Here is a 120,331-nt window from a genome sequence, read left to right on the forward strand (position 1 = left end):
ACTAACCAGTCTCCCAGACCACAGTCAACTGCACTAACCAGTCTCCCAGACCACAGTCAACTGCAATAACCAGTCTCCCAGACCACAGTCAACTGCACTAACCAGTCTCCCAGACCACAGTCAACTGCACTAACCAGTCTCCCAGACCAGTCAACTGCACTAACCAGTCTCCCAGACCACAGTCAACTGCACTAACCAGTCTCCCAATTCTAGCTAAATACATAAAAAAGGGAGGTGAGGTGTGAGCTTCATAACAAAACTTCTGTGCCTACTGAGCATTAATAACATGGGGTTAGCCATAGAAAGGGGCGATAACAGCCTCCTGCGCCTACTAGTAGGTAGAGTAGGGCCCTACTGGCCCATATCTATGGGATGATTGTCATCGTTTTGTCCTTCATTCAATGGTATGACAGCAGTCAAATCGTGTGACGGATCCCATTGACTTTGCCTAGTACTATATCTGTGGTGCTCCCATTAAAACCTCAATAAAACACTTCTAAAACAGCGTTAAAAACATGCTTTTACAAACGGACAGTAACAAACAGTACCTTGCACGACAAAAACCCATAATTTAGCCACTATAATAAAGAATAATATATAAATAATAATAATGTCATAATCTGTGTATATATCACGACAACGGATCCCATTTACTTTGCATGGTACAAAATCCGTGGTGCTCACACGGAATTATACCATTTTCCGTGTATATACCACGGAAAATAGTGGTGAGAGGTCGTGGGCATTTCACGGATTTTTGTGAGATTAGGGTGTATTTTATTTTGTATTTTTTGTTCATTTTCTACTGTAGGATATTTTATTTTGTTTTAATTTTATTTATTATTATTATTATTATTATTATTATTATTATTATTATTATTATTATTATTATTATTATTATTATTATTATTATTATTATTATTATTTATTGCTGGTTATTATTATTATTATTATTATTATTATTTGTAGCTGGAATGTTATATTTTGATGTAATTAATGTGTCTGTGTAATCCCATGAAGGATGGGTCATTTAAATGTCTGGACACGAAAATAAAATCATTAATTCATGCTGGGAGTTTTCTGGGGCCTGTACTACGAAGCAGGATTTGGGGTTAGCGAGGTAACTTCAGGTTTAACCCTGGGTTTTCAGGACTACGACGGTGGTTCACTTCTCACCGGGGTACATCGCCATGGTAACTTATGCTGAACCGCTAACCTGCTCCGGAGCAGGTTATGTTCGAGATACAGATCGCCGGGTGTAAAAGCACCGCCCACTGACCAATCAGCTCTCTTGGAAAATGGCATGCCCTTTGGAAGAGAATCCAGTGGAGCTCGGTGCGCGGATCGTGAGAGGATCCCTCCGATCTTCTTCTTGTCATTTTTTTTTCTGTTTGCTGCAAGTAATGTCAATGCTATTTCATTGTGCTTTTGTATACTGATATCATCCTAAAACAGAGAGTGATAGAAACACTAAAGCCTTGTACTTGTTGTACTTCTAAGATATGAAAGTGAGCCTACTTACCGCTTTGAATTATGTTTTTATATGTATTTTTTATTTGCTCCCATGTGCGTTTCACTCCGCTGGGGTTGCAGCTGAAGGAATGAGGCTACGATTGTCATACACGCCATACGAATACATCTAAGCAACACATGCATTTAACAGAATAGACAACTGTAATTATAGTCAGATCTACTTATGCCCTAATGATGGGGCAGTGATGTTTATATCCCTATGAACTTACGCATTTATACAGTCAGCGATCTTTTGCCAGCTGTCTTTCCTGCATTTTGCAGCTGCAACTGTGTTGCTTTTTGCCTGTATTATATGCCTATACTCATCATATTTCCGTAAAATTATTGTTTGCTCTTCGCTACTGAAATAAGCGGCTCTGACAGCGGACTTCTCCATGCTTGCGATTGGTCATGCGCTGAAAACACCGCCCCTTTTATGTGCACGCGCTCATATCCAGATTGGAGAAACCTGGGTTGATATACCGAGTTGATAACCGACCGTCGTGTGACCGCTTAGCGTGATTGCAATTGTCCGGGTTAGTGAATCTGGATAAGGAAAAGATATCCTGGATATGTTGAACTTGCGTCGTAGTACAGGCCCCTGGAGGTGTTTTTAGCTGCAGCACTGAGGAATGCTGGGAGTTTTCTGGTGTTTTTAGCTGCAGCACTAAAGCATGCTGGGAGTTTTCTGGTGTTTTTAGCTGCAGCACTGAAGCATGCTGGGAGTTTTCTGGTGTTTTTAGCTGCAGAACTTTCCCCTCTGGCTCCTGGAACTATTTTCGTGATTGTAGAGAAACTGGAGGCGAGTGGAAACATCTGCGGAGGAAACTTGGAAACTTGTGCCGTCGTGGATGAGTCGATGATTAATCACACATGTAGACGTTAAACTATCACGTATTCAGAAGTTCAGACGTTCCTCCGGATTCATGGAGTCAATATCACTATAAACAGGCTCGCCACCCGTCCCTGGAAATACGGAATTGTTCTGTAATTAGGAATTAAAAGTTGCGTTCCGTATTGAACCAATACAGACACACATTATGCTCTTATTTATTTATGTCATAATCTACAGGTGAAGGTCGGAAAATTTGAATATATTGCAAAACTTAATTTGTCTTTTCATTCAACTAAAGGTGAAACAAATATATTATTTCCACTACATGCAAAGTGAGATATTTCAAGCCTTTGTTTGTTATAATTTTGGTGATTATGGCTCACAGTTTATGAAAACTCCAAATAAAAAAATCTCTATATTATGAAATCAATAAACAATTCAATCATCAAAATTATAACAAATAAAAGCTTAACACATCTTGCTTTGTCTGTAATGAGACTATGTAATATACATGTATTAGTTTCACCTTTTAAGTTGAATTATTGAAATAAATTAACTTTTACACCATATTCTAGTTGAATTATTGAAATAGATTAACTTTTACACCATATTCTAGTTGAATTATTGAAATAAATTAACTTTTACACCATATTCTAGTTGAATTATTGAAATAAATTAACCTTTACACCATATTCTAATTGAATTATTGAAATAAATTAACTTTTACACCATATTCTAGTTGAATTATTGAAATAGATTAACTTTTACACCATATTCTAGTTGACTTATTGAAATAAATTAACTTTTACACCATATTCTAGTTGACTTATTGAAATAAATTAACTTTTACACCATATTCTAGTTGAATTATTGAAATAAATTAACTTTTACACCATATTCTAGTTGAATTATTGAAATAAATTAACTTTTACACCATATTCTAGTTGAATTATTGAAATAAATTAACTTTTACACCATATTCTAGTTGAATTATTGAAATAAATTAACTTTTACACCATATTCTAGTTGAATTATTGAAATAAATTAACTTTTACACCATATTCTAGTTGAATTATTAAAATAAATTAACTTTTACACCATATTCTAGTTGAATTATTGAAATAAATTAACTTTTACACCATATTCTAGTTGAATTATTAAAATAAGTTACCTTTTACACCATATTCTAGTTGAATTATTGAAATAAATTCACTTTTACACCATATTCTAGTTGAATTATTGAAATAAATTCACTTTTACACCATATTCTAGTTGAATTATTGAAATAAATTCACTTTTACACCATATTCTAGTTGAATTATTGAAATAAATTAACTTTTACACCATATTCTAGTTGAATTATTGAAATAAATTAACTTTTACACCATATTCTAGTTGAATTATTGAAATAAATTAACTTTTACACCATATTCTAGTTGAATTATTGAAATAAATTAACTTTTACACCATATTCTAGTTGAATTATTGAAATAAATTAACTTTTACACCATATTCTAGTTGAATTATTGAAATAAATTAACTTTTACACCATATTCTAGTTGAATTATTGAAATAAATTAACTTTTACACCATATTCTAGTTGAATTATTGAAATAAATTAACTTTTATACCATATTCTTCACCTGTATCAATATTCTACATCTGGGCTGATGGACATACGTAGCATAGGAGGCTACTTCAGTTGCTACATGGTTGTCTGTCTGTACAGTCATGCAAGTTAAATGCTATTAAAGCACTTTAAACTTTAAATCAAAGCGTTTTGTTTTTTCATACAAAATAAATTCATTTCTATGCAGTTTAGAAGTTTTGGGATGTCCCTTTTTTTGGCGCCTGCGCTGCTGAAATCAGGGCGTCCCTTATTTCTATTTCTGAAAGGTGGCGACCCGAACTATAAAGTGCCTTTGAGACTGTAATTTTGATAAAGAATCCGTAAAATGTACCATTTAAATTACATACAATACCAATACATATTGGTCAAGCTTTAACACTTTTTATGAATTAAGTACAGAATGTCAAACTACTGCTAAATATGTCCACCCTGTCAGGGACAAACGCTTCAGCTATATGTTTTTTATTACATAATTATAATAAAACATACTTTTTCAGAAATATCTTTGGTCCCTTTCTAATTAATACATATCAGATAATGGGAATAGTGGAATTAGAGTAAAATTAAAGTTCATCTACACCGATGGCCTTAGGTCTTTGTTTTTAAAATAAAATGATAAAAACAACTGTATCCAGTAAACCTTTTTACTGATTTTGTTTGGTCATTTCAACTTTAGTTTTTTTTATTAAACTTAAATTTGACAGGGTGGACAAACAATTCATGAAGTACCAATAGGTAATAAGGACCAATAATCTAAACTAAACTAAAGGATTAACAGCCGCTAAAGAAATCTACCAACATGTCGCTGCTTTAATCTGTTTATGGACATTTTACACTTTAATCTGTTTATGGACATTTTACATCCAGAACTTTCCAGAATTCCTGGTTTGGGACCTGGGGCCTCATTTATAAAGCTTGCTTGCGCACAAAAAGGGCCTGAAAGATGCGCAAGCACTATGCAAAGGCTGGGATCTAAAAAGAAAAAACTAACCAAAAAATCTGTGTATTCTTGTTAAGAATCGGTTCCCAGTGTTTCAATTCCTTGGAATCGTTTGCCTTTTTCGCAAACGATTCCCTTATCGATTCCAGTGGGCGGGGAAACAGGGGGAAAACACGGGGACAAAGCGGCATAAACACTCGAAAGTTTGGTTACATTTTACCAAAAGGATGACAACAGGGCGACAATTCTTGCAATATGGACATTACAACAAAGGGGGGAAACTGTTAAGACTCGGCCGGCTGAAGCCCTGGGAGCGTGGAGTCAGCCGGCGTGGTAGAAGAGCTGCAGCCACGCCGACGTGCCGGCGTGGCCGCCCCGGCGGACAGCAGAGCTCCTGACAGCTGCCGCATCAGCTCATCTATGGAGAAGTTAAAGAGCACTTACCGCTAGCTTCTACCGCTAGCTTCTACCGCTAGCTTCTACCGCTAGCTTCTACCGCTAGCATGTACAGCTAGCTTCTACCGCTAGCTTCTACCGCTAGCTTCTACTGCTAGCTTCTACTGCTAGCATGTACAGCTAGCTTCTACCGCTAGCTTCTACTGCTAGCATGTACAGCTAGCTTCTACCGCTAGCTTCTACCGCTAGCTTCTACCGCTAGCTTCTACCGCTAGCTTCTACTGCTAGCATGTACAGCTAGCTTCTACCGCTAGCTTCTACCGCTAGCTTCTACTGCTAGCTTCTACTGCTAGCATGTACAGCTAGCTTCTACCGCTAGCTTCTACTGCTAGCATGTACAGCTAGCTTCTACCGCTAGCTTCTACCGCTAGCTTCTACCGCTAGCTTCTACCGCTAGCTTCTACTGCTAGCATGTACAGCTAGCTTCTACCGCTAGCTTCTACCGCTAGCTTCTACTGCTAGCTTCTACTGCTAGCATGTACAGCTAGCTTCTACCGCTAGCTTCTACCGCTAGCTTCTACCGCTAGCATGTACAGCTAGCTTCTACCGCTAGCTTCTACCTCTAGCATGTACAGCTAGCTTCTACCACTAGCTTCTACCACTAGCTTCTACCGCTAGCATGTACAGCTAGCTTCTACCGCTAGCATGTACAGCTAGCTTCTACCGCTAGCATGTACAGCTAGCTTCTACCGCTAGCATGTACAGCTAGCTTCTACCGCTAGCATGTACAGCTAGCTTCTACCGCTAGCTTCTACCACTAGCTTCTACCGCTAGCATGTACAGCTAGCTTCTACCGCTAGCATGTACAGCTAGCTTCTACCGCTAGCATGTACAGCTAGCTTCTACCGCTAGCTTCTACCGCTAGCTTCTACCGCTAGCTTCTACTGCTAGCATGTACAGCTAGCTTCTACCGCTAGCATGTACAGCTAGCTTCTACCGCTAGCATGTACTGTTAGGTTCTACCACTAGCTTCTACCGCTAGCATGTACAGCTAGCTTCTACCGCTAGCTTCTACCGCTAGCATGTACAGCTAGCTTCTACCGCTAGCATGTACAGCTAGCTTCTACCGCTAACTTCTACCGCTAGCTTCTACCACTAGCATGTACAGCTAGCTTCTACCGCTAGCTTCTACCGCTAGCTTCTACTGCTAGCTTCTACCGCTAGCTTCTACCGCTAGCATGTACAGCTAGCTTCTACCGCTAGCATGTACAGCTAGCTTCTACCGCTAGCTTCTACCGCTAGCTTCTACCACTAGTTCTACCGCTGGCATGTACAGCTAGCTTCTACCGCTAGCTTCTACCGCTAGCTTCTACTGCTAGCTTCTACCGCTAGCTTCTACCGCTAGCATGTACAGCTAGCTTCTACCGCTAGCATGTACAGCTAGCTTCTACCGCTAGCTTCTACCGCTAGCATGTACAGCTAGCTCCTACCGCTAGCTTCTACCGCTAGCTTCTACCGCTAGCATGTACAGCTAGCTTCTACCGTTAGCTTCTACCGCTAGCATGTACAGCTAGCTTCTACCGCTAGCTTCTACTGCTAGCTTCTACCGCTAGCTTCTACCATTAGCTTCTACCGCTAGCTTCTACCGCTAGCATGTACTGCTAGCTTCTACCGCTAGCTTCTACCGCTAGCATGTACAGCTAGCTTCTACCGCTAGCATGTACAGCTAGCTTCTACCGCTAACTTCTACCGCTAGCTTCTACCACTAGCATGTACAGCTAGCTTCTACCGCTAGCTTCTACCACTAGCTTCTACCGCTGGCATGTACAGCTAGCTTCTACCGCTAGCTTCTACCGCTAGCTTCTACTGCTAGCTTCTACCGCTAGCTTCTACCGCTAGCATGTACAGCTAGCTTCTACCGCTAGCATGTACAGCTAGCTTCTACCGCTAGCTTCTACCACTAGCTTCTACCGCTGGCATGTACAGCTAGCTTCTACCGCTAGCTTCTACCGCTAGCTTCTACCGCTAGCTTCTACCGCTAGCATGTACAGCTAGCTTCTACCACTAGCATGTACAGCTAGCTTCTACCACTAGCTTCTACCGCTAGCATGTACAGCTAGCTTCTACCGCTAGCTTCTACCACTAGCATGTACAGCTAGCTTCTACCGCTAGCATGTACAGCTAGCTCCTACCACTAGCTTCTACCGCTAGCATGTACAGCTAGCTTCTACTGCTAGCTTCTACCGCTAGCATGTACAGCTAGCTTCTACCGCTAGCTTCTACTGCTAGCTTCTACCGCTAGCTTCTACCGTTAGCTTCTACCGCTAGCATGTACAGCTAGCTTCTACCGCTAGCTTCTACCGCTAGCATGTACAGCTAGCTTCTACCGCTAGCTTCTACCGTTAGCTTCTACAGACATATTTGTTTTTTGTGTTTTTGGTCCAATATGGATCTAAAACATTTTGGGTTGCCGACCCCTGGTCTAGATGTAAATGTTGGGGATGAACTTCCATGAGGTCTGTATAGACCAGCGGTCGGCAACCCAAAATGTTTTAGATCCATATTGGACCAAAAACACAAAAAACGAATATGTCTGGAGCCGCAAAAAATGAAAAATCTCGTATCAGAATTAGAATGAACACATGCTGCATGTTTCTATATTAGTTAGAACGGGGGAAAGAATTATTTATTCATTATGCACTTCGAGAAAAAAGTGGAGATTTCGAGAAAAAAGCCGAGATTGAAAAGGAAAGGAAAAAGGAAGAAAAAAGAGGTAAAAAAGGAAAAAAATAAGAAAAAAGAAAAAAGGAAAAAAGAAAAAAAAGGAAAAAAAATAAGAAAAAAATTAGAAAAAAGGGAAACAAAACGTCAAACATTTTTTAAAAAGCTCCAGGAGCCACCAGGGCGGCGCTAAAGAGCCGCAGGTTGCTGATCCCTGGTCCAGATAGTATCCTACATAGAACATGCAGCCACTGTTTGGCTTAAGGTTTTCTCCCACTAGGGGAGTTTTTACCTGCCATTGTTTATGTAATAACTGCTCGGGGGTCATGTTCTGGGTATGGGTCTCTGGAAAGCGTCTAGAGATAACTTTGTTGTATTAGACGCTATATAAATAAAATTGAATTGAATTGAATTGAATTGAATTGAATTGAATTGAATTGTTCTACAGAGCCTCCTCCAATGACCCGGGCTGATAGAACACCGCAGTACCTGTTTGGTTCATCCGTATTCTGGAGCCGTTGGTGACTTTATCGAGGACTTTACCGCTTTTAATGTTGATGTAAAGCACTTTGAATTAGCTTGTGTTGAATTGTGCTGCACAAATAAACTTGTAATAGTCTTTTTACAGGTCACTAGCAGGATATTCATTAAATGTTTATCTGTTTTTGGCCAGTCCTCAGGTCTGTCTTACTCTCCAGGGATATTTGGCATTTGAAGATGTTTTTTTTCTAGTTTTTTCTCTTGAAACCGTCTCCAGCCCAGAATTAGAGCAGAAACTGCTTCACGACTTAATAACCTGACGGAAAACAAACAGAGAAGAGCCTGAAAAGCGCATGACAGCGCGAACAAAGGCAGGGCACGGCTGGCTTCCGAAAACAAACAGCGAATGCAGCCTGATGGATTTTCCATGGCAGCGGCGCGTTAATGAGCGGAAGTCAGGGGAGTGAGTGCTTCCCAGGGACTGCATTGTGATGCAGCGTCGCGCCTCCGGCGGCCCGGGCCAGGGAAACCTCCGACAGCTCGTCCTGAGAAACCTCCGACAGCTCGTCCTGAGAAACCTCCGACAGCTCGTCCTGAGAAACCTCCGACAGCTCGTCCTGAGAAACCTCCGACAGCTCGTCCTGAGAAACCTCCGACAGCTCGTCCTGAGAAACCTCCGACAGCTCGTCCTGATTCCTGATCCCAACCCTCTCCAATCCCCCCAAACCTCGGAAACCCTCCGTCCAGATCCAGTCCAAATCATCCCCCCTGAAATAAAAACGGTCCAAATCATCCCCCCCTGAAATAAAAACGGTCCAAATCATCCCCCCCTGAAATAAAAACGGTCCAAATCATCCCCCCCTGAAATAAAAACGGTCCAAATCATCCCCCCTGAAATAAAAACGGTCCAAATCATCCCCCCCTGAAATAAAAACGGTCCAAATCATCCCCCCCTGAAATAAAAACGGTCCAAATCATCCCCCCTGAAATAAAAACGGAGTCATATTGATAAGTTCAGAAAAGTGTTTTTTATTGTTGTGTTTTGATGTATTTGATGTAAGCCCAGTGGATATTTAAAGCTTACAGAAGGCTGCATTTAACTGCTGCTATGTCATTCCTGCAGTATTTCTGCAGGTGTTTTGGTCACTGCTATTATTTGTAATATATTATATTATTTGTAATCAGCACAAATTATCTGTCCCCATATGATAAAATCCACCATCCCCCCTGATTTTCTTTTACAACTCCAGTACTGGGTACGAGTCGGGAGCGTCCGAACGTAACGCTCCGCTGATGCCAACTTCACTCGCTGTTCTTCCTGTCCTGTCCCACAAATTCTTGGAACACATTAAAAACGTGCAGAGAGCAGTGGGAGGTCACGGAGATGGAGGTCTGTTGTTAAAGCAGGTGAAACGTCTGGGGAACAATGATTATTAAAACCCCATCACTTCCCAGAAGTCCCTTCTCCCCCTCGGCTACCGTGGCTGTTTATTCTGAACACAAACTCCTGCACAAGCACTTTATCCAACAGGCACGTTATCAAATACGCAGATGATACTGCACTAGTGAGGTTAAATACACAGATGATACTTCGTTAGTGAGATTAAATACGCAGATGATACTGCACTAGTGAGATTAAATACGCAGACGATACTGCACTAGTGAGGTTAAATACGCAGATGATACTTCACTAGTGAGATTAAATATGCAGATGATACTGCACTAGTGATAAATATGCAGATGATACTGCACTAGTGAGATTAAATACGCAGATGATACTGCACTAGTGATTAAATATGCAGATGATACTTCACTAGTGAGATTAAATATGCAGATGATACTGCACTAGTGATTAAATATGCAGATGATACTTCACTAGTGAGATTAAATATGCAGATGATACTGCACTAGTGATAAATATGCAGATGATATACTGCACTAGTGAGATTAAATACGCAGACGATACTGCACTAGTGAGATTAAATACACAGACGATACTTCATTAGTGAGACTCCTGCATGATGGAGAGGAGGATCATGGGCCAGTTCTGGACCATTTTCTTGAATGATGTGAGAGGGAAAACCTCGTCCTCAACACCTTAAAGACAAAAGGAAATGACCAGTGATATCAGGAAGCAACATTCCTTTCAGCCACTTTCATAAACGGAGAGGTGATCCAGTCTGGGACCGAATACAAGAACCTTAAATTACAGAATACAAGAACCTTAAATTACAGAATACAAGAACCTGAAATTACAGAATACAAGAACCTCGGGGTTGATCACAAACTGAAATGGGACGATTGGTCTGACTGCCTGGGCACTAAGACCCAACAAAGACTGTACTTTTTTTTTTTTTTTATAAATATTTTTATCCCGGTTTTTTTCCCATTTTCATCACCCAGTGCTCCTACCTACTGACAGTCCTGGGCATTGCCATCCTCTACCAACCCCGGGAGGGGTTGCAGTATAGCTCAGGTCTCCTCCTTAACCTGAGGAGTGAGCAGCATCTTTTCACCAGACAGGGTGGGGATTCTCCGGCCGAACGTAGCGCGTGGAAGGATCACGTTATTCCGGCCGGATCGTCCCCACCCCATCTGGCGCCCCGGCTGGCCAGAGGGGGCATGTATAGCCCAGGACTGTGTGCATGTTTTTGTGAGGGTAGCTCACACTAGCTACCCAGGGGAACACGGGGAGAACATACAAACTCCACACAGAAAGATCCTTTCTCCAACCCCACTCAGGGTGACTGAAGTCATGGGGGAACTAACACGCACTTCAGCACCCACAGCGTCCCCGGCGGGAATCGAACCCAGGACCTTCTTGCTGTGAGACCGCTGCACTACCAGCTGCGCCACCGTGCCCCAAAGAAAAGATTGTACTTTTTAAAGAAACTGTCGTCTTTTAATGTTGATGGCAAAATGGTCCACATGTTTTGGGCTTTTATTGAAAGTGTTTTAACTTTCTGCATCATCTGCTGGTTTGGGAATAACTCTGTTAAGAGGAAGTAACAACAGCAAACTGTTAGGAACCTCCTTCCCAGCCTCATATACAGAGATGCTAACAAACAAGGCTACTACTTCTGCTACTACTACTACTACAAACAAGGCTACTACTTCTGCTACTACTACAAACAAGGCTACTACTTCTGTTACTACTACAAACAATGCTACTACTACTTCTGCTACTACTACAAACAATGCTACTACTACTTCTGCTACTACTGCTACTACAAACAAGGCTACTACTTCTGCTACTACTACAAACAAGGCTACTACTTCTGTTACTACTACAAACAATGCTACTACTACTTCTGCTACTACTACAAACAATGCTACTACTACTTCTGCTACTACTGCTACTACAAACAAGGCTACTACTTCTGCTACTACTACAAACAATGCTACTACTACTTCTGCTACTACTACAAACAATGCTACTACTACTTCTGCTACTACTGCTACTACAAACAAAGCTACTACTTCTGCTACTGCTACTACTACTACTACTACTGCTACTACAAACAATGCTACTACTTCTGCTACTACTACAAACAATGCTAATACTTCTGCTACTACTACAAACAAAGCTACTACTTCTGCTACTACTACTGCTACTACTACTACTACTACTACTACTGCTACTACAAACAAAGCTACTACTTCTGCTACTGCTACTACTACTGCTACTAATACTACCACTACTACTACTGCTACTACTACTACTACTATTACTACTACTACTACTACTGCTACTACTACTACTACTGCTACTACTACTAATACTGCTACTACTACTACTACTACTACTACTACTACTGCTACTACAAACAAGGCTACTACTTCTGCTACTATTACTAACAATGCTAATGCCGTCGTGGCTGATGAGGCTCCTCCCACTCACCTCCAGGTTTAAACTGTTTCATCAGCTCGGCGTTATTGCCGCCCTTGTTCACTAAAAACAGGTCAAACAAGTCCCTTATACTCCTATCTGTCCGTCCATCCATCATTTTAACTATTTCTAGTTAAAATGTCCCATTTTTTATTCAAAAAATCTCCTTACACTTAAAACAAGACTCATCAAGGAAAAACAATTTCCACCTGTTTCAAGTAGATTTTCACTTAAAATAAGTAGAAAAATCCGCCAGTGGAACAAGATTTTTTTCTCAAAACTTCGTCTTTTTCCTCCAAATTTCGACTTTTTTTCTCGACATTTCGACTTTTTTCTCAAAAATCTATCTATCTATCCATCCGTCTGTCTATCTGAATGTGAATCTGGTTCAGTGATCTGCATGGGGACATTTATTATTATGATAAATCATGATAAACTGCCGTAAAAATGGATGTAAATCCCTGCAGCCGGACAGCAAACCTTGTCCTCGCTGAGATTCAGACGAAGCCGCGGCTCAGAGACGTTTCTGCTAACGACCAACACTTTGTTGTGAAACGTTTGTGCTAACGACCAACACTTTGTTCTGAAAGTTTCTGCTAACGACCAGGACTTTGTTGTGAAACCTCCAGCAGCTCAGAGACGTTTGTGCTAACGACCAACACGTTGTTTTAAAAACCAGCAGCTCAGACGGACATGAAGAGCAGCGCGGCGGCGGCAGGCGAGGGGGAAGTTTCCTCCTAGTGCGTAACGTAAACTTGGCTCCAATAAAAGCATCCGTTGGCACCTCAGTGGACAACAGGAACCCGGTGTTTATGGAAGCCCATCCCGTCGTTGGCCCCGGGGCCCCTGACCCCCCGTGATTGGAGTAGAAACTCTAACGCTAACGCTAACAACGTGTTCCTGAGATACAGACCTGCAGTCGGAGGTGTTTACCGCCGGCCAGACGGCCAGAGTTCCTAACCCTCAACACTTCCGGAGTCTCCGCTAACATTCAACACTGGGGAAGAAAAATACAAGTATCCAACAGCAAATTCATTCAATTTTTCCAGAAAAATGCATTAAGTTGTTCTCCTTTAACACCTTTCTTTTGATTGTATAAAAGAGAAGACAGTGCAAAAGAGATTCAATCTCAAGGGATTTTCCTGGTAAAACAATCACAATCTTAAACCAAATCCTGTTATAAGAATCAACACACAACGAAAAACAATACCAATAAATCTTTTATCCCAAAGAAAGACTTGGCACTTATTGAAAAAGAAATAAAGGAAACAAGTTGGGCTGACATTTCTGGTAACAAATCCTGCGAATAAGCAACAACGATCTAACGATCTAACGATCGTTTTTAAGGATATTGAGATTTACAGGACTGTCTCAGAAAATTAGAATATTGTGATTAAGTTCTTTATTTTCTGTAATGCAATTAAAAAAACAAAAATGTCATACATTCTGGATTCATTACAAATCAACTGAAATATTGCAAGCCTTTTATTATTTTAATATTGCTGATCATGGCTTACAGCTTAAGAAAACTCAAATATCCTATCTAAAAAAAATTGAATATTCTGGGAATCTTAATCTTAAACTGTAAACCATAATCAGCAATAATAAAATAATAAAAGGCTTGAAATATTTCAGTTGATTTGTAATAAATCCAGAATGGATGACATTTTTGATTTTTTAATTGCATTACAGAAAATAAAGGACTTTATCACAATATTCTAATTTTCTGAGACAGTCCTGTATTGTCTCTTTGCTTTGTTCTGCTCTTTTACTTATTTTTTCTTTTTTCTAGACTCATTTTTATGTTCGATTCCATCCACCTGCCCAGGGACGACAGGTGGAAAACAGCAAGATTAATGTCTTAATGTGCACCGTCCTTGTCTTGAAATAAATAAATAAATTACAAAGTCATTAAAGCAGCAACATGACAGAAGAGCTGAATCTGTTTGATTTGTTTCACCCAAAGGGCTTTTATTATATTTCCAGCAAAGGATCCTGTTGATTCACAGAGAGTTTAACACATATTCATGTCGTCCCTCGCAGCATTTACAGATTCTACAGGAATCAGGCTCTAACGGGAGAAGGTGCAGGAAACAGGAAAGAAATGGCCCTTAAACGCATCGCCACGTCTTCTTTTATGAATAGTTTGCAGTTCCAAGCGAATAAACAGCTCCAGAGTTCGTGTAAAGTTCGTCATCACGGCTCGTTGGGGGCCAGCCCATGTGGTGATGTCACAGACAGACGGGATTGTGGGTAACCGTGACAGGGGATATACTGTATGATTAGGTAAATACACACTTTAGATAATCTTCTAGTTCAGGGGTGTCCAACCAGCCAACTACCCATAATCCTTCACTCCCTGCTCTCTATGAGAGATAAAAATACCATTAGAAAACGGAAAAGTAAAATCGTGCAATCTTGACATTTTGACTTGTTTCTCAAAATTTTGACTTTTTTCTCAAAATTTCGACTTTTTCTCAATATTCAACTTTTTCTCAAAATTTCGACTTTTTTCTCGACTTTTTTTTATCAAAATCTCGACTTATTCTCGACTTTTTTTCACAAAATTTCGTCTTTTTTCTCAAAATTTCTCAAACTTTCTCAAAAACGGATATTTCCCCCTGTACGTTTATAAAAGTCCCATCATTTCCAGGAACCTGCATAAATATCTGTTAAGGTGCTATGAGCAGCCAAACCTACAGGGGGCAGTGTAACGAGAAGATAAAGTCATGCTAGCCAATCAGAATCCTGGAAAAAAACATCAACAAATGACACGAGTAACTTCCAGTTACTTCCAAGATGAACCAGAGTGTTTGGTTTGGAGTGACAGAGAAGTGGAGTTACTTTTAAGTGTGACGTTAGAATATAAAACAGGTAAAATACAAGAAAATATTGACGGTTACAAACTAATTGTAACCACAGGTGTCACTCGTGACGCTGGTGACGTTTCTGTTTCATAATGTGACGTTCTGAAGCTTAAATGTCCGTTTCTCTCCGTTTACAAGCAAACGTGAAGACGGAGATTTTAAAAATCTACACTTTGGCCGGAGTTTTCAGAAATGATGTTTTTTGGAAACTTTGAGCTTCGATTTCGTGTAAACGAACGGCAATCTGATTGGTTGTTAACTGTGGTATAATGATCTGATTGGTTGGTAACTGTGGTATAATGATCTGATTGGTTGTTAACTGTGGTATAATGATCTGATTGGTTGTTAACTGTGGTATATTGATCTGATTGGTTGTTAACTGTGGTATAATGATCTGATTGGTTGTTAACTGTGGTATAATGATCTGATTGGTTGGTAACTGTGGTATAATGATCTGATTGGTTGTTAACTGTGGTATAATGATCTGATTGGTTGGTAACTGTGGTATAATGATCTGATTGGTTGGTAACTGTGGTATAATGATCTGATTGGTTGTTAACTGTGGTATAATGATCTGATTGGTTGTTAACTGTGGTATAATGATCTGATTGGTTGTTAACTGTGGTATATTGATCTGATTGGTTGTTAACTGTGGTATAATGATCTGATTGGTTGTTAACTGGTATAATGATCTGATTGGTTGTTAACTGTGGTATAATGATCTGATTGGTTGTTAACTGTGGTATAATGATCTGATTGGTTGTTAACTGGTATAATGATCTGATTGGTTGTTAACTGTGCTATAATGAGCTTATACCACGGCTTCTATTCTAAAGTCTCATCACAGCAGATCATTCCACATCAGGGAAGCAACAATGTTTCCATGGCAACAACCAACTGGTACAGATTATTGACGGTTACAGCAGGTAGCAAAAAGTAGGTGGTGATAAAGTTTATTTTTTATTTTTGTTAACAATTAATGAGTCATGTTGAGGGTAAACGTTGATCTCCGGGGAGGAGCTAACGTTAGCAGGGAGGAGCTAACGTTAGTGGGGAGGAGCTAACATTAGCGGGGAGGAGTTAACGTTAGCAGGGAGGAGCTAACGTTAGCAGGGAGGAGCTAACGTTAGCGGGGAGGAGCTAACGTTAGCGGGGAGGAGCTAACGTTAGCGGGGAGGAGCTAATGTTAGCGGGGAGGAGCTAACGTTAGCAGGGAGGAGCTAACGTTAGCGGGGAGGAGCTAACGTTAGCAGGGAGGAGCTAACGTTAGTGGGGAGGAGCTAACGTTAGCAGGGAGGAGCTAACGTTAGTGGGGAGGAGCTAACGTTAGCGGGGAGGAGCTAACCATGGATGGATGGAGGAGTTCCTGTCCCTGACATGCGGAGCTACATCTGCAGAGATGGACTATTGTTTTACACAGTGGGATATTTTTACTGGATAATATGGATTTATGATTAATTATAATCTACATACAATAGATTGTGTATTCCTCTTTCATGTTTACATTATCTGTAACCGTTTTATAAAAGCAATAATCACTTGGCGTCGGGCCGGAGACGCTGCTCTGCAGTGATATAATGATCCTCAGCTGTGATATAATGAGCGTAAACCACGGCCTGTCGTGATGTATTGCTTAAATATGAATATTTAATTTATATTATAAAAACCTCTTGTGTTTATCTTCATATTTTCTTTTGGCCGTACATTTTTTCCCTGCCATTTTGAGAGTGGATTTTTTTCCCTCCAAGTTATTTCCGTCACAAACACGAGCGCTAGCGCCCGTATAGCTCAGCGGGTAAACCTTCCCCTGTACAGCGACGCGGGTTCGATTCCAGTCGCGATATATTTTTCCTCCACTTTCTTTGTGTCTTTCTTTCACTGCACCATCAAATAAAGTCTCGCGAGCCGCGGGTTGGACAGCCCTGCTCTAGCCGATGCTTCTGTAACGTTGTGGTACAAAGATAAGATGAAGAAGTAACATTTTAAAAACACTTGATAATTCTCCGTAAGTGTAAATTGTCTCTCATATCCGCGGTGATGGTGAAATGTACAAACAGTACCTGAGGTCACGTGTCTCTTAGTGGCTGGAAACCACATTTGGGATTTCAAGGTGCAAGTACATCTCATCAGTATCTGCTGCTCTGCTAGCTTCTACTAGCATCTGCTAGCATCTGCTAGCATCTACTCCTCCCTGGGAGCTTTATCTTCCGAGCTGTCGGCAGATTGAAACATCTACTCCTCTCTGGGAGCTTTTACTCGTCTCGGGGAGCTTTTACTCGTCTCCGGGAGTTTTGCTCGAGTCCTCCGAGCTGTCGGCGGACGGAGGGAAGGCGTCCCCGGTCCCGGCGCCGGTGCCGGTCCGGTGGTTCCTCCGCGGCCGGTGCTCTGAGAACCAGTTAGCGATGGTCATGGCGAAGCGCAGCAGGCCCAGGCTGATGCAGTGAACCTCGGAGGTGATGGGGATGTCGGAGAAGAAGGCTCGGTCCCGCGTCGCGCCGCCGCCGCCGCCGCCGCTAACCTCCAAGTCCTTCACCACGTTGAGGATCTCCTGCCGCTCGGCCTGCCGCGTCATCCCCCGCACGTTCAGCAACGTGGAGACGTGCTTCTTCCTGTGGGACGGGAGGAAGAGGAGGAAGGTGAAGAAGGTGAGGAGGGTGAGGAAGGTGAGGAAAAGGAGGAAGGGGAGGAAGCAGCTTCAGCAGAAGTCCAGTCTGTTTGCATCGTCAAACCTGTCAAGACTGAATCCAGTCACATCTGAGTCATGAAACCTGATTCTGGGAAGAGACTGGACTCATCTGAAACTATAATATAATAAAGATAATCTGAAACTATCTGAAACTATAATATAATAATAATAATAATCTGAAACTATCTGAAACTATAATATAATAATAATAATCTGAAACTAACTGAAACTATAATATAATAATGATAATAATCTGAAACTATCTGAAACTATAATATAATAATAATAATAATCTGAAACTATCTGAAACTATAATATAATAATAAAGATAATCTGAAACTATCTGAAACTATAATATAATAATAAAGATAATCTGAAACTATCTGAAACTATAATATAATAATAATAATAATAATAATCTGAAACTATCTGAAACTATAATATAATAATAATAATAATCTGAAACTATAATATAATAATAATAATCTGAAACTATAATATAATAATAATAATAATCTGAAACTATCTGAAACTATAATATAATAATAATAATAATCTGAAACTATCTGAAACTATAATATAATAATAATAATAATAATAATAATAATAATAATAATAATAATAATAATAATAATAATAATCTGAAACTATCTGAAACTATAATATAATAATAATAATAATAATCTGAAACTATCTGAAACTATAATATAATAATAATAATAATAATAATAATAATAATAATAATAATAATAATAATAATAATAATAATAATAATAATCTGAAACTATAATATAATAATAATAATAATAATAATCTGAAACTATCTGAAACTATAATATAATAATAATAATAATCTGAAACTAACTGAAACTATAATAATAATAATAATAATAATAATAATAATAATAATAATAATAATAATAATAATAATAATCTGAAACTATCTGAAACTATAATATAATAATAATAATAATAATAATAATAATAATAATAATAATAATAATAATAATAATAATAATAATAATAATCTGAAACTATCTGAAACTATCTGAAACTATAATATAATAATAATAATAATCTGAAACTAACTGTCATTGTTACGTCAGGAAAACTACAGGAACAGGGAGATTACATTCATACTTTCACATGATACTGAATCTAAATGTTTCTAAGTCTTCCACATTGCATTTCACGTATGTGTGTAACATAAATTGAAATAAAACTCTCAATTAAACCTAGTAAAAAATACGTCAGGTATAAAACCAATAAATGTTCAAGACTTCTCATCTGTATAAAGGGGCCATACACAAGGTTATTATTATCATTATTATTATCGTCTACTATCGAATGCTTGAGTCGATGGTTATTAATCTGGTCAACAGTTTCTTCCCCCAAGCTGTTGCTAACACTCATAGAGTCTCAGAGTAATCAACCACTGTGCAATAATGACAATAACTAGAAAAATGTCCTCGCAGAAATTTTGAGAGTGCCTCGGGGGCTGCCCATTTGTGTACATTGCTGCATTTTTCAGCAATAAAGGTGAAGGACTCAAAACTAAGTCCGATGACACCACACACGACTCTGTATGTCAAACCATTCAAAAGTTATCGGACTATCACATATCGACCAATCAGTAGAAGGGGCGGTGCTAATATGCACCAATGAAGGTCAAGGAGTCAATACTGAGCCCGATGACACCACCCACGACTCTCTCTGGTTTGGCTGTGAGAAAAACCCAGATTTTGGGTTCTGACAAGGTCTCAAATAACTCTGATTTGTGATCAAACCGTAGCTCGTAGCAGAAAAACAAAAACATCGTGAGAGACACAAACCCGGCAGATTCTGACAATCTATTCAGATATTCTTTAAAATGAGTGAGTAAGCTCAGTGCGAAGACAGAGTTTTTTCTTTCTTTTGAAGAAAACTTTTGATTACATTACAGTAAATGGGGACTGAGTCAGGTATTGGCGCCGCTTTAGCCCCTCCCATTTAAATTTTGTGCATACTCCGCCTGTCAAAGTCACATTTTATGAATCCCAACACCTATGTCTACATTCTGACCAAAAATTATTTGTCTCCTTTTTACGGTTTGGCCGTGAGCTCGAGTTACAAATAAAAACTCAGGTTATTTTTTTTCTGTTTCTCCCACTCTAGAAACCGACACCTGCACTCTAGATTTGACAAAAAAGTGATTTCCAGTCCTCGCTTGAGTGCTCATATCTTGAAAAGTGTCTTAAGATCATCTTAGGAAAGTACTGTCATTTCTGTCACTGACATTTCTACGTGCAGATATGAGAAAGTTAGGTGACTCAGAAAAAAGGTGAATTTTGGCTTTTTTTTTTACCTTTTCCCATCCACTTTAAATTGTCTTTTTTGGCCGTTTTTTTGGGAATAACTTTGGGAAAAATTGGAATTTCAACACCAAAAGTCATAGCACACTATTCCCGATCGAGACACACGTTTTGATGTATGATGCGCTTGGGTCCTCTGAAATCTGTAGGAGGAGTAGCGAACCGAAATCTGGCCGGAAAATGAAAAAAAAATAAATAAATAAACACGCAGGATAACAATAGCTATGGCATAGCTATGGAGGAGGAGTGCCCCGTGGCGCATGCCCCGTGGCACTAATAATTAAAGCTGCAAACAGCGATGAATGGGCCCTCACGCCTGCAATTTTCGGTTTCGGCCATGGCTCCAAGAGACTTTTCTTTAAGTTGTGACATGATACAGGTGTGTACCGATTTTCGTGCATGTACGTCAAACCGTATTGTGGGGCTTGAGGCACAAAGTTTTCTAGGGGGCGCTGTTGAGCCGTTAGGCCACGCCCATTAATGCAAACCATTAAATATCACATTTATCACCAGGCCTGGCTTGGTGAAAAATTTGGTGACATTTTTGGGCACGTTTAGGGGGAAAAAAGACCCTCATTTCTTCGGGAGAAACGAAGAACGAGAACAATTCCTACAGATACAATAGGGCCCTAGCACTGTCAGTGCTCTGGCCCTAATAATAATAATAACCACAATCATATGCTGTAACAATGCACCTTTCAATAATCATGTCTCCCTCATACTGCTGCACCCTTCACCTTTTTAAAAACTGTAAATATGTTAATAATATCCGTCATGTGCCTATTTATTGTACAGTGAGCGATAATAACTTGGCCAAATAAACATGATTCTGATTCTGATTCTGATTCTAAACTCTAGCTACCGCGTAGGAATGCAGGTTTCAGTATCCTCTTACGTTTGCAGGTTTCAGTATCCTCTCACGTTTGCAGGTTTCAGTATCCTCTCACGTTTGCAGGTTTAGGTATCCTCTCACGTTTGCAGGTTCAAGTGTCCTCTCATGTTTGCATGAACGGACGTTGCTGCAGTAAAGTGAAAATTAAAAAGCAGCTTTGATGGTCTGAACGAGCGGCAGGGGAGACGCCGTAAACAAAGGGTGGGAGTTCTGCAGCTCTTCAACAATTCCCTCCTTTAAATCCTCTGAATTATTTCTTAATGCTCCTCCTTTCCACTTTTTTCTCAACATTTCGACATTTTCTCGAAATTTTGACTTTTTTCTCTACATTGCGACTCTTTCTTGAAATTTCAACTTTTTCACCAAATTTTGACTTTTTTCTCGATTTTTCAACTTTTTTCTCGACATTTCGACTTTTTTCTCGACATTTCGACTTTTTCTCAACTTTTCGACGTTTTCTCAAAATTTTGACTTTTTTCTCGACATTTCGACTTTTTTCTCGAAGTGCATAATGAACAAAAAAATCTTCCTCCTCTAAAATATATACATATTTTTTTTCTCCTGCCCTGATTCTCTTCCGTAGTTTTGCGTCGTAGCCACACGTTTCCACCAGCAGGGGGCGCCAGGCAGGAGCTGCTGGAAACAAACCGGCCAAAGGGAAAAAGAGAAAAATAACTGAGGACTGATCGCCTGAATGTTTGCTCTGGAAAAGGGTCAATGACGTGACACCTATATTTTCTGAAAAACAGATTTTTTTACAATTCAAAAAAGGTTTAAATGGATAAAAACATTCCAGATATATGAGCTACCTGTCCCACATATGGACTCACTTGAATTTACAAAAAATACTAGTTATTTGGGATTTAATTTAATAATTCATCTGGACAAAAAACTCTGAAATCACTTAAGTTAAAATTTTCACATGAATTTATGTGTACAGAACATTCTTAATGTTTGAACTACTGCAATAGATATTCTTTTATTTATTATTTTAAAATTGACCTGTTGAAAATCCTTATTCGTCATTGACCCAAAAAAACAAACATCCTAGGACAGGGATCATCATCACGCGGCTCTTTAGCGCCGCCCTAGTGGCTCCTGGAGCTTTTTCAAAAATGTTTGACCTTTTTCTTTTTTTTTCCTTTTTTTCTTCTTTTTTTCTCTATTTTTCTTTTTTCTTTTTTCTTCTTTCTTTTCTTTTTTTTTCTTTTTTCTTCTTTTTTCTTTTTTTTCCTTTTTCTTTTCCTTTTTAATCTCGACATTTCGACTTTTTTCTCGAAATTTTGACTTTTCTCAACATTTCGACTTTTTTCTCGACATTTCAACTTTTTTATTGAGATTGTACTTCAACATTAATCTCAACATTTCGATTTTTTCTCGAAGTTTTGACTTTTTTCTTGACATTTTTACTTTTTTCTCGAAATTTTGACTTTTTTCTCGACATTTCGATTTTTTCTCGAAATTTTGACTTTTTTCTCGACATTTCGATTTTTTCTCGAAATTTTGACTTTTTTCTTGACATTTTGACTTTTTTCTCGAAATTTTGACTTTTTTCTCGACATTTTGACTTTTTTCTCGAAATTTTGACTTTTTTCTCGAAGTGCATAATGAAAAAAATAAATCTCCCCCCAGTTATAACTAATATAGAAACATGCAGCATGTGTTTTCTTCATTCTAATTCTGATACAAGACTTTTCATTTTTTGCGGCTCCAGACATAGCCTATTTGTTTTTTGTGTTTTTGGTCCAATATGGATCTAAAACATGTTGGGTTGCCGACCCCTGCTCTAGGAGGCAGACTGTATATATATATATATATATATATATTTGTTTTCCCTGTTCTCCTGTGCCTTAGCCCCTAATAAAACCATTAAAAGGACATGTGCTCAGGTCTGCAGCGACTCCTCTGCTCCTCAACACCTCCCGGTTTAGATCCGAGCGTGGCACCAGTCTGTCTCCTGCAGGGTGGCAGGAACAGGAAGTACTCGGCAGCAGCTTCCTGTCTGCTCCTGGGAGGGTTCGTGCGTCAGACGATCGGCTGCCAACTGTCACCTGAGCCTGAATCACAAACAAGCCGGGACTCCCCCGGAGGCCTCGTCCAAACAGTCTGCCCTCCCAAAATAGCTAAGCTAATGTTTCCGCGCCCTTTTCCTTGTTTAGATCCACTGTGGAAAACATTAGAAAAATTAAAGCTGCAGCGATGAACGGTTCCCTGACCCCCCCGGGTTCCCCCCACATTCCTCGGTCAATAAAGCTATAAAAACTGCCTTTGCTGTTCACATACAACTCAACTTATCATCATAAACATATCAGAAATGACTCCACCACGAGTCTCTATATCAAACCATTCAAAAGTTATGGCAGAAAGTAGGAACTATCAAATATGGACCAACCAGATGAAGGGGGGGCGCGCTTTTTGGCGTCTATCGTCGCCACGGTAACACCTTTGACTGAGAAAAGTAATGCCCATTGAGGCACGATGGAGACACATCTAACGATGTATGCCATGCATGGGTGCACATTCCGGTTCAGGCTACGTTAACGGATAGGTTTTTTCTTCACCATGGTACAAAACCCCATCCGAATGAATGGGGCCATTTGGCCTGGATTTTGACATAAAATTTCCTTAAATCACAGCTTCATGAAATTTGAATATGTTGAAGTCCACAGTGTGCCGAGTCGGGGAACATTTGTACGATGTCTCTACGATAACCTGTTGCCTAGCAACAAGCGTCCAAAGTCAAATGGAAATTAAAAAAAAAAGAAAAAAGTGCCAATCGGGCCGAGTGTTTGAAAGTTTGAACGATGTCTCTACGATAAAGTTCGGCCAAGCAATAAGCGTCCGAATTTTCCCCTTTTTTTTTTGCATTTTGGCATCTAGCGTTGCCACGGTAACACTTTTGACTTTTGACTGAGAAAAGTAATGCCCATCAAGGCACGATGGAGACGCATCCAACGATGTATGCCGTGCATGGGTGCACGTTGCGGTTCGGGCCATATTAACGGACAAAAAAAGAGTGCGGAATAAGAATAATAAGGAAGAAAAGGGAAACCTTTTCTGTATACTAATATATCGCCTTCATTTTTCAGATTTTTCCGGCCGTGTTTTACTTTTGGGGATTTTTCTCTTCCATCTCTTCCAGAGCGGGGTCATGCTGTACACCCGCTGGTGCGCAGTGGGACTTTTGTGGCTTTAGCTTGTTAGCAAAATGCTAGCAACATTGCCCTTTGGGCCATTCTGGACGATTGCAATATGGTCATGCCACTACTTGGCATGCCCATAATAATAATAATAATAATTAAAGCTGCAAACAGCGATGAACGGGCCCTCATGCGTGCAATTTTTGGTTTCGGCCATGGCGCTAAGAGACTTTTCTTTAAGTTGTGACATGATACAGGTGTGTAGTGATTTTCGTGCATTGTATGTCAAACCGTATTCTGGGGCTTGAGGCACAAAGTTTTCTAGGGGGCGCTGTTGAGCCGTTAGGCCACGCCCATTAATACAAACCATTACATATCATATTTATCACCAGGCCTGACTTAGTGCAAAATTTGGTGACTTTTGGGGCACGTTTAGAGGGAAAAAGACCCTCATTTAGTCAGAAGAAAAACGAGAATGAGAATGAGAACATCTACAGATACATTAGGCCCTAATAAAAAATAAAGTTCAGATACAACAGATTCAAATCTCACCAAGAATTTATAAAGGCTTGTTCCCCTTTTTTAGAATTGGTCCTTACGCTGTCTTTCCATGATGTAGCTTAGCATTTATTATTGTCATGGTTACAGTGTTACTTGATCTATTTATTTATTTTATTATCATTGTTGTTGTTATTATTATTATTATTTTATTTATGTATTATTTTTTTAAATCTTTATTTCCTTCTTTATATATATATATATTGTTTTATTGCTATTATTTTCTTTTATATGTGGGAAAAGGGGAGGGTGGGACATATGTGGGGTTGTTTGTCTTAAAAACTTTGAAAAATCTTATAAATAAAGTTATAAAAAAAGAATAAAATAAATAAATAAAAACAAGGAAACTTAAAAAAGATGTTTTCATTGTTGGGCTCGGGGCCAGTAACAACACGGAGAATGTTGTAGCCGTAAGCAGAAAAGAATATCGGACCTTTGGGGGAAGCAGCAAGGAGAAAAACTGTTTTCATAGATGCTTCCTCTTTCACAATTAACATTTCACCAGTTTAAAAAACGGCCTCACCTAATAAATCTAATATCTGGAAACTGGACGGCCACGTCCATCTAAATGAACATTTCACCAGTTTAATCCTCACCGTATATCTGAATGGCCACCTCCATCAGGAATTAGTATTTTAACCGGTTTAAACTCACCTAATATCTGGGAAGTGCTTCACCAGGACGGCCACCTCCATCTGGATGGACGGCGTGTCCTCCAGGAGGACGATGTCGGCCACGTGGCAGAGGATGCTGTCCAGCCAGGACGAGCTGGATTCCTGATGAAGTTAGAGGAGAATAAGGACTTTAAATAAAATCTTGTCCAACCAGGACGAGCTGGATTCCTGATGAAGTTAGAGGAGAATAAGGACTTTAAATAAAATCCTGTCCAACCAGGACGAGCTGGATTCCTGACACAAGGACATTAGCAACGAGATTAGAGGAGAATAAGAACTTTAAACCAATGCTGTCCAACCAGGACGAGCTGGATTCCTGAAAACATTAGAGGAGAATCAGAGATTTAAATAACAGATACCGAGAATCATATACTGTGTTTCCAGCATCAATAACTCTTTAAAACCCGAATATTGGCAATAACCCGGTTACACGGCCATGTAAACACCAATAACCCCTTTGAATAACCAGAATTTGCTCATATTCTGGTATTACCCTAACCCTAACCCTAACCCTAACCCCACTAACCCTAACCCTAACCCCACTAACCCTAACCCTAACCCTAACCCTAACCCCACTAACCCTACTGCTGTTTTCATCAGAGCTTGAAATTCAGTCACAGGCACGAGGTTTATTAAGTTTATTCCAAGCATCTGCTGCTGAAAACCTGAAAGCTTTCTTCCCAAATTCCCTTCTTATTTTTAGAAATTTTGAGAAAAAAGTTGAAATTTTGAGAAAAAAGTTGAAATTTTGAGAAAAAAGTTGAAATTTTGAGAAAAAGTCGATGTATTTGTAGTTTTACCAAATCAATCAGAACAATTCATACAGAAAGTCTGAACTCCACTGTTTTCATCAGAGCTTTAAATTCAGTCACAGGCACGAGGTTTATTGAAATTTATTCCAAGCATCTGCTGCTGAAAACCTGAACGCTTTCCCCCCAAATTCCCTTCTTATTTTTAGAAATTTTGAGAAAAAAGTCGAAATTTTGAGAAAAAAGTCGAAAAAAAGTTGAAATTTTGAGAAAAAAGTTGACATTTTTAGAAAAAGTCGATATATTTGTAGTTTTGCCAAATCAATCAGAACAATTCATGCAATTCATCCAGACAGTCTGAACTCTGCTGTTTTCATCAGAGCTTTAAATTCAGTCACTAGTACGAGGTTTATTAAGTTTATTCCAAGTATCTGCTGCTGAAAACCTAAAGCTTTTCTTCCCAAATTCCTTTCTTATTTTTGGAAACAACCAAATGTAAAATGTCCATTGAGAGGAGATTGTAACCACCTTGTTTCCTTGTTAAAAGAGAAGATAAATAAGAAGGAATTTGACCCAGAATGGCTTTATAAATGAACATAAAGCCGTGACTGAGGCGACGAGCAGCTAACGATGCTAACAGTTTAGTTAGAGAAGACAGTGATGGAGAGAACTACAGTTTGGTATAAATCTGTTTTCTGGATGAAAACAGAGACTAAAGGTGAAAAACACAACTCCACCTCCGCTTTCCTCGCTCTTGTTTTTCCCTCAAATTCTCAGGAAACGAAAGCCGAATTATTTTTCAAGGCATTCACTAAAAATAACAGCATCATTTTTAGACGGGCCATTAAAATCTCATCCTCTGTTTGCCCCAGCGTTCCCAGTTTCCCTGCACGGCGTTGTGCCGGCTCGGCGGGGCCACCAAGGCCAAACCAGAGCCACATCAAAGTGCTCCAGCTGACAGGAACAGGAAGTTCCTCCCAAACACAGCGGCTTCCTGTTGTCAGCCGAGGTGACGGACACTTGTTTGAACTCGCACACGGAACGGGGGCAAATGCCAGCGGTTTTACGCTCTCTTCCCCCCGCCGGCCAGCGCTAACGTAAGCGCGGTGCGTGCACTGCGTCGCAGCGGCCGCGGCGGCTAATGCTGTATCAACAGAGTTATTCCTGACCCGGGAAGTTCAAAGGTCGCGCTCCATTCACGGCCAACACACTCTGCGTTTCCCCTGCCAGCTCCGCTCCAGTTTTTAAGAATCAGCACTTTGGAGTGATTTAATGTTCAACGTCAGTTCTGTTCAGGACACTTTAAAGTCAGGGGGGAACAACTCTTTCTGCTCGGCGTGGCCGCACGCTCAAAATAACAAAAACGGTGCAAACATTTTTTTTTCTAATTCTTTTTTTTTACTATTGTTATCTAATCCAATATCAGTTTGGTTAATTTTAAAGGAAATATGCACTTTGTTTACACTGTAATTATGTAAAATATATTTCTTCAGGATCTTTTCTTGAAATTAATGTTTTTCTTTCAAATTATGTATAAGATACTTTTAATATCATTTTACAAAGATTAACAAAAGAAACAAGTATTTTTTTTTTAAATATTTCGCTTTTTTATAGGAAATTTAATTAAAAGCTAAATCTTTCTTATTACATCTGAGAGTGTTTCTTTGTGATTTAGAGATTTTTCCAGTACAATTAAGTGTATTTATTTTTAAAAATTGGCGGATATTTACGCCAGTGTGCCAAGAAAGTCAGCACTTCTTTTTTAACGGTTTTACTTTGTCACTATCCTCGTATTCAAAACTGAAATTCTCCCAATAAATATCTTCTATCATCTTTTTTAGCAGTGATATTTTTCCTGTGAAAATATATAATAGTAGTCAGTTAATAAAAATTAATGACCGTCTAAAAAGAAATAAAATCAGCAAATGCATTTTAGAAAACTAAAAAAATTTTGAAAACTGCTCTTTGTGGAATAACGATGGATTTGTAGAAGAAATATATTATGGGATATGCTGCCATTCATGACAATTATTTATGCCTTCCTTTTTAGCAAATTAACATTTTGTTCTTTTGTTTTGGAAACTTCTCACATGTGATTAACTTGTTGACTGCTTGCTTTGTTGTCTTTTTATGTTTCTCATTGAAAATTGTTTGTATTTCTTTGATTTCCTTTCCAATTGTTTTGTTGTTTGTTTGTTTGTTTTTTCATTTTTCATTAATTTATTTTATTATTATTTTTTTATTTTTTCCCATTCTTGTTATCTTAATATTTTATTGCTCTCCATTCTTTTCAAAAGCTGCCTATGGACAAGTGTTGCGAATTAGCACTTGTGCTAAAACACTTAAACACTTAAGCACTTAAACAATGCATCTGGTTTGTCCAATGTAATTGCTATTTCCATATCAAATAAGCATAAATAAAATGTAAAATAGTCAAAATTGGTTTGATTCACCGCACAAATTGTTACAGATTACTTTTGTAATATTGTATTTGACCCGGTCTTTTTCCGTTTTGACCGTATAGAAACATAATTCTAGTCAGTTATGGAAATAAGACCTGGAAACAGCATTGTGGGGTAGAATTGTCAAATTGGTTTAATTAATTCACTGTATGAATTGTTACAGATTACTTTTGTGATTTGATCTTACCGGAGATCAAAGTTTACCGTCAACACGCCTTATTAATTGTTAACGAAAATAAAAACTAAACTTTAGCACCAGCTACTTTTTGCTACCTGCTGTAACCGTCAATAATCTGTACCTTATACCACAGTTAACAACCAATCAGATCATTATACCACAGTTAACAACCAATCAGATCATTATACCACAGTTAACAACCAATCAGATTATTATACCACAGCTAACAACCAATCAGATCATTATACCACAGTTTACAACCAATCAGATCATTATACCACAGTTAACAACCAATCAGATCATTATACCACAGTTAACAACCAATCAGATCATTATACCACAGTTAACAACCAATCAGATCATTATACCACAGTTAACAACCAATCAGATCATTATACCACAGTTAACAACCAATCAGATCATTATACCACAGTTAACAACCAATCAGATCATTATACCACAGTTAACAACCAATCAGATCATTATACCACAGTTAACAACCAATCAGGTTGCCGTTCGTTTACAGGAAAACGAAGCTCATAGTCTCCAAAAACCACCATCAAAGTGTAGATTTTTAAAACCTCCGTCTTCACGTTTGCTTGTAAACGGAGAGAAACGGACATTTAGGCTTCAGAACGTCACATTATGAGACAGAAACGTCACCAGCGTCATGAGTGACACCTGTGGTTACAATTAGTTTGTAACCGTCAATATTTTCTTGTATTTTACCTGTTTTATATTCTAACGTCACACTTAAAAGTAACTCCACTTCTCTGTCACTCCAAACCAAAGACTCTGGTTCATCTTGGAAGTAACTGGAAGTTACTCGTGTCATTTGTTGATGTTTTTTTCCAGGATTCTGATTGGCTAGCATGACTTTATCTTCTCGTTACACTGCCCCCTGTAGGTTTGGCTGCTCATAGCACCTTAACAGCTATTTATGCAGGTTCCTGGAAATGATGGGATTTTTATAAACGTAGAGGGGGAAATATCCGTTTTTGAGAAATTTTGAGAAATTTTGAGAAAAAAGACGAAATTTTGAGAAAAAAGTCGAAATTTTTTGAAAAAAGTCGAAATTTTTAGAAGAGTCTAAATTTTGAGAAAAAAGTCGAAATGTCGAGAAAAAAAGAAGACATTTTTAGAAAAAAGTCGAAATTTTTGAGAAAAGTCAAGAAAAAAGTCAAAATTTTGAGAAAAAGTCGAAATTTTTAGAAAAAAGTCGAAATTTTGAGTAAAAATTCGAAATTTCGAGAAAAAGTCGAAATTTTGAGAAATCGTCGAAATATTGAGAAAAAGTCGAAATTTTGAGAAATCGTCAATTTTGAGAAATCGTCGAAATATTGAGAAAAAGTCAAAATTTTGAGAAATCGTCGAAATTTTGAGAAAAAAGTCGAAATTTTGAGAAAAAAGTCAAAATTTTGAAAAACAAGTCAAAATGTCAAACTGGCACCTTAACAGCTATTTATGCAGGTTTGTGTTGGGGTTGAGGCGTTAGAGACGGGACTCACCAGATCTCTGAAAAGTCCTTTCAGCTGCTTGGCCTCATCTTGGAGACGGAAGGCCATCCTCTTCCTCATCTTGGACGAGGTGCAGATGACCCGTCCTCTCATGATGGCTCTAACGTACTCCACCAGGACCCTACGGTGGACCTCGCCCACCAGCGTCTGCACACAGGACAGGTTTATTCATTTATTTAGCCTTTATTTAACCAGGTTAGTCTCAGTGAGCACTATTGCACTATTCATTCACTTGTCTAAAGCATTTGATACAATTGATCATAGCATACAGCTTTAACAGCTTTAACACGGCAACGTGGTACGACAACCTTAACACATAAAAATAGATGCAAGCTACAAAGAATAGTGAATCTAGCCTCAAAAATAATAGGGAAGACACAGATAAACCTACTGTAGGTGGTATTTATAAGGAAGTGATCAGGAAAAAAGCTGCCAGTATAGTAAATGATCGTCCTCAATCTCTGCTGCGTTTAAATGTTTAAATACTTCCCTCAGGTAGACGGTACCGTGGACCAAAGGCTAACGTATTTAAAAACTCATTCATTCCCAATAAAGCCATTAAGGCATTTGTCTGCTAGAACTCAACGTGTTCAGACGTCACGACCTACCTCTTCCTTTTTGACTGTATCAAAGGGCGTTCCCCAGGGTTCTGTGTTAGGACCTGTACTGTTTTCCATTTATGTCAATAACCTCTGCGAAAATTGATCAAATGCTATGTATCACTTTAATGCTGACGATACTATTATTTATTGTTGTGCGTCATCTATTGTACAGGCCTTTGACTTTTTACAATCTGCGTTTGACGTTGTACGGTCTCGCCTGCGGAAGCTAAAATAGGTTTTAAACTCAAACAAAACCAAATTCATGCTGTTTTTCAAATGCAAGTGAGCTGCCAAACCCTAACCCTAACCAAATATTCCTAACATCTTAACTTTTCAAGGAAAAGAAATTGAATCAGTGTCAAGCTATAAGTACTTGGGCTTTCTTCTCCATCGCCAATTATATACAGTCTCATCTGCCCCGTAACCTCCAAACTCCTCTAACTGTGCACTCAACACCTCCCCCTTCGTTCCAACAACCACTCACCTGATACGGAGGAGGATCCATCCGTTTAAACTTCTTGAAGTGTTGTTTAATGCTGGCCTCAATCGCCTCAAAGGCCTCCGTGTTGTTCAGCCATTTCCTCTTCATCAGCTTGTCAAAGAACGGCTGTAGGAACGACAGAGTAATCTGAGTAATGAACGGCTGTAAGAACGACAGAGTAATCTGAGTAATGAACGGCTGTAGGAAAGACAGAGTAATCTGAGTAACGAACGGCTGTGGGAACGACAGAGTAATCTGAGTAATGAACGGCTGTAAGAACGACAGAGTAATCTGAGTAATGAACGGCTGTAGGAACGACAGAGTAATCAGAGTAATGAACGGCTGTAGGAACGACAGAGTAATCTGAGTAACGAACGGCTGTAGGAACGACAGAGTAATCTGAGTAACGAACGGCTGTAGGAACGACAGAGTAATCTGAGTAACGAACGGCTGTAGGAACGACAGAGTAATCTGAGTAACGAACGGCTGTAGGAACGACAGAGTAATCTGAGTAACGAACGGCTGTAGGAACGACAGAGTAATCTGAGTAACGACTCGATGGAGTGGAGGGTTTGAACCATTACTCTTCTCTACTCTGCACACATCTCACTACTGTATTTATGGGATTTATCTCTGAAAATGGACGAGGTTCTACAGCTGACTCCATCCATCCACAATATTAGGGCCCTAGCACTGACAGTGCTCGGGCCCTAATGTATCTGTAGGAATTGTTCTCATTCTCCCATTCCCATTTTCTTCCGACGAAATTAGGGCGTTTTTCCCCCTAAACGTGCCCCAAAAGTCCCCAAATTTTGCACCAAGCCAGTCCTGGTGAAAAATGTGATATTTAATGGTTTGCATTAATGGGCGTGGTCTAACGGCTCAACAGCGCCCCCTAGAAAACTTTGTGCCTCAAGCCCCACAATACGGTTTGACGTACATGCACGAAAATCGGTACACACCTGTATCATGTCACAACTTAAAGAAAAGTCTCTTGGCGCCATGGGAAGGGACAAATGGCGACAAAAAGGAAGTCGGCCATTTTGAATTAATCGTGTCATTTTGGCGAAATTTATGCCATTTCTTCGGCAGTTAATACGGCCCGAACCGTAACGTGCACCCAGGTGTGTTATACATCAAAATGTGCGTCTCCATCCTGCGACTACACGCATTACTTTTCTCTTTCAAAAGCGTTACCGTGGCGACGCTAGACGCCAAAAAGCGCGCCCACCCTTCATCTGATTGGTTCAGACAGAAAAAACTTTGTGCCTCAAGCCCCATAATACGCTTTGACGTACATGAACGAAAATCGGTACACACCTGTATCATGTCGCAACTAAAAGAAAAGTCTCTTGGCGCCATGGCCGAAACCGAACAGGAAGTCGGCCATTTTGAATTAATCGTTTCATTTTGCCGCAATTTATGCCATTCCTTCGGCCGTTAATATGGCCCGAACCGTAACGTGCACCCAGGTGTGTTATACATCAAAATGTGCGTCTCCATCCTGCGATGACGCGCATTACTTTTCTCTTTCAAAAGCGTTACCGTGGCGACGCTAGACGCCAAAAATCACACCCCCCTTCATCTGATTGGTCCATATTTGATAGTTCCTACTTTCTGCTATAACTTTTGAATGGTTTGACAGAGAGAGTCATGGTGGTGTCTTCGGACTCGGGTTTGAGTACTTGACCTTTATTGGTGAAAATTGCACGCGCGAGGGCCGTTTAATCGCTGCTTGCAGCTTTAATTCTACATGTTTTTGGGTGATGGATGTTCTCCAACTGTGGCCACAGAAGATTCTGAAACACTGACCCTGATGTGGTCGAACAGTCGGTCCGTCAACACCCGGACCGACTGGTTGATGACCCGGTCCAGGTACGAGTCGGCTCTCTGCGCCGACTCCTCGCTGCCCTGAGGGTCACACTGCCGGCACCGCTCCACCAACGACCTGCAGGTTACAGGAAATAACAATTATCACTGCCGGCACCGCTGCACCAACGACCTGCAGGTTACAGGAAATAACAGTTATCACTGCCGGCACCGCTCCACCAACGACCTGCACATTACAGGAAATAACAATTATCACTGCCGGCACCGCTCCACCAACGACCTGCACATTACAGGAAATAACAATTATCACTGCCGGCACCGCTGCACCAACGACCTGCAGGTTACAGGAAATAACACATGTAGGGACTCACGATTCAATACTGTGGCAATATGTGGCCACGATAACGATAATATCACAATAAGTTAAAATAAATAAAAATTAAAAATAAATACAAATTAAAAATTAAAAAAAAATAAAATAAAAAAATAAATAAAAAAAATAATACATTCAAAATTAAAAATAACGATATATATGTGAATGAAAAAGAAAAAGAAAAAGAAAAAATACCCATAAAAAGGAAAACGTCTGTAGTTATGTATTTATTCAATGCCAAAACTTCAGAGAATGTACAAAGAAAGTGTATTTATGTATTTCCTCACTGCTGCTAGTCTGTTAAATGTAAACTCTGAACAGCTGGACAAATTAAAGTCATGAACAAAAGTGCGGTGACAACCGCGTAAATACATTACGTATGTTGTAATATAATATCTATATTTGCCGTCAGTTTATCCATTATTTATTGCGACAGAGAGCAACAATATATTGAAATATCGTTTATTTCCCCACCACTAGTCACATGTCACTGTCGGTGTTTCTACTGTAAACGAGTGTTGCAGGTAGGTGACGGTGTTGGTATTTAGGTGACGGTGTTGGTATTTAGGTGACGGTGTTGGTGTTTAGGTGACGGTGTTGCAGGTAGACGACGGTGTTGGTGTTGAGGTGACAGTGTTTAGGTGTTGGTGTTTAGATGACGGTGTTTAGGTGACAGTGTTGGTGTTTAGGTGTTGGTGTTTAGGTGACGGTGTTGGTGTTTAGGTGTTGGTGTTTAGATGAAGGTGTTTAGGTGACAGTGTTGGTGTTTAGGTGACGGTGTTGGTGTTTAGGTGTTGGTGTTTAGGTGATGGTGTTGGTGTTTCTACGGTTGTTGCAGGTGGACGACGGTGTTGGTGTAAACGGTTGTTGCAGGTAGACAACGGTGTTGGTGTTTAGGTGACGGTGTTGGTGTTTAGGTGTCGGTGTTTCTACGGTTGTTGCAGGTAGACGACGGTGTAAACGGCTGTTGCAGGTAGACGACAGTGTCGTCCTCTCACCTGAGTGGGGGACAACAGTTGGCCAGGGCGATGGTCCTGGACACGTATCCGTCCCCTCGGTCTCCGAACTCGGCCTGGGTGTCGTGGAAGATTTCCACTTTCCTCTGGAACCTGAAACACGGAGGTTTATGAGAATCCTGGAAACTTTCCAGTGATCCAACTCCACAGAGACATGGACTGTATTTTACAGGAGAGAATCAGGACCATGCAGGAGAAAAAATATCATTTTTTTTATTGGGCATTTTGAGAAAAAAGTTGAAATGTCGAGAAAAAGTCGAAATTTTGACTTTGTTCTCAACATTTCAAATTTATTCACAAAATCTTGACCACAAATCCACGTTTCGGTGCCTGGAATCAAGTTGTTTCTGTGAATTGCAGCGATCCATTTGTCTCTCTTAAGCTTATTTTTCAGCAGTCTGTAAAACAATAACTCAGATTTCTTGCTAAATCTATGAGTTCAGTCGATCACACAACAGCTCTTTCCCATTTTAGATGTTTTCCAGTTGCTCAAACTGAAAGTTTACGCTGACACTCAGTCTTTCTGACACTCAGTCTTTCTGTCACTCAGTCTTTCTGACACTCAGTCTTTCTGAAACTCAGTCATTATTCACTCAGTCTTTATTCACTCAGTCTTTATTCACTCAGTCTTTATTCACTCAGTCTTTATTCACTCAGTCTTTATTCACTCAGTCTTTATTCACTCAGTGGGCGAAACCAGACGTGAAGTCGTATCTGTGACGTCATGAACGTTCCCTTTATTGACAGTTTTACATTAAATTCCACTGCAGACTCAATATTTGGTTCTCCGTCAGTGTCAACCATCTAAACAACGTTTGAAACAAAGACCTGTGGAGATACAGGACTAGCAGAACTAGCTGAACCATCACTGTCTGGTCTAATATGGCCCCAGGTCAGTTTCGGGTTCAAGTCAAGAGGTTTAATTCTTCATAGTTTTAAGGTTTTTACAGTAATTTTCTGTCTGTTTTTGATTGTTGCTCTTGTCCGTTGTATTTGGGATGATAGAGCAACATCTCTGCGGGATGTTCTCACCTTCCTAAGAGTCAATCCTGCACTAACCTCATGGTCGTTAACTCACCTGTAGAGGAACAAGGACGTTAACTCACCTGTACAGGAAGTCGGCCAGTCCGATCAGAGAACAGCGAGCTACTCTGGCTCCCAGGAACTGGTTCACAGACGTGGATCGGTCCAAGTCCACTTTCAGCCTCTGGAGAGGTTAAACATGGTGGTTATTGATCAGAAACCGTTGGACGTGATCAACTTGGAGAGGTTGTTGTTAAACATGGTGGTTATTGATCTGTTTTAATCAGAAACTGTTGGCAGTGATGGACTGTAGAGGTCGTTGTGTCGAAGTGATGGACTGTAGAGGTCGTTGTGTCGAAGTGATGGACTGTAGAGGTCGGTGTGTTGTACCTGGATGACGGAGCGAGCCAGAGGGGTTTGGTACTCCTCTACGTGCAGCGTTTGGGCCCATCTCCTCTCCTCCTCGTCCAGAACCTGGACCAGTTCTGTCGTCACCTTGTCCTGGAACAGAGTTGGAGTTGGAGATGAAAACACACCGACGATCCAGTTCCCGGGGAGAAGACAAGCCCGTGTCCTCACCCTGACGATGCTGATGCAGTCCTGCTCCAGCCGCTCCACCGTCTCCTGGGGCAGAATCGCGTCCAGGCCGGTGTAGCTGATGGAGGTGGTGGCGCCGATGCAGCCCAGGACGTCCCTGAGGGGACACATGATAGATATGAAGTACGTAAGGGATAATGGTCGACGAGGAGTACATTATCGTAAATATATGGACGGGGGGGCGTGAACCGTCTGACGCGAAGCGGTTGGCTCCGCAAAGACACCTGGAAGGGCATTATCCCGCTTATACCAGAATCACTACCGTCCCATAAGAACCTGGTAGTTTTTACTACCTGAGGGTCTGAGTAATACCTGGAACAATCACTACCTGAGGGTCTGACTAATACCTGGAACAATCACTACCGTCCCATAAGAACCTGGTAGTTTTTACTACCTGAGGGTCTGAGTAATACCTGGAACAATCACTACCGTCCCATAAGAACCTGGTAGTTTTTAACACCTGGGGGTCTGACTAATACCTGGAACAATCACTACCGTCCCATAAGAACCTGGTAGTTTTTACTACCTGAGGGTCTGACTAATACCTGGAACAATCACTACCTGAGGGTCTGACTAATACCTGGAACAATCACTACCGTCCCATAAGAACCTGGTAGTTTTTACCACCTAAGGGTCTGACTAATACCTGGAACAATCACTACCGTCCCATAAGAACCTGGTAGTTTTTAACACATGAGGGTCTGACTAATACCTGGAACAATCACTACCGTCCCATAAGAACCTGGTAGTTTTTACCACCTGAGGGTCTGAGTAATACCTGGAACAATCACTACCGTCCCATAAGAACCTGGTAGTTTTTAACACCTGAGGGTCTGAGTAATACCTGGAACAATCACTACCGTCCCATAAGAACCTGGTAGTTTTTACCACCTGAGGGTCTGACTAATACCTGGAACAATCACTACCGTCCCATAAGAACCTGGTAGTTTTTACCACCTGAGGGTCTGAGTAATACCTGGAACAATCACTACCGTCCCATAAGAACCTGGTAGTTTTTAACACCTGAGGGTCTGAGTAATACCTGGAACAATCACTACCGTCCCATAAGAACCTGGTAGTTTTTAACACCTAAGAGTCTGACTAATACCTGGAACAATCACTACCGTCCCATAAGAACCCGGTAGTTTTTACTACCTGAGGATCTGACTAATACCTGGAACAATCACTACCTGAGGGTCTGACTAATACCTGGAACAATCACTACCGTCCCATAAGAACCTGGTAGTTTTTGATCCAGTTGATCCAGCGCAATCATATTAAAGTTATCAGGCAATTCAACCCAACTTGTTTCCTAGGTGTCGGTTATAAGTGATAACCTCCACCTGCCAGCCAATCAGAATCCAGTATTCACACAGACCGTGTGTCAGGGTTTGACACTTCCCCCAGTTTGTGACTTTCAGTTTCTGTCTCTTCCCGCCTGTGTCCCATCTGCCCTGATTGTGTCTGCACCTGTGTCTCGTCATGTCTCGTTATCCCCTCAGTATATCTTGTCCTGTCATTCCTTGGTTCCCTGTCGGTCCGTACTGTTCCCTCCTCCATGTGCTCCTGGTCTTTGATCCCTGTTAGTTTTTGATCCTGCTCTGCAGCGCTTTGTTTTTACCTTTTTGGATTAAAGCCCTTGTTTTTTGAGAACTCCTGCCTCTGGCCTCCCTCTCTCTCCTGCACTTGGGTCCTAGCAAACCATACCCCAACACCGTGGTGTAAAAGCTTAATACATCACTGGAGCTAATGTTCTGTAGTCCCCAACCTGTTGTAGATGTTGTACAACTAACCTGTTGTAGATGTTGTAGGACTAACCTGTTGTAGATGTTGTAGATGTTGTAGATGTTGTAGATGTTGTAGATATTGTAAATGTTGTAGGACTAACCTGTTGTAGGTGTTGTAGGTGTTGTAGGTGTTGTAGGTGTTGTAGATGTTGTAGATGTTGTAGATGTTGTAGATGTTGTAGATTTTGTAGATGTAGGTGTTGTAGATGTTGTAGATGTTGTAGGTGTTGTAGATGTTGTAGATGTAGGTGTTGTAGATGTTGTAGATGTAGGTGTTGTAGATGTTGTAGATGTTGTAGATGTTGTAGATGTAGATGTTGTAAATGTTGTAGATGATGTAGATGTTGTAGATGTTGTAGATGTTGTAGATGTAGGTGTTGTAAATGTTGTAGGTGTTGTAGATGTTGTAGGTGTTGTAGATGTAGATGTTGTAAATGTTGTAGATGATGTAGATGTTGTAGATGTTGTAGGTGTTGTAGATGTTGTAGGTGTTGTAGATGTAGATGTTGTAAATGTTGTAGATGATGTAGATGTTGTAGATGTTGTAGATGTTGTAAATGTTGTAGGTGTTGTAGATGTTGTAGATGTTGTAAATGTTGTAGATGTTGTAGATGTTGTAGATGTTGTAGGACTAACCTGTTGTAGATGTTGTAGATGTTGTAGATGTTGTAGATGTTGTAGGTGTTGTAGGTGTTGTAGATGTAGATGTTGTAGATGTTGTAGATGTTGTAGGACTAACCTGTTGTAGATGTTGTAGATGTAGGTGTTGTAGGTGTTGTAGGTGTTGTAGATGTAGATGTTGTAGATGTTGTAGGTGTTGTAGATGTTGTAGATGATGTAGATGTTGTAGATGTTGTAGATGTTGTAGATGTTGTAGATGTTGTAGATGTTGTAGGTGTTGTAGATGTTGTAGGTGTTGTAGATGTTGTAGATGTTGTAGATGTTGTAGATGTTGTAGGTGTTGTAGATGTTGTAGGACTAACCTGTTGTAGATGTTGTAGATGTAGATGTTGTAGATGTTGTAGATGTTGTAGGACTAACCTGTTGTAGGTGTTGTAGGTGTTGTAGATGTTGTAGATGTTGTAGATGTTGTAGGTGTTGTAGATGTTGTAGATGTTGTAGATGTTGTAGATGTTGTAGATGATGTAGATGTTGTAGGTGTTGTAGATGTTGTAGATGTTGTAGATGTTGTAGATGTTGTAGGTGTTGTAGATGTTGTAGATGTTGTAGGTGTTGTAGATGTAGATGTTGTAGATGTTGTAGGTGTTGTAGATGTAGATGTTGTAGATGTTGTAGGTGTTGTAGATGTTGTAGATGTAGATGTTGTAGATGTTGTAGGTGTTGTAGATGTTGTAGATGTTGTAGATGTTGTAGATGTTGTAGATGTTGTAGATGTTGTAGGTGTTGTAGATGTTGTAGATGTTGTAGATGTTGTAGATGTTGTAGATGTTGTAGATGTTGTAGGTGTTGTAGATGTTGTAGGACTAACCTGTTGTAGATGTTGTAGATGTAGATGTTGTAGATGTTGTAGATGTTGTAGGTGTTGTAGATGTTGTAGATGTAGATGTTGTAGATGTTGTAGATGTTGTAGATGTTGTAGATGTTGTAGGTGTTGTAGATGTTGTAGATGTTGTAGATGTTGTAGATGTTGTAGATGATGTAGATGTTGTAGATGTTGTAGATGTTGTAGATGTTGTAGATGTTGTAGGTGTTGTAGATGTAGATGTTGTAGATGTAGATGTTGTAGGTGTTGTAGATGTTGTAGATGTTGTAGATGTTGTAGATGTTGTAGGTGTTGTAGATGTTGTAGATGTTGTAGGTGTTGTAGATGTAGATGTTGTAGATGTAGATGTTGTAGATGTTGTAGATGTTGTAGGACTAACCTGTTGTAGATGTTGTAGATGTTGTAGGTGTTGTAGATGTTGTAGGTGTTGTAGATGTTGTAGATGTTGTAGGTGTTGTAGATGTTGTAGATGTTGTAGATGTTGTAGATGTTGTAGATGTAGGTGTTGTAGATGTTGTAGATGTAGGTGTTGTAGGTGTTGTAGATGTTGTAGGTGTAGGTGTTGTAGGTGTTGTAGGTGTTGTAGATGTTGTAGATGTTGTAGATGTAGATGTTGTAGATGTTGTAGATGTTGTAGGACTAACCTGTTGTAGATGTTGTAGGTGTTGTAGATGTAGATGTTGTAGATGTTGTAGATGTAGATGTTGTAGATGTTGTAGGTGTTGTAGATGTTGTAAATGTTGTAGGACTAACCTGTTGTAGATGTTGTAGATGTTGTAGATGTTGTAGATGTTGTAGATGTTGTAAATGTTGTAGGACTAACCTGTTGTATGTGTTGTAGATGTTGTAGGTGTTGTAGATGTTGTAGATGTTGTAGATGTTGTAGATGTAGATGTTGTAGGTGTTGTAGATGTTGTAGATGTTGTAGATGTAGATGTTGTAGGTGTTGTAGATGTTGTAGATGTTGTAGATGTTGTAGATGTAGATGTTGTAGGTGTTGTAGATGTTGTAGATGTTGTAGGTGTAGGTGTTGTAGGTGTTGTAGATGTTGTAGATGTTGTAGGTGTTGTAGATGTTGTAGATGTTGGTGTTGTAGGTGTTGTAGATGTTGTAGATGTTGTAGATGTAGGTGTTGTAGATGTTGTAGATGTTGTAGGTGTAGGTGTTGTAGGTGTTGTAGATGTTGTAGATGTAGGTGTTGTAGATGTTGTAGATGTTGTAGGACTAACCTGTTGTAGATGTTGTAGGTGTTGTAGATGTAGATGTTGTAGATGTTGTAGATGTAGATGTTGTAGATGTTGTAGGTGTTGTAGATGTTGTAAATGTTGTAGGACTAACCTGTTGTAGATGTTGTAGATGTTGTAGATGTTGTAGATGTTGTAGATGTTGTAAATGTTGTAGGACTAACCTGTTGTATGTGTTGTAGATGTTGTAGGTGTTGTAGATGTTGTAGATGTTGTAGATGTTGTAGATGTAGATGTTGTAGGTGTTGTAGATGTTGTAGATGTTGTAGATGTAGATGTTGTAGGTGTTGTAGATGTTGTAGATGTTGTAGATGTTGTAGATGTAGATGTTGTAGGTGTTGTAGATGTTGTAGATGTTGTAGGTGTAGGTGTTGTAGGTGTTGTAGATGTTGTAGATGTTGTAGGTGTTGTAGATGTTGTAGATGTTGGTGTTGTAGGTGTTGTAGATGTTGTAGATGTTGTAGATGTAGGTGTTGTAGATGTTGTAGATGTTGTAGGTGTAGGTGTTGTAGGTGTTGTAGATGTTGTAGATGTAGGTGTTGTAGATGTTGTAGATGTTGTAGGTGTTGTAGATGTTGTAGATGTTGTAGGACTAACCTGTTGTAGATGTTGTAGATGTTGTAGGACTAACCTGTTGTAGATGTTGTAGAACCAGTCCAGCAGCGCATAGACGTCGGTGACCTGCAGTGGTCCGGACGTGATGGTCCGTAGGCGCTTGGCCACGGCGCGGTGGTAGCTCTCCACATACACCTGGAAGGCGGCGAACTCCTCCGGGTAGATGGAGACGGCGTTCCTCCTGGCGGCGTCCAGGTCGTCCACCATGCGGGCCCGGAGCCGCTCCAGGTACGAGGCCAGCTGGCCGGCCTGGGTGTCCACCTGGTGGGGCAGCGACCAGTCGGCCGCCTCCTCCACCGCCCGCCGCCACTTCACCTGAGATCACCAGGGAATCAATCGTCTTTATTTCCGTCTTGTACAAGTTATTTTACAAAACAAAATGAAAAAATAAAGTAAATATTGTTTTTGCTGAAGCCGAAGCTTTTTCCTTTTATCTGGTGATCAACTTAAATCTGAAACTTTAGCATTAATCCGTGGAAACAAACGATGTATAAAGAAGACAAAAACATAAATAAGACAAAATATAAAATTGACGTTTCACATCCTAGAATGTTTTTGATATTATACTTTATAGTTATAGTGTTTTATATTTATTTACAATATTTTCTTTAATCATTTTCTTGAACTTGTAGATAGAACTGCACATTTTTAGGTCGTTGTCACAACTATTCCATATTTCTCTTGCCTTAATTGATGTCCATCTCTTTTTAATATTAGTTCTTAATTAACGTCCATCTCTTTTTAATATTAGTTCTTAATTAACGTCCATCTCTTTTTAATATTAGTTCTTAATTAACGTCCATCTCTTTTTAATATTAGTTCTTAATTAACGTCCATCTCTTTTTAATATTAGTTCTTAATTAACGTCCATCTCTTTTTAATATTAGTTCTTAATTAACGTCCATCTCTTTTTAATATTAGTTCTTAATTAACGTCCATCTCTTTTTAATATTAGTTCTTAATTAACGTCCATCTCTTTTTAATATTAGTTCTTAATTAACGTCCATCTCTTTTTAATATTAGTTCTTCATTTATGTAAATCTCTTTTTAATATTAGTTCTTAATTGATGTCTTTTTCTTTTTAATATTAGTTCTTAATTGACGTCCATCTCTTTTTAATATTAGTTCTTAATTGATGTCTTTTTCTTTTTAATATTAGTTCTTAATTGACGTCCATCTCTTTTTAATATTAGTTCTTAATTGATGTAAATCTCTTTTTAATATTAGTTCTTACTGTCGTCGTCTCAAACATGAGTTTCAGGTCATAGTTTATTTTATTTGGAACAAATCCTGAATGCAGTTTGGAAGCAGTTTCTGCTTTAAAGGCAAATAAAACAGTTTCTGCTTTAAAGGCAAATAAAACACTTTTCTACTCTACTATGTCATGGAATTATATTTAATAAAGAGATTATTTGTTGGTTCATAATAGTCAGATTTATTCATTATCCTTAACACTCTTTTCTGTAATAAGAAAATAGGGTTTGTATTTGTTTTATAGGTGTTACCCCAAACCTCCACACAATACCGTATTGTCCCGAATATAAGACGACCTGATTATAAGACGACCCTCTTTTTCAAGACTCAAGTTTGAAGAAAGACTTTTTGAACACCAAATTCAATTTTCATACAGAAAATAATTAAAGTACATCTGAAACAAATGATTATAACAATATATTGGAGAGAAAAAGCCTGTTATTTTGACTATTTGAAGTCATTATCTTGAAGTTTGCATCATAACTTCTCCTCAGCTGCCGGTTCACCTGCCGAACTTCCACCCTCTTTTCTCCAGATTGTCGCTACGTTTCTCCATTTTCTGTTATCTCTTCTCTTATTTTCTTCTCTTTTCATTCTTATACTATTTTTTATTTTTCTTCTTCGTGACAGGGGTTCACTTTGTTCTGGGGAGTTAAGTTCAGCATTCACTTTAAAGATATCTGGCGCCATCTTGTGTTGTAAATGGGTATAACGTCTAGACCCCGAATGTAAGACGACCCCCACTTTTTCAGTCTTATTTCAATGTAAAAAACACCGTCTTATATTCAGACCAATACGGTATGTCATGTATAATACTATGAGTGAGTTATACATTCATAGAAATAAAGATTTCAATCAATCAATCAAAAAATCACTTCACCTTCAGCCTGCGGGGCCGCTGGCCGGTCTGGACCTGGACCTGGACCTGGGGGGTCTCGGGCTCCGGTCCGGGCCGGGTCATCTCCCTCAGGGCCCAGGAGGCGTCGGCCGTCTCCTCCTGCTGGATCACCAGCACCACCAGGCCCAGGTTTGGGCCGGCGCTGGGCTGCCGGAGCGACTCCCGCACCACGTCCCACATCTCCTTCTGCAGCGCCTCGTACAGCAGCTCCACGTCCTTGGCCTTCCGCCGGCTGGAGTCCAGCGTGGCGCTGCAGCTCAGGGACTCGTCCGGGGTCGAGGACGGCACCGGGAACGACCCAGGGGGCGTGCTGGGACAGGAAGTGCAGGGGAGGCTGGTGGACAAGAGTTCACTCTCTCTCTCCAGCTCCTGGATGTGGGTGTCGGCCAGGAGAAGGTCCCGGTGGTTCACCAGCTGGAGGATCTCCAGGACTGGGCGGTTGGAGGTCGTTGAGCAGAGGAGAAGGACGGTTGGAGGTCGTTGGAGGTCGTTGAGTAGAGGAGAAGGATGGTTGGAGGTCGTTGAGTAGAGGAGAAGGACGGTTGGAGGTCGTTGAGTAGAGGAGAAGGATGGTTGGAGGTCGTTGAGTAGAGGAGAAGGATGGTTGGAGGTCGTTGAGTAGAGGAGAAGGACGGTTGGATGTCGTTGAGTAGAGGAGAAGGACGGTTGGAGGTCGTTGAGTAGAGGAGAAGGACGGTTGGAGGTCGTTGAGTAGAGGAGAAGGACGGTTGGAGGTCGTTGAGTAGAGGAGAAGGATGGTTGGAGGTCATTGAGTAGAGGAGAAGGATGGTTGGAGGTCGTTGAGTAGAGGAGAAGGACGGTTGGAGGTCGTTGAGTAGAGGAGAAGGATGGTTGGAGGTCGTTGAGTAGAGGAGAAGGATGGTTGGAGGTCGTTGAGTAGAGGAGAAGGACGGTTGGAGGTCGTTGAGTAGAGGAGAAGGACGGTTGGAGGTCGTTGAGTAGAGGAGAAGGACGGTTGGAGGTCGTTGAGTAGAGGAGAAGGACGGTTGGAGGTCGTTGAGTAGAGGAGAAGGACGGTTGGAGGTCGTTGAGTAGAGGAGAAGGACGGTTGGAGGTCGTTGAGTAGAGGAGAAGGACGGTTGGATGTCGTTGAGTAGAGGAGAAGGACGGTTGGAGGTCGTTGAGTAGAGGAGAAGGACGGTTGGAGGTCGTTGAGTAGAGGAGAAGGATGGTTGGAGGTCGTTGAGTAGAGGAGAAGGACGGTTGGAGGTCGTTGAGTAGAGGAGAAGGATGGTTGGAGGTCGTTGAGTAGAGGAGAAGGATGGTTGGAGGTCGTTGGAGGTCATTGAGTAGAGGAGAAGGACGGTTGGAAGTCGTTGGGTTCGGCAGCAGAAAGAGAAGGAGCAAAGGTTTCTGTTATGACTGGGTAGTCAGATTCTGTTATTGTTCTGTTCCTAGTAGGGATGCCCCGATACCGATACAGGTATCGATATCAGGGCCAATACTGCTCTCATAAACTCGTACTCTCTAAAATTTTCCGATACCACGCACCGATACCACTTCATTGTTGTTGTAGTTACTGATTAGTGACTCTAGGGGAGATGTATGGGAGTTTTTACCTGCCATTGTTTATGTAATAATTGCTCGGGGGATAATATCATATTTATGTTTATGTTCATGTTCTGGATCTCTGGAAAGCGCCTAGAGACAACATCTGCTGTATTAGACGCTATATAAATAAAATTGAATTGAATTTATTTGAAATTGAATGTTGAGCTGCAGTCAGCGTGGTGATGAGAAGAGAGTGATAACCATGAGTGAGACTGGCAGCGCCGTTTCAGGCAAGATAGCGACAATTAATGCTAGCGGGATGTCAGCAGTTGGACGTATTTCAGAATAAGGGACGACGGCAGAAGCACCACAGACTGCAGGCTGTCGGTGCGGCGCTAGCTGGGGGGGCTAGCGCTCCCAGCACGACCGGGCCACGAAGGAAAGCCCAGCCGGCCCAACAGATGGTGATAAATGAGGCAGAGTCTTCAAACAATATCAAAGAGGCTGTGAAATAATCCATAATTGGATTTTTGATAGCAGGATTTCTCCTAATTGGAGGGGGGGGATTCCTGGTCTACCGACAAACGCTTAAGTTGTCGACAGCTGTTTTGGCTCTTTCAGAGCTGCCGGACGTGGCTGAAGGGACAAGCAAGGCGATCAACACTCAGACTTTAACGTTGGGGGAGCAAAGCCGTAAGCTGGATGTGATTCTTGAACAGAATCTCAGGCGTCTTTGAGCTCATTGGTAAGATGGATAAGATCTTGGAGAAGTTGGAAGCTCGGCTTGGTGGGAATTGATCACAAATTCGTCTGATTGGAGTCGCCATTGATGAACCAGAGACTTAAGGCAGACGGAAAATTACTGAGTCTGTCTGTTTTCAATATAATTGTTGATCCTATAATCTGGCCTTGACAGAGCGGTTTGGCCGATCGCTCTGGTCACAATCTCTTTGGTGGAATGTAAACAAGGTGACTCTGCCCCCACTAACCCTCCCCTCCCAGGAACATCTGTGGACCTGGATCAGAACTGACCGAGCCGTCTGATAACATCAAGGACATTGGCTGAGAGCAGCTCTGAGTGAAGTTCACGGACTTACCGCTCACACACACTTACTGATAACCACACCTCCCTCAACGCCTTCCTGGCTATAAGTCTTGTGAAGTTGATGTAAATTTGTCATGTTGCTTCCTGTGCTGAGGTGTTTTTTGCACACTGTGTACTTATACAGTGAGAAGATGCCTTTTTTTCCCTCCAAAACGCCCCCCACCCCCAACGTCACCCTTTCTCTGCTTTGTTCCGGTTCCGGGTCGCTGCTCGTTGTGATCGACCCGCCGGCAGCTGAGCGGATTTACTGTTCTTGTATTGCTGCTTAGTTGTCCTGAATTGTCCCTCGGGGATGAATAAAGTTTCTCTGAATCTGAAAGGTCTTTTTTCAAACTTGAGTCTTGAAAAAGAGGGGGGTCGTCTTATATTCGGGCCAATATGGTATATGTTTGATATTTTTTATGTAAAGAAGGTGCCATTGTGGAGACTTTTTATTTACACAGAAAGATTATTTTTAGTTTGAAAATAGTTATTCTACTCATTTTATTTATTTTTATTGAATTTATCCGTTGCAAATAAAACCTGTCTTCCAATTAATTGCATTTTTCATTGCCTTTTTAGCCCAGTTATTTTTGTGGTAGAAGTATCGGTACTCGGTATCGGCAAGTACGCAAATTAAAATACTCGTACTCGGTGTGAAAAAAATGGTATCGGGACATCGCGAGTTCCTAGTGGAACATGCTGGCGGTAATTCTGTCGAACCGTTGGGGGAAATTGAGGTGGGAGGAAACACAATAATTTCCTGATTCTGCTGATGAAAGACTGCAGTGATGCAGAAGTTTGAGGAGCTCGACACCAGAGATCTCAACACAACCTAACACAACCTAACCCTAACCCTAAACGAGTCGATGGGCTAGTTGAATCGTCTAAACCAGGGGTGTCCAAACAATCAGAGACTAAGAGCTGGTTACTGTGTTACTGCAAAGAGCCACATAAACTACCCATGATCCCTCACTCCCTGCTCTCTCTGAGACAGAAAAATAACTTTAGAAAACGGAAAGGTGAAATCCTGCGATCTGATTGGTTGTTAACTGTGATATAATGATCTGATTGGTTGTTAACTGTGATATAAGGATCCTCAGCTGTGATATAATGAGCGTATACCACGGCCTGTCGGGATGTATTGCTTAAATGTTAAAATGTAATTTATATTATATATATTAAACTCTCCCACTCTGTTAAAAACGTTCTGTGTTTATCTTCATATTTTCGTTTGGCGTGCATCTTTTCCCTGACATTTTGCGAGTAGATTTCGATTTCAGGTTCGATTGCAGTCACAGCATATGTTGCCCCGACTTCCAACGTGTCTGTCTTTCACTGCACCATCAGATAAAGTCTCAAGAGCCGCGGGTTGGACACCCCTGCTCTAAACTAAGGAAGGTTCATGTCAACAGTGTTACAGCGTCAGGTGATCCTCACCTGAGAGCGGCTCCCTGGTCTTCACCGGCGGCTCCTCTTCCTCCTCCTCGTCCTCCTCCTGGGACGTTTTGTCCGACATGGATTCTCTCTTCAGCTTCCCCAGGCTGACGATCCGGAGGAAGGAGGAGCGGCGGGAACTTTCCGCCTCGCTGTCGGTGCTCAGGTCGCCGCAGGGCAGGCTCTCGCGGCGCTGCTCCTTACGCCGGCCGGTGAAGCTAAAGAAGGACAGCTAACGTTAGCCACGACCACAGATTCAACAGCGTTAGCCAAAGCCCGGGATTCAGACGGGTTAGGGTTGTACTGGAGGCTAAAGCTAACGGTAGAATAGGGCTTGGTCACCAAGGTGCATTCTGGGATGCGGCGGCCATGTTGCCAGCCTCTGTAGACAAACAGCAGTGTAGTAGCAGCAAGTGAACAGACGCAACGCAAAAAAAGACGTTAAAATGCTGGAAAGGAACTGGAATTTACCGGGATACCTTAAATAAGGGAGCCAGGGAGCGGAATATGGAGAAAATAATGATTATTAACGGTCTGGATCCATATGAAATCCCTACTAAAGAATGGAGCTCCTCGTCGGAGCGCCACTCTTTATAAGGGATTTCTGCCGCAGTTCTGCAGATCCACCGTCTCCGGCTACCTTGTTTAGGAGTGTTTGGCAGCTGCTTTGGTAAATGTTTGACTCGCCATGTGTTTCAATAAATTTGTATAATAGTACAACATACAGTACATGTTTTGTATCACTCTTACTTTTCTTTTATTTCTTTTTTGACTGCTATATTATGCTGAAGAGGCTCCGAGGCGTGAGCAATATTTTCGTTTTCCTGGTGGGATTATTTTTTTCCTCTGCAGCTACAAATAGAGTTAATATCTTTTCCTCAACAAACTAGTTTTATCTGAAGATTGGGGTTAATCGCAGCACAGAGAGCTGGCCAGAAACTGCGTTTAGCTGGAGAAGTGGGGAATAAAACCCGTGTTTTGATCCGACCCGGTCTGTGTGAGTGTTTGTGGTTTACTGTGGAAGGTTATGTTTGGTTGTTACAGCCGCGATCCAAGCGAGCCGACGACTCTTTGTTATCTCAGATACTTCGTTATCTCAGATACTCTGTTATCTCAGATACTCTGTTATCTCAGATACTTCGTTACCTCAGATACTTCGTTATCTCAGATACTTCGTTATCTCAGATACTCGGTCTCCGTGGTTCTGCCTCCGAGCAGGAAAGCGGTGAAAAGTTAAACCGTTAGCGATCTTTTCCCCCCGTCTGTTATGTGTGGAGCTGCTGCAGCTACATCACAGCAACGGTTACCATGGTTACAGAATAACGGAAAGTAACGATTACAAGTACCGGTAGGCTAAGACAAAACGAAGAGGCAGCACGTTTGACACAGTGGTCTGAAGAAGCTAAGCTAAGCTAATGTAGCATCCAACATGGCGGCTGTGCCAGGTGATGACGTCAAGATGACCAAGCCCTATGGGGGGTTAGGGTTGTACTGGAGGCTAAAGCTAAAGCTAACAGTGGAATGCAGGGTTAGGGTTGTACTGGAGGCTAAAGCTAACGGTGGAATGCAGGGTTAGGGTTGTGCAAGAGGCTAAAGCTAACGGTGGAATGCAGATTGAACATCTGTTAAAGTGCAGATAAATAGCCGCCGCCGCGGTTAAGAATAGTCCATTCATGAGTTACAACCTGCTGCTACAAACATTAGCAGGTTTCCACAACATGTTACATAACGGCTCAGTCGTCCGTCAGCTGGACGGATTCCAACTGTCTGGAGGAACAGACGGCTTTGTTTATACTAACATGATACTTAATTTCTGCCCTTTTTAATGTCAGAAGTGAGTTTTCTAGTGACGAACTCAGGGCTAAAAACATTACTGTTTACTGAAGCGTACTCTCAAATTAAATTGACTGCCCCTTACTTTTACTGCCCTTACTTTCTAACAACTTGTGCTTTTATTATTATTTTTATAAGTACGTTTATCGAAACTCTTATTATATGTAAGGTTTGGAACATGTTGGTGGATCCGTGAGGTCTGACCAAGAGCTGTACACACACACACATATATATATATATATATATATATATATATATATATATATATATATATATATATATATATATTTTTTTTTAATGGTGGGGAAAAAATTGATATTGCAATATATTGTTGCGCTCTTTGTTGCAATAAATATTGTTGCAATAAATAATCGACTGACGGCAAATATGGATATTTTATTCCAACACACATAATATATTTACGCGGTTGACACAGCACTATTGTTCATGCTCTTTAATTAGTCCGGCTGTTCCGATTTTACATTTACCAGACTACTAGCAGTGAGGAAATATATTCAAATACACTTTCTTTGTACTTTCTATGAAGTTTTGGCATTGAATAATAGTGTATCGGGACATTATCGTTATCGTGGGTTAGCCACAGTATTGAATCATGAGTTACCGTATCGTCCCAGCCCTAATATATATATATATATATATATATATATATATATATATATATATATATATATATATATATATATATATGTATTCTGTTTTTTGTACTCTTTTTTAACATGCATGTTCAAAATGTTCGAAAACTTTCAGTGGCAAGAATTCCTGGTTTGGGACCTGGTTGAAAAATATGGACACATGCCATTGAAAACAGAAAGAACTGAAATTTTTTTTGCATGTTCGAAATAAAATCTTCAAATGAAACGGCCCCCCCCCCCCCCATTCTCACCGCAGCAGGGTCATGATCACCTCAGAACTCCTCCAGAATCCCTTCCCTTCCCTAACCTTGCCTTGCCTTGCCTTCCCTTCCCTCCCCTTCCCTTCCCTTCCCTTGCCTTGCCTTGCCTTGCCTTGCCTTGCCTTGCCTTGCCTTCCCTTCCCTCCCCTTCCCTTGCCTTGCCTTGCCTTGCCTAACTCGGCGTATGGTGCAGAATGCCTCTCTTAAGTGTAGTTGTACCCATGCTGCCATGTTTTTAACGTTTCTAAATTCCTCACCGCAGCAGGGTCATGATCCCCTCAGAACTCATCCGGAGTCCCTTCCCTTCCCTAGCCTTGCCTTGCCTTGCCTTGCCTTGTCTTGTACCCATGGTGCCATGTTATTAACGTTTCTGAGATCCTCACCGGAGCAGGGTCATGATTCCCTCAGAACTCCTGCGGAGTCCCTTCCTCTTCTCCTTCTCCAGGGTGTTGGAGTCCCCAGGGTGCTGCTGGGGCGAGCCGCCCCCCCAAACATGGCGTCCGGAGATGCGCAGCCCCTTCCCCAGCTTCCCCAGCGTCTTGAGCGGCGACACGCCGCAGATCCGCTCCAGCGTCCCGCGGAGCGGCTTCCCCCGGGCGTTCCCGGCGCCGTGCCGCTCGGCGTTCAGCTCGTTCTCCTCCTCCTCGCCGTCGCGGGAGCTTTTCAGGTGGAAGTTCCCCCCCCGGACCCCGAGTTCCTCCCCCATGATGAGGCCCAGGTCCCGGGGCTCGTCCTCCCCCAGGTCCACATCCTCAAACGGGTTCAGGTTCTTGTTGAGGCGGTTCAGGTCCTGCAGGTCCAGGTCCAGCCGGGGCAGGATCAGATCCCCGTTGACTCGGGGAAACTCCTGGCAGCTCTTCGATCGTCCCGGGAGCTTCTTCAGGATGGGCATGACGGCGGCCGGCACTTCAACAAACTGGAAAATATAGTTTAAAAAACATCATTAGACGTGGAGAAAAACCTTAATGTTACAGATCAGATTTCTAGCTTGGAAAGAGGTGGATAGACAAAGAACTAACAGCAACTCTGCCCTTAGAAAAGATCACGTAGACAATCAGGGGTAGGAATCTGTTTCTGAAAACATCTGGGGTCCATTTAAGAACTTTCTTTCCAATAAAGACTTGAAACACCTGGGGATTATCCATAAGTAGCTCTGTAGCTTCAGAAAGGTTTACTGTCTTGTGTTGAGTGATTGTTGTCTATTTTATGTGCAAACCTGTATGAAAAGTGTATGATTGGTTTTGCTTCTACTCTCCCCATTTTTTATCAGGGCCCGAGCACTTACAGTGCTAGGGCCCTATTGTATCTGTAGGAATTTTTTTTCTCGTTTTTCTTCCGACCAAATGAGGTCCTTTTTCCCCCTAAACGTGCCCCAAAAGTCACCAAATTTTGCACCAAGCCAGACCTGGTGATAAATGGGATATTTAATGGTTTGCATTAATGGGCGTGGCCTAATGGCTCAACAGCGCCCCCTAGAAAACTTTGTGCCTCAAGCCCCACAATACGGTTTGACGTACATGCACGAAAATCGGTACACATCTGTATCATGTCACAACTTAAAGAAAAGTCTCTTGGTGCCATGGCCCAAACCCAAAATTGCACGCGTGAGGGCCCGTTCATCACTGTTTGCAGCTTTACTTATTATTATTATTATGGGCATGCCAAGTAATGGCATGACCATGTTGCAATCGTCCAGAATGGCCGAAGGGCAATGTTGCTAGCATTTTGCTAACAAGCTAAAGCCACAAAAGTCCCACTGCGCACCAGCGGGTGTACAGCATGACCCCGCTCTGATTTGAAAAAAAAATCCCCAAAAAACCTGAAAAATGAAGGCGATATAATAGTATACAGAAAAGGTTTCCCTTTTCTTCTTCTTCTTATTCCGCACTCTTTTTTTGTCCATTAATACGGCCCGAACCGCAACGTGCACCCATGCATGCCATACATCGTTGGATGCGTATCCATCGTGCCTCGATGGGCATTACTTTTCTCAGTCAAAAGTGTTACCGTGGCAACGCTAGATGCCAAAAAGCAAAAAAAAGCAAAAATTCGGACGCTTATTGCTCGGCCGAACTTTATCGTAGGGACATCGTTCAAACTTTAAAACACTCGGCCCGATTGGCACTAACAGACCCTACAACCTCATTATGCTAATTATTATAGTTTTTGCGATATTTACCTTTCTTTTTTTTATTTCCATTTGACTTGGGACGCTTGTTGCTAGGCAACAGGTTATCGTAGAGACATTGTACAAATGTTCTTCGACTCAGCATGCTGTACTCTTCAACATATTCAAATTTCATGAAGCTGGGATTTAAGGAAATTTTATGTCAAAATCCAGGCCAAATGGCCCCATTCATTCGGATGGGGTTTTTTACCATGGTGAAAAAAAAACCTATCCGTTAATGTAGCCTGAACCAGAACATGCACCCAGGTGTGTTATACATCAAAATGTGCGTCTCCATCCTGCGACAACACGCATTACTTTTCTTTTTCAAAAGCGTTACCATGGCGATGCTAGACGCCAAAAAGCGCCCCCCTCCTTCATCTGATTGGTCCAGATTTGATAGTTCCTACTTTCTGCTATAACTTTTGAATGGTTTAACATAAAGACTCATGGGTGGTGTCATCGGACTCGGTTTGGACTCCTCAACCTTTTTATTGGTGAAAATTGCAGGTGCAAGGGCCCGTTCATTGCTGCTTGCAGCTTTAATTTTTTATTGTATTTTATTAACTATTTTATTTGTATATATTTCACTTACTCAAGCAATGTATAATTATTTTATTACGTATTGAATTTCCTGTCTTTCGTTAGTGATTCCTACTTATTATTTGTGCTGTTGTTTTGTTGTTACGGTTTGGTGCAGATGGTTTGAGTCCCATGGGTTTTACAGTATGTATGTACTATTATGTTTTGAAATAAATAAATATATTGTTGGAAAAAAAAAGATCAGATTTCAACATTTTTAAATGTCGGTCTTTCTCCTGTCCATCTTTGATTTCAGAGGAAACTATTTCCTGAACCTGGAGCTTCATGTGAGAGTTAAACTGCCCTGCAGGTTTTATCACATCCTTCCCCCAAGAACTTTTAATATTTCATCTTCATCCTGTCAAGAGAAGCTGTGGACAATAGAACACTCACACACACACACACACACACACACACACACACACACACACACACACACCTACGGCCATTTTAGAATCCCTAATTAAGCTAATGCTCGTCTCTGGGCCGCGCGAGGAAGTGGGGGAACCCACAGGAACCAGGAACCATCAGGAACCAGGAACCATCGGGAACCAGGACCCATCGGGAACCAGGAACCGTCGGGAACCAGGAACCGCTGGGAACCAGGAACTGTCGGGAACCAGGAACCATCGGGAACAAGGAACTGTCGGGAACCAGGAACTGTCGGGAACCAGGAACTGTCGGGAACCAGGAACCGCAAAAATGCACGCCCGCCCGCACGCCTGCCCACACGACAAAACGCACGCACACACGCAAAAACGCACGAAAAAACGCACGCAGAAAAACGCACGCAAAACAAACGCACGCACGAAATAACGCACGCAAAACGCACGCACGCAAAAACGCACGGACGCACGAAAAAACGCACTAAAAAACGCACGCAAAACAAACGCACGCACGAAAAAACGCACGCAAAAACGCACGAACGCACGCAAAACAAACGCACGCACGCACGAACACACGAAAAAACGAACTCACGCAAAACAAACGCACGCACGCAAAAACGCACAAACGCACGCAAAACCAACGCACGAAAAAACGCACGCAAAACCAACGCACGAAAAAACGCACGCAAAAAAGCACGTTAAAACGCACGAAAAAACGTTGGGAACTGTTGGGAACCATTGGGAACCAGGAACCGTCGGGACGGGAACCGTCGGGCCAGGAACCGTGCGGCTCTTAAACTCTCCAACATCACGAAAAAAGGCCTGATTGTTTCCTGGCACCAGACGAGCGAATTGTTTTCAGCTTCAGATTAGAAAACCTTCCAAAGCCAGACGTGTGAAACTGAACCGGTCTGCACAGGGAAGCACTGTTTCATCCACCTCAGGTTTGTTGTGAAGTTTGTTGTGAAGTTGCATCAAACAGTTTCAGACCAGACGTTGTTGAAACGTCTGCAGCATCAATCAAAGCTCAGGTTCCCGTTTCCACGGAGCAAAAACGCTGGTGTTTTCCTGCGTTTTGTCCGTTCATTTACAGGAAAACGAAGCTCAAAGTCTCCAAAAACCATCATTCCTGAAAACTCCGGCCAAAGTGTAGATTTTTAAAACCTCCGTCTTCACGTTTGCTTGTAAACGGAGAGAAACGGACATTTATTCTTCAGAACGTCACATTATGAGACAGAAACGTCACCAGCGTCATGAGTGACACCTGTGGTTACAATTAGTTTGTAACCGTCAATATTTTCTTGTATTTTACCTGTTTTATATTCTAACGTCACACTTAAAAGTAACTCCACTTCTCTGTCACTCCAAACCAAAGACTCTGGTTCATCTTGGAAGTAACTGGAAGTTACTCGTGTCATTTGTTGATGTTTTTTTCCAGGATTCTGATTGGCTAGCATGACTTTATCTTCTCGTTAACATCAAACGTCTGCATGACCTCTCATGGTTTTCATATCTTTGACGTAAAGTTGAGTTTACTTTACTTCACTGATGGAGTTTGTTCTCTTTTGTGTTTAAAAGTTTTAAGAGATGGCATGAGTTTAGTAAAAACATCCATGAGAAGGTATTAGTTTAGTAAAAACGACCCCGAACCCAAACACAGACCCTAACGCTCACTGAGAAGGTTGTGTTGCGTTTAAGGACGTGTACGTTTACTGGAGGGATCAGGTAAAACCAGCCAACCAGGAGGCTTTTCTTTTATTTATTATAGCAGGAATACTAGAAGAGAATAAACCGAGGGATTCCCTGATCAGCTCTTTCAGATCTTCCTGGTTGAACAAACGAATGTTGCAGTTCAAACATCCAAGAAACTCCAGCAGAGAGAGAGTCGTCTGAACTTCAGTCCGTAAATCTCCAACGTAAAACAACAAGGCAATTCCATTCAATTAAAGGTTATTTATATAGCGTCTAATACAACAGATGTTGTCTCTAAACGCTTTCCAGAGATCAGAACATAAACCCCCAAGCAATTATTACAGACAGTCAGAAGATGAACTTTGTCGTCCGTAAATCTCCAACGTTAAACAACAAAGCAGTCAGAAGAACAACAGAAGAAGAAAGAAACATCGTTAGAGATAAAGAAACACCGTTAGAGAGAAAGAAACACCGTTAGAGATAAAGAAACACCGTTAGAGATAAAGAAACACCGTTAGAGAGAAAGAAACACCGTTAGAGATAAAGAAACACCGTTAGAGATAAAGAAACACTGTTACAGATAAAGAAACACCGTTAGAGATAAAGAAACACCGTTAGAGAGAAAGAAACACCGTTAGAGAGAAAGAAACACCGTTAGAGAGAAAGAAACACCGTTAGAGAGAAAGAAACACCGTTAGAGAGAAAGAAACACCGTTAGAGATAAAGAAACACCGTTAGAGATAAAGAAACACCGTTACAGATAAAGAAACACCGTTAGAGATAAAGAAACACCGTTAGAGAGAAAGAAACATCATTAGAGATAAAGAAACATAGTTAGAGATAAAGAAACACCGTAAGAGATAAAGAAACACCGTTAGAGATAAAGAAACACCGTTAGAGATAAAGAAACACCGTTAGAGATAAAGAAACACCGTAAGAGATAAAGAAACACCGTTAGAGATAAAGAAACACCGTTAGAGATAAAGAAACACCGTTAGAGAGAAAGAAACACCGTTAGAGAGAAAGAAACACCGTTAGAGATAAAGAAACACCGTTAGAGAGAAAGAAACATCGTTAGAGATAAAGAAACATAGTTAGAGATAAAGAAACACCGTAAGAGATAAAGAAACACCGTTAGAGATAAAGAAACACCGTTAGAGATAAAGAAACACCGTTAGAGAGAAAGAAACACCGTTAGAGAGAGACGTACCTGACGGAGCGGAGATTCAGTCCTTCATCCTGCAGAGAGACGAGAAGGAGCTGCTGCCAGGACGGGAGTCTGAGACAAAGTGAGGCGAGAGAGGAGTGTGTGAGGGAGAGAGAGAGGGACAGACGAGTGTGTGAGGGCGAGTGACGAGTGTGTCTGAGAGAGAGAGGTGTGTGTGAGGAAGAGTGTGAGAGAGAGAGAGATGGAGAGAGAGCTGCTGCCTGGACGGGAGTCTGAGACAGAGTGAGGGAAGTTGGGAGTGTGTGAGGGCGAGAGACGAGTGTGTGAGGGAGAGAGAGAGAGAAAGAGAGAGAAAGAGAGAGAATAAATAAATACATTATACTAATACTAAATACATCAGTGCATGTCATAGATGAGATTCACAACCAGACAACTCAGTCTCCTTATCCTAATACAGTGTCCCTGCCTATTCATGTAAAATACTTCTCTATATGTATATTGTATGCATGTGTTAGATATTTAATGTTAAATATTCATTGTAATTGTCTTAATATTTCATGTATTGATTGTGTTGTGGTTTATTGTATGTATATCTATGCTTTCGGCAACAATGGTTACCATTCGTGCCAATAAAGCCAATTTGAATTGAATTGAATTGAGAGAGAGAGAGAAGAGAGAGAGAGAGAGAGAGAGAGAGAGAGAGAGAGAGAGAGAGAGAGAGAGAGAGAGAGAGAGAGAGAGACCGTCCGACTGTGATGTTTCTGTGGTTTCCTGAGTCTCTCTATTGTGGTGGAAGGTGATATGTTTTCCTGAGGAAAGACCCAAACCCCCCCTCAAGTCCTGTACCCCAGGGAATCTTCTCAGAACCAGAATCAGAATCTTCTCATCAGACCTGTTGCATCAGAGAGGACCAACATTCCCCTGGACGTGGGTCAGCCCGACATGTCGCCTCTACATTTGTCAGATTCTTGTAGAAAACAGAAAAAGCGCAGACGAGGACGATGATTCAGCGCCACATCCTTCAGGAGAAATTCCATTCTGACACAATCAGCAGTTCACTCTTCCTAAGAGGAAGACGTTAGACGACATGACCTGGCAGCGGCTCTGCCACCTCCGGGCCGTCTCTCAGTTTCTGCAGAGCTTTATCACTCCCTAACCCTAACCCTAACACTAACCCTAACTAACCCTAACCCTAACTAACCCTAACTAACCCTAACCCTAACTAACCCTAACCCTAAGCCTAACTAACCCTAACACTAACCCTAACTAACCCTAACCCTAACTAACCCTAATCCTAACCCTAACTAACCCTAACCCTAAGCCTAACTAACCCTAACCCTAACCCTAACTAACCCTAACCCTAACTAACCCTAATCATAACCCTAACCCTAACCCTGATCCTAACCCCAACTTTCTACCCCCTTCTCCCCCTTTCCCTCCTAACCCTAACCCCTATCCTATCCCCAACCCTCTACCCACTTCCCCATCTCTCCCCCTAACCCTAAACCCCCTCCAACTCACCTCATCCCGTTTGTTTCCACCTTCTCTCACCAAGTCCCCCAATTACACAGGATTATCAAACGCAACTTTTTTATTACACAATCTCTCCACCCCATCCTCAACCACACCAGACCCATATCTGCATTTAAGAAAAACCGGAACCTTCAAGATATCTTAGTCCGATCACTGTTTTCCAACAATAAACCAACCCCTCCTCTCCCCAACAGTCACTTTTACAAACTAAGGAAATTTATATACAACCCCTACACAAATAAGAAATATCCCATTCTAGGTTCCCCTTCCCATCAGACCACCAACGCAGTTTATGCCATCACCTGCACACTATGCAATAAAATATACATTGGAGAAACAAAACATTCAATTCATACACGACTCACACAACATTTATACAACATTGGGAAGGGCCGTCTGAACACCCACCTGGTACAACACTTCCTATCTCATCCCACAAACCACCTTTCAATAACCGGTCTGGAACAGAATGACCATTGGACGGACGGATAGAGGAGGAGGGCGGAGAGGATCTGGATCCATTGGCTGGGGACTGCTGTACCGGGGGGCTTAAATGATGAATGATTTACCAACAAGCTCAACCCAGCCCCCCGGGGCAGTTGCCCCCTACTGGTCTTCTGGGTCCGGGTCCCCTCCCCCTCCAATTTATTAATATTTAATTTATTTATTTATTTATTTTTTTTATTTATTTCTCCTCCCTTGTAAATATACAACCTGGGGATGTCGCCTTAGGGAAAAATCAGCCTATAGATTTTGATGTATCTTACTAACTTGCCTGTCTTATTTATTGCAGCACTTTTTACAACAATTACCTTTTTCAGCATTTATTTTTATTTCCCTATTTGTAATATATTATACTAATCCTTGTTTTTTCCCCCCCCCTCTTGATGCCACCCCCCTGGTCCTAAAAGGAACAAACGCACGCCCATCCAAGATACAACTAGTTTCTTGTGCTGGCCCCCCCTTCTCCTCCCTTTTCTCTCTTTTGTCCATGCTGCAGCATCCTTTGCTGGACACCGGAACCTGCAGTGTGGGAGTGAGGGGGGCAGGGTAACAGCCCCTTTTGGGCGGGGGAGAAGGTTCGTCCCTCAAGACTCCTCTCCCTGGCCCTGCCCCTTTTCAACCTTTCCCCGACCCTGCACCCCAACCTGGGACTTGCTGATTGGGCCGGAGCTTCGGGAGCTGCGTGCTGGCCTGCGGCCCCCACCCCTGGTCATCCCGCTGCTGCTTCCACCTGCCTGCTGTGCTGTTGCCGTCCCTGACCCACCAGTCTGGCCCTCGGCAGGAGGGTCCCCCCTTATGATCCAGGTCCTGCTCAAGGTTTCTTCCCTCCTAAAGGGGAGTTTTTCCTTGCCACTGTTTGGCTTAAGGCTTTTCTCCCACTAGGGGAGTTTTTACCTGCCATTGTTTATGTAATAACTGCTCGGGGGTCATGTTCTGGGTATGGGTCTCTGGAAAGCGTCTAGAGACAACTCTGTTGTATTAGACGCTATATAAAAAAAATTGAATTGAATTGAATTGAATTGAATTGAATACAACCCCCCCCCCTTTTTTTTTCTTCTCTCTTCCCTCAACAAAAAATATTTTTCAATAAAAAGATATACAATTTTGGCTCGTTTGGTTATTATTTTTTTTGGTTGGTTTTTGATCCTTTGCCATGGATCTCCTCTGTCCGTCCTTCTGGTCCTGCTTGGGGTTCGAACCCTCGCTACATGTGTGGAAGACGACCGTGCTCCCACTGCTCTATCCCTTTTCCTCAGTACCGTAGGCCCGTGCACCATATCATAAACCACAAAAACCTAACCCTAACCCCTAACCCTAACCCTAACCATAACCCTAACCATAACCCTAAACCTAACCTAACCTAACCCTAACGCACATATCACGCCTAAAATCAGAGCTAATTAGATAAAAACTCACCAACCGTGCTGGAGATTGTGTAACCACGTGGATCCAGATCACACACACATATTTTTGAAATGTGTGAATGTCCAGTAGGAATGGGCGATATTTTACCGTTCACGATAAACCGTCCAAAAAATTCCCCACGGTAAGAATTTGTCATCCCACGGTAAACATGAAAGAAAGAAAGAAAGAAAGAAAGAAAGAAAGAAAGAAAGAAAGAAAGAAAGAAAGAAAGAAAGAAAGAAAGAAAGAAAGAAAGAAAGAAAGAAAGAAAGAAAGAAAGAAAGAAAGAAAGAAAGAAAGAAAGAAGGATAAATTCCTGTTGATACGTGTTTGTGTAACAAACATGGCGGATCTGAGTCATTCCAGTTTTGCAGTACAGGTGTAACTCATTTAATAGTTTTTTATCAATTAAATTTAATTGGTGTAGTTTAGTATTTAGTATCTTTTAGAGCAGTGATTTGGCTCCAAAGACTGAATGTAGTGATAGATTTATAGTTACAAAGGTGGAGTTGAATTGATATTTTTTGAATTTGATATTTTGATATTTTCTTTTTATCGTCATTTTTATCGTTTTCGGGATAAATGCCAGAAATTATTATGTTAATGTCCACCTCGTCGGGCGTTATCCCTACATAACCCTGCTCCTGGTGTCATTTTAGTCTTAATGTTGATATTCAGAGTGTAAAGTCTTCATTACTTGTTTTCAGCTCAGTTCCTTAAACGTTTCAGTAGCAGAGACACCAGATACTCACCTTCACATCCATAACATGGGGAAATATCTTGAAAGGCTGAATCATCACCATGATTGTATTATTATTATAATTCAATGTTATCCTCTCCATGATCTCGTGATCCTGATAATTTATATTGATTGATCAAACAATCCTTCTTAAGGCATAACATAAAAGCAAGTTTAGCCTCAGAGTTATGGGTCAAAATGTGAGGAACATTAAGCTGTTGGTGCCACCTGGTGGACAAACTCCCCTACACCTCCTCTAGACTTCTCCAGACCTCTCCAGACCTCTTTACACCTCTTTAGACCTCTTTAAACCTCCTCCAGACCTCTCCAGACCTCATTAGACCACTTTAGACCTCTTCAGACCCTGTTCCAGACCTCTCCAGACCTCTCTCTGTTGTGGTGGAAGGTGACATGTTTTCCTGAGGAAAGCCTCTGCACTCCAGGGAATCTTCTCATCAGACCTGTTGCATCAGAGAAGACCAACATTCCTCTGGACGTTGGTCAGCCCGACATGTCGCCTCTGCATTTGTTAGATTCTTGTAGAAAATAGAAAAAGTCCGACGAGGACGATGATTCAGTGCCACATCCTTCAGGAGAAATTCCATTCTGACACAAATGTGGTTTGTGTATTTCTTGACTGCATTGTAGTGCTAGTGCACTCATTGCACTGTAAAAATTGTGTGACAAAAAGTGTGACAGTATCACTTTACTAACAACACGTAAGACAGATATAGTTATATTAACACCTGCAGTTTACTGTTAGTGTGTCACAGGTTGAAGCTTCACCTGTGCATTTGTAACAACAGGAGTTTAGAAATCTCCTTAAGCCGTCCCTCTGGAAACATTATTTATTTCACTAGTATGATGTTGGAATCAGACCTCTCCGTGCCAAAGCGTCCTCAAAACTAGCTGATATTCAAGACATAGGCTGCGTCCGAAATTCCCTACTTCCACCCAGTAGCAAAAACCTCCTTGAACAGTCGCTAAAACTCTGTGAGCAGTCGCTGGACGTCTGTAAAGTGTCCACTCAACAAATCCAACCCAATAAAATGGAGCAGCGCAGGGTTGGAAACGAGCAGGTGAACCACGAGTCACAGCTGGAGCCAGAAATTACACCAGATCAACTCTCCAATGTCCCAATCACAGTTCCACACCTCGTCACCTGGGATGAAATTCAAGTGAGGAAAAGGGGGGCCACTCTTGTTCGAGACGAAGTAGAGTACAAAACAGTGTTACAACCTGAAGGCCATGAGTAGTTCAAGTTTCCGGGAACCTTTCCCTGCTGGACCAAAGCTTGTGTCCAGTGGTTTAAACCCACCTTGACCTACCTGTTCCACATCATAGGAGAAGTAATTATTCTTCTTGGTACAGGGACGCCGTTTTGAATCACGTGAGATTCAGTCACCACTTCAACCCCTAACCCCCAAAACCAAAACCCCCCAAACCCTAACCCTAACCTCCAACCCTAACCCCCAAACCCTAACCCCTAACCTCCAACCCTAACCCTAACCCTAACCCCTAACCTCCAACCCTAACCCTAACCTCCAACCCTAACCCCTAACCCCTAACCTCCAACCCTAACCCCTAACCCCTAACCTCCAACCCTAACCCCTAACCCCTAACCTCCAACCCTAACCCCTAACCCTAACCCCCAAAACCAAAACCCCCCAAACCCTAACCCTAACCTCCAACCCTAACCCCTAACCCTAACCCCCAAAACCAAAACCCCCCAAACCCCCAAACCCTAACCCTAACCTCCAACCCTAACCCCCAAAACCAAAAACCCCCAAACCTTAACCCTAATCCTAACCCCTAACCCCTAACCAAAATTTCTACTTTATTCACAACATTTCGACTTTTTTCTCGAAGTGCACAATAATTCAAATCTTGGCCCTGCTACTCTTCCGTAGGATTTCCCCATCAGAAGGAACAGGAAACTGTTGTCTGTTCTTTTCTCAAGGAATCTTGGTCTTTTGAGTCCAGGAAGTTCTTCTAAACACGGAGAAACCAAGACCAGGAGGAGACTAATCACTTCATAAATGTAATGAAGGATATGAACATTTCTGCATTTGTAGACGGTAGAAAGTACCGGGATAGAAGATTTACAAGAAGGAGAGAGAAAAGTTGAAGCAGAATTTGTTTTGGATTTGGATCCAGGAAGAAGAAGCAGAAATGACGGTAATTGCGTCATCACGTTCTCTGTGCGTCGCTGGTTTGATCCAGATATCCTGAATGATTAATCACCATGGATACAGGGATAACCCTGTTACCATGGATACAGGGATAACCCTGTTAGCTCAGCATGGAAACACATTATTCCCAATGTTTCAGTAACCAGAATATTGACCTGAACCCCAATCTTTACTGATGGAAACGTAGTCAGTGAGTCTTGTAACCAGGATGAGGATGAAAGGCAAAAACTTGAGACAAGATAGAATTAAGGTATTGATTATGATAAGTAAGATAATAGTTTATTTCTCATTCTTTTACCTAATTTGAGGTTTTTAATGAAGGGACTATTTGAAACTGAACTCAATCACCAAACCCTTAGCAAGTAAGCAGATCTCTCTTACACTGTATTGAATCCTGCATTGATACTTGCTTTTGTCATAACCATAAAAACAACACAGCGCAAATAAATATATGCCATTTATTTTAAAGAAAAAAACGTCAACGAAAAATAAACCAACTTGTGAGGTGTGGAGGTCAGCGTCAGTAGTGTCAGTTATAGTACCACTAGTACCAGTTATAGTACCAGTTATAGTACCAGGTACCATAGGTGTTGAGATCAGTAGTGTCAGTGTGTGAATGTGGAAAATGTGTGGTGTGTTGTTAAGAAAAATAGAATGAAAACCAAGCAAATGACTGTCAGGGAAGAGAGAGAACACTGAAGTACTGTAGTACTGTAATACTGTAGTACTGTAACACTGTATTACTGGACTACTGTAGTACTGGAACCAGGTGTTCCAAATCAGCCCAATCAGCTCATCTCACATCAGACTCCTCAAAGACAAAACAGAGAGAAAAACTAGACAGAGTCGTCACATCGTCCAACATAACGAGTGCTGATCGGTCCAACAGTTGGTGTGTGTTTGTTGTGTGTTGGGGGTTTCATGGTGGATGTGTGTTGGGGGTTTCATGGTGGATGGGGGTCATCAGAGGGTCTGGTTCCGGTTCTGGGTCATCAGAGGGTTTGGTGCTGGTTCTGGGTCATCAGAGGGTCTGGTTCTGGTTCTGGGTCATCAGAGGGTCTGGTGCTGGTGCTGGTTCTGGTTCTGGACCGGGTGGCGGGGGGTACTGAAGTGGTACGGCTCGTGGCGGTGGTGGGTGCAGATCACCGGGTGTTCGATGCCTTCGCTCTGCAGGTCGTCCTGTTTCTGGACTCCGTCCAGTCTGGAGACCAGATCCTGGATAAAGGTCTGAGGAAGAAACAAGGACAAGAATGAAGGGATGAAGGTCTGAGGAGGAAACAGGGACATGGATGAAGGGATGAAGGTCTGAGGAGGAAACAGGGACAAGAATGAAGGCAGGTGGAAGCAGCAGCGGGATGACCGGGGATGGGGGGGGACCGGGACCGCAGGCCAGAACGCAGCTCCCGAGGCTCCGGCCTGCAAACATGCACAAAAGAGAAAAAAGGGGGGCCGGCACAAGAAACTACAGGAACGATGGACAAAAATGATAGCTATGAGATATTTATAATAAATAAAAATGGAAACGGAGAAGAGAGGAAGGGAGAAGGAGAGGAGAAGAAGGGTGAGAGGCACCGCCCAGCGGATCATGTCGGTGCCCCCCTGCAGCATAAGCCTATAGCAGCATATCTACCACCAAGCTATATTTGAGACTAACTATTATAGTCTTGTTCTATAGCTGCAACTATGACTACTGACTCTAACACACTAGAGTTTACACTACCTAGAGATTTACCAACACCAGCTAGAGGTTTACTAAACACTAACTATAGGCTTTACTAAACAGAAAGGTTTTAAGTTTAGTTTTAAAGGTGGAGGTGGTGTCAGCCTCCTTAACCCAGATTGGAAGTTGGTTCCATAGTAATGGTGCCTGATAGCAGAACGCCCGCCCTCCAAATCTACATTTAGATACTAGGAACTACGAGTAAACCTGCACCCTGGGAGCGGAGAGCTCTGCCAGGAACATAAGGCACTATCAGGTCTTGTAAATACTGCGGAGCTAAGACGTTTTGGGCTTTATATGCAAGTAATAAAATTTTAAATTGGATTCTGAATTTTACAGGTAGCCAATGGAGCGACGCTAACACTGGAGAGACGTGGTCTCTCCTGCTGATTCCTGTCAGTACTCGTGCTGCTGCATTCTGGATCAGCTGGAGCCTATTCAGCAAATTACTTGGACATCCTGCTAACAACACATTACAGTAATCTAGTCTAGAAGATACAAACGCATAAACTAGTTTTTCTGCATCACTCTGCGAGAGGATTTTCCTCATTTTTGCAATATTACGGAGATGGAAAAAGGCTATTTTACAAACCTGATTAACATATGGTTTAAACGACAAATCCTGATCGAAAATAACACCAAGGTTTCTCACAGTTGCACTGGAAGCCATCGCAACACCATCTAATCCCTTCCTAAAATGCTCTGGACCAAGAATGATAACCTCTGTTTTATCTGAATTTAGAAGCAAGACATTTCTGGACATCCAGTCCTTGATGTCCCTCAGACATGCCTGAAGTTTAACTAAAGGTTCTGTTTCATCCGGCTTCATAGACAAATAGAGCTGCGTATCATCAGCATAACAATGAAAGTGTATGCCGTGATTCTGGATTATACTTCCCAACGGCTGCATGTATAAACTGAAAAGCTTGTACAGTTGGTGGCTACTGTTGGTGGCTACCATTGGTGGCTACCGTTAGTGGCTACCGTTGGTGGCTACCATTGGTGGCTACCGTCAGTGGCTACCGTTAGTGGCTACCGTTGGTGGCTACCGTCGGTGGCTACCACCCTCCCCCTGCCCCAGCGTCTCTGCGGGTCCTGGGAGGACAGTGTGCCAGAGAAAGACTCATTGTTTGTGTTGGACAGAAGATGAGCAGCAGCACAGAGAGCCGTTGTTCCTTACAGGAATGAAAGATTCTGTAGTTCCATTTCGTGTACGTGAGTAAGAGAGAGAGAAAGAGAACAGGAAAGGGAAAGAGAAAGAAAAAGAGATAGAGAGAGGGAGTCAACATGATCAGGACTTTCTCACATAAACAGAGCTAGCTAGCAGGAGCCGTCACCACAAACGTTCAGGGGAACCAGGAGAGATTCTGGACTACAAGTACTACAAGTACTAGGAACTTTCTTTCTAACTTGTAGTTAGACTTGGGAACTATCTTTGATGTTTTTCCAACGACACAGAGGAAGTTCTAAAGAAGTTCCATCAGAGACAGAAACTACTCAGAAAGATCAAATCCTCTGGAGTCAACAAAGACGTTTATCTATCTATCTATCTATCTATCTATCTATCTATCTATCTATCTATCTATCTATCTATCTATCTATCTATCTATCTATCTATCTATCTATCTATCTATCTATCTATCTATCTATCTATCTATCTATCTATCTATCTATCTATCTATCTATCTATCTATCTATCTATCTATCTATCTATCTATCGTACAGAAACCCCAGAGAACTAAGTGGACTCTAAAAACACACGTATTTTAAACGTTGAAAATCTGTTATGTGCAATCGTGTGTTTGTTAGTTTGTCCTTTTAAATTGCCCCTCTGGGATAAATAAAGTGATTTGAATTGAATTGAATTGAGACTTGTCCATAAGCAGTTCCTGGTCATTAAAGATTAAAAACATACCTTTGTGTTTTTATGGCATCTTTGAAGAAGCTCCTGTTTAAAACAGAGAAAGATTGTAATCAGAGATTCATGATGATATTAAGTCATTAAAGGAACAAGAACACGTTAGATCAGTCAACATGAGGATCGATAACTCGTCCTACTCTTATTTAGTTATTTCAGTGTATCGTTATACCATTGCTGTCTATTGTTCTCTATTATATTGTAGTATTATAGTAAAGTAATGATAATGTAATACATTATAATTACTTCTATTATTGCATACATACATAGTAGCAACTAAATGCTGGTGTTTGTTTATTTATATATATATATATATATATATATATATATATATATATATATATATATATATATATGTATATATATATATTTGTATTCTGTTTTTTTACTCTTTTTTTATCATGAATGTCCAAAATAAACATCTTCAAATGAAATCCTGTACCTGTAACTTCTGGACTCGCTGCTCGTTGTTCGGCAAATCAATCAGGTCATCAATATTCACCTCCTCCGGCATGTCGCTCTCCTAACACACACACACACACACACACACACACACACACGCACACGCACACGCACACGCACACGCACACGCACACACACACACACACACACACACACACACACACACACGCACACGCACACGCACACGCACACGCACACACACACACACACACACACACACACACACACACACACACACGTGCATAAATGTTCTGCTTATCATCATCATCATGTAAATATTCAACTTTAGTTCATGTCGTTTAAACAAGACTGTTTATTTCCACTCTTCTATTTCATGACTTATGTCTTGCCCCGTGAGTCAGAGAGAAGTGATTTAATCTGCTGCACGTTGAACATTTATCTGACAATAAAGCGCTCTGATGTATAAATCGTATTAAATTACTTTTCCAGATGAAACACGACGACATTCTGACATCGTAGTTAAAAACACACGACACGTTTGCTGGAGAGCAAACCAGTATTCACGTGTACATGGACCCAGTACACACACACACACACACACACACACATATATATATATATATATATATATATATATATATATATATATATATATATATATATATATATATATATATATATATATACACCACCCCCCCCCCGTGTATCTCCACTCACTCCGCTCCGTGACTTCAGCTCCATGTTTTGGCTCCAACACTGAACCAGTGATAATATTTACAAAGACCAGTTTCTCTGAACAAACAGTCATTGTACGAGAAGAAAGAACAGTCACCCCATCCAACCACCGCTCTATTTATCTATCTATCTATCCCTCCATCCACTGCTCTATTCATCTATCTATCTATCTGTCTATCCTGTAGCAGGGCGAGTGCTACGGGGCCCGACCGACAGGATAGAGAGGACACAGAGTTTAGTGCAGAACCCTTTTATTCGCCAGAAGCAAACACCCACACGTGCACAAGCACACCAGCCGACATCAACAGCAGCTTCTCCCAGTCCTCCTTGCAGCTTCTCAGTCTCTCCCTTATAAGGCTGGCAGGGTGGAGAGGCTGACGGGCCACACCTGTGTCCCGTCAGCCTGAGTGGCTGCAGCTCCTCCACCCTGCCACAGCTCCCCGATTCTAAACCTGTTCCCTGGATACGATCACGTATCGTCCTGGTGGCTTTAAACTTTACTAGGCTGTAAATCAGCAACAATGTAGAACGTTATCAGTGACTACGTTTCCTGCATCAATAAGGCTTTTATAACCGGAATATTAGCAATAACCCGGAATATTAGCTATAACCCGGTTACACGGCCATGTAAACACCAATAACCCCTTTGAATAACCGGAATTTGCTCATATTCAGGTTTTCAAAAACCCCCAAATGACCCCTGGGTTACTCCTTTTAAAACCCGAATATTTGGTCGTGTTTAGTCTAACGGGTTTTTCCCGTCAAAAGGAACAGGAATCTGTTTTCTACATGTTCTTTTCACCAGGAATCCTGGTCTTTTGAGTCCAGGAAGTTCTTCTAAACACGGAGAAACCAAGACCAGGAGGAGACTAATCACTTCATAAATGGAATGAAGGATATGAACATTTCTGCATTTGTAGACGGTAGAAAGTACCGGGATAGAAGATTTACAAGAAGGAGAGAGAAAAGTTGAAGCAGCATTTGTTTTGGATTTGGATACAGGAAGAAGAAGTGGAAATGACGGTAATTGCGTCATGACGTTCTCCGTGCGTCGCTGGTTTGATCCACATACCGCCATAATTCAAAATATCAATCACTATATGGTTCGGCAATACATCCAAACATAAACTACACAGACACATACATCCAAACATAAACTACACAGACACAAACATCCAAACATAAACTACACAGACACATACATCCAAACATAAACTACACAGACACATACATCCAAACATACACTACACAGACACATACATCCAAATATAAACTACACAGACAGATACATCCAAACATAAACTACACAGACACATACATCCAAACATAAACTACACAGACAGATACATCCAAACATAAACTACACAGACACATACATCCAAACATAAACTACACAGACACATACATCCAAACATAAACTACACAGACAGATACATCCAAACATACACTACACAGACACATACATCCAAATATAAACTACACAGACAGATACATCCAAACATAAACTACACAGACACATACATCCAAACATAAACTACACAGACACATACATCCAAACATAAACTACACAGATAGATACATCCAAACATACACTACACAGACATACATCCAAACATAAACTACACAGACACAGACACTACACAGACAGATACAACCAAACATAAACTACACAGACACATACATCCAAACATAAACTACACAGACAGATACATCCAAACATACACTACACAGACACATACATCCAAACATACACTATACAGACAGATACATCCAAACATACACTACACAGACAGATACATCCAAACATACACTACACAGACACATACATCCAAACATACACTATACAGACAGATACATCCAGACATAAACTACACAGACACATACATCCAAACATACACTATACAGACAGATACATCCAGACATAAACTACACAGACACATACATCCAAACATACACTACACAGACAGATACATCCAAACATACACTACACAGACACATACATCCAAATATAAACTACACAGACAGATACATCCAAACATAAACTACACAGACACATACATCCAAACATAAACTACACAGACAGATACATCCAAACATAAACTACACAGACACATACATCCAAACATAAACTACACAGACACATACATCCAAACATAAACTACACAGACAGATACATCCAAACATACACTACACAGACACATACATCCAAATATAAACTACACAGACAGATACATCCAAACATAAACTACACAGACACATACATCCAAACATAAACTACACAGACACATACATCCAAACATAAACTACACAGATAGATACATCCAAACATACACTACACAGACATACATCCAAACATAAACTACACAGACACAGACACTACACAGACAGATACAACCAAACATAAACTACACAGACACATACATCCAAACATAAACTACACAGACAGATACATCCAAACATACACTACACAGACACATACATCCAAACATACACTATACAGACAGATACATCCAAACATACACTACACAGACAGATACATCCAAACATACACTACACAGACACATACATCCAAACATACACTATACAGACAGATACATCCAGACATAAACTACACAGACACATACATCCAAACATACACTATACAGACAGATACATCCAGACATAAACTACACAGACACATACATCCAAACATACACTACACAGACAGATACATCCAAACATACACTACACAGACACATACACTACACAGACAGATACATCCATACATAAACTACACAGACACATACATCCAAACAGACGGAGACACTTATTTACTAATTATAGACCCATTTCACTGCTCCCACAATTCTCCAAGATATTGGAAAAATTATTTGTGCTTAGACTTGACAACTACATTGAAAAATACAATCTTCTGTGTGATCAACAATTTGGCTTCAGAACTAACAGATCAACTTCAATGGCAGTGATGAGTTTAGTAGAGCAGGTCTCTACAGCCATTGACAACAACAAACTTACTGCAGCTGTGTTCATTGACCTCAGTAAAGCATTTGATACTGTTGATCATGAATTGTTGATGAAGAAATTGGAGAAATATGGAATCAGAGGGACTGCGTACCAGTGGTTAAAAAGCTACCTTGCAGACCGTTACCAATATGTACAAATTAGGGAAACCAAATCAGCTTTTTTGAAAATAAAATGTCCCTCAGTCCCTCAAGTCCCTCAAGGGTCGGTTCTGGGGCCCAAACTTTTCATACTATATATTAATGACATTGTTAATGTATCAAGGTTCTTTAAATGCGTCCTATTTGCAGATGACACTAGTTTGCTTTGCCATGGTACAAATCTGGAGCAGCTCCTGAGAACAGTGGAAGGGGAGATGGATTTTATGAAAAAGTGGTTTGACACCAATAAACTTTCCCTAAATTTAAGCAAGACCAAACTTTTAATATTTGGAAACCGAAAGATCAATGAAGAAATTTCTATCAAAATCAACAATATTCCCATTGAAAGAGTAACAGAATACAAATTCCTTGGAACACTCATTGACCATAAATTAAAATGGAAATCACACATTAATTATGTCAAAAAGAAAATGTCTAGAACTATTGCAATTATAAATAAATCAAAAGAATTTTTAAATTCAAAGTCACTCAACCTTTTGTATTGTTCCCTTGTAGTTCCATACATGTCTCACTGTGTGGAGATGTGGGGAAACACATACAAGACCCATCTAAAACCCATTTTTGTATTACAGAAACGAATAATACGTATAATAAAGAAAAAAACGTTCCATGAGCCAACCAACGCTCTTTTTATAAATTTAAATACTCTCAAATTCTGGGATATAGTTAAGTTGCAAACTTTATTGGTCCCATTCAAAGCTCACAACAATCTCCTTCCATGCAGCATCCAGGAGCTGTTCCAAATCCAGGAGAACAAATATCAACTGAGAAATGCTGGTTCATTCAAAAACCAAAAGGCAAGAACAAAGTCAAAAGAACATTGTATTTCAGTAAATGGTGTAAAACTATGGAATTGTTGCGAAAAGGACTTAAGAATGTGTAGTTCAATCCATACCTTCAAAAGAATGTTTAAAATTAAGACTATCAACGGGTATAAAAAAATACTGTAACAAACTGTACGGATATATTCTAATTCATTGACATCAAATTTCATAGTGGTTTCATAGTATTATTACTGGGCTTTTGTTTGCTTCTTCGCATCCACCAATATATGATAGTGTAACAGATGTATTATTGTTGTGCGTGCGTGTGTGCGTGCGTGCGTGCGTGCGTGCGTGCGTGCGTGCGTGCGTGCGTGCGTGCGTGCGTGCGTGCGTGCGTGCTTGCGTGCGTGCGTGCGTGCGTGCGTGCGTGCGTGCGTGCGTGCGTGCGTGCGTGCGTGCGTGCGTGCGTGCGTGCGTGCGTGCGTGCGTGCGTGCGTGCGTGCGTGTGTGTATTGATTGTATGATAATAGGGTAGGCATCACAAGCTCATGCTTCAGCCTACACCTTTTTTGGTCACATCTTTTGAGCCATCTCTTTAGTTCCTCCCTGGTTTTGCTGTTTTCCCCATGTGTGCTGTATGATGATGATGGTTGCACCGATGTAACATTGTTTTTTGTTTTTTGGATGACCAAAATAAACAATAAAAGAAAGAAAGAAAGAAAGAAAGAAACATACACTAGACAGACTGATACATCCAAACATAAACTACACAGACAGATACATCCAAACATACACTACACAGACACATACATCCAAACATACACTACACAGACAGATACATCCAAACATACACTACACAGACTGGACAGGATAATTAAAAGGGCTTCAAAAATCCCTAAACATGAACAACTCTGGACTCCCTCTACAAACACCACACCATCACACGGGCAGCTAAAATAACTGCTAACTATCTGTTTAAGCCATTCACACCCTGCTAACTATCTGTTTAAGCCCCTCACACCCTGCTAACTATCTGTTTAAGCCCCTCAAACCTGCTAACTATCTGTTTAAGCCCCTCACACCCTGCTAACTATCTGTTTAAGCCCTCACACCTGCTAACTATCTGTTTAACCCCCTCACACCCTGCTAACTATCTGTTTAAGCCCTCACACCTGCTAACTATCTGTTTAACCCCCTCACACCCTGCTAACTATCTATTTAACCCCTCACACCCTGCTAACTATCTGTTTAAGCCCCTCACACCCTGCTAGCTTTCTGTCTAAGCCCCTCACACCCTGCTAACTATCTGTTTAACCCCCTCACACCTGCTAACTATCTGTTTAAACCCCTCACACCCTGCTAACTATCTGTTTAAACCCCTCACACCTGCTAACTATCTGTTTAAGCCCCTCACTCCCTGCTAGCTTTCTGTCTAAGCCCCTCACACCCTGCTAACTATCTGTTTAAGCCCCTCACTCCCTGCTAGCTTTCTATCTAAGCCCCTCACACCCTGCTAACTATCTGTTTAAGCGTCACATCCTGCTAACTATCTGTTTAAGCCCCTCACACCCTGCTAACTATCTGTTTAACCCCTCACACCTGCTAACTATCTTTTTAAGCGCCTCCGCTCCCAGAGGAGGATTATTTATAAGTCACTGGCTAAAAGGAACAAGAGATACGACTCTTTCTTTCCCTCGGCTGTATGACTACTTAACGCTTAATTCCTTGTCCTGTTTCGGTGGTCTTGTCTGATGTGCTGTTGTGTTCCTTGTCCAGTTTTGTCTTTTTCCTCTTGAAAATGTTCTGTCTTTTGTACTGCTGTGGTGTTTTGTTGCAGCTTCCACCTGCACCGTGACGCTAATTCCACCGGCCGAGCCGTGTGGTAATAAAAGGAAGTTTAGTTGAAGTTGAGTTGATATCCCAAATGATTCCAATCACATGTATACATGGTTAGGGTTAGGGTTAGGGTTAGGGTTAGGGTTGGGGTTAGGGTTAGGGTTAGGGTTGGGGTTAGGGTTAGGGTTAGAGTTGGGGTTAGGGTTAGGGTTAGGGTTAGGGTTGGGGTTAGGGTTAGGGTTGGGGTTAGGGTTAGGGTTAGGGTTAGGCTCACGCATGGAAACACATTATTCCCAATGTTTCAGGAACCGGAATATTGACCGTAACACCAATTTTGTCTGCATGGAAAAGTAGTCAGTGAGTCTCCCTGTTGCTCGTAAATCAACTCCCTGAAGGCTGGGACTTTCATTCACAGGCACAACACTGCCCATCCCTCATCCATCCCTCATCCATCCATCCATCCATCCATCCATCCATCCATCCATCCATCCATCCATCCATCCATCCATCCATCCATCCATCCACCAGCTCCACCACTTCATAAACTCTGAACTTGGGTCTGATTTAATGAAACAAAGGTGTCTTTCGTTTAACAAAAGCAGCCGGTAAAACTTCCCCAGTGACGGTTAGATAAACGTTTCAGTCGTAAAGAGCCTGCTGATGTCACGGATTTCCCTGCAAGGCCATGTTTACGTCCTGGTCTCCTCGTCCCTCCCATCAGATACCTCACAGTCAGATTGTTTATCTCCTCCGGGGACCAGAGACGCCCCCCCCCCATTTCCTCTTCCTCTGTCATCCTTCCCTCTCCCTCCATCCTTCCCCCTCCCTCCATCAGGCTGTCCATGTAAGGACAGAAACCCCGACCAGCCGGGAGGGAAGCAGCCGCCAGCGTCTCGTAGCCGCCAGCGTCTCGTAGCCGCCAGCGTCTCGGACTAAGAACGCCTGACCTTCTAAGGAGAACGAGGCGGCGGCGGCGCCGCCTCCCTCGACACCTTAAACCTGAACCCAGACGCCTGGAGGCCTGGAGTCTGGGTTCAGGTTCCCCTCCGTCCCAGAACATTCAGACTAAAAACCTCTCTGTTTATACAGGGAATGTTCATGATGTCACAGATGCAACTTCACGGCAGGTTTCCCCACTGAGTGAATAAAGACTGAGTGAATAAAGACTGAGTGTCAGAAAGACTGAGTGAAGGACTGAGTGTAAGAAAGACTGAAGCCTGGATTATGGTTCTGTGCTACACCAATGCCGAGCCTACACCATCGCTGTGATGCCGTCGCCGTGACGCCGTCGCCGTGACGCCGTTGCCATGATGCCGCCGTGAACCTTCGTTCTTCTCCGTCTCTCCATTTCTCCGCGGTGCAAAACCCCCCAGAGCGCTGGTTGATACTTTGTTTAGCTTCCGGCTTTTCCGGTCACAGTGAATCAAAGAGATAAGGACAACTATTGTGGAAAAAAACAAAACAAAAAAATCACACACACACGAAGAAAAGAGGTTGAAAGTTCACGACTGCTTCACGAACCGGAACCGGAAATGCGTTGCCAGCAAGCGAACCAATCACAGCCCTCTCGGTCTGCGTTTGGTCTGCGACCTCTCGACGCGTAGCTACAATTCTTGGAAGGTGCACGTCTTGTCTGCGGCGCACACTCGTCGTGGATTTAAGGCAGAACCAGAATCCAGGCTTTAGTAGCAGAAAGACTGAGTGTCAGAAAGACTGAGAGTCAGAAAGACTGAGTGTCAGAAAGACTGAGTGTCAGAAAGACTGAGTGAATAAAGACTGAGTGTCAGAAAGACTGAGTGAATAAAGACTGAGTGTCAGAAAGACTGAGTGAATAAAGACTGAGTGTCAGAAAGACTGAGTGAATAAAGACTGAGTGGCAGAAAGACTGAGTGTCAGCGTAAACTTTCAGTTTGAGCAACTGGAAAACATCTAAAAAGGGAAAGAGCTGTTGTGCGATCGACTGTACTCATAGATTTAGCAAGAAATCGGAGTTATCGTTTTACAGACTGCCGAAAAATACGCTTAAGAGAGACAAATGGATCGCTGTAATTCACAGAAACAACTGGATTCCAGGACAGAAACGTGGATTTGTGGTTCCTATTTTGTATCAGGTAATGTTGGATTTTTGGGTAGCTAACGTTAAACGGTCAAATCATAAAGTCCGGTGTTTTCATCACTCTAATTTCTACAACAAATCCTGCCTTGAAGTCGGACCAAGCGTCAAGACTTTTGTATCTTCAAGCTTTGCTTCGTGTATTTCCCCGGCGTAGAAATTAAGTCCATATAAATGTCAGGAAACTGGATTGGTGTCCAAATATTAATGTCCATGGACCACTGGTTTGATTGATTGATTGATTGATATATTGATTGAATGATTGAACGAACGATTGAACGGATGGACGGACGGACGGACGGACGGACGGACGAACGAACGAACGAACGAACGAACGATTGATTAGCGGTTCTTGGGGTAACTGTACGGGTCACTATCAAGTCCAACTGACACTAATTTAAGCCCAGAATCTGCTGTTATCCCGACTAACACAGACCCTCTATACCAGAGAACACCTGACCTGGAACAGGAAGTCCAGGTCTTGATTGGACCCACCTGACCCTGGAACAGGTCTTGATTGGACCCACCTGACCCTGGAACAGGTCCTGACCCTGGAACAGGTCTTGATTGGACCCACCTGACCCTGGAACAGGTCCTGACCCTGGAACAGGTCTTGATTGGACCCACCTGACCCTGGAACAGGTCCTGACCCTGGAACAGGTCTTGCTTGGACCCACCTGACCCTGGAACAGGTCCTGACCCTGGATAGGGTCTTGATTGGACCCACCTGACCCTCGAACAGGTCTTGATTGGACCCACCTGACCCTGGAACAGGTCCTGACCCTGGAACAGGTCTTGCTTGGACCCACCTGACCCTCGAACAGGTCTTGATTGGACCCACCTGACCCTGGAACAGGTCCTGACCCTGGAACAGGTCTTGCTTGGACCCACCTGACCCTGGAACAGGTCCTGACCCTGGAACAGGTCTTGCTTGGACCCACCTGACCCTGGAACAGGTCTTGATTGGACCCACCTGACCCTGGAACAGGTCCTGACCCTGGAACAGGTCTTGCTTGGACCCACCTGACCCTGGAACAGGACGTCCAGGCCGTCGTCGATCCACTTCTCCACGTCCAGCCTCTTCTGCAGCTCCTTGCGGTTGTACTTGACCGTGACCCGGGCGTGTCTCTTGGGGGCGTTGGACCCGTCCTGGTCCTGGTCCTGGTCCTGGTCCTGGTCCTGGACCTGGACCGGGTCCCCAAGGGTTGTCCTCGTCCCGTCTGCTGCCATCTCTGCTGAGCTGCTGCGACTGAACTGAGACTGTTCTGAGGCCCGGAGGGGAAAGAGGGAGGAACAGAGGGAGGGAGGGAGAGAGGAACAGAGGGAGGGAGGGAGAGAGGGAGGAAGAGAGGGAGGGAGGGAGGGAGGGAGAGGGTGAGAGAGAGAGAGAGAGAGAGAGAGGAGGCTGGGCTTTGTCCTCGGGGACGGCTCATTGGAAACCTCCCTCTCTTCCTTTCTCTCTCTCTCTCTCTCTTTCTCTCTTTCTCTCTCCCTCCCTCCCTCTCTCTCTCTCTCTCTGTCTCTGACTTTCTGTGTCTCTTTGTCTCTCTTTCTTTTGCTTTCTCTCTGTTGCGGCTTCTCTTTCCAAACGTTTGTGAGCCGCTGAAGCGGGTCAACACAGTCAAAAGCAAAAGACGACGCGGATCCAGCGTCACTTCCAAGTTGATGCCATTTAATAAGAATTCAGCAGATGATACTGTTACAAGAAGTATCCATGAAAAGACGAAAAGCATCTTGGTATAATTTCTGCGATTTCTGCGATCTTCTGCCCTCTTCCCTTCAGCTGCAGGTTCATTATTCACTAATTAAATCATTAATCACTAATTAAATCACTGCAGACGCTCTGACACAATAAATGCTGGTAACACTTTACAATAAGGGTCCCTTAATTAACGTTAGTTAATGCATTATTAAGCATTAATTAACAGTTTAGTAATAGTTAAAAAACCATTAGTATGTATTACTTAACATTAATTAGCATATTAGTTAATGCATAAATAAACAGTTAGTTAATGCATTATTAAGCATTAATTAACAGTTTAATAATAGTTAAATAACCATTATTATGTATTACTTAACATTAATTAGCATATTAGTTAATGCATTAATAAACAGTTAGTTAATGCATTAGTAAGCATTAATTAACAGTTTAATAATAGTTAAATAACCATTATTATGTATTACTTAACATTAATTAGCATATTAGTTAATGCATTAATAAACAGTTAATTAATGCCTACTGCTCAGAGTTAATTAATACATTAGTAAGCATTAATAAACGTTACATGATGTAATTATTTATCCTTATTTATGCATTACTTAGTATAAAGTAATACATTAGTTAATACATAAGTAAAACGTTAATAATGTCCCTAGTAATCATTTACTAATGTTGTGTATATTTGGAGTGAATATGCATTAAGTAACAGCTACCTAATACATCTACTAATCATTCGCTAATGGTGTACATGTTTACTGGATGGGCATTATTAAACAACTATTTAGAGTCTTAAGTAATCATTTCCTAATGGTGCTGTGTATGTTATCAGGTAGCTTACCTGACCTTATGAACGGTAACCTGACATAAACCTTAATAAATGTATAGGAGTGGCTCATAACCATTACTTAACCATTAGTAAAGGCTTGCTGGACCCTTATTGTAAAGTGTAACACATTTATCCCTTAGGTAACACACATTATTAATGCTTAACTGCCTCATAAGCATTACTTAACCATAATTAACCATTAGTAAATACTATTCTGGACCCTTATTGTAAAGTGTAACACATTTATCCCTTAGGTAACACATTATTAATGCTTAACTGCCTCATAAGCATTACTTAACCATAATTAACCATTAGTAAATACTATTCTGGACCCTTATTGTAAAGTGTAACACATGTATCCCTTAGGTAACACATTATTAATGCTTAACTGCCTCATAAGCATTACTTTACCATAATTAACCATTAGTAAATTAAGCAATCACATATAAAGAAGTTTACACTTTTTATTTAAAACCAAAATAAAACAGATTTTAACATAACATTTGTTATATGTATACAACATATAACAACATATAACATATATATATATATATATATATATATATATATATATATATATATATATATATATATATATATACATACACACACATACATCTGTGATAACAGATACGTAACAACAATTCGCACAGAGGAGATCTTTGAACAAACATTATTTAGTAACATAATACAATAACACAGTATGATAGGCTACCCTCTGTTTATCCTCCCTGGAAATGTCTGCACCCTTTTGACATGATGAGCTATGAGTGGCACCAGTTCTCTCCTCCCCCTCTTCTCCACCAAGCGAAGCACCGGCTTCCCTGGATGTCTTCGCCCTGGCCGCCTCCGCGTGCTTTGCACCCCCAGCATCCCGAACACCCACTTCCTCCGCTTCCAGCCCCCAGCCATCCTGCCCCTTCCATACTGTGTTTTGGGGAAAATGACAGAACAAGAAACAAGATTATTAACCTTGTGTCAGATAAATTTATGTTAGCATTAATGTTAGCAGGAATAAAGTTGACAAATCTGATTAGACAAAGTAGAATGCAAGATTTCCATGGAATGGATGATTACTATAGCCAAATTTAAGAGTTTCTATAGGAATGATTCTGTCCCATTCTGTTTTTCATCACTATAAGCATGAACATTATAAATGATGGGCTGCTGTTTCAACTTGGCTTCTGTCGATCGGCAATCCAATCGTTTCACTGCAATTGAGAAGACAATCAACAATGTTTTTTTTTCTTGCCGATGTTATAAAACATACACATATGCTGCTACAGCTGTGTAGCGCCACACCCATTGTGCTCTGGCTCAGCTGATCGACGCTCAGACAGCAGTTAGATCTTGCAGTTTTTAACTCTTTTTATACACACAAAGTACAGCCAAATACCAGGCTAAAAAATACAGTATAGATCTCCACATTAGGATGGTGGACCAGAGCATGTGAGGGAAACAGAGCAGGTGAGAATTTTCTTGCTCCTTGCTCACAGACCTGTCCAAAAAAGCAGCGTTGTACACTTAAACCCAAACCTGGCATCGTCAGATTCCAGTATGAGTTCTGTTTCAGATCTCTTCCCTCCCACAGTTTGAATAATAATTTAATCAAATACATACTTTTCGATAACAAACAGATCCAGCTAGAAAACAAGCTGGTTGTGGGTCAGGTATGGGTGGCCCTGGAGCTAAATTGGAGCGGGATGGAGCAGGAGCGCTGGTACAACTTTTAAAATAAAAATCCGCACCCTGCTCCCTGCTGGAGGCCGCATATTTGCACTTCGCCACCAACTTTTACTGTTGCGCTTGTATTTGGTGCCTTTTGCATCTTCAATTGGTAAATGTCTTTGACATAACATTTAAACTCTTCTTTCTAAACATATTTCTGATAATTGCACATGATTTTGTAATGTTTTACCTCAAAATTCTGATCAAATTTTACATATTGAATCTTTGAATATACTAATTAATTTTTCCACATTGGTGATGTGGTTATAACTAGTCTCGTTTCCAAACTCTAATATTTCAAAATTATTGTCTGGGGAAGTTCCACCTCAATTTTGTAAAAATAAGCGGGTGTCTGGGTGGAAACGTTTTGTGAGTTTTAAAAAAAACAGTGTTGCAAAACCAACCAACAGTCTTTTAGGGTGGGCCTTTCGTTGCTAACATTGCTGACGTTTCTGGTAAGGTGTGTGCAAAGCAGAGCTAACCAATCATTGGTTGAGGATGAAAGACTAACACAGATTTTCATTTAATTTCATTTACTTGTTCTGCCCATGGAAACATTCAAATTGTACCAAAGGAAATAGCAAACAGTTGCATCTTTATCCATGTTCAGAAAGGAGCAGGAAAAAGAAAACTCTTATTTAACCTGCCTATTTTACCTATTTGACCTTTTCAAGGAAGCTGGTTGCAACCAGCGGTAGCACTATTACAAAATCCTGCACTAACTTCCCCAGACATTCAAGTCTTGTCCAGTCTCGACCTGAACGTTGGGCATCACAAGACTAAGTCATAATTAGCAGCCTAACAATTTGTAGCAGTTAATATAAAAAGTTACCTTTCTTTTATGTCTGAAGTGACTCATCTATCACCACAAAATGCTCCTTCCCCCAATTCTCTGTCCTTCTCTATGATGCAGCCTCTCCATCGCTGTCACGCAGACCTCCCGTTGCTTTGCCATTCTTGAAAGGGTTCTTGAGGATGCAGCAATGTTGTCCATCATGAAATCAAGCTGGCGAATAATAATAATAATAATAATTATAATAATAATAATAATAATAATAATAATAATAATAAAAATAATAATAATAATAATAATAATAATAATAATAATAATAATAATAATAATAATAATAATAATAACAATAATAATAATAATAATAATAATAATAATAATAATAATAATAATAATAACAATAATAATACTGACCAAAAAAGTTATTCCACAATGTTAGCCAAAGTTACGTACCATTCAAATCGGTCCACAGATCCACAATCTTTTTCTTCAGCTTCATTTTGTGATGTCACCGGTTGCACTTGACTTTCCATCTCAGTATTTTTTTCTTTTGGAGCCATTCAATTAGTTTGAGGTGTTTGTGTTTTTTTTTTGCCTTCTGTCAGCTCACTCAACTTGTTTGCTAACTTTAACCCACGCATGCCGTGTGCTCCTAAAATGAAACGTGCAGCTTGGTAAATGGCTATCCTGTTAAAATTACTGTCCGTCCTGCCAGAAAATTCTGCTCCTCCTTCAAGGCAGTTACACCCAGGTTACACCGCGATAACTCCTGAGTTCTGGTGCGCGCTAATGCTGCGTTCATGACACCTCAGAACTCTGGGTTTCCCCATTGAAAACTCCCATTTCTGTCTTCAAAGCGTTCCAGACATTGACATTAGACATTGTTGTGTGATGTCAGAAAACTGATTCTCCAAGAAGACTCTGACTTTCCTGAGTAGGAGCACAATTATTAGGCCTTAGTTAAAAGCCTTAGTTCCGAATTGGCCTGAACGCCGCACGCCGCACTTTTTTCTTTGCGCGCACTGACCGCGGCCCCAGCTACAGAAGCGTCTCCAGATGGATGAGCTCGGAGTCTCACCTCGCAGGACCAGGATAACCACGCACAAGAAAAAAGTGGAAAAGGGAAATTCATCTGGAAAACATGGTAAGATTAATCTAACTACGTTAAACTGTTAGCTCTTAATGTTAACTTTATGACACTTTTTTTGAAAAGTTCACAATTCGAGTTGTCATAACAAATACATCATTCTGACAAAATGTAAACTTTTCAAAAAGATGCTGCATATTTGACTCAGTAACACTTGAAGTTTACGTCGGTAAATTTGAAAGACTGACTTCTCAGTCATGTAACTGAAAGGGTGTGTGTAGAAGCTAATACACCTCGTGAAGGCTGACACTTTTTTTTTTTTTTTTTTTTTTTTTTTTACCTTGTCTGCACACATATTATTGATTGATACCATGACGGTAGAAACCAAAAGTGTATATATGTGCATTATTACTATATGTAATATATACATATATATACGCACACATATGCGTACACATACATAAATATACACATACAAACCCAGTGTTTTTTTTTGTTTTTTTTTGGGGGGGGAGGGGGTGGGGGGGGTGGGGGGGGGTGACGACATCCACTGCCAATCCAGGAAGCAGGAACACACGGAAACACACGTCAAGCACTGGAAATCTGCAACAAAAAACCACAAACAAAGCACGAAACCGGCACGGAGCCAACCAAAACACGAACAGCAATCGACCTAAATCTTGGGATCTGATCGCAGTCTGAGCTAAGCTATCGCTACCGCTACCTAAACCCAAAAACTAGAGAGCCAGCATGCAGGTGAACAAGCCAGTGTGTATGTCTATGTGTGTGTGTGTGTATGTATATGATCATGCGTGTGTGTGTGTGTGTGTGTGTGTGTGTGTGTGTGTGTGTGTGTGTGTGTGTGTGTGTGTGTGTGCGCATGTGACTAAATGACTATATGTGTGTATGTGTGTGTGTGTGTGTGTGTGTGTGTGTGTGTGTGTGTGTGTGTGTGTGTGTGTGTGTGTAATAAACCAAACAAAGCTCCACCTGAAGTGTATCTATAGTGGGGGAGGGGGGGGAGCGACCCCGCCACCCGCGAGACCAGAGGCCGACAAGGAAGAGCCCGGAACCCAGGCCACCGGCAACCCCACAGAGGGGAGAAGTAGGAGGGAGGCAACCCACCGCCTGCGAGGCCCCCCCCCCCCACCCGGCGGCGGCCGTGGGGGCCCGCGGGCGGGGCCCCCACGGCGCGGAAAGAAGCAGCCAGGGATCCCGCGGCGGCGGACCGCGACCCAGGCAATCCCCGGCCACCCGGTCCGGGCCGGACACGCGGCCAGGAGGCCCTCACCCTTCAGGCCAATGACCCCCACCCGGCAGGGGGCCAGCCCGCCCGGAGAGACAGAGCCGCCCCGGCCGCCGACGCGGGCAGGCGCACCCGTCCCCCACGGGACAGGCTGACACTTTTTTAAACGAAAGACCCCAACCAAACACGGAGCGGGATGGATGAGACGTCACTGAAACTTGATGTGATGAAGCTCTGCTGCCCCTGCTAGTTTTGGGGGGGTCACCAGACATAAAACCTGTTTTCTCTGTATTTTGAAGGTAGAGGCTTAGATTTATTAGGAATTCGTCTGAAAAAAATTATAATAGGTAAGAATTACAGTACATAAAAAATATGTGGTTATAATGGGAGTCAACGGGGCAAATTTGGACATGAAAGTAAAGAGTGTAAGTTTTTTTAAATGAACAATCATTGTTCCAAAAATAATAATGCATCAAAATAAATGTTATCAATTATTGACATAGTCAATGCTGTAATATATTTCACTTTGAACCTAATTTTTGAAAATATTGCATATTTTGTGATTTTTCTATTGAAAAAATCAGGAGTTGTAAAAATAATGTTTAAAGATTATAATTAACTTTATATCTATGGCTAGGTCTGAAGTTGTTGAAAAGATTTTATGTGGTGAAAGTGAAAATAAATATGTATTACATTTTTATTGCACTTTTATGAGATGGTAGTCAATGAGGCAAATTTGGACTATGGGTAAAAAGTGTATATTAATTTTAAGGGATGCTCGAGGGTTAAAGAATGATGGGTGTGTACGCTGTGGGTGCGAAAGTTGTGTCATAGCTGTGTTTGTTGTTGTAGGTGTTTGTATACAATAAGCAATCAAACTGATGTAATCAACTATCAATCCTTGCATCCATAGCTTTGACATGTCTCAAGGAGGCTCAACAGTCCAGAAGAGAAGACAGTGATGATGAAGCGATGAGGGGATCTGAGATGCAGCATGACAGTGAAGACGACAGTGAGGATGACTCTGAATCCAGCTCTGAATCCAGCTCTGACAGGATAAGGAGAAAAAGGCGAAGAAAAGCAAACATCGCTCTCGCCTGCGGGGTATGTGAAACGTATTTCTTGGCTGGCTTGAGCTGTATGTGTCTGTTGTCCCTACAAGTAGATCAATCTGTCATGACAAGCTGATAGGGCTTGAAATTAACTTTTTGACTTACTAGCCAAGTGGCTAGTAGATGAAAAAAGTTATTAGCCAACCAGATTTTTTACTAGCAAAAACCAAAACGTTGCTTTACTTTTGTATTTCGACATCACTTGTATATAGCAGTCATCGTAGTACCATATTACATCAATCCTGTTTTTCTATACGCTACAATTATCATTCAGTAGTGTACTACTATACTATTGGTGGAAAATGAGATTGCATGATGTGTTCTTGTATAATTTAATTTCAGTAGTTGCCTACTTAATTGTAAATCTAACATTTATGGAGGAATATATAGCATTACACCTTGAAAGTAACACTTTGATCCTGTCCTGTCTGTATATTCTATAATGCAGCAGGTGTATTGTATAAATAATGTGTTTATTCTGGGCTGGATAAAAATGTCCAAATGAGAACGAACAAGTGAATTTAAAAACAAGCAGCCTTTTTATTATTAGCTCGAAAGTGTCTTATAAAGACTACAACAACCAACCTAGCCTGTCTTAAGACAACCACAAGACACCAGCTAAACCATTTAAGGAACTATACAGTGTGTCCCCTGCTGGTCAAACTGAGACATTGCATTGGTCCATTTTCTCCAGTTGTTCTTCAGAGTGTTTACTATTCATTCTTCAGAGTCAGACTCGGACGGTTCACCCGGAGTTGACATCAAGAATAAAAAATAAAAAGGTGCAATGGTGCGCACAGTATTGGGAATCTCAATTTGATTTATAAATGGCACAAAAGTTGGGAATCTCGATTTTTCTAACTAGCCAAGTGGCAAGAAAATCTGTCTCGCCACTTGAGGAATTTGGGTCGCAAATGGCAAGTGGCGAGTGCTAAATTCAAGCCCTGCACGCTGATAGAGGGATGTACCAGAAGGACCAGTACGGTCCAAATGAATGTTCATTTCCAAAAATGATTCACCCCAAATGTGTCCATTTTTATTTAGCATTTTCCCCTCTTTTTCTGCCAATTTAGCCTTGATAATTCCCTGTGTGTGTCATGGTGTTTCCATGTACCTTGGTGAAGTTGTGCCAGAAAATCCTTCTACACTGTGTTGAGGTGTCACATATGGGATTAGTGTGTCTCGCGGCACATTGAACATTAACAGTAAAATACAATGATTTGTTTTTTTCTTCTCATCAATCTCATGATTCAAATGATACATTCCTTCTTGTTCTTGTGTGTTTATATTAGTTGGAGGACCAGGTGATGTGGTGAAGCGGTACAAGGAAGTCCTTGCCATTTTCCAGACGGGGAAGAATATGGCCAAATCCTTCGAGAAGTATGGAGTAGACAGACTTACTATTGTGAGGACTGCAGCAATTGCCGAGCTCGAAATAGCTGCTCCAGAAGAATATGATCAGGTGGAGAAGGGGGAGACGGTGGCAGACTTTGCTAAAAGATGCAACGAGGTTATAAAGGCCACTAAAGTCATTTCTGCTACAATACATAAAATGAAGGATGATAAAAATATGCCAGCCTATCATACTGTGTTATTGTATTATGTTACTAAATAATGTTTGTTCAAAGCTCTCCTCTGTGTGAATTGTTGTTACGTATCTGTTATCACAGATGTGTATATATATATATATATATATATATATATATATATATATATATATATATATATATATATATATATATATATGTATATATATATATGTATAAGATGTATACATATAACAAATGTTATCTGTTATTTGTTATCTGTTTTATTTTGTTTTAAATAAAAAGTGTAAACTTCTTTATATGTGATTGCTTAATTTACTAATGGTTAACTATGGTCAAGTAATGCTTATGAGGCAGTTAAGCATTAATAATGTGTTACCTAAGGGATACATGTGTTACACTTTACAATAAGGGTCCAGAAAAGTATTTACTAATGGTTAATTATGGTTAAGTAATGCTTATGAGGCAGTTAAGCATTAATAATGTGTTACATAAGGGATAAATGTGTTACACTTTACAATAAGGGTCCAGAAAAGTATTTACTAATGGTTAATTATGGTTAAGTAATGCTTATGAGGCAGTTAAGCATTAATAATGTGTTACATAAGGGATACATGTGTTACACTTTACAATAAGGGTCCAGAATAGTATTTACTAATGGTTAATTATGGTTAAGTAATGCTTATGAGGCAGTTAAGCATTAATAATGTGTTACCTAAGGGATAAATGTGTTACACTTTACAATAAGGGTCCAGCAAGCCTTTACTAATGGTTAATTATGGTTAAGTAATGCTTATGAGGCAGTTAAGCATTAATAATGTGTTACCTAAGGGATAAATGTGTTACACTTTACAATGAGGGTCCAGCAAGCCTTTACTAATGGTTAAGTAATGGTTATGAGCCACTCCTATACATTTATTAAGGTTTATGTCAGGTTACCGTTCATAAGGTCAGGTAAGCTACCTGATAACATACACAGCACCATTAGGAAATGATTACTTAAGACTCTAAATAGTTGTTTAATAATGCCCATCCAGTAAACATGCACACCATTAGCGAATGATTAGTAGATGTATTAGGTAGCTGTTACTTAATGTATATTCACTCCAAATAAACACCATTAGTAAATGATTACTAGGGACATTATTAACGTTTTACTTATGTATTAATTAATGTTTTACTTAATACTAAGTAATGCATACATAAGGATAAATAATTACATCATGTAACGTTTATTAATGCTTACTAATGTATTAATTAACTCTGAGCAGTAGGCATTAATTAACTGTTTATTAATGCATTAACTAATATGCTAATTAATGTTAAGTAATACATAATAATGGTTATTTAACTATTATTACACTGATAATTAATGCTTAATAATGCATTAACTAACTGTTTATTAATGCATTAACTAATATGCTAATTAATGTTAAGTAATACATACTAATGGTTATTTAACTATTATTAAACTGTTAATTAATGCTTAATAATGCATTAACTAACGTTAATTAAGGGACCCTTATTGTAAAGTGTTACCAAAATGCTGATGCTTTTAAACAAATGAAGTTCTTAACGGATAAAGTTATTAATTATTATGATTATGATTATGATTATGATTATGATTATTATTATTATTATTATTATTATTATAAGAAAGGAGGCACGCAAAGACAAGGCAACAAACCAACACTGATTCCTTCTGAACTTATCTGTCCATAATAAAAGACAAACAACACCATGACCTCACAAACCCATTCATATTCACCTTCTTTCAAATAAAGGATTAACTAAATAAAGTACTGTATAATTAGACTAATCAAGATTAATTTTGTCCTCAACACTCTCTCTCTCTCTCTCTCTCTCTCTCTCTCTCTCTCTCTCTCTCTCTCTCTCTCTCTCTCTCTCTCTCTCTCTCTCTACTCTCTGGTAAACAGAGAGTAGACTTTAAAGTACTTCTTCTTGTCTTTAAATATATGAATGGCTTAGCTCCCTCCTACATGGTTGTCATGCTGAATACACACCGGACAGATCCCTGGACCTGGACCAGGATCTGGACATGGACCTGGACCTGGACCAGGACATGGGGGTGGGTGGCAGGGTGGAGGAGCAGCCACTCAGTTGATTGGGCACAGGTGTGCCCAATCCACCTCTCCACCCTGCCTGGCTACATAAGAAGTGGCTGCACAGCAGCAAGAGGGCTCTGCTGGGAGAAGGTTCTGCTGGGAGATGGTTCTGCTGTGAGATGGTTCTGCTGGGAGAAAGTTCTGCTGGGAGAAGGTTCTGCTGGGAGAAAGTTCTGCTGGGAGAAGGTTCTGCTGGGAGAAGGTTCTGCTGGGAGAAGGTTCTGCTGGGAGAAGGTTCTGCTGGGAGATGGTTCTGCTGTGAGATGGTTCTGCTGTGAGATGGTTCTGCTGGGAGAAGGTTCTGCTGGGAGATGGTTCTGCTGTGAGATGGTTCTGCTGGGAGAAAGTTCTGCTGGGAGATGGTTCTGCTGGGAGAAGGTTCTGCTGGGAGATGGTTCTGCTGGGAGAAGGTTCTGCTGGTGCACGTGTGGCAGTGTGATTGAATAAAGGAGTTCCTGCTCTAAACCTTGTGTCCTCTGTCCTGCCGGTCGGCCCCAGTAGCGACAAGGTTGCTACAGTGATGACTTGTGTGTGTTGCATTGCGAGGAATGGTTTTTACAATCTTTGCTAACTCTGCATCTTTCCTTAATGAAAAATCAAATAGAGACAGAAATCGCCCACATCCATCTTCATTAATTCCACTGAATGCATCCTGGTCACCTCTAAAGGGCAGTTGGTTCACAGCAAGGAACTCCACAACATCAATAATTGCAGACACATAATATCTGTTGCTGTAGTTGGTCAGTGTTAAATAATGTTGAGATTTCCTTACTTGTGTGAATCCGTCTTCCCTTGTCCCTCCACACGGCCTCACAAGTCAAGCTCTTTGGAGGCAGCGTGTTTGTTCAGTCCCTTTCCACTTTCCGCTGCATGCTTCCAGTCATGGAAACCAGTTACACTGAAAGTTGCATCAGTGTGTCCCTGAAACTTTCTGCATGGGTAGCAGATGCAGCATCTGCTTGAACGGACACTCCGGCCAGGGAAAGCTTCCATACCAGGAACTGCAGAATAACGCGGAGGAAAGCTCTGCATGAGTGGTCGTTGGGGCTTTTCTGTGCCAAGGTCACTAGGTTGCAATGGCCTGTTGCTGTTCCTCCCAGCTGTAATTTTACCGTCAACCTCGGTGGTGTCACAGTGTGTGTATGTTGAGGACCCAAAAGCAGGAGAGCGGGAGGCCGGAGTTCACCAAAACAGGATTTATTTGAGCAAAAAAACAAAACCAAACCAAAAACGCTGCTGAGCAGGATCAAAAACTTGGACCAGGAACACGGACAAGAAAACTGATGACGAAAACATGAAGGGAGCAAACAGTATGGACCGACAGGGAGCAGGAAAAGACAAGACCAGATATACACAGGGGGTAACGAGACACAGGTGCGAACAATCAGGGCAGATGGAAAACAGGCGGGGCAGAACAGAAAACACAAACTGGGGGAAATTTCAAATCCTGACAGGTGCTTGCGTTGTTGAGTTTTTTCCATGAGTCACGCTGCTTTGTTCTGCCCCTCGTGCTCCCTAGCTGCTATAGCTAACCCTCCTAGCATGACTGTTTACTCCAGTGTGAGTTTTGACTTCGGTGCTTATGTTTCTAGTAGATGTGGAGCTTCCTGCTCGCTCCCGTCCGCACCGTCACTTGTACTTTTATGTGTCTTAAAAAATGTTGGGATATCCATTTTTACTGGCGACTGCTGATGTCCATGACCGTTTACTCTGGTCTCAGTTTCATAACGCAGTGACCCGCCCCCTCTATCAGTAATTGGCTTACACGTTGCCTTTGTTCGTTGGTTGCATTGGTTGGATTGTATGATTGAGACATTGAGATAGATAGGATTAAGAAAAGATGCTACTCCGACAAAAAAAAACAAAACCTAAATAAAATAAACAGAGAACCTCTAGTGGACATATAAATTACTGCATTTAAATGCATTTATTTGCCCTCTAGTGGACACATAAATTACTGCATTAAAATAACGTATTTGCCCTCTAGTGGACATATAAATTAGTATCCCTCAGCCGGCCCCTCGTATCCTTAGTCCCCTGAAGCCGGCCCGTCAGATTCTTAGTCCTACCGGTACCGTTATCTCTCATCTCCGGTACAGTTGTACAGTTGTTTCTGCCAATTACAGCGATCCATTTGTCTCTCTTAAGCTAATTTTTCAGCAATCTGTAAAACGATAACTCCGATTTCTTGCTAAATCTATGAGTACAGTCGATCGCACAACAGCTCTTTCCCATTTTAGATGTTTTACTGTTGCTCAAACTGAAAGTTTACGCTGACACTCAGTCTTTATTCACTCAGTCTTTCTGCCATTCAGTCTTTCTGTCACTCAGTCTTTCTGAGACTCAGTCTTTCTGACACTCAATCTTTCTGCCATTCAGTCTTTATTCACTCAGTCTTTCTGACACTCAGGGCCTGATTTACTAAGATCTTAAATAAAGAGTACTAAATTGCGTGTGCACTGAAAAAGTTTGCACGTGCTGTTGTTGTGTGTTTTGCGGGTGATCAACTAAGATTGCGTGCGCAATTGATAACTGGTGCAAACCTCAGTATTTAAATGAGGTGTTGCGTCTTACGGTTTGCGCCATGGAGAGTCTGGATGGAAAGCAGGATAGTCGCAAGCGCAAAATAAAATTTGACGAGTTGGAGTTAGAGATATTAGTGGAAGAGGCAAATTGTTGTGCCGTATTCAGCACCCCTGCCGTGAAAAGCACCCCCTCGTCGACATATAAGTATTTGGGAATTATCATTGACGAGAACTTGTCTTTTAAACCACACATAGAAAAGCTGGTCTGTAAGCTTAAGATGAAATTGGGTTTCTTCTTTAGAAACAATTCTTGTTTTTCCCTAAACGTTAGGAAATATTTAATTTCAACCACGTTTGTGCCTTTACTGGATTATGCAGACTTGCTGTTTATGAACGCACCTGTCACTTATTTGAGAAAGCTGGACACTGTATATCACTGTGCCTTACGTTTTATTACAGGATGTGGAAATCTTGTCCACCACTGCACTTTGTATGCAACTGCAAATTGTCCATCTCTATCTGCCCGCAGACTTTCTCGATGGTTAGCGTTCATTTATAAATCTCTTCTTGGGCTGGTTCCCTCTTATTTATGTTCTTACATGTGTAGAGTCTCTAATCCTTACAGCGTACGCTCACAGGACGTTCTGCGCATGTTCGTTCCTAGAGCCAACACTGAACTTGGAAAAAAGCCTTCAGTTACGCTGCTCCCCGGTCATGGAATGACATACAGAACGATCTGAGATACAGGTCGCTCTTGGAAAAGAGATTTTTAATCTCAATGAGTCTTACCTGGTTAAATAAAGGATAATAATAATACTAATAATAATAATAATAATAATAATAATAATAATAATAATAATAATAATAATAATAATAATAATAATAATATACCCACAGATCTCTTATTCACAAGTAAATGTCAAAAAGGACTAAATGCTCATGTTTAATTTACTACAAATGACAACGTACACACAATGACAAAAATATATTATATTCTCATTCCGTGTCACGTTCTGTTTAGCGTCCAGTTTTGTGTTAATGATTCATGTTTAAATGCGCTCATGGATTCCACAATAGTCATACTTTCCCACAATCACAGTCACAGATAACACAAATCTGGAATTAGACAAGGCTGTCCTATTTCGCCCAAATTATTTATTTTATGTACACAAATGCTAGCATATCTAATTGTAAATCACCCTCAAATTAAAGGAATTACCATTTTTGATTTTGAATATAGAATAAGTCAATTTGCAGACAACACAGTAATCTTTCTAAAGGATAAATCTATAATTGAAAAAGCCCTAAATATAATATCAATCTTTTCTAAAGCTTCAGGTCTGTGCTTAAACGTGAAAAAATGTGAAATACTACCTCTTCATCCTTGTGCTGAGATAAATATAAGCTCCATCCCTGTTAAAACGGAATTAAAATACCTGGGTTTAACAATGTCTAAAGACAGAAACAAGAGAGAAAAACAAAACATAGAAGAGAAAATAGATGGTATGAAAAAATCTCTCAACCACTGGTTTATGAGAGATCTCTCTTTTCTCAGAAGAATCCTACTGACAAAAGCAGAAGGCAAATCAAAACTAGTATATCCTTGTCAATCTCTTTATGTTCCTCCTCACATGATTAAAAAGGTAAATTCTGTCATTTTTAATTTAATCTGGAAAAATAAGACCCACTACCTTAAGAAATCTGTGATGGTTAAAGAATATAATATATAAAAATGGTGGATTGAAAGCTGCTGATTTTGAATCCATGATTGGTGTATTTATTTATTTAAAGTGAATTGGATAAAAGCTTTTAACCTGAGTCCATATGGTTCCACATACCAAATAATATTTTCCAAAATGTTGGAGGATTAGAGTTTTTGTTGAGATGTGACTTTGAAATAACTAAACTGCCAATCAAATTGTCTAATTTCCACAAACAAATACTGCTCTAGCGCACAGCTCCCCCTAGTGGAATAACAGAAACATCACTATTAACAGACCTGATTTAAACCAGAATGGTATGATAAGAAAGTCCTATATGTTACTGACTTGTTGGATGTAAATGGCAATTTATTGCAATTTGATACATTTGTAGAAAAGTTTAGTTTAAATTGCTCTTATAGAGAATGTAATCAAATCTGTAGAGCTATTATATTATTATTTATATTATATTATATTCCACTTCCCTTGAATTACATGATAAAAAATATTCTTACATACTCAAGTGTTATTGTCAAACTGCCTGATTTAAAAGTCGGTGAATTGAAAGAAAATGTAATAAAGTACTTGTAAATGTGTTTAAAGAAAAGCTATTCAATGATATCAAAAAATCAACAAAAATAAAGATAACAGAAATTGAAGTAACGTTAACAAAGACAAACAGCAGTTTCTTAAATGGCCAATTTCACCCAAAGCAAAATAAATTCAGTTTAAAATAATAAACAATATTTATCCTGCTGCTGAAACCTTAAGGAGAAGGTTCAATTTTGATGTAGATCCTTGTGTTTTTTGTAAAACAGAACACGAAACAATTGAACACTTATTCTTTTCTTGTTCGATCACAAAGCTTTTTTGGTATGATGTTTATCGCTGGTTAAAGATTGGGATCAACAACTGTATGTTCAGTTTCAGGTCATAATTTATATGATGGTCTGTCAAAGAAGGTTTCAGGATGGTGAACATAATTCTCATTTTGGGTAAATATCATATACATAAAAATAAATGGAAAAACAGCAAACCCTTCATAGTCTGTTTTAAAAACGAAATAAAAAGTTATATAACATCTATTAAGGTACTATCAAAAGAAAATCAGTCTATAAAGGATTTATGTGAAACCATGTTAGAGTCTCTTGCTCTTTAAGTTACAATCTTGCTACGCTTATACATTTTTGTTGAAATGTCAACCCCTGTGATTATTATATTTTGTGATTATTTAAATTTATTTTATTTATTTTCTTTTTATTTAAATTTAGAAGTTTATCTTGGAAAAAATGTATAGTTACATATTCGCTTGTGTGTTGTGAACTTTTGTTTCAGTTGCAAACTAATGTTTCCTCAAAGGAACTTTGTGATTTTGAATTGTTGAATAAAGTTTGTTAAAAAAAAAAAAAAAAAAGATAACAAAAATCGGGTAAATGGTTATTGATGTCATTAATTAATAGCCTGCTTACTGTGTTGTCTTCAATAATATTTGTAAATATATATAATATAAACTCCTAAGTATGTGTTTGTGTGAGTGTGTATGAGGGGGTGCTTTCCACGGCAGGGGTGCTGAATACGGCACAACACCACAATAACAGCAGCCATCGGTGCGTAATGCTGGGCAGATTAGCACCTTCCTTTCCAACGTATTAAATACAGACGCAATCACAATCCCCGCAATTACTTTCAGGCTTGGTAAATCTCATTGCGTGTGGTAAATGAACCTATTTGCATTTTCCCCTCCCAGTATTTAGCGTTTTCTGGCGGGTACGCCCCATATTGATTATTCATCAGGGCAAAAGTACTAAATGAACAGCGTGTGCTATTTTGCTCATTTGAGAGGCGCAGTCCTCTTTGCACGCTGTTAGTAGATCACCTTGCACATTGGTTTGCAGGTGATGTCAAGTTTGCACACGTTTTTACACACGCAAACCTTTAGTAAATCAGGCCCTCAGTCTTTATTCACTCAGTCTTTATTCACTCAGTCTTTCTGTCACTCAGTCTTTCTGTCACTCAGTCTTTATTCACTCAGTCTTTCTGTCACTCAGTCTTTATTCACTCAGTCTTTCTGACACTCAGTCTTTATTCACTCAGTCTTTATTCACTCAGTCTTTCTGTCACTCAGTCTTTATTCACTCAGTCTTTATTCACTCAGTCTTTATTCACTCAGTCTTTATTCACTCAGTCTTTATTCACTCAGTCTTTCTGACACTCAGTGGATTAACCCACCATGAAGTTGCATCTCTGACGTCATGCACGTTCCCTCTATAAAAGTGAGAAAGGAGTCCGAGCTCAGACCTTTGCAACAGGTTTATTTATTTATCAGAATGTATTTACACAAGTGTCAAAAGACAAACACAAACTTCAGATCATGTGTGTGTTTGTGTGTGTTTGTATCAAATATTATACAAACTGGAAAAGTTCATTGTAAAATGGAAATGTTTAGATTTGAAGCTCAAACTTTCTTTCAGGGAAGAAACAAGACTTTAAGAATCTAAACGTGAAGTCAAACATGAAAACATTTAGAGACAGAATCAAGAATAAAACAAGAATGAGATAAAAATCTCCCACAGTCCAAAAACATGCATGCTAGGTTAATTGATCATTCTAAATTTCCCGTAGGTGTGAATGTGAGTGTGTCTGGTTGTTTGTGGGGACTGCAGGTGGAAACTAGCATTACTGCTAAAACCCGGTGTATTTACACTGCTCAATGTAGTGTTAAATAATATGCATTGTCCCGTCTAAATAAACTTTGAACTTTGAACTTTGATAGTCAACAATTGAGTAAATTATTCAACGTTTAAATGTGAAAAAGATCAAAGAAAAATACAATAAACCAAAAAACTAAAGATAAATGGTGATTATAATCATCATCATCATCATCATCATCATCATCATCATCATCATCATCATCATCATCATCACCATCATCATCATCATCATCATCATCATCATCATCATCATCATGGAGACACTGAGGAACCAGAACCAGAGCCAGAGTCCAAGTCCAGTCCTAAACTGGACACAGAGACACTGAGGATCCAGGACAGGACGTAAACCCAGACCTGGGCCAGGACCAGAGTCCAAATCCAGCACAGAGAGGTCCAGTGAAGCTGGTGTTGAAGGTGTGGAGGTGGATCCTTCTGTCAGAGACGACTTCATAGAAGGACAGAGTTCCAGCAGGAACGTCCACGTAAACTGCTGCTCTGCTAGGACGTGAGGAGGTGATGGATGTGTCTCTGTTATTGTGCGAAACTTGGTACTGATCACCTGGAGAACAGTTCAGACTCCAGGAATGATTGTTTCCTCCAAACCTGCAGTCATTAGAGCGTCCTTTCCTGCTGATTCTTCTGTAACTCACTGATACAGAAACCTCTCTGCTCCACTGGACCTCCCAGTAACAGCGACCCGTCAGAACTTCTCTACACAGCAGCTGACGATGATCATCAAACCTGTCTGGATGATCAGGATATGACTGATCCTCCAACACATACATCATCTTCCTGTTGTTGTCAAACAGTTTGATGTTGTTGTGGATTGTGTTTGTGTCGACGGTGAGTCGACAGGAATCTGATGGAGAGAACAAACAAGCAGCTGCAGTTATTATTGATCAGTTATTGATCACTGATGGACTCATGAACGAGTGAAGATGGTTGAATAAAAACACACTTACACTTCCTCAGACCTGGTGTCAGCCATCGTTGTCCAGCAGGCTCCACCCTGGAAGGAGGAGGAGGATCAGACCAGCTCAGTCTCTCTCAGAGGAAGCAGAGATGTCAGAGCCCCCCCCCCCCCCCACCCAGCAGTGTGTCCTACCTGAGAGTGTCCTACCTGAGAGTGTCCTACCTGAGAGTGTCCAGTCTCCAGCGGGGATCCTCCAGTCTAGACAGAAGCTTCCCTGCTGACTCTCCTGGATGGTTGTAGCTCAGGTCCAGCTCTCTCAGGTGGGAGGGGTTGGAGGTCAGAGCTGAGACCAGAGAAGAACTTCCTTCCTCTGAGATCAGACAGCCTGACAGCCTGCAGACACACAACACAGGTCTATGCATGTCTTCTGCTCAAGTGTCCTGCTGCAGACACACAACACAGGTATATGCATGTCCTCTGCTCAAGTGACCTGCTGCAGACACAGAACACAGGTCTATGCATGTTCTCTGCTCAGGTGTCCTGCTGCAGACACGTTTAGCAGCATGTTCACTGGACCTGGAGAAGACTTGAATGAATCCTGACCTGAGAGACTCCAGGTGACAGTGTGGACTCTCCAGTCCAGGACACAGCTGCTTCAGTCCAGAATCCTGCAGGTCGTTGTTGCTCAGGTCCAGTTCTGTCAGACTGGAGGACTGAGAGCTGAGAACTGAGGACAGAAGTGGACAGATGTTCCCTGAGAGGTGACAGCCATTCAGTCTGCAGAGGAGATTAAAGAGAGATCATGAGGTCATTTACATTTCATGTAAATGTGTTCTATCTCACACTGTCCAGAAAGTTGTTGTGTTGTTGAAAAATGAAAATTGTTTTTTATTCTTTTTAAATTGAGCTATTCATTTGATTTTTCTCAATATCTTGTTTGAGAGTGTGATGAGAAAATGTAAATCCTGACTTTCAAAAGAGGAAGTTTAGAGTCATAATGCCATTGTGCTGATTATAATGTTATTTTTTGTACTTTTAGGAGGTGTTCTACTGTCTGTCTCTAAGCATTTGGTTTATGTATTTTAATTAATGATAATGTTGTAATGAAGCTGAGGATTCTGATGAGACCCCAGATAAACTGCTGTGAAAGGTCAGCAGCTAACGGGGATCTAATAAAACAACCAAACAATCAGTTGTAATGGTCACCAGTTGAACACTTGGTGAATCCTGACCTGAGAGACTCCAGGTGACAGTGTGGACTCTCCAGTCCAGGACACAGCTGCTCCAGTCCAGAATCCTGCAGGTCGTTGTTGCTCAGGTCCAGTTCTGTCAGACTGGAGGACTGAGAGCTGAGAACTGAGGACAGAAGTGGACAGATGTCCTCTGAGAGGTGACAGTCACTCAGTCTGCAGACGGAAGAAAAGAACAACAACCAGGTTATTTCACTGTTGTGGAAGAAAATGTAGTTGTGTCTGCAACTGTTCTGCTGGTCTTCAGCTCATCCTGCCCCCCCAGGACAAACAGAAATGAAAGTGTTTCCTTGTCAGAGTTCATGTTTGTGTGTGATTTTAGGTCCAATGTGTCATTAAAGTCTCTGGAAATGAAAGATCCAGCGTAAACTCACTCATGTGAGGTTGTGCTGAAGAAAAGACCCCAAACAAGTGAAGAAAACATGAAATGTGGAGGTAAAACCAGACGTAGTCAGTAACTAGCCTCCACTGCAGAGGTCCAACATGTGTCTGTTGGTACTTACAGAACTTTCTTGGAGGCTTTGACCACCGGCAGCAGCCTCCGTAGAGTCTCCTCTGAAGCTGAGAACTTCTTCAAGTCAAACACTTCCAGATCCTTTTTTGATGAAAGTAAGATGAAGGCCAGAGCTGACCACTGAGCAGGAGACAGTTTATCTGTGGAGAGACGTCCTGACCTCAGGGACTGTTGGACCTCCTTCACCAGAGACCGATCGTTCAGTTCATTCAGACAGTGGAACAGGTTGATGCTTCTCTCTGCAGACAGATCCTCACTGATCTTCTTCTTGATGTATTCAACTGTTTCCTGATTGTTCTGTGAACTTCTTTGGTTTGATGTCATCAGACCTCGAAGGAGGTTCTGATTGGTCTCCAGTGAAAGACCCAGGAGGAAGCGGAGGAACAAGTCCAGGTGTCCGTTGGGACTCTGTAAGGCCTTGTCCACAGCTGTCTGATGGAGCTTAGTCATGGCTCTTGTTTTAAACCACCAGAAGATGTTATTTTGTTCTTGCAGCAGGTTGACTCCAGACTTGATGAAGGTCTGATGGAAATGAAGAGCAGCCAGAAACTCCTGAACACTCAGATGGATGAAGCAGAAGACCTGGTCCTGGTACAGGTCGCTCTCCTCTCTAAAGATCTGGGTGAACACTCCTGAGTACACTGAAGCCGCTCTGACATTGATGCCACACTCTCTCAGGTCTGATTCATAGAAGATCAGGTTTCCTTTCTGCAGCTGCTCAAAAGCCAGTTTTCCCAGAGACTTGATCATCTTCCTGCTCTTTGGACTCCAGTGTGGATCCGTCTCAGCTCCTCCGTCATACTTGACCTTCTTCAGTTTGGCCTGGACCACCAGGAAGTGGATGTACATCTCAGTCAGGGTCTTGGGCAGCCCCCCTCCCTCTCTGGTTTCCAGGACGTTCTCCAGGACGTTCTCCAGGACCGTAGCAGTGATCCAGCAGAACACTGGGATGTGGCACATGATGTGGAGGCTCCGTGATGTCTTGATGTGGGAGATGATCCTCCTGGTCTGTTTCTTATCTCTGAACCTCTTCCTGAAGTATTCCTCTTTCTGTGGGTCAGTGAACCCTCTGACCTCCGTCACCATGGAGACACACTCAGGAGGGATCTGATTGGCTGCTGCGGGTCGTGTGGTGATCCAGACACGAGCAGAAGGAAGCAGGTTCCCCCTGATGAGGTTTGTCAGCAGCACGTCCACTGAGGTGGACCTTCTGGGGTCACTGAGGAATGTAGAGTTGTGGAAGTCCAGAGGAGGTCGACTCTCATCCAGACCGTCAAAGATGAACACGACCTGGAAGTCTTCAAAGCTGCAGAATCCTTTGGTTTCAGAGAAGAAGTGATGAACTAGTTCCACCAAGCTGAACTTCTCCTCTCTCAGCACATTCAGCTGTCTGAAGGTGAATGGAAGCAGGAACTGGATGTCCTTGTTGGTTCTGCCTTCAGCCCAGTCCAGACTGAACTTCTGTGTTAGGACTGTTTTCCCAATGCCGGCCACTCCCTTCGTCATCACCGTTCTGACTGGTCCTCCTCTTCCAGGTGGGGGTTTAAAGATGTCTTCCTGTCTGACGGCTGTTTCTGCTCCGTCTGGTTTCCTGGAAGCTGCTTCAATCTGTCTGACTTCATGTTCATTGTTGACCTCTCCGGTCCCTCCCTCTGTGATGTAGAGCTCCGTGTAGATCTGCTCCAGAAGGGTTTTATTTCCTGCTTTAATGATTCCCTCAGACAAATGCTTGTGCTTCTTCTGCAGCTGAACTTTGAGTTTGGATTGACAAACGGCAGCGACGGTCTCTAAATAAAGATAAAGAAAAACACTTAGGGCCTGATTTACTAAAGGTTTGTGTGCGTAAAAACGTGTGCAAACTTGACAGCACCCGCAAACCAAAGTGCCAGCTGATCTACTAACAGCGTGCAAAGAGGACTGCGCCTCTCAAATGAGCAAAATAGCACACGCAATTCATTTAGTACCTTTGCCCTGATGAATAATCAATATGGGGCGTACCCGCCAGAAATCGCTAAATACTGGGAGGGGAAAATGCAAATATGTCCATTTACCACACGCAATGAGATTTACCAAGCCTGAAAGTTTTTGCGGGGATTGTGATTGCGTCTGTATTTAATACGTTCGAAAGGAAGGTGCTAATCTGCCCAGCATTACGCAGGGATGCTTGTTGGTGCCTGATTTGAGGACTGGGGTGGGGATGGCTCAACTGTTAAATCGAGTATTATTCAGCAAAAGGTTGCCACAGGAGGCACATTAATTTTTTTATTTGTGATAATAAATCAATCACATGTGCCGTATTCAGCACCCCTGCCGTGAAAAGCACCCCCTCGTCTGACAAAAATGATATTCTCATTCCGTGTCACGTTCTGTTTAGCATCCAGTTTTGTGTTAATGATTCATGTTTAAATGCGCTCATGGATTCCACAATAGTCATACTTTCCCACAATCACAGTCACAGATAACAAAAATCGGGTAAATGGTTATTGATGTCATTAATTAATAGCCTGCTTACTGTGTTGTCTTCCATAATATTTGTAAATATATATAATATAAACTCCTAAGTATGTGTTTGTGTGAGTGTGTATATATAAATATATTGAAGTGTCAGTGTGTTGTTTTTTTTCTTGGTCTACTTATCATTGAATATACGAGTGTCAGGGTTTGACACTTCACCCCCCAGTTTGTGACTTTCAGTTTCTGTCTCTCCCCGCCTGTGTCCCATCTGCCCTGATTGTGTCTGCACCTGTGTCTCGTCATATCTCGTTATCCCCTCAGTATATCTTGTCTTGTCATTCCTTGGTTCCCTGTCGGTCCGTACTGGTTCTTCCTCCATGTCTCCTCGTCATTTTTTCCTGTTCCTGGTTTTTGTTAATCCTGCTCTGAAGCGCTTTGTTTTTGCCTTTTTGTAATTAAACCCTTTTGTTGTGAACTCCTGGCTCCTGCTCTCCTGCTTTTGGGTCCTCAACAACCAAACCCGAACAGAACGGACCGACCAGATGGACCCAGTGGGAGAGCGCCTCACCCTAATGGAGTTTTCGCGCCGGGCCGAAGAGGCGGAGTATGGGGACCCCCTTTTGGGAACATGCCAGGCTCGGGGTGGGCCCAGGAGCCTGCAGGCTCAGGGGAGGCAACGGCGACGGCGTCAGCGCCAGCCCCAGCTTGTTCCAGCTCCAGCTCCTGCACCTGTCCCTGTTCCAGTGGTGGTCCCGTGTCCCCCCCCAGCCAGCTCCGAGGACCCGTGTCCCCCCCCAGCCCGCCCTGGATGTGGACTGTGGGGACATCTGGGATCTGTCCCTTGAGGGGGGGCCAGCGCCTCGGACCCGGGTACCCCCGCAGCCGGTGCCCCGACCCGGGTACCCCCGCAGCCGGTGCCCCGGACCCGGGTATCCCCGCAGCCATGTCAAGTTCTAGAGCCCTGTCAAGTTCCAGGGCCCCGTCAAGTCCCAGAGCCTCGTCAAGTCCCCGAGCCCAGCCAAGAGTTCCCGCCACGCCCCCTGCCAAGACCCACGCCAAGACCCAGGCCTAGGCCTCGGGGACGCCCCCCCGAGCTCTCTCGCTGGTCTGCTCGGTCCCGAGGACGGCCCCCGGAACTTTGGCCGTGTGTGGCCTGGGCCCTCCTCCAGGCCCCTACTGCCCACCCTGGGTTGGGACTGTTGGGACTTCTGGGATCTGTCACTTGAGGGGGGGTACTGTCAGGGTTTGACACTTCACCCCCCAGTTTGTGACTTTCAGTTTCTGTCTGCCTGTGTCCCATCTGCCCTGATTGTGTCTGCACCTGTGTCTCGTCATGTCTCGTTATCCCTTCAGTATATCTTGTCTTGTCATTCCTTGGTTCCCTGTCGGTCCGTACTGTTCTCCCTCCATGTCTCCTCGTTGTTTTTTACTGTTCCTGGTTTTTTGTTAATCCTGCTCTGCAGCGCTTTGTTTTTGCCTTTTTGTAATTAAACCCTTTTGTTATGAACTCCTGGCTCCTGCTCTCCTGCTTTTGGGTCCTCAACAACCAAACCCGAACAACGAGGGGGTGCTTTTCACGGCAGGGGTGCTGAATTCGGCACAACAATTTGCCTCTTCCACTAATATCTCTAACTCCAACTCGTCAAATTTCATTTTGCGCTCGCAAACCGTAAGACACGCAACACCTCATTTAAATACTGAGGTTTGCACCTGTTATCAATTGCGCACGCAATCTTAGTTGATCACCCTCAAAACACACAACAACAGCACGTGCAAACTTTTTCAGTGCACACGCAATTTAGTACTCTTTATTTAGGATCTTAGTAAATCGGGCCCTTAGTGCTTTAAAACCAGCCCATAACAAGTTCTACTTCCTCTAAAGAATCAACATTTCAACATTCACTGATCAGCCGTTCAATGAGGAGTATTGAAGCGTTTTCCTCCCAAAAACCCTCCGATCAATCAGAGGAACAACAACAGTGTTTCCTCTACGACTCACTTCAGACACACCAGTTGTGTTTGTTTTGTGTTTGCTGGAACTGAATATTGAATCCACACGGTTCAACTCTTTAGAATAAAACTTTAATTTACTGGGATATTAATGACCCTATTAATGAGATGTTCCTAACAGAAGATGAGCTGAGTTCCTCCACCTTCCAGTGGGTTTAATGTTGTGTCTGATCTGTGAATGTTGGTCCTCTACTGAGACATTGGGTGTGGTTTATCCAGCAGCTCAGATGTTCAGAGAAACGTCTTACTGCTCTGCAGGAGGTCGGCCAGCTTCTCCTGCTTCCTCCTCCTCAAGAACTTCACTGTGACCTTCATGAATGTCTCTCTGATGCTCTTCTGCTCTTCATCTCCATCCTCCCCCAGACTCTCTGAGGATTCTGGGTAATCTGGACTCAGAACCTTCAGGATCTTCTTCAGCTCGTCCTTCACAAACATGACGATGTCGTCCTCCAGCAGCTGGAACAGAAGACCACATGAAGGACACAACCAGACTGAAACCATGGAGACAAACATCAGGTCCATGTTGGACAGACTGACAGTCCACTGGTCTCCAGAGACCAGCATGGAGACAAACATCAGGTCCATGATGGACAGACTGACAGTCCACTGGTCTCCAGAGACCAGCATGGAGACAAACATCAGGTCCATGATGGACAGACTGACAGTCCACTGGTCTCCAGAGACCAGCATGGAGACAAACATCAGGTTCATGTTGGACAGACTGACAGTCCACTGGTCTCCAGAGACCAGCATGGAGACAAACATTAGGCTTGTTGGACAGACTGACAGTCCACTGGTCTCCAGAGACCAGCATGGAGACAAACATCAGGTCCATGTTGGACAGACTGACAGTCCACTGGTATCCAGAGACCAGCATGGAGACAAACATCAGGTCCATGTTGGACAGACTGACAGTCGACTGGTCTCCAGAGACCAGCATGGAGACAAACATCAGGTCCATGTTGGACAGACTGACAGTCCACTGGTCTCCAGAGACCAGCATGCAGATGGACATCAGGACAGATGGAGACAGTTGTTGTTCATGTACAGACCTGAAAGACGGAGTCCAGCTGGGTCTGATGCTGCTGGACAGACGGACCACTGGGGGACTCTGAGATCTGCTGGTCCACTCTGTGGAGGAATCATGAAGAACTAGGTCACATGATGTCTGAAGGTCCATGGAGTCATGTTTGGATGAGGACAGTCCACCAGAGGACTTCCTGTCCTGTTAAAGGTTCTCTGGTCCTCCTGAGACTGAGAACGTCCACGTCTTTCTCCCAGTACCAGCTCTCAATCTGGTGGTACAAGAAGGTCCAGCAAGTGTCCACAAGGACCAGCTTCTCAACAGATCAATGTCCACATGGTTCCAGGAACCCTCTGTCCTCCTGCATCCAGCAGCACCGTTCACCTGAGGAGAACTTCCTCCCTAAATGATGTTGCAACCTCAGCAGAAAGATGCCCCTGCTGGACAAACCGCTGAACAGTGTTGTGCAAGTTCATACTTCTCATGAACTAGTTCAAAGTTCGATTCACATAGTTTAAAAATGAACTGTTCATAGTTCACCATTTTCATTTTGAACTAGTTTAAATTCAGTTCATTTCAATATTTTTAGGTGAGAAGTACGAATGAAAAGCCCCCCTATCCTAAAACTGTTCACCGTATACAGTGGTCTTCAACCCTGGTCCTCAGGACCCTCATCCTGGACCTCAGGTCCCCTGTCCTGCATGTTTTAGATGTTTCCCCTCAGAACCCTGATATAAATGACTGTCATTAACAGACTTGTGCAGACCTGGATGACAAGCTGATGACGGCCATTAATTAGAGTCAGGTGTGATGATGCAGGAAACATGTAAAACATGCAGGACAGGGTTGAAGACCCCTGCTGAATACAATCATGTTTTGTCTTAGTAACTTTTTTGATTGTTAAGGACTTGCAGATATTTCCTCACACTGGACTGATGCTTTAACTCCACATGACGTTTCAAATGTGAAGTTGACGAGGCAGACGCTCGGACTTGTTTTCTCAGCGCAGGTGGACATAATTTGCACAGAAAGGTTAGATTTTTACCGTCAGACTCTTTTGGGAGACGATGTGTAAAATTCCCGCAGATAATGATAAGGATCTTCATCTGACGCTGCGTCTGCAACGTCTCTCTGCACCTGTCAAGGCTGATTTATGGTTCCGCGTTAAATCGACGGCGAAGACTACGGCGTAGGGTACGCGGCGACGCGAACCATACGGTCCGCACGCCGCGTACCCTACGCCGTATAAATCAGCCTACATTCGTAAAGACTGCACCGGGCTCGTCGAGCATTTTAAATGTGCCGCCCGCTGGTGAAATAAGAAGGATTATTCCGTAACAATTGGACCTAAACTGTGAAGCTGAAACTCACATAATCTGACCAGTTCAAATTCCAGTTCATGATCTGCAGAATGAACAAGTTCACGTTCAAGTTCTTTACGTGTAAATATGTTGCGTTCAGTTCAACGTTCTCACACAAATGAACGTGTTCAATGAACAACACTGCCGCTGAACTACAGTCACTCAGAAGAGACTCCAACACCCCCTTTATAGTCTGCTGTGTTTCTGGAAACATCAACAACCATCTAACAACGGCAGCAAAACAGACAAATGTTCACTTTAAACATGTTACCATGGAAACGCTTCAGTCTCAGTTACGTTTTTCAGAAACAACGTTTATAAACAACTCACCTCTCTGAAGGAAAACCAGGAGGCTCTTTAAAATAGATAATGGGTTCCTTTGATCTGTCACTCTTCATGGACACACAGCTGGGACCAGATCCAGATCCAGGTTCAGGTCCAGGTCCAGATTCTGGTCCAGGTTCAGGTCCAGATCCAGATCCAGGTCCGGGTCCAGATCCAGATCCAGATCCAGGTTCAGATCCAGGTCCAGGTCCAGGTCCAGGTCCAGGTCCAGGTCCAGGTCCAGGTCGCCTCCTGTAATAAAGGTGTTTGGTGACGTTGTAGAGGTATTGGTGTTTTTATATATATAATAACTTGGTTGGAATCTAACATTGGAAACTTTTTACTTCAGAATGATCTGTATAGAACTTTAAGCTGACACAGAATGAGTGTGTGTGTTTCTCCAACACAGTCTCACTCGCGACTCGTCAAAAACCAACGCTTGGCCAGGAACCTTTGGCGACACCTACTGACGCAAAAGGTTCCCATCTGCGTCTCTCTCAGACGCAAGTAGAGTTCTATTGACTCCAATATAATCCCGTCTAAACCTAAACCGGAAGGAGGTTACAGAACTACAATTTGTGCCAAGTTACAACACACAGCATTGTGCTACGTCATAGCTTTTGTAGTTCCAATGAATTAGCGCTTATAAAACTGTGAACACGAACTTTGCAAGCTTATTATATGTTTTTAAGGGTGGGAAGCACGCCTGTTCGGTCTGATTTTGACTTTTGTATTGGTAAGTGGGTGAAATCATGTTTTTTATAGGTTTTGACCCTATTCAGTGGCGCCCCCTATTGGTCTACTGTCGGGCACGATAGTAGAGGTGCAGAGCTTTCCAAAACTGTTCACCTCATGTCTCTAGCATATGTTGTTGTTGAACTATAGGCCTTCAAAAGTGTCACAGGTACAAGGTTCAAAGGGCACACCTGGGGAGCAGGAATTGCCCACAAATCTCATATTGACATATGTTGCTCCTGAGGTCAAGACCTTTCCAACGATGTCTTCACTGTTGTCCTACGACAAAGTTTGATTTTCTTGTTGGTACACATCATAGAGGTTTGACTTGTATATTCAGAGACCTCTTTAAGGGCCAAGCTGGAAACAATCAGTCAAAATCTTTTAACCAGTATTTTTTTGGCCAGATTTTTTTAAGATATCGATGATAGTATTATACACAACCATACTATTTAATTTGGATAATAGTAATGTAATAGATGCTTTATAGAGAAAAATGAACTGAAAATGATCAAGACACATATTTCTAAAACTAAAATAATCATCTTATGATAAAAACATTTCAGTCTCTGTCACGTTTTTCAGAAACATTTATGTAAAACTCACCTCACTGAGGGAGAACGTTGGGAATCTTTAAAATCTAAAACAAAATCCTTTGATGCATCACTCTTCAAGGACACACAGCTGGGGCCAGGTCCAGGTCCAGGTCCAGGTCCAGGTCCAGGTTCAGGTTCAGGTCCAGGTCCAGGTTCAGGTCCAGGTCCAGGTCCAGGTCCAGGTCTCCTGTAATAAAGGTGTTTGGTGACGTGAGGGCTGAACTCTGACGTGCAGAAGAGTCATGAGCAGTTAGATCATCTCACGTCTCTTCTTCTCTCTCAGGTTTTCCCCTCGGGGAGGTTTTGGAGGGAATGACTCCCTCCTCTCTGTCCTCACACTGATCCATGCTGCTGGATTCACATCAGCTCACACACCTTCTACCTTCATCTGCAGAGGAAACACACGTCATGGTCGATGTACAACGAGCAGCTCTGACTGATCTTCTCTTCAGCTTCATGTCCGACAGCAGTGAGGAAGCTGCTGCACTTCTACAAATCTGCCCCAAATCTGCCCCCAAATCTGCCACCAAATCTACCAATTATATGTATCTGTTACTGTCAATCATTTGAGCCCAAATGACCTCATTCAGTGCAGATATCAAGAATTGGATGGAACAACAAGGACATGTAAATAAAAGACAGGTTTATCTACGAGACGTCCCCCATTCAGAGACTTAATGGAGTTATTGGGAATGAATGAGTTTTTAAATATGTTACAGTTAGTCTTTGGTCCACGGTACCGTCTACTTGAGGGAAGTATTTAAACATTTAAACTCTGCAGAGGCTGAGGAGCCATTTACTATCCTGGCAGCATTTTTCCCAATCACTTCCTTATAAATACTAATTAAGTTTCTCTGTGTCTTCCCTATTATTTTTGAGGCTAGATTCACTATTCTTTGTAGATTGCATCTATTTTTTGTGTTAATGTTGCCGTACCACATGTTAAAGGTTCAGATTCCCTCTATTAGCTTCTTATAAAGTCTCCAGAATCTGCTTGATCACAGTTATTAAACTACTGACATTCAAAAGTAGAAAAAGGGAAATAAAACTCACACAGTCAGAAACACTTCATCCAGATGAGTCCTTGCTCCAATCTGAGTTGTATTCATGTACAGATGGTTTATTTTATGTTAAATAAATGTCATGTTTCTGGGTGAGAGTTAGCCTGCAATCTGAGCTGTGAGGTCATAACGTAGACTGATGTCTCCAACTGCAGAAACATTGAACTTTGTTCTCCAGAATACTGCAGTAAAACTTGTTATTAGATTAATATTTAACACCCAGCAGGCAGAAGCTGCCGCCACCTTTAGCTAGCCGCTAACCGCTAACCGCTAAGGTCCGGGGTCAGGACTCTGAGATCACAGTTCAGAAAGAGATTTAAAATATATGTCTTAGCAACTACTGAAGACAACAGCAGCTACTTCGTAGGCCAAAGAGAGGACTGGCCCTTTAACGGACCCTCAGCACACAAATCTGCCTCCAAATCTGTCCCCAAATCTGCCTCCAAATCTGCCCCCAAATCTTCCCCCAAATCTACCCCCAAATCTGCCTCCAAATCTGCCCCCAAATCTGCCTCCAAATCTGCCCCAAATCTGCCTCCAAATCTTCCCCCAAATCTTCCCCCAAATCTACCCCCAAATCTGCCCCCAAATCTGCCCCAAATCTGCCTCCAAATCTTCCCCCAAATCTGCCTCCAAATCTTCCCCCAAATCTGCCTCCAAATCTGCCCCCAAATCTTCCCCCAAATCTACCCCCAAATCTGCCTCCAAATCTGCCCCCAAATCTGCCTCCAAATCTGCCCCCAAATCTGCCCCCAAATCTGCCCCAAATCTGCCTCCAAATATGCCCCCAAATCTGCCTCCAAATCTGCCCCCAAATCTGCCCCCAAATCTGCCCCAAATCTGCCTCCAAATCTTCCCCCAAACTTGCCTCCGAATCTGCCACAAATCTGCCCCCAAATCTTACCCCAAATCTGCCCCGAAATCTGCCCCCAAATCTGCTCCAAATCTGCCCCCAAATCTGCCCCCAAATCTGCCCCCAAATCTTACCCCAAATCTGCCCCGAAATCTGCCTCCGAATCTGCCACAAATCTGCCCCCAAATCTTCCCCCAAACCTGCCCTCAAATATGCCCCAAATCTGCCCCCAAATCTGCCTCCAAATCTGCCCCCAAATCTGCCCCCAAATCTGCCCCCAAATCTGCCTCCGAATCTGCCACAAATCTGCCCCCAAATCTTACCCCAAATCTGCCCCGAAATCTGCTCCAAATCTGCCCCCAAATCTGCCTCCAAATCTGCCCCCAAATCTGCCCCCAAATTTGCCTCCAAATCTGCCCCAAATCTGTCCCCAAATCTGCCCCCAAATCTGCCCCCAAATTTGCCTCCAAATCTGCCCCAAATCTGCCCCAAATCTGCCCCCAAATCTGTCCCCAAATCTGCCCCAAATCTGCCCCCAAATCTGCCCCAAATCTGCCCCAAATCTTCACACAAATCTGCCTCCAAATCTGCCCCAAATCTGCCCCCAAATCTTCCTCCAAATTTGCCCCAAATTTGCCCCAAATTTGCCCCCAAAACTGCCCCCAAATCTGCCCCCAAATCTGACTCAAAATCTGCCCCCAAATCTTTCCCCCAAATCTTCCTCCAAATCTGCCCCCAAATCTGCCTCCGAATCTGCCCCCAAATCTGCCCCAAATCTGCCCCAAATCTGCCCCCAAACTGCCCCCAAATCTGCCCCAAATCTTTCCCCCAAATCTGCCCCAAATCTGCCCCCAAATCTGCCTCCGAATCTGCCCCAAATCTACCTCCAAATCTGTCCCAAATCTGCCCCCAAATCTTCCCCCAAATCTGCCTCCAAATCTGCCACAAATCTGCCCCCAAATCTTACCCCAAATCTGCCCCGAAATCTGCTCCAAATCTGCCCCCAAATCTGCCCCCAAATCTGCCCCCAAATCTTACCCCAAATCTGCCCCGAAATCTGCCTCCGAATCTGCCCCAAATCTGCCCCCAAATCTGCCTCCAAATCTGCCCCCAAATCTGCCCCCAAATCTGCCCCCAAATCTGCCTCTGAATCTGCCACAAATCTGCCCCCAAATCTTACCCCAAATCTGCCCCGAAATCTGCTCCAAATCTGCCCCCAAATCTGCCTCCAAATCTGCCCCCAAATCTGCCCCCAAATCTGCTCCAAATCTGCCCCCAAATCTGCCCCCAAATCTGCCTCCCAAATCTACCTCCAAAACTGCCCCAAATTTGCCTCCAAATCTGCCCCAAATCTGTCCCCAAATCTGCCCCCAAATCTGCCCCCAAATTTGCCTCCAAATCTGCCCCAAATCTGCCCCAAATCTGCCCCCAAATCTGTCCCCAAATCTGCCCCAAATCTGCCCCCAAATCTGCCCCAAATCTGCCCCAAATCTTCACACAAATCTGCCTCCAAATCTGCCCCAAATCTGCCCCCAAATCTTCCTCCAAATTTGCCCCAAATTTGCCCCCAAAACTGCCCCCAAATCTTTCCCCCAAATCTTCCTCCAAATCTGCCCCCAAATCTGCCTCCGAATCTGCCCCCAAATCTGCCCCAAATCTGCCCCCAAATCTGCCCCAAATCTTTCCCCCAAATCTGCCCCAAATCTGCCCCCAAATCTGCCTCCGAATCTGCCCCAAATCTACCTCCAAATCTGTCCCAAATCTGCCCCCAAATCTTCCCCCAAATCTGCCTCCAAATCTGCCAATTATATGTATCTGTTACTGTCAATCATTTGAGCCCAAATGACCTCATTCAGTGCAGATATCAAGTATTGGATGGAAACTAACTTTTTACAGCTGAATGAGGATAAAACAGAGATTCTTTTAGTTGGTCCGAGTCTCTGAGGAAACATATTCTCCCTTTGTTAACTCCTCTGTCAGTAAAACCTGGTGAACTTGTCAAAAACTTGGGTGTTATTTTAGATGCTGATCTTAACTTCCAGAAACACATAGCTAATGTTTCCAGGAACTGCCTTCTATCATCTCAGAAATATATCTAAAGATGCTTTCTGTCACAATCAGACTCTGAAAAGCTGCTTCATGATTTTATCTCCAGTAGATCAGATTATTGCACTTTTTGCAGGACTGATAAAGCAAGTGTTACATAAACTCCAGCTTATTCAAAATGCTGCAGCCAGAATTCTAACCAGAACCAAGAGGTTTGAACACATAGTTAGTTAGTTAGTTAGTTAGTTAGTTAGTTTATTTGTCCACAAGTATAGATTTGTCTTTTGTCTCATATTACAAAAACAACAGCAACAGACACTTAACATTTAAACGCAAAAACATCTTAGTGGCAGAAAAGGAGGAACAACAAGGACGTGTAAATAAAAGACAGGTTTATCTACAAGACGTTCCTCATTCAGAGACTTAATGGCGTTATTGGGAATGAATGAGTTTTTAAATATGTTACAGTTAGTCTTTGGTCCACAGTACCGTCTACCTGAGGGAAGTATTTAAACATTTAAACTCTGCAGAGGTTGAGGACGATCATTTACTATCCTGGCAGCTTTTTTCCCGATCACTTCCTTATAAATACCACTTAAGTTTCTCTGTGTCTTCCCTATTATTTTTGAGGCTAGATTCACTATTCTTTGTAGCTTACATCTATTTTTTGTGTTAAGGTTGCCGTACGACATGTTAAAGGTTAAGATTCCCTCTATGAGCTTCTCATAAAGTCTCCAGAATCTGCTTGATCACAGTTATTAAACTACTGACATTCAAAAGTAGAAAAAGGGAAATAAAACTCACACAGTCAGAAACATTTCATCCAGATGAGTCCTCGCTCCATTCTGAGTTGTATTCATGTACAGATGGTTTATTTTATGTTAAATAAATGTAATGTTTCTGGGTGAGAGTTAGCCTGCAATCTGAACTGTGAGGTCATAAAGTAGACTGATGTCTCCAACTGCAGAAACACTGAACTTTGTCCTCCAGAATGCTGCAGTAAAACTTGATATTAGATTAATATTTAACACCCAGCAGGCAGAAGCTGCCGCCACCTTTAGCTAGCCGCTAACCGCTAACCGCTAAGGTCCGGGGTCAGGACTCTGAGAACAAATACTTCATCACAGTTAAGAAAGATATTTACAATATATGTGTTAACAACTACTAAAGACAACAGCATCTACTTCGTAGGCCAAAGAGAAGACTGGCCCTTTAACGGACCTTCATCAACCTAATCTGCCCCCAAATCTGGCCCCAAATCTGCACCAAAATCTGCCCCAAATCTGCCCCCAAATCTGCCCCAAATCTGCCCCAAATCTGCACCAAAATCTGCCCCCAAATCTGCCCCAAATCTGCCCCAAATCTGCCCCCAAATCTGCCCCAAATCTGCCGACAAATCTGCCCCCAAATCTGCCCCAAATCTGCCCCAAATCTGCCCCCAAATCTGCCTCCAAATCTGCCGACAAATCTGCCAATTATATGTATCTGTTACTGTCAATCATTTGAGCCCAAATGACCTCATTCAGTGCAGATATCAAGTATTGGATGGAAACTAACTTTTAACAGCTGAATGAGGATAAAACAGAGATTATTTTAGTTGGTCCGAGTCTCTGAGGAAACATATTCTCCCTTTGTTAACTCCTCTGTCAGTAAAACCTGGTGAACTTGTCAAAAACTTGGGTGTTATTTTAGATGCTGATCTTAACTTCCAGAGACACATAGCTAATGTTTCCAGGAACTGCCTTCTATCATCTCAGAAATATATCTAAAGATGCTTTCTGTCACAATCAGACTCTGAAAAGCTGCTTCATGATTTTATCTCCAGTAGATTAGATTATTGCACTTTTTGCAGGACTGATAAAGCAAGTGTTACATAAACTCCAGCTTATTCAAAATGCTGCAGCCAGAATTCTAACCAGAACCAAGAGGTTTGAACACATAGTTAGTTAGTTAGTTAGTTAGTTAGTTAGTTAGTTAGTTAGTTAGTTAGTTAGTTAGTTTAGTTAGATAATTAATTTGTCCATAAGTGTAGATTTGTCTTTTGTCTCATAATACAAAAACAACAGTAACATGACACAGCAACAAACACTTAACATTTACACGCAAAAACATCTTAGTGGCAGAAAAGGAGGAACAACAAGGACATGTAAATAAAAGACAGGTTTATCTACGAGACGTCCTTCATTCAAACTTAATGGCGTTATTGGAAATGAATGAGTTTTTCAATATGTTACAGTTAGTCTTTGGTCCACGGTACCGTCTACCTGAGGGAAGTATTTAAACATTTAAACTCTGCAGACGTTGAGGACGATCATTTACTATCCTAGCAGCTTTTTTCCCAATCACTTCCTTATAAATACCACTTAAGTTTCTCTGTGTCTTCCCTATTATTTTTGAGGCTAGATTCACTATTCTTTGTAGCTTACATCTATTTTTTGTGTTAAGGTTGCCGTACCACATGTTAAAGGTTCAGATTCCCTCTATGAGGTTCTTATAAAGTCTCCAGAATCTGCTTGATCACAGTTATTAAACTACTGACATTCAAAGGTAGAAAAAGGGAAATAAAACTCACACAGTCAGAAACACTTCATCCAGATGAGTCCTTGCTCCATTCTGAGTTGTATTCATGTACAGATGGTTTATTTTATGTTAAGTTAATGTAATGTTTCTGGCTGAGAGTGAGCCTGTGATCTGAGCTCTGAGGTCATAAAGTAGACTGATGTCTGCAACTGCAGAAACACTGAACTTTGTCCTCCAGAATACTGCAGTAAAACTTGTTATTAGATTAATATTTAACACCCAGCAGGCAGAAGCCGCCACCACCTTTAGCTAGCCGCTAACCGCTAAGGTCCCGGGTCAGGACTCTGAGATCACGGTTCAGAAAGAGATTTACAATATATGTGTTAGCAACTACTGAAGACAACAGCATCTACTTCGTAGGCCAAAGAGAAGACTGGCCCTTTAACGGACCCTCATCAACCTAATCTGCCCCAAATCTGCCCCCAAATCTGTCCCCAAATCTGCCCCAAATCTTCCCCCAAATTTTCCTCCAAATCTGCCCCGAAATCTGCCCCAAATCTTCCCCCAAATCTGCCTCCAAATCTGTCCCAAATCTGCCCCCAAATCTGCCCCCAAATCTGCCCCAAATCTGCCCCCAAATCTTCCCCGAAATCTGCCCCAAATCTGCCCCAAATATGCCTCCAAATCTGCCTCCAAATCTGCCCCCAAATCTGCCCCAAATCTGCCCCAAATCTGCCCCAAATCTGCTTCCAAATATGCTTCCAAATCTGGCTCCAAATCTGCCACCAAATCTGCTTCCAAATCTGCCCCCAAATCTGCCCAAAATCTGCCCCAAATCTTCCCCCAAACCTGCCTCCAAATATGCCCCAAATCTGACCCTAAATCTGGCCCCAAATCTTCCCCCAAATCTGCCACCAAATCTGCCCCAAATCTGCCCCAAATCTGCCCCCAAATCTGCCCCCAAATCTGCCCCAAATCTGCCCCAAATCTACCCCCAAATCTGCCCCCAAATCTGCCCCAAATCTTCCCCTAAATCTGGCCCCAAATCTTCCCCCAAATCTGCCACCAAATCTGCCCCAAATCTGCCCCCAAATCTGCCCCAAATCTGCCCCAAATCTACCCCCAAATCTGCCCCCAAATCTGCCCCAAATCTTCCCCCAAATTTTCCTCAAAATCTGCCCCGAAATCTGCCCCAAATCTTCCCCCAAATCTGCCTCCAAATCTGTCCCAAATCTGCCCCCAAATCTGCCCCCAAATCTGCCCCAAATCTGCCCCAAATCTGCCCCCAAATCTTCCCCGAAATCTGCCCGAAATCTGCCCGAAATATGCCTCCAAATCTGCCTCCAAATCTGCCCCCAAATCTGCCCCAAATCTGCCCCAAATCTGCCCCAAATCTGCTTCCAAATATGCTTCCAAATCTGCCTCCAAATCTGCCACCAAATCTGCTTCCAAATCTGCCCCCAAATCTGCCTCAAATCTGCCCCAAATCTTCCCCCAAACCTGCCTCCAAATATGCCCCAAATCTGCCCCAAATCTGCCCCCAAATCTGGCCCCAAATCTTCCCCCAAATCTGCCACCAAATCTGCCCCAAATCTGCCCCAAATCTGCCCCCAAATCTGCCCCAAATCTACCCCCAAATCTGCCCCCAAATCTGCCCCCGGCCTCCAAATCTGCCCCCAAATCTGCCCGAAATCTGCCCTGAAATCTGCCCCAAATCTGCCCCTCATTCAGAGACTTAATGGCGTTATTGGGAATGAATGAGTTTTTAAATATGTTACGTTAGCCTTTGGTCCACGGTACCGTCTACCTGAGGGAAGTATTTAAACATTTAAACTTTTTTCCCGATCACTTCCTTATAATTACCACTTAAGTTTCTCTATGTCTTCCCTATTGTTTTTGAGGCTAGATTCACCATTCTTTGTAGCTTGCATCTATTTTTTGTGTTAATGTTGCAGTACCACATGATAAAGGTTCTGATTCCCTCTATGAGCTTCTTATAAAGTCTCCAGAATCTGCTTGATCACAGTTATTAAACTACTGACATTCAAAAGTAGAAAAAGGGAAATAAAACTCACACAGTCAGAAACACTTCATCCAGATGAGTCCTTGCTCCATTCTGAGTTGTATTCATGTACAGATGGTTTATTTTATGTTAAATAAATGTAATGTTTCTGGATGAGAGTGAGCCTGCAATCTGAGCTGTGAGGTCATAAAGTGGACTGATGTCTCCAACTGCAGAAACACTGAACTTTGTTCTCCAGAATACTGCAGTAAAACTTGTTATTAGATTAATATTTAACACCCAGCAGGCAGAAGCTGCCGCCACCATCTTTAGCTAGCCGCTAACCGCTAAGGTCCCGGGTCAGGACTCTGGGATCACGATTCAGAAAGAGATTCAAAATATATGTCTTAGCAACTACTGAAGACAACAGCCGTTAATTCGTAGGCCAAAGAGAGGACTGGCCCCTTAACGGACCTTCATCAACCTAATGTGCCCCAAATCTACCCCCAAATCTGCCTCCAAATCTGCCCCAAATCTTCCCCCAAATCTGCTCCCAAACCTGCCCCAAATCTGTCCCCAAATCTACCCCAAATCTGCCTCCAAATCTGGCCCCAAATCTGCTCTCAAACCTGCCCCAAATCTGTCCCCAAACCTGCCCCAAATCTTCCCCCAAATCTGCTCTCAAACCTGCCCCAAATCTGTCCCCAAACCTGCCCCAAATCTGTCCCCAAACCTGCCCCAAATCTGCCCCAAATCTGCCCCCAAATCTTCCCCAAATCTGCCCCCAAATCTGCCCCAAATCTGCCTCCAAATCTGCCTCCAAATGTGCCCCCAAATCTGCCCCCAAATCTGCCCCAAATCTGCCCCAAATCTCCCCCCAAATCTGCTCCAAAATTCCCCCCAAATCTGCCCCCAATTCTGCCCCGCAGTCCCCTAAATTGCCCCCAAATCTGGCCCAAATCTGCCCCAAATCTGCCCCCAAATCTCCCCCCAATTCTGCCCTCAAAATCTGTCCCCAAATCTGCCTTAGAATCTGCCCCCTAATCTGCTCCCAAATCTGCCCCCTAATCTGCCCCCAAATCTGCCCCAAATCTGCCTCCAAATCTTTCCCCAAATCTGCCTCCTAATCTGCCCCCAAATCTGCCTTAGAATCTGCCCCCTAATCTGCCCCGAAAATCTGCCCCAAATCTGCCTCCAAATCTTTCCCCAAATCTGCCCCCAAATCTCCCCCCAATTCTGCCCTCAAAATCTGTCCCCAAATCTGCCTTAGAATCTGCCCCCTAATCTGCCCCCAAATCTGCCCCAAATCTGCCTCCAAATCTGCCCCAAATCTGCCTCCTAATCTGCCCCCAAATCTACCCCAAAATCTGCCCCCAATTCTGCCCCCAAATCTGCCCCAAATCGGCCTCCAAATCTTTCCCCAAATCTGCCTCCAAATAGCCCCAAACCTGCTCCTAAATCTGTCCCCAAATCTGCCCCCAAATCTGCTCCCAAATCTCCCCCAAATTTCCCCCCAAATCTGCTCCCAAATCTCCCCCCAAATCTGCCCCCAATTCTGCCCCCAAATCTGCCCCAAATCTGCTCCCAAATCTCCCCCAAATCTCCCCCCAAATCTCCCCCCAAATCTCCCCCCAAATCTGCTCCCAAATCTCCCCCCAAATCTGCCCCCAAATCCCCCCCCAAATCTCCCCCCAAATCTGCTCCCAAATCTCCCCCCAAATCTGCCCCAAATCTGCCTACAAATCTGCCCCCAAATCTTCCCCCAAATCTGCCCCCAAATCTCCCCCCAAATCTGCCCCCAAATCTTCCCCAAATCTGTCCCAAATCTGCCTCAAATTCTGGCCCCAAATCTGTCCCCAGATCTACCCCTAAACCTGCCCCCAAATCTTCCCAAATCTGCCACAAATCTGCCCAAAATCTGCCCCCAAATCTCCCCCCAATTCTGCCCTCAAAATCTGCTCCCAAATCTGCCCCAAATCTGCCCCCTAATCTGCCCCCAAATCTGTCCCCAAAACTGCCCCAAATCTGCCCCCAAATCTGCCCCAAAATCTTCCCCATATCTGCCCCAAATCTGCCCCCAAATCTTCCCCAAATCTGCCCCCAAATCTGCCTCCAAATCTGCCTCCAAATGTGCCCCCAAATCTGCCCCCAAATCTGCCCCAAATCTGCCCCAAATCTGCCCCCAAATCTTCCCCCAAATCTGCCCCCAAATTTTCCCCCAAATCTCCCCCCAAATCTGCTCCAAAATTCCCCCCAAATCTGCCCCCAATTCTGCCCCGCAGTCCCCTAAATTGCCCCCAAATCTGGCCCAAATCTGCCTCCAATTCTGGCCCCAAATCTGTCCCCAGATCTACCCCTAAACCTGCCCCCAAATCCTCCCAAATCTGCCACAAATCTGCCCCAAATCTGCCCCCAAATCTCCCCCCAATTCTGCCCTCAAAATCTGTCCCCAAATCTGCCTTAGAATCTGCCCCCTAATCTGCTCCCAAATCTGCCCCCTAATCTGCCCCCAAATCTGCCCCAAATCTGCCTCCAAATCTTTCCCCAAATCTGCCTCCTAATCTGCCCCCAAATCTGCCTTAGAATCTGCCCCCTAATCTGCCCCGAAAATCTGCCCCAAATCTGCCTCCAAATCTTTCCCCAAATCTGCCCCCAAATCTCCCCCCAATTCTGCCCTCAAAATCTGTCCCCAAATCTGCCTTAGAATCTGCCCCCTAATCTGCCCCCAATTCTGCCCCCAAATCTGCCCCAAATCTGCTCCCAAATCTCCCCCAAATCTCCCCCCAAATCTGCTCCCAAATCTCCCCCCAAATCTGCCCCCAAATCTCCCCCCAAATCTCCCCCCAAATCTGCTCCCAAATCTCCCCCCAAATCTGCCCCCAAATCCCCCCCCAAATCTCCCCCCAAATCTGCTCCCAAATCTCCCCCCAAATCTGCCCCAAATCTGCCTACAAATCTGCCCCCAAATCTTCCCCAAAATCTGCCCCCAAATCTCCCCCCAAATCTGCCCCCAAATCTTCCCCAAATCTGTCCCAAATCTGCCTCAAATTCTGGCCCCAAATCTGTCCCCAGATCTACCCCTAAACCTGCCCCCAAATCTTCCCAAATCTGCCACAAATCTGCCCCAAATCTGCCCCCAAATCTCCCCCCAATTCTGCCCTCAAAATCTGCTCCCAAATCTGCCCCAAATCTGCCCCCTAATCTGCCCCCAAATCTGTCCCCAAACCTGCCCCAAATCTGCCCCCAAATCTGCCCCAAAATCTTCCCCATATCTGCCCCAAATCTGCCCCCAAATCTTCCCCAAATCTGCCCCCAAATCTGCCTCCAAATCTGCCTCCAAATGTGCCCCCAAATCTGCCCCCAAATCTGCCCCAAATCTGCCCCAAATCTGCCCCCAAATCTTCCCCCAAATCTGCCCCCAAATTTTCCCCCAAATCTCCCCCCAAATCTGCTCCAAAATTCCCCCCAAATCTGCCCCCAATTCTGCCCCGCAGTCCCCTAAATTGCCCCCAAATCTGGCCCAAATCTGCCTCCAATTCTGGCCCCAAATCTGTCCCCAGATCTACCCCTAAACCTGCCCCCAAATCCTCCCAAATCTGCCACAAATCTGCCCCAAATCTGCCCCCAAATCTCCCCCCAATTCTGCCCTCAAAATCTGTCCCCAAATCTGCCTTAGAATCTGCCCCCTAATCTGCTCCCAAATCTGCCCCCTAATCTGCCCCCAAATCTGCCCCAAATCTGCCTCCAAATCTTTCCCCAAATCTGCCTCCTAATCTGCCCCCAAATCTGCCTTAGAATCTGCCCCCTAATCTGCCCCGAAAATCTGCCCCAAATCTGCCTCCAAATCTTTCCCCAAATCTGCCCCCAAATCTCCCCCCAATTCTGCCCTCAAAATCTGTCCCCAAATCTGCCTTAGAATCTGCCCCCTAATCTGCCCCCAAATCTGCCCCCAAATCTGCCCCAAATCTGCCTCCAAATTAGCCCCAAATCTGCCTCCTAATCTGCCCCCAAATCTACCCCAAAATCTGCCCCCAATTCTGCCCCCAAATCTGCCCCAAATCGGCCTCCAAATCTTTCCCCAAATCTGCCTCCAAATAGCCCCAAACCTGCTCCTAAATCTGTCCCCAAATCTGCCCCCAAATCTGCTCCCAAATCTCCCCCCAAATCTGCCCCCAATTCTGCCCCCAAATCTGCCCCAAATCTGCTCCCAAATCTCCCCCAAATCTCCCCCCAAATCTGCTCCCAAATCTCCCCCCAAATCTGCCCCCAAATCTCCCCCCAAATCTGCTCCCAAATCTCCCCCCAAATCTGCCCCCAAATCCCCCCCAAATCTCCCCCCAAATCTGCTCCCAAATCTCCCCCCAAATCTGCCCCCAATTCTGCCCCCAAATCTGCCCCAAATCTGCCTACAAATCTGCCCCCAAATCTCCCCCCAAATCTGCCCCAAAATCTTCCCCATATCTGCCCCAAATCTGCCCCCAAATCTTCCCCAAATCTGCCCCCAAATCTGCCCCAAATCTGCCTCCAAATCTGCCTCCAAATGTGCCCCCAAATCTGCCCCCAAATCTGCCCCAAATCTGCCCCAAATCTGCCCCCAAATCCTCCCCCAAATCTGCCCCCAAATCTTCCCCCAAATCTCCCCCCAAATCTGCCCCCAATTCTGCCCCGCAGTCCCCTAAATTGCCCCCAAATCTGTCCCAAATCTGCCTCCAATTCTGGCCCCAAATCTGTCCCCAGATCTACCCCTAAACCTGCCCCCAAATCTTCCCAAATCTGCCACAAATCTGCCCCAAATCTGCCCCCAAATCTCCCCCCAATTCTGCCCTCAAAATCTGCTCCCAAATCTGCCCCAAATCTGCCCCCTAATCTGCCCCCAAATCTGTCCCCAAACCTGCCCCAAATCTGCCCCCAAATCTGCCCCAAAATCTTCCCCAAATCTGCCCCAAATCTGCCCCCAAATCTTCCCCAAATCTGCCCCCAAATCTGCCCCATATCTGCCTCCAAATCTGCCTCCAAATCTTCCCCCAAATCTGCCCCCAAATCTGCCCCAAATCTGCCCCAAATCTGCCCCCAAATCTTCCCCCAAATCTGCCCCCAAATCTTCCCCCAAATCTCCCCCAAAATCTGCTCCAAAATTCCCCCCAAATCTGCTCCAAAATTCCCCCCAAATCTGCCCCCAATTCTGCCCCGCAGTCCCCTAAATTGCCCCCAAATCTTGCCCAAATCTGCCTCCAATTCTGGCCCCAAATCTGTCCCCAGATCTACCCCTAAACCTGCCCCCAAATCTTCCCAAATCTGCCACAAATCTGCCCCAAATCTGCCCCCAAATCTCCCCCCAATTCTGCCCTCAAAATCTGTCCCCAAATCTGCCTTAGAATCTGCCCCCTAATCTGCTCCCAAATCTGCCCCCTAATCTGCCCCCAAATCTGCCCCAAATCTGCCTCCAAATCTTTCCCCAAATCTGCCTCCTAATCTGCCCCCAAATCTGCCTTAGAATCTGCCCCCTAATCTGCACCCAAATCTACCCCAAAATCTGCCCCCAATTCTGCCCCCAAATCTGCCCCAAATCTGCCCCCAAATCTTTCCCCAAATCTGCCTCCAAATAGCCCCCAAATTTCCCCCCAAATCTGCTCCCAAATCTCCCCCCAAATCTGCTCCCAAATCTCCCCCCAAATCTGCCCCCAAATCTGCCCCCAAATCTCCCCCCAAATCTGCTCCCAAATCTCCCCCCAAATCTGCCCCCAAATCCCCCCCCAAATCTCCCCCCAAATCTGCTCCCAAATCTCCCCCCAAATCTGCCCCCAATTCTGCCCCCAAATCTGCCCCAAATCTGCCTACAAATCTGCCCCCAAATCTCCCCCCAAATCTGCCCCAAAATCTTCCCCATATCTGCCCCAAATCTGCCCCCAAATCTTCCCCAAATCTGCCCCCAAATCTGCCCCAAATCTGCCTCCAAATCTGCCTCCAAATGTGCCCCCAAATCTGCCCCCAAATCTGCCCCAAATCTGCCCC

General features: G+C 42.3%; 3 protein-coding genes across 3 annotated transcripts; all 3 read right to left on the reverse strand.

Moving 5' to 3' along the window:
* Nucleotides 1-16,867: 16,867 nt before the first annotated feature.
* On the reverse strand, nucleotides 16,868-56,687 carry exoc3l2a (exocyst complex component 3-like 2a). Its single transcript, XM_061740661.1, has 14 exons — nucleotides 56,518-56,687; nucleotides 50,864-51,396; nucleotides 47,738-47,952; nucleotides 43,684-44,132; nucleotides 41,566-41,864; nucleotides 36,382-36,496; nucleotides 36,193-36,303; nucleotides 35,886-35,986; nucleotides 34,762-34,872; nucleotides 33,373-33,508; nucleotides 31,564-31,686; nucleotides 30,469-30,624; nucleotides 25,552-25,673; nucleotides 16,868-17,879 (listed from the first exon to the last, which is right to left on the reverse strand). The coding sequence occupies exons 2-14, from the start codon at nucleotides 51,370-51,372 to the stop codon at nucleotides 17,543-17,545; spliced, it is 2,784 nt and encodes a 927-aa protein (XP_061596645.1). The 5' UTR covers nucleotides 51,373-51,396; nucleotides 56,518-56,687; the 3' UTR covers nucleotides 16,868-17,542.
* Nucleotides 56,688-63,291: 6,604 nt separating this feature from the next.
* ppp1r14aa (protein phosphatase 1, regulatory (inhibitor) subunit 14Aa) lies at nucleotides 63,292-76,805 on the reverse strand. Its single transcript, XM_061740679.1, has 4 exons — nucleotides 76,562-76,805; nucleotides 66,928-67,008; nucleotides 66,483-66,515; nucleotides 63,292-64,074 (listed from the first exon to the last, which is right to left on the reverse strand). The coding sequence occupies exons 1-4, from the start codon at nucleotides 76,766-76,768 to the stop codon at nucleotides 63,898-63,900; spliced, it is 498 nt and encodes a 165-aa protein (XP_061596663.1). The 5' UTR covers nucleotides 76,769-76,805; the 3' UTR covers nucleotides 63,292-63,897.
* An 18,153-nt stretch (nucleotides 76,806-94,958) lies between these two features.
* On the reverse strand, nucleotides 94,959-103,524 carry LOC133459409 (NACHT, LRR and PYD domains-containing protein 14-like). The gene is made up of 8 exons (XM_061739304.1): nucleotides 103,476-103,524; nucleotides 102,046-102,246; nucleotides 97,323-99,120; nucleotides 96,802-96,975; nucleotides 96,173-96,346; nucleotides 95,792-95,962; nucleotides 95,619-95,665; nucleotides 94,959-95,515 (listed from the first exon to the last, which is right to left on the reverse strand). Exons 1-8 carry the CDS (start codon nucleotides 103,522-103,524, stop codon nucleotides 94,959-94,961), a joined length of 3,171 nt encoding a protein of 1,056 aa, XP_061595288.1.
* Between the last annotated feature and the right edge of the window lie 16,807 nt (nucleotides 103,525-120,331).

The sequence above is a fragment of the Cololabis saira genome, chromosome 14 (assembly GCF_033807715.1).
Source record: "Cololabis saira isolate AMF1-May2022 chromosome 14, fColSai1.1, whole genome shotgun sequence".
NCBI classification, from domain to species: Eukaryota; Metazoa; Chordata; class Actinopteri; order Beloniformes; family Belonidae; genus Cololabis; species Cololabis saira.

Excerpts from the sequence above, each read along its gene's own strand:
- exoc3l2a (XM_061740661.1), bottom strand. The coding sequence starts at position 51,372 with ATGCCCATCCTGAAGAAGCTCCCGGGACGATCGAAGAGCTGCCAGGAG. Across the intron at positions 47,953-50,863 it reads GGAATCATGACCCTGCTCCG|CTTCACCGGCCGGCGTAAGG; the intron begins GTGAGGATCTCA and ends GTCCTTCTTTAG. Across the intron at positions 25,674-30,468 it reads AAGGACTTTTCAGAGATCTG|GAATCCAGCTCGTCCTGGCT; the intron begins GTGAGTCCCGTC and ends TAACTTCATCAG.
- LOC133459409 (XM_061739304.1), bottom strand. The coding sequence starts at position 103,524 with ATGCAGGACAGGGGACCTGAGGTCCAGGATGAGGGTCCTGAGGACCAG. Across the intron at positions 96,976-97,322 it reads AAAGCCTCCAAGAAAGTTCT|ACTGAGTGACTGTCACCTCT; the intron begins GTAAGTACCAAC and ends TTCCGTCTGCAG. Across the intron at positions 96,347-96,801 it reads TGTCACCTGGAGTCTCTCAG|ACTGAATGGCTGTCACCTCT; the intron begins GTCAGGATTCAC and ends TCTCCTCTGCAG.
- ppp1r14aa (XM_061740679.1), bottom strand. The coding sequence starts at position 76,768 with ATGGCAGCAGACGGGACGAGGACAACCCTTGGGGACCCGGTCCAGGTC. Across the intron at positions 66,516-66,927 it reads AGCGAGTCCAGAAGTTACAG|GAGCTTCTTCAAAGATGCCA; the intron begins GTACAGGATTTC and ends TGTTTTAAACAG. Across the intron at positions 64,075-66,482 it reads GATGCCATAAAAACACAAAG|ACCTTTATCCAGGATCTGGT; the intron begins GTATGTTTTTAA and ends TTTCTTCCTCAG.